Source organism: Heloderma suspectum, chromosome 2, assembly GCF_057233095.1.
Source record: "Heloderma suspectum isolate Gila_16-S chromosome 2, 16-S_ref, whole genome shotgun sequence".
Lineage (NCBI taxonomy): Eukaryota > Metazoa > Chordata > Lepidosauria > Squamata > Helodermatidae > Heloderma > Heloderma suspectum.
The window spans coordinates 236,176,444-236,320,622 of NC_139459.1; the positions used below are offsets into that span (position 1 = coordinate 236,176,444).

The 144,179-nt window shown below is 43.8% G+C and overlaps 1 protein-coding gene across 1 annotated transcript; it reads left to right on the top strand.

Moving 5' to 3' along the window:
• Nucleotides 1–28,062: 28,062 nt before the first annotated feature.
• On the top strand, nt 28,063–80,458 carry GABRA1 (gamma-aminobutyric acid type A receptor subunit alpha1). Its single transcript, XM_084832393.1, has 9 exons — nt 28,063–28,145; nt 32,398–32,510; nt 53,713–53,780; nt 60,264–60,484; nt 62,586–62,668; nt 65,356–65,499; nt 71,855–72,007; nt 75,699–75,901; nt 80,144–80,458. The coding sequence occupies exons 1-9, from the start codon at nt 28,072–28,074 to the stop codon at nt 80,456–80,458; spliced, it is 1,374 nt and encodes a 457-aa protein (XP_084688519.1). The 5' UTR covers nt 28,063–28,071.
• Nucleotides 80,459–144,179: the final 63,721 nt, after the last annotated feature.

The window sequence follows — 144,179 nt, forward strand, 5'->3', positions numbered from 1 at the left end:
AAAGCAATCCATTCTCATGTTTTTGAAGTAGCACTGTGGATTTCGCACTGACATACCATGTATACTTTTAAAAAATAACACATGCACACACTGAGTGGCCTGAAAAATGAAACAAAGATGGCTTACAAAAATATAAAGGTCTATAGCTTACAATTACAACCATCCCCACATCTAGCACCTTCTGTGGTTGCATAGTTGCTAACTCAAATCTTGTCCCAGCTATAACGCCACTAGTTGGCCTTAGGCAAACCACTGTTTCTTGCATCTCTCCCCCGCACCCCAATCTCCGTACACAAGGACAATAATACTGATTGCCCTAAAAGATAGTAGTTAGGGTTACTGAGATGATGTATGTAAAGCACTTTTAATATCCCATGTAAGTGCAATGAATGAGAAGTTCTTGTAAAATTATAAAGTTCAAGGAAATGAAAATATATTACTTTTCATTCAGAAAGGTAACACAGTGGTACTTCTGAGCTGCTGGGCTGGAAAAAGGCTTTGCTGCCTGCCCCTATCAATGTTCCTTGTGGGGGACCTAAGAGAAGATATATGCGTGTGTGAGGTTAATTCATCCTTCTCCAAACTGATGCCCTCCAAGACATTGTGGACTTCAACTCCTATCAGTCCCAGTCAGCTTGGCCAATGACCAAGAATTCTGGAACTTGTAGTCCAAAACATCTGGAGGAAACCACGTTGGAGAAGTCTGCATTAGCTGACTGATGGTATGAGTTTCAGTTGACTGATCCATCATATTTGCATATGAGTAACGTGTAGAATTTTTTTGGGATGTATTTATTACTCTGTTTATATAGCCACCCCATAACTGTTGTTCTCTGGGAAGCTCACATACAAATGCAACACTGACATGCATCAGAACATAAGAAGAGCCCTGCTGGATCAGACCAAGGGTCCATCTAGTCCAGCATTCTGTTCACACAGTGGCCAACCAGCTGTCGGCCAGGAACCCACGAGCAGGACATGAGCACAACAGCGCCCTCCCACCCATGTTCTCCAGAAACTGGTGTACACAGGCTCACTGCCTCTGCTAGAGCCTCGTGCGGCGCTGCTGGCGCAGAGTGGTACGCGGCAGTATTGCAACTGAAACTCTCCCCACGACCTGAGTTCGATCCCACCGGAAGCTGGGCCTCGGGTAGCCAGCTCAGGTCAACTCAGCCCTCCATCCTTCCAAGGTCGGTAAAATGAGTACCCAGCTTGCTGGGGGAAAGGTAGTCATGGCTGGGGAAGGCAATGGCAAACCACCCCGCTACAGTCTGCCATGAAAACACCAGCGTAAGCGGCGTCCCTCTAGGGGTCAGGAATGACCCGGTGCTTGCACAGGAGGAACCTTTCCTTTTTACTGCCTCTGTTACTGGAAGTGGCACTGTGGGTTTGTTTATGCAGTATAAAATGATACACATGATAAAAAGCAAAACACAGTGTAAACAGAGGCTCAAGCTAAAATACATAAATTATTTAAAAGGCTTAGGTGAACTAAAAGGTCTTCACCTGGCTCCAAAAAGACCATAAAGATGAGGTGAGTCTCTCTGGGAAGGCTGTTCCAAGATAAAGATTTCTCCTCTTTAGCAGGGAGAATTGGCAGGGAGAGCAAAGGAGCATAGGATGCTGAGGGGAATTGAGCTGCCTACTGAAGAAGGTCAGCACTTGAGCAGCCTGATGGTTCTGTGGACCGAAGAATAGGTGATCATCACTCACCCCCTTTTCACTGGCTTCCAGTCCATTTAAAGTGCTGACCAGGGCGGGTGTCAAGGGCCAGTATGGTTGGGCCCACTGACAAGAGCCCCCTGGAATTATAATCTGCTTGTTCACCTGCCTCCCATTCTCGTTCAGACAACAGTGGTGGTGTGAATGAAAAGCAGTAGATGCCACTGCCTACTTGCACACTGGTTCTCTGTCTGGCAAGCAAGCATGTAGTAGCAATGATGAGGTAAAAGCGCATCAGCATCAGGTGACAGTCTGGTGAGAAGAAAGATTCACTGAGGGAGGGGGCCCACTGCGGGTGTCATGCCCAAGAGTTCTCCCAAATCTGAAGTCAGCATTGGTGCTGACCATTATCTTTAATCTCCAAAATGGCTTAGGACCAAGATACTTAAATTATTGCCTCTTTCCATGATAGACTGCTGGTTTCTTGGGACAGCTTGTGAGGCTCTTCTACGTCTCCTGCCACCGTATGAGGGTGGTTGGCAGGAACATAAGAGAAGGCCTTCATTGCTGTGCCCGGGCTATGGAAATCCCTGCCCTGGGAGGTATGTTTGGCCTTCTTCCTACTGAAGTTCCACCATAAATGGAAGACATTTATGGTGTCTGGCCTGAATAAGAGTTAATTTTATTGCAAGCTCCCTGTTCTGTATTTTATGCTGTGATCTGTTGCCTGAGTTTTTCTTGTTGCTCTTCTTTCTTTTCGTTTCCCCCCCCCTTCCCTTTTTTTCTTTTAGCGCGGGGGTTTTAAACTCTTTTGTAAGCTGTCTTGGGCATTCAAATTTGATACAGACATGTGTAGTATAACAATTTAATATAAAAATTACAGGTCCTGAAGCCAGCAATGCAGCCTCTGAACATGCTTCAAAGTCTTCAGGACACAGTGAAAAACTGCTTGAACATTACTCAGCTTAATTCTAGCAAGTAAAGATTGGCGACAGGCAGCCCTGCCATTAGGCAGAGTGAGGCTGCTCCCTCAGGCAGCAAACTGGGTTACCTAAGTAATTATTATTGTATTTTTACTGCCAGGCACTTGTGGGATTTTCTGTCTCAGGAGCCAAATTAATTTGGCTGGCCTTGACTTGGCAGGTGGGGTCTGACTCCGGCAGCAAAATGTCTTGGGTCATCTCTGTGTAGATTTGTTATTCCTCCTCTTCAGTGTATGAGAAAGAATTTTAAAAAACTACACTTCCCAGAATTTCTCTTTGGTGAACTGATTTTATACCTAGAACCGGGTCTAGAATCTTCTGCAATCTGCTGGGATTTTGTGGCAAACAAACAGAGGTTTCTGTGCAGATACAAATGTGAAAAGTGTTCTGTAAAGGTAGGCAGTTTGAAAATCACTGTGATATACCAGTGCACATTAATATCCATAGAGTCAAATACTAAAAAAAGTCTGCATGTCAGTTATCAAATATTGTAAATATCAACGGTCAGATACTAAATATTGATCTCAAATATAATTGGGTGACAAATACAGACAGAGAATATATTCTAGGAGCCAGATAATGTCTGAAGAATATTCAACATCAAAATTTACAAGGGAGAATGTGAAGAATTTTGGGGAACAAATTAATTTAGGGTGTAATCCTAAAACTCCCAGCATTCCCTTTCCAGCATGGCTGGCTGGGGAATGCTGGGAGTTGTAGGACATTTTTTGTCTAAACCTGCACAGGATTGCCTCCTTAGTGACTTATTTCTATTTTGTTTATTATTTAATACATTTCTGTACCACTTTTCTCCCAAGACACCCAAGCCTATAGTTTTTAAATAGTGAAACAAACAAACCAACAAACATTATCAACAAACTAAAAACATATCAGAATATAGTTCTCTCAGGCTGAATGAAGGTTTCTTCAGGAGCTGATGCCATAAGTTCCCTGGCCTGGGCTTCTCCTCTTCTGTCTTCCCTTGGGGCACACAAGCCTTAAGTAGCCCCATGGAAAGTGGGGGAGGGGCTGCCCCAGCAGTACTCTCAGGTTATTGATGGTTCCTGATGGCATGAGCTGGAAGCATTTCTCAGGAACATGAGGCTCAGTGATGTCATGACTCAAAAGTATCATGTGATTGGAACAAATTTATTATTGCAGATTATTTTCTCACTCAATAGCCAATTGCCAATTGCTTCTATGTTTCCATACCACCACCCCCCACACACACACCCACACACACCAAAATGCCTTAATAATAATAGTGGCTTTTCTTTCTCCTCCTGGGTCCCCTCCTTTTCCTTCTTCATCAGGAAGAGAAATCTAAGAATAGACCTCCTCTTGTTACCATCTGCCAGATTTCTAGAATAATGGTGCTGTCTCTAATGTTTCAAATGTTGTCACTTCATGTGCTAATGTGTTTTATCTGCATGCACATGGTGGATTGCTAACCCATGAATTCTAATTTGTATCAGTCTCATCTTACTGACAATGTTCATTATGTATCTGATTTGGCATGCAAAGGAAAACAAAGTTGTTTGCTATATTTCAGAGGCTGGAGCATGTCACTGTCTTTATTCAATGTATGTAGCATCAATCATGCAGTCATATGGCCATTGGCATCCACCATTCAGAGCATAAATTTATGGAACTATAATTTTCTATAAGGTGATTAAGCATTTGATTTCTTAGTACTGATGTAACAAATGCTGCCTTATTATCTAAGCCTGTCACAGGGTGGTGTTTTTGTTGTTTTTGTTGTCAGTTCATGGAAAGATATTCAAATTACAGCTATGGGTGGAATAATAAAAAATAGCACATCTAAGATGTATGTGGTCAATGTATGTTAGGCGTGAGCAATTTGTGGCCTTCCAGATGTTTTGTCCAATGTATCCAACATAGCCAATTGTGAGGGATCATGGGGGTTGTAGACCAAAACATCCGGAGGGCCACAAGTTGCCCACCCCTGAGTCGTCTTATGGCAGCTAATAAACGCTGGGACTGAATTTCCTTGATGACAGAAGTAGGAAAACTATCCTTCACTTTAGGCACTGGGGGCCACAGAATCTGAGTGCTTGAGGCACAAATGCATTTTACAAAGTGAATATAATGTGTCCCTACTTCAGTGGTGCTGCCCATTGCATTGTAACTGTAAAATGTCTCCCATAGAAGTCAAAGGATCCCTGCCACTGCCTGCATGGTTGGTGGTGTAATGAGCAGGTAGGCTGCCCACGAACACTGCCTATCAAGGTTGGCTCACACCACAGGGACTTCTTCACAGAACAGTATTTGAATTAGTGCACATAGAAATAAATATGTGTGATCAAGTAAAATAGCCACATTGGTCAGAAGGCACATTTCATTTATAATGATTTCCCTTTGCTTTCCATATTACATAAACAACATTCATTCAGAAGTGGGCCTATAAATGGGGAAATCTATTATAAATGTGACAATTATGTAAGCATTTTTGCTTTTGCCCGCTGAATTCCACAGGGATTATTTCATGAGAAAGGTGACTTTGAAATGAAAGATGGAACCTGAAGACTCCCATCATGTAACATAAACATGATTCGGAGCATTTAAAACTCCAGTCACATGAACAGCTACGACAGCCATGTGCAGAGTGTGCAGAATTTCTCTAAGATTTATATCTTCATTTGAGCACATGATCTACAACTAACTGCTTCAGCATTCACAAAACACATATTGGGTTAGACTGGTGGATATACCTATCCCAAATAGAAAACACATATAGCTCACATTAAAGTGGAACTGTGGCAAATTTTAGTGAGAGGACTGCAGAACCCATGTTTGTACTTTTACATAATGACTAAATAAAGAAGCTCTGAAAATGCTGGTCACATCTAATTCTCCTTGATGCTAAATTGGTTTGTGCTTGAAACTGTTATTGTGCACGCTTGACAACTGTGTAAATAAGACTGTAGATAGTAATATTTCTCTTCACGCTCCTCTTCAAACTTGTGCATAGAAGGAGTGGGAGAAAGACAAAAGGCCTGGAGAAAAGGAGGGAAAAGAGGCTTCTCTATGGATCCTGGCAAATGCATGCCTCCCTGACAGCCCCATTGCGCCATGGCAATTATGTCCAATGTGGGTCTTCCCACTCCTGCAGCAGCATTAAAGGTGTCTGTGCTGGCACAGAAGATGGAATGCAGGGCTTTTCACGTGGCACCCAAGGAGAGCACTAAATGTTGGGCATTCCTCTGGTGCAATAGGTTACATGTGCTAACCTCCGTCTGCACTTCTGCAGCCCAGATTATGAATACGTATGTACAGTGCTAGCCAACCAAATGCTTTTTACCCAAAGGACTTGGATTTTAGCTGATTTATATGATACAGATATACATACAGATGCATGTTGATCATTTGAAGACTGAACATGGCAAACTGTGATATGTATGTATGTATGTATTTATTTGTTTGTTTGTTTGTTTGTTTATTTATAATATTTGTATACCGCTCCATATGGGAAATGAAAAGAAAAAGAAAAAACAATAGGTAAAAATCCAACATAAATCCTACTTAGAGTAGACCCATTGAAATGAATGGGATTTAAGTTAGTCATGACTAACTGAAGTCCCATTCATTTTAATGAATTAGGTCTACTCTAAGTAGGGTTATGTTGGATTTTACGCAATGCCACAGATAGAGGTTTCATGTCACTTCTAGGGTCGTATCTTTCCTCTCAAGGCACTTCATACATTCAGCTGCAGATTCTCATGTGATAGGTCCCAGCACATGGTCTAAAACAGCCTTTCCCAATCTGGTGCCCTCTAGATGTTTTGGAATCCCCCCCCCCTTTTCAGGCCCAGCTAACATGGCCAATGGACAGGAATTCTGGGAGTTGTAGTACAAAACATCTGGAGGGAACCAGCCTGGCGAAGGGTGGTCTGACGGCACATGATGCAGCAACCCTGCTGAAGATAGGCAGGTGTGGGTCAGTCTGGATGGGAGACAGCCTGGGAAGCCCATGTAAAAGCTGGGATATAGCAGTAATACGCATGTAAGTGGCATGGACTAGCAATCCCACAGCCCTTTCCCTCGCCCCTGGTGAAATGTGGTTTATTTCAGTTTGTATTTCAGGACAGCGGCCCTTGTTGTGCGGTGATCACTTCAGGGCTTTGTTGCAGAGGAAGGGAACCTGGGGCCTTCAGGATGTCATTGGCCTACACCTCCAATCATTCCTGACCGTTGTCCATGCTGGCCATGGCTGGAGGGCCACAGGTTCCCCATGCCTATTTTATTGCATAGCCAGATTGTAGTGCACCACACATTTAGTGCACCACTGATAGTTTTAATAATACTATATTAATGTGTGTGTATCTGTGTACGCACACAGTAGTTTGTCACAGTCACTACAGTCAGCATTGCTGGCAATGTTTTTGCAAACCCTGTAGAACAAATGAACTATTGCAAGTACATGCCCAGGTAATATTACCAAATTCAGTTGTATTTACTCATAGAAAATCTCTTCATATTTGTTCACCAAGACTAGAGTTCCTTAGGCAGGTGGGAGTGCTTCTGTTCTGTGCACACACTGGGGCTTGCTTTCTCTCTCTCACTCACTCTCTCTTTTACACTGTATCTCTTCTCTTTGCACTGGACCAGAGGCTATTTTTGACTTCCCTAAGGAGGGCAGGCTGCTTTCAGGGTGGGAAGGTAGAGACTTAGAAACCCCATGGTGTATGAAGATTGGCCTGCCTGACCATTTGAATTCAAGCTTATCTCTAATAATTTTGCTTCTTATATTTATATGTAAAAATCTGAAAGCAGATGGAAAGAATCCATTCCAGTAAGCACAAGGGAGAAGTCTTTAAATTTTATATTTTTGTCTACTTTCAATATGGGCAGCTGTAAAATTTTAGGTTCTAAGAGCTATTGAAACCATTTGTGAGTCTGTACATTTAAGTAATAAATGCCCCCCAAACACAGCAAAACAGCAATAAAATAGAACAAAAATAGCAGTTTAATTAGTCGGATTATCCAAAGTCTACCCAAGCAACACATTCACTACATTCACTATATGGAAGTGTATCATTATCATAATGTACAAAAAAAAGTGTGCGTTCAACAATATTTTGGTCCAAAGTTATGGAACAGATGGGCATTGTTGTTTTAATTCTTTATCCGACTTGCTGCATGCTAGTAAACCTCTGAGTTTCATTTGCTTTATTCTAATATATTGGCTGTTCATATCTACTACTTATTCTGTCTGTAATGCTGTCTGCCGGTCTGCTTGTCTGTCTGTCCATCTCTGTCTCTCTCTCTAGCATGTGTGTGTGTAGAGGCTGTCAGTGCTGTTGTTTATGTTGCCAAAACATAGTCCACCCCCCTCCCCATGCAGCAGGGGGGAACCCCAAGCAGCCCAGTGAGGAGTTAGCATGCCCAGTGGCCATAGCATGCCTGACTGACTGCTAGAAGAAAAAACAGAAAACCAGGTGGGAGGAGAAATGTTATAGAGTATCATAGAGGTGAGCATGGCTGAACGACCAGAACAGTGAACAAGAGCAGTCCACACTGCAACATTTTGTTGTAGGGAGAGAGAGAGAGAGAGAGAGAGAGAGTATGCTTGGCTGTTTCCACCTGCCTTTCCCCACCCTCAGACCTAGGAGCCTTTATAAGGGTGCTACTGCCAAAAGGAACTGTGAGGGGAGCTTGTGTGGGGCCACTGGGAATTAATGACATCAGCCTCGGGTCTGTTTTGGGTGTGTGTGAAGAAGTTTGTGCTGCCTTCAATGCTATATCCTTTAATAGGGAGATTTGCCTGGGGAGAGGCTTTGTCCGTCTTGCCCTTCTGGTGCTCTGCAGCAAAGATACAACCATGAGGAGAGTTGCCATAGGGATGAGGGTGCCCTTTTTTGGGTCAGAACTTGGGTCTCTGGTGAGAGGAGGAGGGTCTCTTTGGGTTGCTTGAGGGGGGGCTGCCCAAAATGCATTGTATCTCTTCCTCTTCTGCTGCTAGTTTGATGTGGGAGAGGGATCTTATTGTCAGGTCTCTAAATAAAAAGGTAAAGGTGTCCCCAACCAGTCGTGTCCAACTCTAGGGTGTGGTGCTCATCTCCATTTCTAAGCCGAAGAGCCAGCGCTGTCCGAAGACGCTTCCGTGGTCATGTGGCCGGCATGACTGAACACAGAGGTGCACGGAACGCTGTTACCTTTCCCGCCGAGGCGGTACCTATTTATCTACTTGCAATTTCTTGCTTTCAAACTGCTAGGTTGGCAGGAGCTGGGACTGAAGACGGGAGCTCACTCCGTCACGCGGCACTCGGGTCTCGAACTGCTGTCCTTCTGGTCTGCAGTTCAGCGTCTTAACCACTAAGCCTAAGCCACCGTGGCCCCAGGTCTCTAAATAGGGACTGTTTAATGAATTTCTTAATGTGAATATAATGTTGATATTATTGGTACTGGATATTTTTAATTGACCTATTGATATATCTTATGCCCATTTAAAACTTGGATATGTTTTAAATTAACTGTAATTGAATTGTTATATTGTAATGTATTATAATTTTGGTTATTCTTTTTAAATTGTCAGTTATGTGTACCACTTGGAGCACAATGTATTTGTGGAAAATTTGGTATACATACAAATGGACTATGTGCTCCCTCCCTCCCTCCCTCCCTCCCTCCCTCCCTCCCTCCCTCCCTCCCTCTGTGTGTGTGTGTGTGTGTGTGCGCGCACACACACATATTTCTTTCCAAACTGTAAAGGGTAGTGTCTGCCATTATGTAGCCAAAACAACAACAACCACACACAAGAGGGAGGTACCGATGGACTTGGGGGAACTCCTAGACTTGCAAAGCATCAACAATCTTTAGGAAAAACCCTTAAGGAGTGGAACATACAGACTGCCAAACAGCCTTGTAAGGATTCAGCAGCATGGAATGTTGAGAGACAGAGGGCCAAACTACACATTACACTAACTGCATAGAGTGTGGTTTGGTTGACACTTGCCTTTTAAAAAAAAACATCAATAGAGAGACTTCCCCCTGCCCTTTGTTTTAATGCCCCACATGGAGGTGGGGAATTTAATGAAAATCTGGTGGTGTGGGGAGGGAAAGGTTTAACCCAAAGCATGGTGGTCCTGATCCAAATTGTGGCCATGTGTGATTACATTAAAGTTAAAGAAAAAAAAAAGACAAGCCTCAGCTAAACACTACGAACCCAGCTTAATGTGTAGTTTGTCTCTGAGAGGAAAAAAATGAACAACCAGGAGAGTGGGCAAATGGAGTGGAGGGGGTGGAAAGGACAGAGGGAGGACAAGACGCATAGAGATAAAGGGGGTTCAAGACAACCGTATTGTCTGGATAATTCATTTCCTGGTGCACACTGAGAAGCTATTTTGAACTGTCCACAGGGATGGAAGTGACAGCTGCCCATAGCAGCTGTCCAAGATTATAACATAGCTGAGACTGGCAGAAATTTGTCCTCCCCCTCCCCCCTCGAACCTCCAACAGGTAGTAGCAAAGATAAAAGTTTCTGCTCTTACTAACTCGTTTTGTTATTTAGTGTGCCACATAAAAACAAAACAAAACACCTGCTAATGCAAATTCCAAAGTAAATGCAGTTTATTCCCCATGTTGTAGGTTGGAACTGGCTGTGGCTGCTTGTGTTGAAAGTGGTTAATGGCAGGCCTGCGCTGTAGTTCACACTAACCGGGTTCGCACAATCATTGCAGCCTACCGTGGCTTATTTGCAGTGCATGCCGGGTGACCTCACCAGGTGGGTTGTTGCCATGGTTATAAAACCACCCAGAACCCATGGGCTGCTTTAGGGTTGTAAGTAGTTTGTTAACCATTGCAATAACCCACCCTCACTGGGCTTGGATGACATGGCCTCGGCTTGAATATTCAAAATGGCCACATGCATGTGCCACAGCACTCTGTGGCTTAAAGAATGAAAACCAGCCCACTGAATAGTGCAGGTTGGGCTCTGAGTACTTTACAACTACTCTGCAGTGTTGACTACTATTATTAGAGCACTATTGCACATGCAGCAGATCAGAATTTTGTCTGAAGTTAAGAGAGTGTGACACTCAAGCAATTCTATCCATTGCTTTTATCTGCACATCACAAGTTGGTCTGAAAGAGTAATATGCAACAAACCATGCAGCGTAGTTCATTATTGTACCCCTGTTGTAGGTTGGAGGGTTGTGTTGAGAAAGAGTAGCTTACAGCAGCCTGCAATGTAGTCCATTGTCAAGATGGACCCACTACAGAAATGGGGCTGGGGCTGGTTTGGATTCCCAGTTAAGAATCCCACATACCTCTCAGGTTGCAGCAAAGGTCAGTCTACTTAAATTGCCCCTTCAGAACTCCTCCCAGGCCAAGTCCAGCACTCAGCTACTTGTAGAAGTCTCATACTCCTTTGATTTGCATGCAAACTGGTTGAATTTTTAAATGTTCAAAAACTAAATTAAATGCATTCCGCACATGAGGTAGAACCTAAGCCAGGGTGGGGACCCCTGTCTTTGATGCTAACTTTCTTTGTTTAATCCCCTGAGACACACCTGAGATACATGGTAACATGTAACTTGTTGCAGATTGCAGGTCTTGTTGCAGGTCCCTGCTTCTTGGTTTGTGTTCACACACACACACACACACACACACACACACACGGATCTATGGATTTTGTTAAATCCATTCCATCTGCGTTTGATGGATTGTCGGGCATCTTTCATTCCAAATTCACTGATGGAATTGGATGTTGTTGTTTTTAGGGATGTACAAGAATTTTGTTCTAGTTTGCAAATGAGCATTTCTGCAAATCCTTCCCAGAAGTAAAAAAAAAAAAAAGGTCTGTAACCTGCGCAACTCAGAAAAAGCCAGTCCACTGTGAAATCCTCAGGTCCAATTAATAGAAATCCTAAGTAATTTGAATCAACTGCAGGTTTCTCTGACATCCCTAAACACACACTCACCATATCTGTATATACAGCTAAACGGGGGAAATGAGTAAGGGAAACTTAGTCATTGTAGTAAATATGTAATCTGATGAAACACCATATGTGCAAAAGGCATATGTTTACCCTGATTCTTTGGCAGATACAGGCTTCAATCTGCAATCTATTTATGCCTATGTACTTCCATGTAAATCATTCCATGCCAGAGACATTTATGAGGTTGGAACTATACTTTGTCCATGAGATGGGGCAGGTTGTTTGCAGTCATATACTCATCACTGTCTATTGTCCTGCCCTGTGGCTGAAAGTCAATGATATGAAGCAGAGGTGGTGAAATGCACAGTGTCGTAACAGTGATCTTACATATTTCAAGAGAGAACTTGACACAGGGATTCTATTTTTTAGGAGAAGTGCCATTTTATTATGAGTAATTTATAGTTCCATCCCTAGGAACCATTCACACTTGACAGAAATATGGGATTTGGTTCTCTCTGGCAACTATCTCACTATGTTTCAATGCTGGCAACATAAAGATGAGGCCAATTGCATCACTCCTTCCCATTTGTCCCTTCACCAGGAAGGAGGGTAATGATTGGGTGGGAAGGAACCACATCATGTGTCCTGTAAATATGAGACATGTCTTCACATAATTTGTATCTGTGGAGGCGCCATCAGAAAGCCCCCCCCCCCATGCCTGTAGGACAGTTTTAACATAAGAACATAAGAAGAGACATGCTGGATCAGATCAAGGGTCCATTGAGTCCAGCACTCTGTTCACACAGTGGCCAACCAGCTGCCCACGGGAAACCCACAGAAGGACAGGACAGCAACAGCACCTTCCTGACCATGTTCCCCAGTAACTGGCGCAAATAGGCATACTGCCTCTGATACTGGACATAGCATACAGCCATTAGGACTAGTAGCTACTGATAGCCTTATCCTCCATGAATTTGTCCAATACCCTTTTAAAGCCATCCGAAGTCGTGGCCATCACTCCATCTTGTGGTAGTGAATTCCATAGTTTAACTATGCACTGTGTGAAGAAGTACTTCCATTTATCTGTCCTGAATCTCCCACCAAACAGCTTCATTGGATGACACCTTTGGGTTCAAGTATTGTGAGAGAGGGAGAAAAATGTCTCCCTATCCACTTTCTTCACACCATGCATAATTTTGTACACCTCTATCATGTCTCCCCTTACTCACCTTTTTTCTAAGCGAAACAATTCCAGATGTTGTAACCTTTCTTCATAAGGGAGTTGCTTCAGCCCGTTGATCACTTTAGTTGACATTTTCTGGACTTTTCCAACTGTACAATATCCTTTTTTAGATGCTGCGACCAGGACTGTATACAGTATTCTAAGTGTGGTCACACCATAGATTTGTATAAGGCAGTATAATACTGGCAGTTTTATTCTCAGTTCCTTTCCTATTATGCCTATCATGGTGTTTGCCTTTTTCACAGCAGCCACACAGTGGGTTGACATTTTCATCAAGGGGTCAACCACAAGTACAAGGTCTCTTTCTTGGTCAGTCACCACTAGTTCAGATCTCATCAGCTGTAAAGAATCTGGTGTCATCAGCAAACCTGGCAATTTCACCAGTGCTCACTCCTAATTCCAGATAATTTATGAATAAGTTGAAAAGCATTGATCCCAATACAGATCCCTGTGGGGCACCACTGTTTACAACCCTCCATTGAGGGAAATTACCATTTTTTCCTACTCTCTACTTTCTATTTCTCCAGCAAAGGAGATCGTTACCTTGTTGTGGTGCTGGAGCTTGAGCACCTCAATGATGCCATGAGCTAAACTGTGAAGGGACACCCAAGATAGGAAGGTCATGGCAGAGAGGTCAGACTAAATATGATCTCTGGTGAAGGTAATGGCAACCCACCCCAGTATTCTTGCTGTGAAAACTAAATGGATCAGTACAACCAGAGATATGTCAGTATATCATCGGAAGATGGGACTCCCAGGTTGGAAGATGATCAAAATGCTACTCGGGAGGAACAGAGGATAAGTTCAACTAGCCCTAGATGTGATGATGCAGCTAGCTCAAAGCCGAAAGTACGGCTAGCGGCCGACGGTGCTGGTGGTGCATGACGAATCCGATGTTCTAAAGATCAACACACCATAGGAACCTGAAATGTAAGTTCTATGAGCCAGGGCAAATTGGATGTGGTTATTGGGGAGATGTCAAGATTAAATATAGACGTTTTGGGTGTCAGTGGACTGGAATGGGCCAGTCTTCACATCAGATGACCACCAGATCTACTACTGTGGACAAGAGGACCACAGAAGAAATGGAGTAGCCTGCATAATTAATAATAAAGTGGCTAAAGCAGTGCTTGGATACAATAAAAAAACACGATAGAATGATCTCAATTCGAATTCAGGGTAAGCCATTTAACATCACAGTGATCCAAATATACACCCCAACCACAGAGGCTGAAGAAGCAGAAGTAGATCAGTTCTATGAGGATCTGCAGCACCTACTGGATAGTATGCCAAAAAGAGATGTTATTTTCATTACAGGAGACTGGAATGCTAAGGTGGGTAGTCAAACGAGACCTGGAATTATAGGCAAGCATGGTCTGGGAGAACAAAATGAAGCGGGACATAGACTGATAGAATTTTGCCAAGACAACTCACTGTGCATAACAAACATTTTCTTCCAACAACCTAAAAGATGACTTTATACATGGAGTTCATTAGATGGTCAACACCAAAATCAGATTGACTACATCCTTTGTAGCCAAAGGTGGCAGCCGCAGACATCTATGCAGTTCATAAAAACAAGACCTGGAGCTGATTGTAGTTCAGATCATGAACTTCTTATTGCACAATTTAGAATCAGACTAAAGAGAATAGGGAAGACCCACAGATCAGTTAGATATGAGCTCACTAATATTCCTCATGAATATGCAGTGGAGGTGAAGAATAGATTTAAGGGACTAGATTTAGTAGATAGGGTCCTGGAAAAACTATGGACAGAAGTTTGCAACATTGTTCAGGAGGAGGCAACAAAAAATGTCCCAAAGAAAAAAAAACAAGGCAAGAAGGCAAGATGGCTGCCTGCTGAGACACTGGAAGTAGCACAAGAAAGAAGGAAAGCAAACAGCAACAGTGATAGGGGGAGATATGCCCAATTAGATGCCAAATTCCAGAGGTTAGCCAGAAGAGATAAGGAATTATTTTTAAACAAGCAATGCATGGAAGCGGAAGAAGATAATAGAATAGGAAGGACAAGAGACCTCTTCCAGAAAATTAGAAACATTGGAGGTAAATTCCAGGCAAAAATGGGTATGATCAAAAACAAAGATGGCAAGGACCTAACAGAAGCAGAAGAGATCAAGAAAAGGTGGCAAGAATATACGGAAGATCTGTATAGGAAGGATAATAATATCGGGGATAGATTTGACAATGTGGTCAGTGAGTTGGAGCCAGACATCCTGAAGAGTGAGGTCAAATGGGCCTTAAGAAGCATTGCTAATAACCAGGCAGCAGGAGACGATGGTATCCCAGCTGCACTGTTTAAAATCTTGCAAGATGATGCTGTCAAGGTGATGCATGCCATATGACAGCAAATTTGGAAAACACAAGAATGGCCACCAGATTGGAAAAAATCAACTTATATCCCCATACCAAAAAAGGGAAACGCCAAAGAATGTTCAAACTATCGAACAGTGGCACTTATTTCACATGCCAGTAAGGTAATGCTCAAGATCTTGCAAGGTAGACTCCAGCAATTCATGGAACAAGAATTGCCAGATGTACAAGCTGGGTTTAGAAAAGGCAGAGGAACTAGAGACCAAATTGCCAATATCCGCTGGATAATGGAGAAAGCCAGGGAGTTTCAGAAAAACATTTATTTCTGTTTTATTGACTATACTGAAGCCTTTTACTGTGTGGATCATAACAAACTGTGGCAAGTTCTTGGTGGTATGGGGATACCAAGTCATCTTGTCTGCCTCCTGAGGAATCTGTATAATGACCAAGTAGCAACAGTAAGAACAGACCACGGATCAACGGACTGGTTTAAGATTGGGAAAGGAGTATGGCAGGGTTGTATACTCTCACCCTACCTATTCAACCTGTAGGCAGAACACATCATGTGAAGTGCTGGGCTTGATGAAGCCAAGGCTGGAGTTAAAATCACTGGAAGAAACATTAACAATCTCAGATATGCAGATGATACCACTTTGATGGCTGAAAAAGCGAGGAGGAGCTGAGGAACCTTCTGACTAAGGTGAAAGAAAAAAGTGCAAAAGCTGGGTTGCAGTTAAACCTCAAAAAACCCAAGATTATGGCAACCAGCTTGATTGATAACTGGCAAATAGAGGGAGAAAACATGGAGGCAGTGACAGACTTTGTATTTCTAGGCGCAAAGTTTACTGCAGATGCTGACTGCAGCCAGGAAAACAGAAGACATCTACTTCTTGGGAGGAGAGCAATGACAAATCTTGATAAAATAGTTAAGAGCAGAGACATCACACTGACATCAAAGGTCCGCATAGTTAAAGCAATGGTATTCCCCATAGTAACCTATGGCTGTGAGATCTGGACCATAAGGAAGGCTGAGTGAAGGAAGGTAGATGCTTTTGAACTGTGGTATTGGAGGAAAATTCTGAGAGTGCCTTGGACTGCAAGAAGATCAAACCAGTCCATCCTCCAGGATATAAAGCCAGTCTGCTCACTTGAGGGAATGATATTAAAGGCAAAACTGAAGTACTTTGGCCAGACACTGAGAAGGCAGGATACCCTGGAGAAAATGCTGATGCTAGGGAAAGTGGAAGGCAAAAGGAAGAGGGGCCGATCAAGGGCAAGAAGGATGGATAATATTCTGGAGGTGACTGACTCGACCTTGGGGGACCTGGGGATGGTGACGGCTGAAAGGAAGCTCTGGTGTGGGCTGGTCCATGAAGTCACGAAGAGTCGGAAGCGACTGAACGAATAAACAACAACAAAAACTTTCTGTTTTCCTGAACCTGGTGCCCTCTTGTTTTTGACTTCAACTTCCATCAGCCCCAGTCAGCATGGCCAATGGTCAGGAATGCAAAAAGTTGTAGTCCAAAACATTTTGGAGGGCACCAGGCTGGGGAAGGCTGCTCTAGGGTAAGTGTGAATGGGCCCTAAGTTGGCTATATTGCAGATTTAAGCAGCTTGTATATTGAAACCCAAAACCTTTATCAAAAGATTAGATACTTTGGAATACTTTTCATTTATGTAATAGAGCAATACTGAGGCCAGTGAGCTTGAATTCAGGTACTTTAGCTTTAATGGATGGTGCAGTCTTCAACTACTGATTTCAAAATACTTTCACTGGCTTCAGTGACCCCACTTTGGATTAGCTGATGTAAATGTTATAAATGCTATAACATTTTGTTAAAGATTATTTAAAACAAAAATCTTTGTTTTAATACAAAGATTAAAACTTGTTCAGCAAATCCCTTTTGGAAACCATGAGGGCCGCTAGGTACACTCTTTGTGGCAATTTAAACCTCAGTGTCTGTTATTTATTTTTCCCCATTGAAAATTAAGATTAATTTATATGGCTATTATTGTGTGGTGAAGCCGTTTATTTGATCAGTGCCTGAAAACTGTAGCTAACTGAAATAATGGGTCTACGCTCATGAGGCAAGGCTGCTGCAGAATCTCCATTCATTTAGCATAGTAAGTTGGATCCATATTTTAGCTTCCCCATCCTTCCCTCCCATGGCAGGCACTCCAGCCCCCAGAAAATGCTACACAGACTCAGGAGGCCCTGCTTCATGGGGTGAGCTTTGTTGTGGGGATCCCCAAAAGTCAGGCAAAGGGACCATCTACAAGCGGAACACTTCCTCTCACAGAATGCAGATCCTGGACCCAACCCAGTATATGCAGTGCCAGAATCTGGACAGCACCAAAAACAACAAAGCAACAACAACAAACAGCAACCCTGTATGAAACCCACTTTATACAACTTTCACCATCTCTCACTGCTTTGTTTATTGTTATTATACTGTAAAGTCCATTTGGTAATTTCATATTCAAATTTTAGTAAAATCTATTTTACTAGAATATTCAAATCCCAGTTTCTGAAGTGGTTTTGAGAGCATATAATGCATACATTGAAACTCTACTGAAATGTAGGCATTGTTCAGGATCCAAAGCAGCTACTTTAGGAGCATCCAAAGGTTTGTATATGCCTAGTGGGGATTATTTTCTTTGAACAAAAGATCCTCATGCCATATCACAAAGCACTGCTTTGAAGTTCCCCTTTCATTTTAGAGACGTGCCAAAATTCATATAGGGGCAGTGAAACCTGAAACTATCATATCACCTGGCAGAACCAAAACTGAATATCTGCAAACCTCCTCCTCTTCCATATCATCTTAAGACTCTGATTATGTGGACATCCTGACTACAAGATCCAGTCAGCCTTCCTTTTTCTCTTCTCCCCCCCCCCCCGCCTGCCACACACACTGGGCAACCTGCTTTTTTTTTTTTTTTTTTGTCACATCTTGCCTGATTGGATATCTCAAAAGCTCATACATGTTTTGTGATCTTTGAGTTTGCCTAATAAAGCTATTACCCTATATCAAGTTTGGAATTTTGATCAGGGCACACAGCTGTCTTTGTTCTTTGTATACAGTATACATTTTGTATACAGTATACTTTTTTGTATACAGTTTTTTGTATACAGTATACTTGACCCTGGGGGAGCTGGGGGTGGCGACGGCCAACAGGAAGCTCTGGTGTGGGCTGGTCCATGAAGTCATGAAGAGTCGGAAGCGACTGACCGAATAAACAACAACACAGAGATAGTTTACCATAATATTGATTGCTTCCCCCATCTACAAATTCAGCCATGTTAACAAAAGGAGGAGGGGGGGGGGAAGGATTGCATGAAATCATTTCATAAAATAGTAGGGTTGGAAGGGGCCTACAAGACCACCAAGACCAACCCCCTGCTCAATGCAGGAATCCGAGTCGAGCAACCCTGACAGATGGCTGTCCAGCTTCATCTTGAATGCCTCCAGTGTGGGAGAGCCCACTGCCTCCCCAGGTAACTGGTTCCATTGTCATATTTCTCTAACTGTCAGGAAGTTTTTCCTGATGTTCAGCCGGAATCTGTCTTCCTGTAACTTGAGGAGGTACAAAAACATGTTGGCTGTAAGAAATGTTCCTATTTCCAGTCATCCATATTGGACATCCAGGCTCTTTACATCTTTTTGCTGTGTGCTAAATTTATTTTTATGTGGGCTCCATTTGCTTGAAATTTATTAGGATTAATAAATCCTAATAAATTATTAGGATTATTTGACTGAGGGGAAGAAGAAAGTAATAAAGTACTGTGGCTCATCCATTTATTTTTGCAAATATTTCATTGTTAAACCTGAAGGAACAAAGGTGTTCATTAATTTATTACCCCAGTTAATTATCACAGGAAACATAAGAAGCTGCCTTATAGAAAGGCAGACCACTGGTCTATCTAACTCAGTATTATCTACACTAACTGGCAGTAGTTCTCCAGGGTTTCAGAGAACCGTTTTTCCTACCCCACCTGCAGATGCCATGGAGTAAACCTGGGGCTTTTTGCATGCAAAAGATCTGCTTTACCACTTACCCTACCTATATTTTATACAAGTTTCTTTTCCTTCATACCCACTTATTTTTCAGGGAAGTTGTGAGATTGAATATTTCTAATTGGTTTGAGAAACAGAATAGAATGTATCCTTAAATATTCTTCAGTCACACATTTTAAAATTTATTTAAACTGAGGGTCATGTTGACATATGAAACAGCCTGTGTTTTTGTTTGTGTTTGTGCGTTGTGGGTGGGGACTTAAATCTGAGATACAATACTGCTGAGAAAATCTCACTTAGGTTGGAAGAAAGTGATATGGGGTTACGTACTGGTTAGACATAGGCTTATAACTACTTATTATTTGCTGTTTGTGCTAGTCATGTGTTTTTCAAATTTATGGCACAAGTGCAAGTAATTTTAATATACCAGGACTGCATCCCAAGACTTTCCATTCAGTGGTGCAATTATCTTTTATTTTCTGAAACTTTACTCACCATGATAAATTCTGACTCAGAAGAGAGTTTATTGAAAAAAGATCTGGAAACAAAGAAATCCATACCAAATTGAACTCATTAGAAAATATTTGCTAATATTTTCAGAGTAGCTGTCAGACTACTCAGAGCAGTCAATGTGTGTGTGTGTGTGTGTATATATATATATAGCCTAATGCTCAGGTATGTCTGTGGAACACATTATCCTAGTTTGCCATACCTAAGATGGGGATTGGTGACAGCTAGTAAAGAGAAGGTCTCTTTGTACAGCTGTCAGCCCAATCTTATTCTTGTTTACTTGGAAGTAAGGTCAACTGAGTTTAGTAGGATTTATTACCAAGTAAGTATACATAGGATTGCAGCCTGTATGCACTCTTTTTGCATAAACAAACCAATAAATAATTCAAACTGCACAAAGTCCTAATTCAGTCATTAAAATGTGATACAAAGGAAGTGCACTGTAAACCTACTCTCACAGGTTCAGTCATGATAGTAGTAGTTTAACTATCATATATAGACTTTAAAATATCACAATAAAATACATATAGAATTCAAAGCCTGAAGATAGTGCTACAAGAATTCCCTGCTTATCCATTATCACTAAGGCTCCATTAAGGGCTACATCTTAGACCACATCTTTGTGGAAAGAGACCAACATGTTGGGGAGCAGCTAATGCAAAAGAAGAAGAAGAAGTCTTTTTTTTTATCCACACTGTGCATATTTGATATTTTAAAAAGGGCATAGTCAAGAGGACATCAAGGACATCAAGAGGACATCTTCAGGAGATCTTTGAGACTGTGAGGAAGATATATAGAAGAGGGCAGCTATGAGGGTTGGGTTACAGAATGGGTGCCCATGGGTGCCCAGCACATGCTGTAAATGATGGTGGTTTATTTAAGCCACCATGGCTGAAAATGATCATGTGAACCCACCCTCTGTGTAGTATGCCAGGGTGTTGGAAGGACTGTCATGGGAAGGAGGGGGCAAGGAAGTCTACTTCACCAGAGTAGTTGATCCAGCTTAAATCTAGATCCAACCCCATGTCAAGTTAGGAGGGCCATGCTAGGGATGTCTGCGGAATCCGCCATGGACTCAAATGAGGCCGAATTCCCTTGAATTCAGCCCCCTGGAGTCTGTGGCAGAATGGATGTACTCACCTCCGCCTTCTGGACCCTTGCAGACCGAATCCTCCCTCCCAGCAGCTCCGTTCGGGAAGTGATCTGGATGCAAATGGTGTCCGTGACGCCATTTGCGTCCCTGTATTTTCTCATAATAGGCTAAGCATTTGAATTTGTATAGATAGTTGCATAGTCTATTGTGTGAAAAAGCACGAATGCAAATGGCATCACGGATGCCATTTGCATCCGGATCACTTCCTGTTTCTGCCCAGCAGTGGTACGGACAGCAGGGGCAGCTGTATCACTGGCAGAACAGAGCCAGCTGGCGGTTCCGCGGAGTCAACGCAGAACAGAGCCAGCGAGTGAGGATTCCGGGGGGGGGGAGGAACGGATTGCCTCCCCCCATGGCGGACCCCCCTGTGGGTTCAAGGTAAGGGATTTGTACATCCCTAGGCCACGCAAGTGTGTCACATGTGGGGTAGTCTTTAAAAATATTTAGGATCCTACTCAGAGATAAATTGAGGCTGCAGTCCTATGATACATATATAGGAGTAAGTCCCACTGAATTACTGCTATTTACTTCTGAGGAAAGAGTCATAGGATGTGGGCTGTATATCTTGCTTAAGTTCAACTGAAATTAGTGGAGAGATTGCCAGTGGCTAATCTTTTCTGGATAGAGGCTATGGAAGTGGCAAATGAGAAAGGTTTGGTCCCCCATGTATTTTTATCTTAAAAGAGAAATGTCATATTTTTAAAACTTTCATAATTGATAAGGTGTTATTTCTTCTCGGCTATCTGTACCCAAGTACAAACTATCCCATGAGATGCAGCCCTGACTTGCAACTCATTCCAAAACTTACAGCTTTAGGTGGTGTACCAAATTGATCTGATTCCTACATTACAATTTCTATCAAATGGCACACACACTTTTCCAGGCCCTTTTTAGAGGGTGGGGATTATTCTGGGCTTCTCCCAGGAAAGGAGCCACATTCACACTGATAATCAACACTAAGATATAGGCACTAAGGAATTGTTGCCAACTTTTTTCTCCCCCCCCCCCCCAGAATCCCACTAACTCGAGTTCCATAAACTTAATGGGACAACTCACAAAACAAACTCTACTGTGGGAATTCTTTTGCCATGATTTAAACACATGTCAAAACACAAGTTGTAGTTGATGGCTACAAGGCCCAAGGATGAGTTTTGGGGACCCCCTCCTATATACTGTGATATCATCCCATATATACAATCTCAAGTGCCATGCAAGAAAAGCATCTTTTTAATTCTGAAATTATATTTTCTACATCCTGAAATTATGCCATGGTCCATATTGGGGCTTTACTACCATGCCCCCAGTACCCCCACTTTGCTATTTTTGTTTAATTTAACATATAGCCTGAAGAAAAACTGCAAAGTTTGCTTTTTTGTAACTTTTTGCTTCATCCAAATACAGTCAGTGCTTTCAGTTTTGAATTTTGATTCTAATGGACTGAGATGCCTGCAAACATGTTATAAATAGACACATTCATTTTAAGGCTAAATTTTGTGGCTGTTATCATTGCAAAGCATGAAAAACTGGATATTGGTTATCATCTTTAGTTTTCATTTAGTTTCCTTTGTTTAACCTCCTTATATTTCTGGCTACCTGATTGGCAGTATGGGTGTATGAGAGAGAACCATTTATGCACATATATTTTGTTCCAGCAGCACTGGCTCCTACTGTCCCTGGGATAAATGTCTCTGATTATTATGGTGTTTTGCACAAGCTGTCCCTCTTTCTTGCCTATGCACAAGGAACCCTAGGACTGGTAGTTTTAGAGAGAGGATGTCACATAGAGAAATACAAATCTCTCTGTGTCTCAAACTATAATCCTATAATTTAACTGCACAAGCACATTCCCTTTGTTCTAGAGAAGGGCCTACACCTGGTCCAGCAATTCACCAATCAGAATGTTGCTTGTTCAGCTCTAATACTGCTTCTGATTGGCCACAGCAAATGTCACATGATCTGGACTATAGGATCATAGATACAGCAAAATAAAGTTCCATAAATATCACAACCATTATCTACAATTTAGCCTCGGGTTTTTTTCCCCCCTCTTAGTAATGGGATTGCAGCCTGGGCTAGGCCCCCTTGGATCTCTGGGCCACAGTAAAGTGTATCATTTCACCCACCCCATGCTTTGGCCCTGAGTGGTTACTACATCACCAATTGGATTTAATTTTTTAGAAGTGGAATCAGCTATCCTTATCAACAAAAATAACACTGTTCATCTCTCCCTGCTTGCTGCCTTGGCTGGGAGGAGTCAAGTGGCCAAGCCAGATAGATTGCCTGAGAGAGATCATTCCAAATCAACACTGGCATCGGTTGTTTCTGACTGACTATGATCCTGCTTGGCTTCTTCTTGGCCAGCAATAGCTGCGTCTGCTGCTGAGCTGAACTTCAGAGTGGCTGAAGACAAGAAACTGAGGCCTCTTCAGCAGTTTGCATCCAGCCTGGGTCTGGGACAAAGCAGAACAGTCACTCGGAGGGTGGGGGTGATATTCCTGGATAGGTCTGATAGTGTGGAAGAGTTATTTCTGCATTGGTCCTGGCTGATTCTGTAGACACTGACTTTTCCATATTCTCATTTATTTATTTGATTTGTAGCCTGTCTTTCTACCAAGAAATATGGCTCAATGGCACTCATTGGCAGGTAGTATTGCGGCAAGTCCACAATGTCTTTACAACATTTGAAAGTGAGGCTGCTAAAAAAATAAAAAGCAATGAGGCTTCAAGAAGACACAATGATGAAATACCGCAAGCCTACAGAGAAAGCCTGCCAGCAACCTTCACACAAGACTCTGTATCTCCTCAGGAGTCATTGTCCTCTCAACATCAGTCATGTTCTGGTTGCCCGGAATAAACTATTTTCAAAACTAATGAAAAACTCATCTATGAGACTAATGTACTAGCAGAACATGTCATCTCCATCTTTCTTTTTGCATGTAGACAGAGACGCTGTTAAAAGGCCTTCAGAAATTACTGAAGAAATACAAAATGTCTGCATCAGTACAGGGTTTCAATATTTTCAGAATATAAATGGTGTTTGAAACAATTATATGCATATTTAGAGGGTTATTTTCCAGCAGAGGTGAACAAAGGCATAGTACATATAGTACACATAGTACAGTGAAAGGGAAGGAAGACCTCAAATGACCATTCAACCCCTGGGCTTCACAGAGCAGGAAAAAGGGTATGGGTTTTCTAAGGGCAACCAATATTATTTTCTTACCATCTGACACATATGGATTTCAGTGTTCCTATACATCAGTACCCTTACGCGTCTTCCCATTTAAACCTTTAAGGGTGTCATGCCTTTTATGATAGGTCACCACAAGGAAAGGAAAGCACAGCAAGCCAGGCTTTTTTATTTTTTTATTTTTTAGGAATTCCGATTTACTACTTTTGCAGTAGATTTGTATAGTATGCAAAAACAGTGCTCTCTGTGAGCAGTGTTCTCCAACGTTAGGACTTCCTAATTCCATTTACTACTATTAGCGTCGCTTAAAGACGGCACTCCTTTACATTTATGTTTTCCAGCACCATGGAGAGTTCACAGTCTAAAAGTGATGGCCATTGATTGAGCAACATCTTTTGCCTGCATTGTCCATCTGCTGTATGTACCTTGCTTCTAGAAACACATCCATTCATAAAATTTGAAGCTGAATCCCACAGCTGAGTAGTGGGGGAAAATGGCCGGGCGGGGGTGGGGTAGGGGAGGACAGGGGTGATATAACTATGGGAATGTGTGCGTGCACTGAGAGAAAGCCCTGTATTTAATAGGATATTGCTGTGTCTTATTGGCTACCTGATGTTATTATTCTGCTGGGCAGTGACAGATGCATCCTTGAACAGGCAATGACATTGAAAGGGTGCATGGCAGGAAAGGGACTTTTATTCAAAGTGATATTAAAGAATCACTTTCCTGCACCATTTGGCAAAGGTAAGTAAACTGTTCATTCAGAAACAGAACTCTCTCTCTCTCTCTCTCTCTCTCTCTCTCTCTCACACACACACACACACACTGAACTGTCCAAACATGGCATAATCATAACCCACCCACCCCCTCCAAAACCCAGTTTCTCCTTGTCATTAGTTCTGTAAAGATCACTTTAGACAAATATCGCCTGGTGTATCAAGGTGTATAGAGAAAAGGCTGGGATGGCTTCTGTTATATGTGGATCCTTCTTTAAGCTTCAGTTAGCGACACAGCACATTTCTGGCTACACAAGATCTCTCTGTCCAAATCTACAGAAAATGTGTACCTACAGACCAGAGAAAGTGAGAGAAGCATCTTTAATATTTCCTAGTTCCCCCTCATATTTATGAACTGGCTGAATATTTGATCAAAAGACTGAATAACAAGAAAGGGAGACTGGGGAGGGTGGGTGATATTTTTGTTTGCTTTTTGTTTTACCGCGCCAGCTTTCAATTGCATCTGTCCGAAGATTGTAAGTGTAGCTTCTTCCCACCCCTCTCCGGTCCTAAGAATATTCCCCCTCCCTCTTTCCTCGACTACCAATAATAATAATAATAATAATAATAATAATAATGCAGATTGTAGAAAGGATTTGAGTGTGCAGCCAGATAGAAAGGGATTAGGGCGAGAGTGCTGGAAGTTAAATTGTGCTGCATATGTTAAAAAAAAAATGGGCGGATTGGTCTCTAGATGAGAGCTTGGTACCACCTTCCTTTCTAAAATAAAATCTCTCTGGCATGAAGTCACAGCCTATTTCACATCCGGTTTACCCCGGGACGTACTACTGCTGTCTTGGTAAAAAGCAAAGCTTTTTTTGTTGTTGTAGAGCCGCGATCTGAATCCCAGGGAACGAAAATTTGGGTGTTAAAAATCGAAGAGCGAAGCAGCGGCGGCGGCGGCGGCGGGAACAGCGGCGGCAGCAGCAGCAGCAGCAACAGCGGCGGCGGCGGCGGCAGAGTCCATGATGGCTGAGAGCGACTGAATGAGTGAGGAGAGCAGCGGCTGTAAGGCGCCCTTTCCCTCCTAAGAGCCCGGGCTTCTTGGGCGATTCTCCCGGGCAGACTTTCCCAGGACGACGCTGCGCCCAGAGGGTCTCTAGGTAACAGTAGCTTTCTTTCCTGCTACAGCATCTGCCAAGTAGCTCTGTTCTCTCTCCCCCTCTCTCCCCCCCCCCCCTCTCTCTCTCTCCTCCTTCTCTCCTCCTTTTCACGGGAAGAGCATTTCTGGATGGAGGGAACTCATTTCGCTTCCTTCTCCCAGAGCAGGTACACATCATTGTCGGAACGATTTACCCATCTTTATCCTCCCTCCACCTTTACCCACCCACCCCACCCCTCCCCATCCCCCTACCCAGGTTGAAAATCCGCAGCGATCGATGGGCAATTGATAAGAAAAGGGGGGGGGGGCGCGCCACAGGATCCGCTAGCAAACATGCATACATTTTGGACGAGGGAAAGAGGGAGGTGGTGGGTGCTGTTGCTGAGGATGACTTTCTCAGGGAGAGGGAAGAATGCAAAGTTGCTATAGTGGCTGCAACCCCCCCCCCACTCCCAAAACAAGTCTCCATTTCAGGCTCAGAACCTGGCAAAATCGGTCCTCCAGAAATGCATCCTAATGTTGCTTGTGGCTATTAACGGATGTGCCTAACATGGAAGACGTGTGTGGGTATCTCTTCTATGTTTTGCTCTTTCATTTTAAACTATTCAAAATAATGGTGGTGGATTTAGGGGAGGAAGGGATGGGGAGTGGATTGGAAGAGGATAATATTGCACTTGGTAAGATTTTTGTTTTTGTTTCTTTTTCTTTTAATTCCTTCCACAGGCTGCATCCACAGGCAATTATAATGATTTGGTGACTTTGATTTATTTATTTGTGGTAAGTGTGGGGTGGAAGAATTGTAGGGTAAAGGATGCTAATTGCCACCGACTAGCATTTTAAGATAGCTTGGCTGAGAAACAGCACAAAAGTTAATACTAAAAAGAGACTGTGTCGCTGCTTCTTCTTCTTCTTTTCTCTCTCTCTCTCTCTCTCTCTTTTGACTTGAGATGCAACATTACAGGGGAAGCAGTGAAAACTCTCAGTGCATCCTGCTATCATGAGGATCTCTCTCCCTGCCTTCCCATTACCCTTCTACATGGACACCCTTCTAAATTTTGCTCACCATTACTGAGTGTTGAGCTTTAAGCTCCTTGCCCTCCAAACATAGTCACTCCATGCTGTTCTTGCAATGGTGTTGTGTTGTCTGAAATTCTGCTTCTCTGTTCAGTTGCTTTCAGATAGTCTAGTCAGTCTCAGTGCCAGGTCTTGGGTAGAACAATGCAACTGAAGTGGATTCCAGCACTAGACATGTAGCAAGGAGCAGGCAGCAACAGCATTGCCCAAACAGACAAACTTGGTGGTAAAGCTTGCTTGCAACAGAAATGTTGTCTAAGTTTGTAAGTGGGGTGGGGGGTGGCAAGAAGAAGTGGGGCAGGCTTTTGCTTTGTACCTTAATAGAAATCAGACTTGGCTCAGTCATAATGTGGGAAGGGTGAGGGGATGGAGTCTTCTGTAACAGAGGTGTTCTCCTAATAGCAAAAAGGGGAGATTGCTTAGACACTTAGGAGAGGACAATGTGCATGTGATCATCAGCACATGACTTGATTATAATGTGTACCCTTTAAAATAACGGAAGCGTCAGTGTACATGGACAGCAATGAAATCCTGAATGTTTAGCTCATATTAAACATTATACTCTTAAATGTTATACGGCTGCCAAAATAGCTTGGCAGCCAAGAGGAGAGGCATGGAGATCTCTCAAGAAGAAAGTTCCCTCCATATTAGGACCTCCTATGGTTTTCCAGGACATTAAGGGACCACCCTTTCTCTCAGCCTTGACTGAGACAGTCAAAGGGCAATGTCTCACTCATTAAAGCTAAAATAATATTTAAATTCTACCAGGTTCTTTTCGGTTACTATGAAAAGGATTTACAAATCCTACATTTGAAAGTGACAGTTTCTGGGGGGGAGGAGAGAACTTTGTGAAAACAAAAATTTGGGTGCCAGGGCTCTTTAAGGATCAAGTTGACTAGATTAAAATTTCTCCATGGAGCTCCAATCTCTAGAAATGGAAGCTATTAAGTGTGAAATGGATAGGCCCATTTTCTTTTCCTTTGAATGGTTCATTAGTGTGAGATTACTGGTTTGACTTCAAGAAAACCATTGGAAGTTCTTTTAGACCTGTTGTATTTTCAAGCAGTCTTTCTAAGCAAGGAATGCTTACCTCTGATTTTATTTTGTTTTCAGCTTCCATAATCTACCATGAAGATGACACATCTTCTCTATGACCGCCTTTGGGCCTGGTTTCTCCTTATGAGCACACTAACTGGAAGAAGGTGGGAAAAGAGCTTTTCTTAAAAACAACATCAGCATACACACACATATATCAGACTGGAACTCTTTTGTTATTGCTTACAAGAGAATAAGAAACAAGCAGCCCATGGGCTGGGCTACTACTAATTGTATTTAGGAGGAGTTAATCCCACTCAAATCCCAGCTACGTCAAAATACGAGAAGATTGAAAGAAAACTACAGTTTGTTTGCATAACATCTTTAGTGCAATTTCTGTTCAGAAAGAGTTTGGCAAAGGCTAGCCTACCACACTGATGTTAGATTAATGATTTGGATGCAGCTAAAAATAGATAGCCCTTTTTTTCAGATAAATTTTCCAAGAATTTATTCTACATAGGAAAAAGGGGGAAAACACAACTTCATTTTAGCAATTTATGAAGAGATTTCTTCATAATCTTCAGACTCTAGGGTTGTCCCTTACTTGATAAGTACTTGCTCATTAAAGCAGAACTTACTCATGAGACTAGACTGCTAGAACACATTGGATTTGAAAATGTGAGCAGCAGTGCCTAGATACTGTATCTGGTAATAGAACTTTTTGGATCAGGTGACAACATGCATGACTAGGATACAGTCCAGATGCATGAATATCAGTGGGGAAATTGCCATCGACATAAGTGGAATGGAAAACACACTTCAAATGTATGGAATGGGGGATGGGAAGACTTCTTAAATGGTGAAATGAATCTGCAGATATTACATTTCTATATCTAATATATCTAATGAGCGAATGAATCATTGGAAATATATTTTCATTCTGGAATACAAATTATGGTAAAAAAATTCTGGTAATTATTTTTATCCCTATAACTCTTTGATTCCCTTTTCCTTTATTCAGCAACAATATTTAAATCAGCCTTGTGCATAAATAGGAATGTATGTTTGTATGAAGGATTGGGATGGCAGAGGGCTGCCAAATTTAGCTTGAGCATTTCATCTGAAAGGACAGGATAAAAAAAACCCCAGACATATAAACGAAAGCTGTGTACAGGTCTAGCTTGTATAACTGAGGAGTGATGAAGGAACAAACAGTTGAATTCCTAAAGAAAAGGAAACAAATGAAAAGAAGAGAGAATTGATCCATGGATATCTTCCTCAGTCTATGGTTTTCTCGATCCCATGTGCTGGCATGTATGTTTCACTGGAACTGTGGATTTGGAAGTGAGAATCAACTTCCAATGCATTTGCCTGCTTTTGAAAAATTATATTAGGTGTCACTATTCTAATGACCTGTAGATGGAGTTAGTGCACAGTGTTTTATTATACAGTTGTTTAGTGTAAAACCACAAACACAGTAAGTGATGCTTTCCTTTAAGATGTTCAAACTACACATTGAAAAGCTATCATTTCACAGATAAAATATTTGTCCACTCTTGTTCAAATTCCTCTTATGGCTGACAGATCTAAAACACAAAGGGGGAGAGCTACATGGAATGTAGGGTCACCAGTTTACTGTATTGTTCATTATGCTACTCAGAGTTTTTTGTTTTTTGAAGGCTGGTTGCTTGTCCCAAAGATAAATTACAATGAGGAAACCTTGATAGTTTTGCATTTCTAATGTTTTGTTACTTGGCCAAAACATGGAGAAGGGGTAGCTTCTTAGCAAGAATATTTATCGTGAAAAATAGCCAGAGGTATACCCGTTGATGTATTTAAAAACATCACATTCAGAAATAAGTATAATTAATTACATCTTCTTTGCATTGTCATTGGTATATCGCTTTGACCTTTTTCTCTTATCAAACATATATGTGCATTTATCAGTGCATTTACAGAGGTTCTGGGCAAAAATCTAGAGACAGTTGCGCATACAAAAGCACACTAACTGGATTGTCCATTGGAATCAATATTACCTGAGGCCTTCATTGTTAACTTAAATTCCCATTTGTTTCAGTGCGACATAGTGAAATGTATACCTTTCTGGACTGTATCCATTGCTGTAACCCACTTTGACACTGAGATGTGTATTCCACCACACCACAGCTTGGTTAATAAAAATCAAGTCTGGTCTTCAAAGGATGGTGTTGGCATTTAAATTAATGGCATGTGCACAGGAGAAGCACATTGAAGATCATCCTGCTTATGGATAATGTAGTCTACAGACCAAAGCTATATGCACAAGAGAGCTGGAAACTGGTACTGTTCGTGGTTCCACATCATGTATTCAAGAAAAGTTGGGTCTTTTCTGTGTTTCTACAGGAATTTGACTTCATCACGTCTGAAATATTTGAAAGGCTTTGGCATGCCAGAAATCACATGGTAAACCCATGTCTCATAACCTCTTGTCAGTCATGGCTCTTGAGGACACATTTATAGTGTTTTTTTCTGACATGCAAATGACTTTCAAATGCTACAGGAAAAGATGCAGTTGACATGTGGTGACAATGCAGGGACCCATCTTTTCTTGAATGTGAAAAGTGCCCCTTATCTGTTAATTAACAAATCATATAAAGGGGCATTCTTGTTCCTTAATGGGTAGTATTTGCAAGAAACATGAAGGCTTCTCTGATGTTTAAAAATATCACAGTGAATTAATAAATAGCCATCAGTTTGCAAAGGTGATGCTTATGATAGAAATTATGTTAGACCTCTAGAAATGAGCTGAATATATCTTAGAGAGAATCAATTAACTGTAATTATTACATACACACACATAAGCACACTCTGTAAGTACTTATATACTTTTTAAAGAAATAAGTTGAAAGGATGTAAGTGATTATCAAAATTACAAAATAGATGTTGCTGTTTTAATTTGAGATTTCCTTTCATGAAAAGAATTATATTTGAAAATGCTATAGCCAATTTTTTTCACCCATAAAACAGGTTATACAAACCCATATTTCATGCTTAATGACCATACAAACATCTAATCTATACATTTAGGAAGATTAAATGATAATTTAGTATTGCATAATTCATTCCTTAAACATGATAGAATAAGCGTAGCTTACAAAACGTTTTTTCCTGCTGCTAACATTTATGAAGAAATATTGTTCAGAAGTATTTTAGGAGGACATGTTGTTGTTAATCACATCACATCAGATACCCAAGAAAGGCTGATTCAGTAATAATGCATGTGACAAAGTGATCAAGAGGAAAGTAACTTGGGGTTCAAGGGCTAAGTTCTGCTGAGTTTACACTGGCAAATGTCCCAATTTGCAAATAGGATCTTTCCATGTTAAACAGCAGAAAAAGGACTCCAAGATTTGGCTCTAAGACAACCATGATAGATGATTAGAAGAAAGCAGTATGACTTGTACTTGAAAGTGCAGAAACTGAACCACTTTCTTAATGACAACAAATTCAGGTGTTTGAAGATGGAAGCCATTTGCTATGAGAAATTATATTCCAAAACTGTATTCTGGTAGAAGGGGTCTGTACGACCATTCTAACACATTGATTTCCAGTTGACATGTTGGCTATGTTAATATTCAAAACTAATTTGAACAGCCTGATCCTAAGATTTGCTGCATGAGCCCCCAAACCATATAATTGCACTGGAATTGCCAGGTACGCTGGGTGCAGTGGTTTATTTATCATTTGTCTGCTAGGCATGAAATCTGGGGACAATATGGAAAATGTCCATATTATCTCCAAAACTAATTTCCTGTTCACCAGGAAATAATGTAGGGGTGCCTCCAGTTTGGCTTTCCTAAAAGCATACTAGAAACAAGAGAGTCAATAATATTTAGAAGGTTTAAATGGGTTTGCATTTTAGTAAAAAATACAAATACAAATGGTGCCAGCAAGTGTACCGGGATGTGGACAAAGTTAGCTGGTGTGGAGATGATATCACTGGTTGCAGTTCTAAATGTATTTCCTTAAAATCAGAGATATGTATTTCCAACTGATACATTTAGGATTATGTTTCAATCTTTTATGTTGCATTTCATTCTACAGCAAACTTTTGGGAGTGGGTATGTAAGGGAAACACACTCTCCTACAATCACCAGCCCCTACTTTGGAAAGCAAAAATATTGCAAACATAGGATAAACAATAATGCCCCCAATTCTAATTTATTATGCATTTCTGAGCTTCTCAATGAATGTGTATACCTTAAAAAGAAAATATGTAGGAGAAAGGATCCTATAATGCTGCCATAATCTGGCTTGATGGAAAAGGTTTTGCAGCTATAAATCAGCATAAACAAGATTAAGCCGATTTTAGAATTATGATTCTGTAGGTTTGTGGGTACGTTAATGGTTTATAATGTTAACAATGCTGGTTTTTTTCAGCTATGGACAAACTTCCTTACAAGATGAAATTAAGGACAACACAACGATATTCACCCGCATCCTGGATCGTTTACTTGATGGTTACGATAACCGCCTGAGACCAGGATTAGGAGGTATATGTTACCACAATTTCTAAACTGAGAAACAAGAACAACATGGACTAAAATGATTGATTATTTATTTATTTATTTATTTATTGCAAAAATCTTCATCTTCCCTTATAGGTTTATTTTTTAAAAAATGAATAGACAACAAAGAGGTCCTGAATAACTGATCCAACCTCTGCCAAATCCTCTTTTGCTGCCATTGAAATACTTCCTAATATACAGATACAATCTATGATACAAAGCTGAACAAATGTATTTCCTGGGTTCCCTTATAGTCTGAACATAATTGAACATAATGGGACTTAACTAGGTATGCACCGGGTTGGGCATAAATATCTGAATCAAAACCAAAGTCGATGAAATTCTGGCCTTCCATTATGGAAGCTGCATCAAAACTTTAAAGACCAAAGCATTTCCATTAATCCAGATTGTCACCTTCATCCCAGACTAAACTCAGTTAGGTTGAAGATGGCAGCAATGATCATACGCATGTTCATGTGGGAGTAACTCCAACTAAGAAGAATGGGACATATTTCCACGTAAATGTGTTTTCACTAATCCCATTGACAGAAGTGGGACAAACTGTTTTAAAGACCACCAGTTCGGTTTAATTGAGTTCTGGCCCACTCGAGAGCCAAAACTGGCCTTTTTAGTTTGACACAGTCCTTAAAATGTGAACAATTAAGAATAATAATAGAATCACATTACCACTGATGAAATATCAGCAAAATAAAAGCAGCCTCAAGCTTTTTGAGCTGTGCCAATAGAAGGTGTGTGAAGAAATTGCACTTCCTGCATCCAGGCATATCATTAACATACAAAGCTGCTACAGGGGTTATTAGGATTTGATCCAAAATATTTTCTCCTTGGAGTTCTCCAGTGTTCATTATAAAGCGTTTTGGACCTTGGCATTCAAAGGACAGAAAGGGTATCCTTTGTTTTAGAAAACATGCTGTTAAATTTTACTGTGGTATCCAGAAGGAGATTGTTCACATATAACCATTGCAGAGAACTAAATCAACTACAATTTATGTTGGGAACTGTCCTGATTTCTACTTCTGTCTGAGGTTTTTCACATTGCAGCTAAGGCTGCTCATGAGGGTCACCTAACTTTCTGGAGCAGCTTTTTGGGGGTTATTCAGGGAAACAATGAGATGTTCTGATGGGCATGTCTGATGCACCCAAGATATATTACAGTAACAGCACAATCCTATAATGTCTATTCAGAAGTAAGCCACATTGAGGTCAGTGGTAAGAGGGCCGCGGTGGCTTAGTGGTTAAGACGCTGAACTGCGGACCGGAAGGTCGGCAGGACAGCAGTTCTAGACCTGAGTGCTGCGTGATGGACTGAGCTCCCATCTTCAGTCCCAGCTCCTGCCAACCTAGCAGTTTGAAAGCAAGAAATTGCAAGTAGATAAATAGGTACCGCTTTGGCGGGAAAGGTAACAGCATTCCGTGCACCTTGGTGTTCAGTCATGCTGGCCACATGACCACGGAAGCGTCTTGGGACACCGCTGGCTCTTCGGCTTAGAAATGGAGATGAGCACCACACCCTAGAGTCGGACACGACTGGTTGGGGACACCTTTACCTTTAAGTGTATATAGGATTGCTGCTGAAATGTTGTTGCAAATGGTTTTGATCTGATGCTCTTTGCAGTTTTTGCCATGTTACTTTGTAGAAGCTCCATGACTGTGAACTTCAACTGCATTTAATATTTGTCAATTGAGTTTCAAGATCTTTTGAACTTCCAAAGTCATGAGACCATGACTGGGACTCAAAGAAGGCATAGGTGTGGATATGGCAAAGATATAAGCATGCAGCTAGAGCTGCGATTTCTATTTCTCCTTCAGCAATTCCCACTGCTTTGGAGAGACAATGGCTTGGATTCAGAATTCCTGTGAGTAGACTTCAGCTCATGGTACACTCCTGCTGGAAAAAGATGGGGAGGGGCTATTGCTACCATTTCTTCCTTCCCCCTGCATCCCCCACCCCAAAAGCTACTCTGGAATAGTGTGATAGGTGGCACTGGGGGCTGCAAGGAAAAGGGGGGAATAAAGAGAAGGGGGAATTGGTGAAAATAATCTCTGCCCTTCCTCCAGTAGGAACCTCTGCCTGACCTCCATCCTTTCCATGATGAGAAAGAGCCCTTCTGTTATAGAAGGGACACTCATCCAACCCACTATGCTATTTTGAACCAAACAGTGCCTTGTCTCTTTGGCAGCTGCAATTGCTACAACAAAAACAGAAACTCCAGCTGTGTGTGTAGTCCTTTTGTGTACATATCTTTTGTTTGGATCCCAAACCATCTGCTCAGCATAAAGAGACAAAAGAAGACTCAACTATCAGGTATGCATGCTTAAAAGAAAATGGAAGAGTTGGCCAATTGTCACCTTTAATCTTAACCATCTTCAAAGAAGCATTAATTTACCCCCAAACACAAAAAAGTGCCATTTCTAACCAACCATTCTGTCCCACCCCCACCCCTCCGCCACCCTGTTACCATCTCTCTCTTAATTCTTTCAGTCTCTGCAACAGATTTTGAATGAAGTCTTTGGTTTAATGGTATTGAATTTGGTGATGATTATCTTTAAACTTTTGCTTTGTTAAGTATTGTTCATAGATTATTCTGCTGATGGGAACTCAAGAAAATAATGGATTGTTCTGCACTGAGGATTTTGATTGTAATTTTGAAAGTAATACATAACAAAACAAGTAATCATTTTGTTCACTTACTGCAATAATATTCCCTCTGCTTTCATGTTAACTCTGGGATTAGCCCACAAATAAATATTTACTTGATCCTTGATTAATGCAATGGTAGATTCTGGTCAGCTTTAATGGTAAGGGCTAGTATTACTTGAACATATTACACAAATAAATCTAGATTCATCTCAGTTAAGAAGAATATATGAATTAGTTCTAATGTTATGTCTCATTTGGGGAAGGGGCATTTGGTGCAATTTGAAATCTGTATTACTAAGAATGATTCAGGTAGGGATGGCGGAGATTTTCTCCACGAATCTCCAGGAGGCACCCATGGGCGCCGCCATTTGCGTACGCGCTTTTTTTTTTTTCCAAAGTCACCCGTGATAGGCTACATAAAGATTTACGTAGCCTATCACGGCTGACTTTGAAAATCTAGCCGTGATAGGCTACGTAAATTGTTACGTAGCCTATCACGTGTTTTTTTTTTTAAATTTACTTTTTTTATTTCGCGGCCGGGGAGACGGGGTGCTCCCCCCCGGCCTGAATTTCGGCTGGGAGGGGCAGGGCACCTCCCCCCCGCCAAGAACTTCGGGGGGAGAACTGAATCACCTCCCCGCACCGTGAAGCAAGCTGCGGGACCAGGTAAGGGACTTTCGTCCATCCTTAGATTCAGGGACATAGAAGCTGCTGGTGGTCATGGTAGGGATTGCACCTACTGCCCATGCTTTCTGAATTGGAAGGGAGCAGATGGGCCCAGGTAGATTAACTGTGCAGTGACCAACCTAGTATGCAGCTAAGTAAGCCCAAGGCCCTCCTCTTCATGCTGAGTCACTCTTTGAATTGGAGAGAGACCCTCTTTGTTTTGCCTCCCATGCAAAAGGTTCTCATCCTACACCTTGCCAAGAGATCAAAATAGTGGCTAACTGAAAAGAAAAGCATTTGGTTTCATTCATAATCATGCCAAAATCATAACACCAATCAGCACTCCTGTTTTCAACATCTGTACTGGCATAGCCGACAACAGTGGCAGTTTGTACCAGTATGCTAGCATGGCACTTAAATATGCCCCATTCCAGACACCATTTTTATATAATATAGAAAGCCCATATATTCAATAATAAAACATTTAAATCAGAGCATGAGGTGTGTAACTTTGAGAAATGGCATATTATATTGGTGGCTATTTAAGGTGATAAATATAGGCTTTGCACTTTGATGCAAAAGGAAATCAAAATGTAATTTCATGCTAGAGTTTCATGTAGTCCCCCGGTATATATTCTGATTGAGAATAATGCATTCTACGTTTAGTAGCAGTACGGATCAGAGAAGAGTGACCTGAGCAAGAATCATCCAGAGCTGGCAGGAGATAATATGCCCCATATTCAACGTCGCAGAGACAGGGTCAGGCACATGGTAGGCAGATATCCCACACACACATATTTCCTTATGATATACCACATTATGAGGAAGAGGAGGAGCCCCTGAACATTCAGCTGCTGTTAGAACAAGAATAGAGAAATGTGAAGCAGCTACCAATAATGCCCCGCAGTTTTTCTAAAATCCAGATTAGGATTTATTCCATATTAGGATACCTTTATTAGGCCAACTCAAAGGTCAAAACAGTGTGCCAGCTTTCAAGTTCTTCAGAACTCTTCATCAAGGAAGATGTTAAACGAAGCAAAAAAAAAAAAAAGTCTGCCTCTGTTGGGGCTGGGGGAAGAGTGGCTGAAGAGTGGCTGATGTTCAAGCCATGGAGTCTGCATCTGGTTACAGGCTTAAAATGGAAAGTGAGAAGAGGCTACAGACATTCAAATGAGGCTCTACCAGGCACTGAGATGATGTCAGGTTGCACTGGGGGCTCTCCCAAGGGGTTACTGGGAACAAGAAACAAACAAACAAACAAACAAAAGTAGATTTCCCCCATTTTTTAAAACGTAGAATCCAATTATTACTCAGAAAGAGCCATCCCCATCTTTGCTATTTGTTTGTTTGTTTGTTCATAATACTTACATACTGCCCATGTGTAGGTATGTTGTAACCACTTCACTGGTTGCTTAATTAATTAATTAATTAATTAATAGATTTATTAGCCACTCATCTGGCCAGCTACCCGGCCACTCTAGGCAGCGTACAATACTAATTACATGAAATACAACACATTAACATAATCAGCTGAACAAAACAACATAACAAAACAACACTGCTCTGAAAAAAACCCTAACCCACCCCAAATGCCTGCCTGAACAGCCAGGTTTTTAAAGCCCGGTGGAACCTCATCAAGAATATAGCCACTGTCTATCGTGCAAGTGGATAGGTGACCAGTAGGAGTGAAAACTCCTGCAGTACAATTCGCACTAGGGGTGTTGCATGCACCCAACTGGGTTCAGGAATTCGTTGGGCAACCCCACCCACCACCCCCAAACTGCACCTGCAGAGACACTGTCCTTGTTTGCCCCCCGCTTGCACTACCCAGTACTCACTGCAATCCTGTTTGGTGAGTGCCACCATTTTCACACCTTTGATTTATGCGCAAAACAGGAATTTAAAAAAGCGCGTATTCAAATATGTGCACTTTGGAGCTGGGAAAGCTAAATAAGTGCAATATTAGAGGTATAATCCCTCTAATATTGTGCTTATTTAGCTTTCCCAGGTCCAAAGTGCACATATTTGAATACGCGCTTTTTTAAATTCCTGTTTTGCGCATAAATCAAAGGTGACATCATTAACATATGCACAGAGCCTGGAAACTTTGACAGCCCTAATCCAGATTTATATCAAAAAAACCCCAGAATTTAAAAAGTTTGGGATATGATCCAAAATGGGTATATGCATGGGGGAGAAGGAGGTTGGCCTCCCCAAATATAGCAAGAACTCCAATGTTTGCAGAGTTGTCTGGCTTTGTTAGTATTTAGCTTTCTTAACACCAGACAGTGTACTGCAACCTTTTCCAGGAATATATGTGAGCCAAACAAATTCCATTCTCTCTCAATATGACCCCAAGTTTGCAACAGAACTAGTAGGCAGTATCCAGTGCCGGCACTTCACCAGTGCTACTGCAATCCCAGGACCTAGCTTGAATTGGCACTTCTGGAACAGAACAAGTCAGTGGAGCCCCACCGACTTGTCCCATTCCAGAGGCACTAGTTTGGGTACTTTCCAGTTGTGCTAGCAGGCACAAGCTCCCCATTGCATTAGCGCTCATGTCCACTAGCACTGCAGCAACACTGGATACCACCCATTCTCTTTCTCTCTTTTTCTGGCTAGCATGAGAATGAGCTGTATTAGTTTGTTTAGTAGTGGCTAGAGTGTTGGACTGGGAGTCAGGAGATCTGGGTTCTAGTCCCCACTCGGCCATGGAAGCTCACTGGGGGTGACTTCGGGCCAGTCACAGACTCTCAGCCAACTCACCTCACGGGGTTGTTCTTGTGAAGATAAAATGGAGAAGGAGGAGGAGGTGCATTATGTATGCCACCTTGGGTTCCTTTAAGGAGGAAGAAAGGCGGGATATAAATGTAATAAATAAATAAATAAATAAAATAAACTTGTCCCCTTCTGTGTGTTCATGTATAAGGGAGTCAAGACAAGGCTCTGCGAAGTTCTCAATGGCCAATCTGCATGACACGACAGCCTATCAAGGAGCTGTGATGTGTGACAGCCACCATTATGAATGCGCAATCCCCAACTGGCAGGGGTTTTCTGAGGAGTAAACAGTCCTTCCATAACCCTACAACAGACCATGGCTTTTATGCAAAGCTGTCAAATAACCCCTGCAGCCAGGTTCAGATGACACAACAACCCCTTGTCATGGGTTGCATATTCATAATGGCCGCCAGCATGTACTGTAGGTCCTCAGGGTTTAATTAATCTATTTTGGGGTTCCATGTTATGCCAACCAGATCAATGTGTAGTTCTGTAAATGTGTAGGTTTGGGTGGAGGCATTCCTATCGGTTGTGGGAATGACCTACTCAGTGGAGAAATTTGGACACTTGACCAAATTTAAATCCTGTTTTCCATTTTCACTTTTAACTGGCTGTAAGAAGAATATAGGTGCTGGTGTGAGGGTTCAAGAGGAATAGAGCAGCTGGTGATGGTCACTCTCTGGTAGTTTTGTAATTATTGTAGGGGTTTTTTTTGGTCTTTGTTTACATATACAGAACGTATTTGAAGATTAAAATGAACTTTTTCCATCTCTATATTACTATATCTCCTTAAACAAGCCCCTTCAAATAGAAAACCTGAACAGCTCATGTAAACATTGAAGAGAGAGAATAAAGATAAGTCTTGTTGGTAAGACCAACTAAATATTGTACATCTGTTTCATTACTTAACAAAGGGCAGTGAAGCTTTTTGAAATTCAGATTAGTAGAATAACAAGAACTATTTTGCTTAGAGAAACTGATTGTACATCAATTAAAGATGGTAAGGACATTTTCCTAGAGTAGAACTAGGACCTATATCAAGTAGGATGCCAATTAGTGTTGGTACAAGTGATGCCATTAATGTGGTTTCTCCTTCCAGCACATGGATATATTGAACCCATCAGAGAAACATTCATAAATCCAGTCAGAATGTCCTGAAACTTTATATTTGTAATATCTTTCAGCCATGCTTGCAATAAGTAGATCATTGTGTTTTATGCAACATTGTACTAGCAATAGAAAGGACACCTGCATCTAAGTAAGCCAATGCCATGAATCTTCATATTAGGCTGCAGTCTTCATCACCAGGAAAACATTTGGCTCACAATCCAACACAGACATTAAGCACTCTTAGGGTGCAATTTTATCCAGATAGGTGGCTGCCTCCAAACAGGATAGCAAACTATCCAAAGCAGGGCAGGAGAAGCACGGAGGGGATCATTCCCTCCGCGCTTCTCCTTCCCTGCTTTTTCTGCTAGACAGCCGATTGCGGCTGTCTGAACGCGGGAGGACGGAGTGGGGAAGGAGGCTGCTGTGCGACACATTGGATGTGTTGTACAGGCATTTCTGCCCTCCCCTCCCCAGAACACCCCCAGCCACACCCCTTTCTGGCCGCTCCGCGTTCCTCTTGTGAGTGTAGAGCACGGGGCTGTTCCGTGCTGCCTCGGAGGCAGCACGGAAGTGGGGGGAGGTCAGTTTTTTGGGAACCGACCTTGGAGTGCGGGCTCCGAGGTCGGTTCCTGGATAACACAATGTCCTATGGCCATCAAGCCGCTGTCTAGTGGCCATAGGATTGCTCCCTCCAGCTCATGTATTTCAAAGTGTCCCTCTTCATGATTATTCAGACAAAAATTAAGACTGTTCCATTGTATCCAAGGACAGTAGTATCCTTATTTACCCCTCATCATTGTTTTTGCGATGGTTCATGTTGGACATCATCTCCTGTACTCATACATTAGAGTGCTATTATTGAATTAATTTTTATTATCAATTCTACTAACTAAGTGGCATTATATGGGGATCTCTTCTGCAACAATAATAAATTACATTTTTTAAAAAAATCATGGGGGATTGGGGTTGGGGGGTTGGGGAGAGGCCAGGGCTCTATCAAGTACATAAAAAGTAGCTGCCAATTATGTTAAAATAACATGTGCCAGTTGCTTACTATGTACCGTCAGGATATATAGGTACATTATAACTCAGTTTAGTGGTACAGATCTCTAGGTGACACAAATGTGCCTTTTGACTGTGCTGTTTTCCAGTATCCAGTACATGAAGGAGGGACTGGCATCAAGGGTAGGCATGGTTGGGCAGCTCCAGAGGGCCCACACCCCAGCAGGGGACAACTGACAAGAGACCCCTGGACTTGTTCCTCCACACTTCACCATGGCAACCTGCTTGTTCACCTGCCTCTCACACTGGCCCAAACAAAGGTGGTGGTGAGAAGGAGGAGCAGCAGATGCCGCTGCCTGCTTGCTCACTGGCACTCTGCCTGTCAAGTAAGCAAGCAGGAATGTGGTTTCAGGTTAAACTAGCTCTGGAGCCCAGAAAGTAAATGGAGGCCAAACCCAAAATCTGTAACAATAAGATCCCCTCCCCGCAACTATCTTGTCAGGTGAAATGCATTTTACCAGAAGTCACATTTACCTTTTAGGAGCTTCTGTTTTGCAAGGCCATAGACATATCCTGATTGTGGAAAAAATATAGAGCAAGCAAATGCAATGCAATCAGTATGTATGTATGTATGTATGTATGCATATATTCATTGCATTGCATTGCATTGCATTGCATTGCATTTCTATACTGCCCAATAGCTGAAGCTCTCTGGGCTGTTCATAAAAATTAAATAAGGCATTTATGGGTAGCCTACATTACTAAGATGAATCTTTCAGTAACTCACCAGTTATTGAATGTATGAGATATATCTTCCAAAGTTCTCTAAAGGTTATTTTAAAGAATCCCCCAAAGAAGGCCCCAAAGAAAATCTGGGCCAAAATGCACTGGGCTTGCTTAAGAATAAAGAAGTTTTTCTGGTATCCTGAGAGGTGTTATCTCTTTGTGGATTTAAACAGGCAACAGCCACTATCTTTGGAATAAAGAAGAAGAAAAAGAGAATATCAGTGGCCACCAGTGGGTTTTATATTTACTTTAAGCAGCTCAGACAACTTTCTGATATGGGCCAATAGGCACATGCTGATAAACAGACAAACAAACAATGCATCTGGAAGCATATGTGGTGACCAGTGGGACAGGTGTCCCCACTGGGCCCAGGTGGGTGGAAAGCTGCCGATGGAGGTTCTCCCACCAGCAGTGGGAGGTGGAAAGCCCCCAAATGGGGTGCTGGGAGGACCTGGCTTTGGATCCACCAGATGGGCCTGATCCGAGCCTGTTAGCTGTGCCATCCCTGGAGCTGACGTACCTAATCCCACCACCCCCATTTGGCTAGGGTCAGTGGAGAGGTGATGGTGGAAACAAGTATCCACCAAGCTGAAAAGGATCCACCAAGGATCCCCTCAGACCTTCTGTCCTGGCTGGCGTGAGCTTGTAGGTCTGGGGATGAAACGTTAGATGCACCTCATTGGTGCCCCTTGGTCCCACTGTAAACTGTGCATTATATAGGGATGTACGAAAGCCACTTACCGTTTTGTGGATCTGCTTCGCGGTGGGGGGGAGGCGCTCTGTCCCACCCCCCGGAATCCTTGACGGGGGGGAGGTGCTCCGTCCCTCCCTCCCTCCCCCCGGAGTCCTGTCCGGACAGTTCCGCTCCGCGGGGATTCCGCGGAGCCGCCGGCTGGCTCCGCCCACAGCCGGACATCCGGCAGCTGGGCAGCAGGGGCGCAAATTGTTTTTTTCAGGGACGCAGGGAGATTGCATCCCTGTATTTAACTGTGATAGGCTACGTAAATATTTACGTAGCCTATCATGGCAAAGTAAAAAAAAATGCGTACTCAAATGGCGGCTACGGCGGCTGCCATTTGCGTTCACCATTTTTCCCTGTTCTAGCCCACGTAAATATTTACGTAGGCTAGAATGGCGAAAATATTTACATAGGCTAGAATGGCGAAAAATAGCGAATGCAAATGGCGGCCGCCGTAGCCGCCGCAATTTGCGTAAGCTGCACCTGGCCGTGGCCGGCCAGGAGACCAGCCGCTACCCCTGCCGCCGCTGCACCCGCTGCCCCTGCCGCCACCACCGAATCTGCCGCCGCCCCCGCCCCCCACTGCTGCCCCTGCTGCCCCTGCCACACCCGCCGCCGCCGCCCCTGCCGCCGAATCTGCGGCCGCATCTGCCGCATCTGCCCCAGGTAAGTGCCGTCCCAGGGGATTCCGTGCGGGGGGCAGGAGGCCATTCCGCCACGGATTCCGGGGAGGGGCAGTTTCTACAGAATCTGGCCTCACTGGAATCCGTGGCAGAATTCTCCGCCATCCCGAGCATTATGAAAATCCATCCTCTATGCTCTTTTCCCACTAGAAATGGAAACAACAGGTTTTGACGTAGACATGATAATGTGAAACAGCACTTGGCAAGTTGGCAGTCACTTTGAGCCTTACTCCTTCATGGACATGGTTTCTGAGATGACTCAGCTATTCTGATAGGGATAGAATCCCCCCTCCCAAGCTGTAAGAATAAACACATCAATTTCTCAGTTAAAAAGAGGAGGCTTCCCGAAGTACTACGTTGTCAGGGTAGAAACTGAGCCCATAGAGCCCCAGAACAGTTCTGATTCTGAGGAAGAGCAACAACCTGTGGGAGAGGAGCTCGCTCATTGCTCACAGGCACAGTAGCAGGGAGAGATTCCTCCTGCCTGCATCCCTGAGAGAGATAGTGACCCTGGCAGCGAGAGAGCAGGGGAGGGAGCCTTGCTGGATGCTTGGCGCAGATGCAGGGAGCAGTAACAGATGGAGGGCGCTGAGAGGAGGAGCTCTGCCGCTTGCGTCCTGAGGACCCAAGGGTAAGAGGGAGGACCTCTCCATAGCCCATAAGTTCAGAGTCTTCCTGCTCTGTTCCTTCAAATGGGGACCAGCTGCCTTACCTGGAGCTTAGGCTGCTCTGCCAACTACCCCAGTGCAGTTCCTTGCTTAGTCTCTGGTGATTAGCATCTGAAAGAGTCATTAAGTTATAAATGGAATAAAGCCTTGGAAAGAATCCTCTTCATCTGTGTCTTGAGTTGGCTATTGAAGGGGACTGTAAGAGGCAGCTAGGGCGCTCCTGACATACCTAGCAATCTACACTTTGCCCTGGTTGAGGACTACCTGGACATGGAGTTGTGGAAGACTGACACAAACGTTCCCCCCACTCCCAGTTAGGGTGCATTTGATCCCATTTGTCAATGGATGGTTAATGAAAGGAACCCTGAGAGTTCCCTGATATATGCAGGATACCGGCCATTTAGGAGTTCATAGGTCTTAAGTTCCATAAATTATGGAAATAGGTTTTTAAAATGTGGTGGTAAAAAATGCTTTAAAGCAAGGCTTTCATTTGCAAAAGAATTAAGTCCAAAACCATTATTAATCCAATCAGAATGCCCTGAAACAATATATTTGTATGACTGCATTTGCAGCTATGGTGTCTGTAACATTGTTACATTTTAGGCTGGAATACCAACTATGGTCTTATCTGGGCAGAGATAACCTAGCTGCATTTATCCATGTTCTGATAACTTCTTGTCTGGATTACTGCAATGCGTTATACATGGGGCTGCCTTTGAAAACAGTGCAGAAATTTCAGCTAGTCCAAAATAGGGTAGCAAGATTGTTAACAGGGACTGGCCAACAAGCCAGTACTTTTCCAGCTGCACTGGCTGCCAGTTCATTTCTGGGCCCGATGCAATGTGCTGGTATTAATGGTTTGGGGCCATTAATGGTTTGGGGCCTTAATGGTTTGGGGCCAGGTTATTTGAAGGCTCGCCTCCTCCCATATGTGCCTGCCCGGACACTAAGATCATCCTCAGAGGTCCTTCTCTGTGAGCCCCTGCCAAAGGAAGTGAAATGGGTGGCTACCAGGAAAAGGGCCTTTTCTGCTGTAGCACTCCAGCTGTGGAATGAGCTGCCTAGATAGGTTTGCCTGGCACCTATGTTGTACTCCTTCTGGCACCAGGTGAAGACCTTTTTATTCTCCTGGTATTTTAGCATTTTAGCTTCCTAGGCCCTGTTTCCATGACAATGGAAGGAGAAGGGAGGAGTGGTTCACCCACATTTTTGTAGGAGCTGCTTTTGGTTCAGGCAGGGTTCCACGAGGGTGTACATCACACCATTCTAAGTGGCTTCACATAACTTACTTCTGGGTAGGGGGTTGGGGGTTGGAGTGAACGTCACTCCATGAGTGAATGTTATCTGAGCAGCAGGGCCCACTCAACCAATAATAGAGGCTCCCCCCACCAGCTCTGTAAGGAAGGTGCAAAGTAGTTACTTACCCTTGTGTGCATTTGTAAGACAAGCCTCCCAACAAACCCCAAGCCTCATTGAACACAATAGGTGTTACTTCTGAGTAGACACACATATGCTTGTGCTGGGAAAAGGGGGGGACACAGGGATGGGAAACCAGTCCCCTTTCTAACCAAACTGATACTGCACAGGATCTCTATAATGACGCTGTGAATTAGTTACTTCCTAATCAGGGCCTCGAGGTTGTGCTTAACTTCACTTAAGGAATTGGGCTTTAAACTGTGCCATTTCAATTGAGGAGGATCTCTGTAAGTACTGATGTGGGCAGTAAGAGGGTGAACCTCACTGACCACAATGGGAGTTACTTCTGAGGAGACATTAATGGGTTTGTTGTGGGAAAGAGAGCAGTAAATACAAACATGGAAACCAGTCCCCTGCAGGATCTCTATAAGGAAGGCTTGAAGTAATTACTTCCTAAAGCAATAAAGCAAACAACAGAGAATTGGAGCCTTGAGATCACACTTTACAGCACTTAAGGAATTGGGCTTTAAACTGTGCCATTTCAATTGAGGGGAATCTCTGTAAGTACTGATGTGGGCAGTAAGAGGGTGAACGTCACTGACCACAATGGGAGTTACTTCTGAGGAGACACTAATTGGTTTGTGCAGGGATGGGAAACACACAGGAAACACCCCTTGACTGGGGTCATGGTGAAAGGCACACCCCTGGGCAGGGCTAGCATACCCAAGGTAAATGTGGGGTCGAGGCACACAGCAACTATACCGGGGAGAACCCAACTTAAGGAAAAGAATCTGACTTTAAGCAGTCTCAGGAAATCCAGTTTTTCCCTGTTAAGCTCTGGGGTGGCTGCTTTATGGCTATGACGTCATGTATCCCTACCAACCTCAACATGCAGCCAGCTTGGAGTAAACTACTGGTGGAGACACCCCCTAGTCTTTTAGCTCTGATGTTTTATATCTGCATTTTAAATCTCTGCATTGCTGCTGCGTTTCATTCTGGTTGTACTGTTATATTGTGGTTTTAAGCTTTCATATTTTATATTGTTTTATGCTGCGCTTTGTGGTTTTAATTTTTGTGAACCGCCTAGAGAGCTTCGGCTATTGGGTGGAATAAATAAATAAATAAATAAATGTAAAGCATCATATTGTATGCCACAGCACTGTCAAATGTTAGTACCTCCTATTTTAAGCAACCCAATGCCACAAGTCTTCATATCAGGCTGCAGTTTTGGTCACAATTTGGTCCAGAGTCCAGCACATGGGGTTGGATCTAATGTTAGTCTAACTTAAGTCCAATCCATTTCAATGAGTCTGCTCTAAGTAAGACTAACATTGGATACAACCCTTAAGCAATTAAAAACAAGCAACCACCCAAACAAATCTAACATAGCAGAAATCTTGACAGTCCCAACCTCCCACCACCCAACACAAGTATAACAAGTTCAGAATAAGACTATAGCATAACTGCACAATGGTGACTTGCATTGACCTTGATCATATCTGTATACTGATTATATAAAAATATACAATTCATTCCAGCCCTCTGGCTTCTAATATATTTATGAGGTGACCTTTAGTCATGTGCCTTAGTCGCCCTTCAGAAGAATCTCAAGTGGATGAGAACAACCAAATAATTTTCCATAGCAAGTGTAAAGGATTGTTCACATGTTCACATTCAGCACTCACTAGCCCTCTTCTTGCATTCACTGTCTGAAGGGGTCCATGCATAGAAAGGGGCAGTGGGCCTGGATCCACCCCTGAGGTTCCACATTTCCCTGGTCCTGCCGCCTAACCTTCACATGTCAGGCATGGGAATTTCAGACGGGTAAGCCAATGCATGCAGGCTTCTACATACATAGGTTTCGCCATCTCAGACATCCACGGGTATCATGTGGACATCAGACGACAGGACCAGGGAGCTGTTTGATCTCAATGGCAGGGGCAGATGTGCAACCCCACTGCTGCCCCTTTCTACATGTGGACCCCCTTCACATAATGAATGCATGAAAGGCAGGTCCTGTCTCATCACTGAGTAATATAAATCACTGCTTGAATGTATGAAATGCCTTCACTGGAAAGTACTGAGTCTGAAGTAATACCAGGTGAGATGAAAGTTCTATAGGCTTTGAGTTGTGATGAGTTCTTTCACATATGTAAGTCATCACTTGATGTTACAGGCACTGAGCAATATGTGTACAGTGCAACTCATTCTTAGTGCCAGTTGTCAGATCTTAGCTTGTTATATTCATTGACTCTACAGTTAGGAGAATGAGAAACATGGATGACTGCAAAGATAAATATTGGTAATATTGCAAAGTATTTCCACCAATTCTATAAAGCATAGGTAACAATTATAAATTCTATAAAGCATAGGTAACATAGGTAACTTTGCTTCACCAATCTTTGCTCTTCTTATCACCTAGGGTTGTATCCAATGGTGCTGTTTTGTCAGTGGGAGGGAGTGGCTGGCAGAATGAATTTCTCCCTCCCCTGCAGCCCCCATACACCCCCCAATACTGGTTTGGAGGATTGGGGGACCCTCCAAGGCAGCTTTGTGGCATGCGTGTGGGGCTGCAGGAGGAGGAAAAGATGGGGAAGCCCCATCACACTTGCGCAAGAGTTGGATGCAACCCCGATGTCCTGAATCAGTTATTCTCTACTCATCCAATGAGGAGGTGATATGGTGTAATTGATAGAGGCTTCGGCGAAAGAGACCTGGTGAAATCCCCCTCACCTATGAGCTTACTGGATGACCTTGGACCAGTCACTATCTCTCAGTCTAATACATATTACTGGATATTTTGAGGATACAATTGGATAACCTAACGTTGGAGGGGTAGGATACATATATACATCAGCCAGCACAGCTAGACTGGTGGGGACGAGGGAGAGGGCCTTTTCTGTGGTGGCCCCCACTCTGTGGAACTCCCTCCCTAGGGAACTCCGTCATGCCCCCTCTTTAATTAGCTTCCATCATGCATTAAAAACGTGGCTGTTCAGGCAGGCATTTGGGGTGGGTTAGGGTATTTTAAAATTTTTTTTATGGTAGAATTTTATTGTTTTAAATTGTTTTATGGTGTGTTGTACATCGCCCAGAGTGGCTGGGTGACCAGCCAGATGGGCAATTAATAAATTTAATAAATAAATAAATAAATAAATAAATATACAATGGGGGGGAACCCTGATGAACGATAGTCTCATTTCTAAGCTATGCAGGACCCTAAGTTGCATCCTATAAATAATTCTTATGGAAATACTGGGTTGGATCCAGATATAGTCATCCTTAGAGTAGACCCACTGAAATCAATTTAAGGCTCATGGATTCCAATGGGATTAATCTAGGTATGTCTATGTTTTGATCTAACCCATTGTCATCAGGTTTTGTAGTCCAAAAGAACACGATCTCCTCTTAAGTGTGAACCCTCAGTATGCTAAGCAAAGGTAAAATAAAAATAAAAAGTTGCCTTTCATTGTGAATGGATACCCAAACCCTGTGAGTCAGTTGCTGTGAAGGTCTGTCCTGTGTAAAAATGACTCATGATTTCTCAGAGCATCTAACAAAGCACACCTGAATCATTAAATTGCAAAAGTGGTAAACAAACAGGGTTGTTGTTGTTTGTCTTTTTGAGAGCCCCAAATTTATGAAAGGGCACTTCCCTTATTAGCACCCAGGAATTATTTTCTAAAGAACAATGGAGAAATTTGGTTATTGACACAGGAGGAAAAGAAAAAAAAGAGAGTGCCGCTTAACATGAGTGATGATTGTCAAATGATGCAATTTGTGACTAGAGGGATGTTTGTATAAAGTTGTGGTATGGTGCTGTAGGGTTGTAGCTCAATATATTGTCATTGTTTGGAACTGTTGGAGTATTTCTAGTTGTTGCAAAACACTGCACCCCAGCAGTCATTTGGTATTTTGGCCCATTTTGCCTTTGACCCCCCTCCTACCACTGGAATGTGGCTCCTGAGAGCTTCTCTGAAATTGCATGTCACCCTCAGGCTGAATGAGGTTCCCCACCTTTGGACTGAGGGGAGTTCTCTCTGAGGTGGTAAACCTGTGACTGTGGGATTCCACTTCAGGCTGTGTGTGGAGCACATATAACTGAATAATTCTTGGGCTGCTTCCAGACAAGCATTTATTGTGGAGTTGGCATGCTTCATTTTACTCACATTTTATTGGAGAGAGGAAGAAGGGAAAAGAAGGAGCCCGTGTGTGTGTGTGTGTGTGTGCATGTGTGCGTGCGCATGCGTGCAGCCCACTCAGACCCCTGACTCTTCTCCTTTTCCCCTCTCCCTGCATTTTGGGCATCTCTACACCAGCCTAAAATCCTGCATTTAAAACAAGGCTTTCTGCTTCCATTTTAAATGCAAGATCACAACTGACTCCCTTTACACGTGCTTCCTTCCCCGCTTCTTCTCCCCACTTCCCCCCCACTTCTCCCCCCCGCTTCTCCCCCAAAGCTGAGTCTTCCATTATCATTCATTGATCTCACTCCTTTTCTTGCCGCTTTAACTCTTTTGACGGAGGAAACTGAAGTGGAACACAATGCGGTAATTTGATAGCTCATTATCTGCGATCTATTTAAAAGCGGAATGAAGGGCATTTAGTGCAGGAGATGCCTGGGATGATCACGGCATCATGTAAAGACCCCACAAACCCCACGAAGGAGCAATCTCAATGGCAGGATAAAAGCCTAGTGTGAAGGAGCCCTTTGGCTTAAAACTTGCAGTAACAGTCCAGATGCAAACATAGGGGCTGCCCTTGCCTGTGCCTCCCACTCCAGACTGGCTTGAGCAAGGGTAGAGAATGCTTCATTATTTGCTTGCTGGATGGCAAGTGGCAGCCAGCAGTTCATTATGTGTGCAGTGTCCCCCCTTTGAGCTGCCCAGAGAAAAAGAGGAAGCAGTGCCAGAAAGCAGCGGGAAGCATGGAGAGTGAAGAGTCCCTCTCGAGTTCAGACCTCTGGCTCCTCCTGCTCTTCTCTGCTCCACCCCATGTCCATTTTGGATTTTAAGAACAACTGCAGCAGTTGCACAAAAGTGCTTAACCACTCACTACCCTCTCCCCAATTCTGATTTTTTCCCCATGGAACAGTAAGCAGATCTGCTGAAGTGGAGAACATCCCCAACCTCACCCCACCACCAAACTTCCCCAAAAAGGAATTCACACATTAGTACACACACACAAACGCACGCGCACATGCGCGCGCCTGTCACAAGTCCTTAATGTCCCTTAAATACACAAGCAGTATACCGCTACTTAAGTAATCAGTTAAATGGAGATTATAAATCATGGCTGGACCAAATAGAACCCCAGCTTGGTTCAGAACTAAGGATGATTCCAGATGAGGCTTTTATTGTGCAATCACCCTACTCATTCATGGAATTTTTTGGGGTGTGTGTGTGTGTGTGTGTCTCTCTCTCTCTGTGTACAGAAGTTGTCATCTTCCACTCCTAACCCTTCTGTGTTTTCCCACTGCTTCTTCTACCTTTTTTCTTACTGCAGAAAATCCATTAAGGGAAAAAAGAGACTTGCAGCACCATACCCTCTGACTAGTAATGCTGGAAGCCTTCTGTCTGGAAGCACCCCAGATCAGTTTGGCAACTGTGGCCGGCCGGCCGGCCGGCCTGCCTGCCTGCCTGCCTGCCTGCCTTCCTCCCTCCCTCCCTCCCTCTCTCTCTCTCTCTCTCTTTCTTTCTTTCTCTTTCTTTCTTTCTTTCTTTCTTTCTTTCTTTCTTTCTATGACCTTACATTAAGTGTTTCCATTGTTGGATTAAGCACATGAGCAGATTTTTTATTATTATTTTTAAATGAGGAAATGGCTGGATTCAGGAAATGAATCATTAAAGGAAGTGGGTCAGGTGAAGGAAATGACAAAGAGACGTTTTTACGATGTTGCAGGAGCCTCACGTCAAGGGGGAGGCCTGGGTTGACTGAAATCTGCAGTTCTAAGCACGATTTCCAATTAAATGTCTTGCTGAACAGAATTGGACTTACTTCTGAGTAAATACACTGAAGACCTAGCAGTAAGGTGGCCAATACCAGCTCAGTAATGCCTGATCACTTTTGCCACGGAGATGGAGCACTGGGAGATAGCAATGGAGATAAAGCACCATTTGAGGAGCAGAGTGGAGCCACAGTTACTGTTCTGCTTCCAACTCATTGTGCAAGACCTCTGCTTCAAATGCACAAAAGGGCTCTAACCTGGACACAGAAAACCAGGCCAGACTAGACCAGAACCCTACTTCCCCTATCTGCTTTTTTCTTCAGAGAGATGTTGTTTTTGTGTAGCAATATGAAGGGGCATAGCCAAAATACTGATTTACAACTTCAGTGAGAACTAAGAGCGGCTGACGAGAGAGCTTCAGCTATGGGTGGTATAGAAATGCAATCAGTCAATCAGTACCAAGCCCAACTGATGCATGTGGTTGGCTTTTCTACTACTACAGAGAGCTAACTACATCATTGTAAACTTACAGACTGTAAACTTACAGTTTTCATATTCAAAGGCTCTACCATATTGATTCCCTATTAAATTCCTATCCTCTCTTGATTTGGGATAGGATCCAGGTCTATTTTCAAACAATGGGAAGCTTTCCAAAGACTTCAAAATGACAATGCCTGAGCAGATTATGGATCCATTTTTCTTTGTTTCAGTGCTCAGAACAAAATATGTGCCATGTTCATCTTGCTTTCACTAGACCTAAGGGAACACTGTTTTGTTTCCACAACTTAAAAACAACAGCACATAAATAGTAATAAGTAACTTTTCCAGGGCTGGTTTGAGGCCCAACTGTATGGTTATACACATATCTCTGTAACTAAACCCAGGCAACCTGTTTTCCAGGGACTGGATCCAGCACTGATGTTCTGCCAGCAGAGAATACCACTTGCAGAATGGGACTTCCATGCCCTTTCATTCACTTACAGCCCACCCCTCACCACATGCTCTGCAAAACTCCTCCAGAGGGTCTCCCACCACTCTGAAGCAGATGTGGGAAGATCGTGGGGGGGGGGACTTCGGGGGAAGGACAGGATGTAGAGATCCCATTCTGCCAGTGATATTTTTCTGCTAGCAGAACAAAGATGCTGGATCTAAGTCCAGGAAAAGCCACTGTGTGTGTGTGTGTTGATGGTGGTGGGATTTGGAACAGAGAAATGGTGCCTATGCACCTCCAGCCTATGCACCTCATACTTTGATTACACCCCACAACAACCCCAGCCCTTTTGGATGCAAATGAGGGAGGTCCATCCCCTGAGGGCCTAGTCTACTCTACTAGTACTATAATTCTCTCTCTCTCTCTCTATATATATATATATATATATATATGCGCACAGGTTCATGGGATGGACCCTCCCACATTTGCATCCAAAAGGGGTGGGGTTGTTGTGGGGTGTAATCAAAGTATGAGGTGCATAGGCTGGACTTCCTTCCTGAGTGAAACCAGGTGAGGCATATAAACCGAGGCAAAATGTAAATCTAATTACCGTGAGATCACAGCCTTCAATTCCAAAGCATTTTGCTTAGCAAAGAAATGAGGACTCATTTTTTCAGAATGAATATTTCCTTCAGGAGTAACCTTACACTCGCAGTGCTTTGAGGTTAATTCTCATTGTGACCCTCTTTAGGATTAAACTCCAACCCAATGAAATGTCAAGAAAATCTTTACCTTTCTTTATGGCAATTAATATTCTCATAAGTAGATTTGATTAGGCCACATCCATTTTGCTGGATGGCTAATTAGGAAATGCCACTATCCAAATGCCTTTTCAATATCATTCATATGATTGTCAGTCCTGTGAATAATGAAAAAGGAGCAGCAGTCACTGCACGACAATACAACTACAGCTGGAATAGTACGATATCAATCTTTACTTTCTAGAAAAACAACAGTGAAAATGGCAGTTGTTCTCTTAATTTTTCAGTTTATACTATAGCATATTGAATCACTGGGTTGGGTACAGACTGAGTCACACTTAGAGTAGACCAAAGGGGCTTGTGTTAGTCATGACCAACTTAAGTCCTATATGTTTCAATGGAATTACTCTAATTATGACTCAGCCTTGAACTGACCCAATGATTGCCAGTGTCGCCCATGATGCACTGACTGCCTCAAGGTGGTAGGGGTATACCCATACTAATCAGCCTGTACCACTGCATATGTACTGTACGTACACATGGCTTTTAAAAGAGGGATGTGTGGCAAATAATGTATGCACACCAGCAGCATCTGCCCTTTTAAGAGTCCTCATGCTAAATCACTAAATTGTGGTTTGAACGTGAGAGATTTTAAAGAGTATCTTGAGGGCATTGTGGGGGCTCCTTCTAAGAAGGAAGGCTGAGAAGAATTTGTAGGTACATGCACACAGAAGGTTTGCAATCTGGACCTAAATGATCAAAACCATGTTGTGGACCAGTTTTGAACACAGGAAGCTGCCTTGTACTGACTCAGATGATTGGCCCATCTCAGTGGCAGCAGCTCTGAGTTTCAGACAGGGGTCTTTCCCAGCCTGACTTGGAGATGCTGGAGCTGAACCTGAGACCTTCTGCATGCAAAGCAGGTGCCCCTCTAATTTTAGAGCATCCAATCAAAGTCAATACATTCTCTATTTTGGTGGTTGGTTCTAATGAAAGCTATTGATAAGTACTCATTCTCCTAATTTCCTGCTTCATTAGAGCGTGTAACTGAAGTGAAGACTGACATCTTTGTCACCAGCTTTGGGCCTGTTTCAGACCATGATATGGTAAGTGCTGTCCTATCTTCTTTCAGTTTCTTAAAATCTCTTAGCCTTCATGAAGGGTGTGGACATCTGTACTAACCTATCATCATTTAGTCTTCTGCCCAACCTGCTTTCTACATTTATACCATAGTTTCACATTGACTGTATTTAAGGACACTTATTTAAGCACACTTAAGGCACAATCCTATGCAGGTTTAGATGGAAAAAAGGCCTCCAACTCAGCATGCCCCAGCCAGCATGGCTGGCTGGGGCATGCTGGGAGGTGCAGGCCTTTTTTTCTGTCTAAACCTGCATAGGATTGCGCCTTTAAGCATTCACCTTGAATGCCATCCCCAGTTAGACAATTCAATTCATTTGAAATGTTTTGAACATTTGGCTCACTCAGTACTAGCTTTTCCAACATGGGCAAGCAGTTGCAAATGGGATGTCATCTTGTGAGTTGGTCATTTGAAGGAGAAGGTGGGGAAGGCATTATTCAGAGACATCCAGTAAATCTTGGATGTCTCCAAGTAAATTATTCAATTATTAAATCTCCAGTAAATTATTCAGGCCATGCTCAAAACAGTTACTGATAAGATATAGAATAGATAATCTGATTTTACACACACACACACACACACACACTCATTTGGGGATTGGTGTTCCACTTATTCGATTTGAATCGGTATTTCCAGCAAACATTTTGTAAGGTTGAGCTGAAGCCTGACTACTCAAGCCTTTAAATATTTCATCATCCAGTTTGTTACATGAAGGCTCAAAGTCAACCCAAAACCTTGTAATGCATCTGAAGGATTTCAGCATACCTTTGGGACTTCAGCAACTTGTGTTAAGCCACAAAGCAGCATTATTTCAGCCCAAACAAACACTCCTGAATGCTGAGTATGGACATTATTAATAAATAAAGGATTTAGGAGGACCTGCTAAAGTTTGTAAGACTGTTTCTTCATACCTTTTGTGCCACAAGTCTACATTTTATAATGCTTTTCTCAGCTAGATGCAGTTTTGCTATATGTAGTAAATTATGTATATGTAATGCATATATGTCCCAAATAAGATGTACCAGTTGAAAAGCCATTTTCTTTCAGGAGCTGCAAATATCACTGCAGAACTAATTCCCAAATACTCCCTTTGAGAACTCTGAAAAGTATGGAGCATGAATATGGTTAGAGGCACTTTGAGGGCTGAAGCCCTGCTCTGTTTATGATTTTTTTTGTTTTTGTTTTTTTGCAAAATGGTTTGAAAAATTCACTATTGCTTTTCTCCAAAGCATGACTTTATCAATGAATCACTTCTCTCCCACCCTGCCCCTCTCCCCATATACTGATATTGTTATTATCAATGTGTGTGGAAGATTGTAATTGTGCCCATGGCCCTCTCCCCTTGGCACAGCCAATTTACAACTGGACATCATGCCGAAGCCAATATGCACAGACCGTAATTCATGTAGGGTGGATTTGTGTGATTTATACAATGTTGCGGTGTATAATTCATGCAATTCCTTCTTATGCATGTCCGTGTCTATGCACATAGGGCTCTATACATATGTGATGTCCAGTCTGTCATTCTCAGGTGCATTGAGAGGGTAGGTCAGGGGGCATGGGTGGCAGAGAGCAGGATGGATATATGTATGTATGTATGTATGTATGTGTGTATATATATATATATATATATATATATATATATATATATATATGTTGTTGTTGAGTCGTTCAGTCGTGTCCGACTCTTCGTGACCCCATGGACCATAGCACGCCAGGCCTTCCTGTCCTGCGCTCTCTCCCGGAGCGTGCTCAAGTTCATATTCATTGCATCGGTGATGCTATCTAGCCATCTCATCCTCTGCCGTCCCCTTCTCCTTTTGCCTTCAATCTTTCCCAGTATCAGGGTCTTTTCTAGGGAGTTTTCTCTTCGCATTAGGTGGCCAAAATATTTGCGCTTCAGCTTCAGTATCTGTCCTTCCAATGAGCACTCAGGGTTGATTTCCTTTAGTATGGACTGATTTGACCTCCTTGCAGTCCAGGGGACTCGTAAGAGTCTTCTCCAGCACCACAGTTCGAAAGCATCAGTTCTTCGGCGCTCAGCCTTCCTTATAGTCCAGCTCTCACAGCCATACATTACTACTGGGAAAACCATAGCTTTGATTTGATGGACCTTTGTCGGCAAGGTGATGTCTCTGCTTCTTACTATGCTGTCTAGGTTGGCCATAGCTTTCCTCCCAAGGAGCAAGCGTCTTTTAATTTCATGGCTACAGGCACCCTCTGCGGTGATCTTGGAGCTCAAGAAAGTAAAATCTGTCACTGCTTCCATTTCTTCCCCTTCTATATGCCAGGAAGTGATGGGGCCAGATGCCATGATCTTCATTTTTTTAATGTTGAGTTTCAAACCAGCTTTTGCACTCTCCTCTTTCACCCTCAACAAGAGGCTCTTGAGATCCTCTTCGCTTTCTGCCATTAGGGTGGTATCGTCTGCGTATCTGAGGTTGTTGATAATTCTCCCACCAATCTTAATTCCGACCTCTGATTCATCCAACCCGGCATTTCTCATGATGTACTCTGCATATAAGTTAAATAAGCAGGGTGACAATATGCAGCCTTGTCGTACTCCTTTCCCAATTTGGAACCAATCGGTTGTTCCATGTCTGGTTCTTACTGTTGCTTCTTGACCCTGGTACAGGTTTCTCAGGAGACAGGTAAGGTGGTCTGGTACTCCCATCACTTTAAGAATTTGCCACAGTTTGTTGCGATCCACACAATCAAAGGCTTTAGCGTAGTCAATGAAGCAGAAATAGAAGTTTTTCTGGAATTCTCTTGCTTTCTCCATGATGCAGCGAATGTTGGCGATTTGATCTCTAGTTCCTCTGCCTCTTCGAAACCCAGCTTGTACTTCTGGTAGTTCTCGGTTTGCATACTGCTGAAGCCTAGCTTGTAGGATTTTGAGCAACACCTTGCTGGCATGTGAAATGAGCGCAATTGTGCGGTAGTTTGAACACTCTTTGGCGTTGCCCTTCTTTGGAATTGGAATGTAAACTGACCTTTTCCAGTCTTGCGGCCACTGTTGAGTGTTCCAAATTTGTTGGCATATTGAATGCAGCACTTTAACAGCATCATCTTTTAGGATTTTAAATAGCTCAGCTGGAAGACTGTCATCTCCGCTAGCTTTGTTGTTAGTAATGCTTCCTAAGGCCCACTTGACTTCACTCTCTAGGATGTCCGGCTCCAGTTCAGTGACCGCACTATCATGGCTATCAGGGACATTCAGATCTTTCCTGTATAGTTCTTCTGTGTATTCTTCCCACCTCTTCTTAATCTCATCTGCTTCTGTTAGGTCCCTGCCTTCTTTGTCCTTTATCATGCCCGTCTTTGCACAAAACGTTCCCTTGAGATCTCCGATTTTCTTGAAGATCTCTCTAGTCTTTCCCATTCTGTTGTTTTCCTCGATTTCTTTGCATTGTTCATTTAAGAAGGCCTTCTTGTCTCTCCTTGCTATTCTCTGGAACTCTGCATTCAGTTGGATATATCTTCCCCTTTCTCCCTTGCTTTTCGCTTCCCTTCTTTCTAGGAGTGCACGAAAGCCACTTACCTGGTCTCGCAGCTTGCTTCGTGGTGGGGGGGAGGCGCTTCGCTGCTCCCCCCGAAGTTCAGGCTGGGGGGGGAGGCTTCCCGCCTCGCCTGGCCGAAATTCAGGCCAGGGGGGAGGCTTCCCGCCTTGCCCGGCCGAAATTCAGGCCAGGGAGGAGGCGCCTCGCCCAGCCGCGAAATAAAAAGTAAAAAAAAAACCAAAAAACCGCCCCCGTGATAGGCTACGTGATGATTAATGTAGCCTATCATGGCTAGATCTGCAAAGTCAGCCGTGATAGCCTACGTTCATCATCACGTAGCCTATCACGGGTGACTTTAAAAAAAAATCTTTACGTAGACTACGGCGAAAATAAGGGCAACGCAAATAGCGTTGCCCTTATTTTCACCGTAGTCTACATAATCTTTACGTAGCCTACAGCAACCAAATAAGGAACGCAAATGGCGGCTCCCTATGGGGGCCGCCATTAGCCGTACGCGCTTTTTTTTTTTTAAGTCACCCGTGATAGGCTACGTGACGATTTACGTAGCCTATCACGGCTGACTTTGAAAATCTAGCCATGATAGGCTACGTTAATCGTCATGTAGCCTATCACGGGGGCGTGTTTTTTTTTTTTACTTTTATTGGAATGGCAGCGGCAGCAGCCGGTCGAAAGACCGGCTGCCGCCACTGCCCCTGTCGAAGACCTGCTGAACCGCCACCCGGACCCACCGCCGGGAGGGACATTCGGGAAAGGTAAGTCCCGTCCCGGGGGGGGGGGTGCGGGGGGGGGTGCGGAGAATTTCTCCCCAAAACTACTTCGGGGGGCTGAACACGTTGGCACTCGGCCCCCCGAAGTTTCGGGGAGAAATTCTCCCCCATCCCTACTTCTTTCCTCAGCTACTTGTTGAGCCTCATCAGACAGCCACTTGGCTTTCTTGCATTTCTTCTTCTTTGGGATGGATTTCGTTGCTGCCTCCTGAACAATGTTATGGATCTCTGTCCATAGTTCCTCAGGCACTCTGTCTATCAGGTCTAATCCCTGAAATCTATTCCTCACCTCCACTGTATATTCATAAGGGATATGATTTAGGTCATACCTGAATGGTTTAGTGGTTTTCCTGACGTTCTTCAATTTAAGCTGAAATTTTGCAACAAGACGCTCATGATCTGAGCCACAGTCAGCTCCAGGTCTTGTTTTTACTGACTGTATAGAGCTGCTCCATCTTTGGCTGCAAAGGACATAATCAATCTGATTTCGATATTAACCATCTGGTGATGTCCATGTGTAGAGTCGTCTCTTGTGCTGTTGGAAAAGAGTGTTTGCTATGATCAGCGTGTTCTCTTGGCAAAACTCTATTAGCTTTTGTCCTGCTTCATTTTGTACAGCAAGGCCATGCTTGCCTGTTATCCCGGTGATTTCTTGACTTCCTACTTTAGCATTCCAATCCCCTATGATGAAGAGGACATCTTTTTTTGGTGTTAGTTCTAGAAGGTGTTGTAGGTCTTCATAGAACCCATCAACCTCAGCTTCTTCGGCCTCAGTGGTTGGGGCATAGACTTGAATTACTGTGATGTTGAATGGTTTGCCTTGGATTCATACTGAGATCATTCTATCGTTTTTAAGATTGTACTCCAGTACTGCTTTTCCCACCCTTTTGTTGACTGTGAGTGCTTCTCCATTTCTTCTAAGGGATTCTTGCCCACAGTAGTAGATATGATGGTCACCTGAATTAAATTTGCCCATGCTTGTCCATTTTAGTTCGCTGATTCCCAAGATGTCGATGTTCAATCTTGCCATCTCATGTTTGACCACCTCCAACTTACCTTGATTCATTGATCTGACATTCCAGGTTCCTAAACAATATTGTTCTTTACAGCATCGGATTTTCTTTTCACCACCAGACACATCACAGCTGAGTGTCCTTTCAGCTTTGGCCCAGCCGCTTCACTCTTTCTGGAGCTACTTGGAAATACCCTCTGCTCTTCCCCAGTAGTATATTGGACACCTTCCAACCTGAGGGGCTCACCCTCCGGCGTCATATCTTTTAGCCTTGTGATACGTTCCATGGGGTTTTCTTGGCAAGAATACTGGAGTGGGTTGCCATTTCCTTCTCCAGTGGACCACATTTTGTCAGAACTCTCTGCCATGACCTGTCCGTCTTGGATGGACCTGCACGGCACAGCTTATGGCTTTACTGAGTTACGCAAGCCCCTTCACCGAGTTCTGGCTCTTTCCCTCAATTTCCTACAGATGTGTTGCCTTAGTTTCACAACTCACTTCTTGACCTGTGCAACTCCTCACCACCCCTAGGCTGGCCCCTTAGACATTGACAACAAAGAAAAAGTGGAAAAAAGAGGACATGGGATTGCATAAAATTTGCCTGTGCTAATGCACACACCTATGCAAAATGCTAACTGTGGATTAGCAACTTCAAGGCCCCTCCCTGATCTCCCTACCTATGGTTTTTTAAACCAGACTTGGACTGGGAAGTCCTTCAAATACAGGGGTGGGCAACTTGTGCCCTTCCAAATGTTTTGGACTACAACTCCCATCAGCCTTAGCCAGCATAGCCAGTGGTGAAGGATCATGAGAATGGTAGGCCAAAGCATTTGGAGGATTGCAAGTTGCCCACCCCTGAAATAGTGGATAACTTCAAATATAGAGCTGTCGCCTGTAAAGCAGGACACATGGCCACCCTAGCCACCACTTGCTTGTGGTTTCAGGAATCCTCATTTTCTGTGAGATGGGGCTCACTTTCCTCATCCCTCTAGTCATCCCCCTTTATTACCTTCAAAATGATAAAGCAAACAAAATCAAGACATACTCATGATACTTTTTAGCTCAGCATTGCTCTTGAAGCCTCTTTGTCTCCAATGTTCCCAGTGCCAAATGAACTATATTCAAACCTCCCAATTGTCTAATTTTAGGAATACACAATAGATGTATTTTTCCGGCAAAGCTGGAGGGATGAAAGACTGAAGTTCAAAGGACCCATGCAAGTCCTCCGACTGAATAATTTAATGGCCAGCAAAATATGGACACCTGATACCTTTTTCCACAATGGAAAGAAATCAGTAGCTCACAACATGACTATGCCTAACAAACTCTTGCGGATTACAGAAGATGGGACGCTGCTCTATACAATGAGGTGAGCATTGCAACATGGCGCCTTATCATTTATGAGAAAGTACTGCATAAGTATAACATTTATGAATCGTTTCTTGTCGTACTCCACTCTTTTTTTTCTTTTAAAGATTTATATTCGGATTTTAGATACTGCAATGATGTACATTGTAAAAAAGATAAATTGAACACAGCTGTTTTCTGTGTCAATATTTCTTCCCCTTTTTGCTTCTCTTTTTACTTTCTGACCTCTAAGCTGACTTAGTTCCACTGAATTTTGGGGGATACACAAAAGGCTGCATGTTTCACTTTTAGTAGGTTTGGGGATTAGGCTCTCACATCCCAGTCTTATAGATGAGCTGTAGCTGCTCTGGCATAAACAGTAATTTGCACCATGGCACTACAGGCTGCACATGACAAGCAGGGCTTTGTCTCATTTGGCATACCCAGCATGCTGTTTAGAGGGGCAGAATGGGATCCTCTCATCTTGTGTTCCTTATCCAGTGCAGATAAACAGCTCATTGGATGGAGCATAGTTAGGCGGGGGCAGGGGAGCATTTCTGGCCTGCTTGGCAGACCCCAATGAAGGAGCAAAAAAGGAAAGAGCAGGAAAAATGGAAGAGCAATTGTCTATATCTCTGCAAGGCTCAGATACAAGTACGAGGATACCATTTTACCAAATGGCTAGGATTTTTCCTGCAGCCAGCATGATGGGACGGTCAGAGTGTTGGACTAGTATGGGAGAGGCCCAGGCGCCAGGCTCCACTCAGACAAGGGTGACCAGTCAGGCGCTAATTCTCAACTAACCTACCTCACAGGCTTTTAAAATTTTATTATTTATTTTATTATTTACATATACCACCTCATCTGCTAAAATGTGATCAAGGCAGTGTACAACAACTGAAAACAATTGAAAACACTGCAACCATAAAAACAGTAAAAACATTAAACATTATTTTTTAAAACTACTTATTTTAAAAGGCTGAATTGAAAAGATGCATCTTTACACCCTTCCTAAAGGCCAAGAGGCAGGTTCATAGTGAGACAGGTGGTACTTTAGACAGTCAGGTCCCAGGCCATTTAGGGCTTTATCAGTTAAGTCCAACTCTTTGAATTAAGCAGGGAAAGCAATTGGCAACCAGTGCAGGTCTTGCAGGACAGGTGTAATATGGTCTCAGTACCATGAGCCAGTTAGCAGCTCATTGCTGCAGTCTGAATATGATGTAACCAAGGCATGGATAACTGTTGCCAGGTCAGACCAATTCAGGAAGGATCACATCTGGTGCACCAGGCATAATTGTTCAAATGCACTTCTTGCCACCACCAGAAGATCCAGGATCAATGCAGGGTCAAGGAGCACCCCTAAGCTATGGGCCTCATCTTTGTTATGAAGATAAAGTGGGAAGTGGTGTGGGTATCACACTAAACATCTTGAAGAAAGGATAGGAATATAAATGTAATGAATAAATAATATATTTCTGACTCTGCAAATATATGTGCGCATTCTGCCATTTTCTGCTCTGAGTGTAATGGTCAGAAGCAGGCACAGCCCTGAGTAATCTGATACTGGCACAAATTGAAAGTAATGACTCTTGGAAAAAAACACACAAGAGCTCTAGCGGAAACCTACCTTTGCTAATATATTCTAGAATTACACTTGACATGCCTTTGTTCCAGAGTAGTCCTGTTGAAGTGGGCACTGGAGTAGGTGTGTTGTACTGGCCTTCCATGCAAAAAGAATGGCTGGCTTCTGAGTTTTATTTATTGGTTTATTCTGAATTTCTATCCTGCCATTCTAGTTCAACAATTGAACCCTTTAATTAATGCAGGTTACAGAGCAAATGTAAAACTACAACAGACATAGAAATAGGTGAACAGGAAATATTACTGGTACGGATGAAGGTACTTGCAAGGTGACATTAGAAGGGTGAGCAAAAAATAACTATATATAAAAAATGGGCTTTTAGGACAAGTGAGCAAAAGTATTTCTGAGTAAGCTTGTGCAAATGATCATTTGATATAGCATATTAACCAAACTGCAATTGAATGAATACTTTTTATTATAATTTGAATTAAAGCCACTTTTTGTTACTAAAACTGTTCTGTTGCTTCTGACCCCCTTGTAGACTCACAGTGAGGGCAGAATGTCCAATGCATTTAGAAGACTTTCCCATGGATGCACATGCTTGCCCATTGAAATTTGGAAGCTGTAAGTTGATTTTAATGATCATTTTCCCCCACCCCCACCTACTCCTTTCCACAGCCCACTTAACAGTCAGAACAAGATATCTAAGAGCCTGGAATCGTATGTGTGTGCACACATTTTTCCAATCTCTGCAGTTTTATTTTTTAAATGAAGATTTTCTACATGAATAAATATAATCCAATATCTGGCACAGGCATTAGCCAAAGAGGGAAATGGCTCCACTCCAGACATGTGGAGAACGCTGTGATATCACAGCATATAGAGGCTTCCCATTTCTGCTTGACTGCAGCTACATTTTGTCAGGGAAAGAGCAATTTCAGTCATACAAACAAAGAATGCATGAATTGGCTCCAGTGATGATAAATTACTTCAAGCAATTTTGATGAAACACCCATTATTTTCTGTTGGTTGTAGCTGCTTTTAGAAATATTCAGGGACGAACAGGAATTTTTAAAAGGTCCAAATGAAAGCAGTCTTTGGGTCATTTTGTTTTGTGTGCGTGTGGCGGGAGGGATGAGAATAGGTGCTCAGTCCACTGAGAATATTTTTATACTAGTCCCATTGAAACAGAAGGGTGTTCTTACATAGTACCTGTGCATTTCAGTTGGATTTTCAGAGGAAGACTTCTGAGTTGATAGTCCCTAAAATGAACACTGGGATTATAAATGAGTGTTTTGAGGCCAAAAATACCAAAACAGGGCAGGCTAAACATGAATAGGAAAGAGTCTGCTCAATCCAGGACACCAATGGGATGATGACCATGCATCTGCATTTGTTCCAGCTGAGTTTCCTGACATTGCCTCACGATCCAGTGATCAACGCAGGTTCTTCCCAATGCCTGCCAGACAATAATCCCTACTTGTGTTTATTCTCACATGTCTCCACACAGGCGATTTTGAAAATATGTGTGCAGGGTTGTGGATGGAGCTTGTGGAATGAGAGAGACCATCAGGAGATATGCTTTGCCTCACATTCCCTTCTCACCATACTGGCATCTCATCTTGGGGATGCTACAGTTCTGAGCTTCAGTAGCCACTCGCTTGGAGAAAAGCCATTCTTTGTACCAGAGCCTATCAATAATTTCTCATCTGAAAGGTGTTTGAGAGTGATTACAGCTCCAATGACCTTCTGCCATTAGAAGATGTTAGCATCCAGGAAAGGCTTCTGCTTTCAAAGCTGACCTTTTTCAAAGCTGGTGCACTCTCTCCTTTTGCCAACAGCTTTTCTATATTGGGGTGCCAGAATGATAATTTAAGAGAATGCATGTTATCCTGTCAATGGCCATTCCTTTTCCCAGTAGAAATGGGATATTCAGTGTTTGTGTTATTTAGTGTTTAGCGCAACACATTCACCTTATGGGATATTAAAGTAGAACGGCTTGTGATGAACTAAAGAAAATGAAAGCTTTGGGATGGATGCCAAACAGTACACATGCAAATGGGCCTACCATCCAAGCAGTGGATGGGCTCTAGATCTAAAAGCTGAAGCAGCTGGAAGCAGGCTGATCTGCCTCTTCTTTGAAGTGGCATGAACCATCTTGGGGGGTCAGAGGATAGACGGGAGGCAAAGTGCATATGGTAGAGCTCCCTAACCTGGTGCCCTCCAGATAGTTTGGAGATCAACTCCCATCAGACTGTCAGCCAGCATAGCCAATGATCAGGAATGCTGGGGGCCGTAGTCCAAAACATTTGGAGGACACCAGGTTGGTGAAGGTTGGTTTATGGGTTCAAGGTTTATGGATATTCAAGCAATAATCACCAGTGGCATAACTTGCGACACTACAAGATGTAGTGGACATGGAATAATGGGCTCAAGTTACAGGAAGCCAGATTCCAGCTGAACATCAGGAAAAAATTCCTGACAATTAGAGCAATACGACAGTGGAACCAATTACCTAGGGAGGTGGTGGGATCTCCCACACTGGAGGTGTTCAAGACGAGGCTGGACAGCCATCTGTCAGGGATGCTTTGGCTTAGATTCCTGCATTGAGCAGGGGGTTGGACTTGATGATCTTATAGGCCCCTTCCAATCCTACGATTCTATGATTCTATGAAGATATTGACCCAGTTCACACATCACAACTCCTCATGGGTTGTTTAAACCATGGATCATGGTGAACGATCAGGAGTGAGCACCCATGCTGGTTCCGCTTGCCCACTCTCGCTGTGATCAACAACCCAAGGATCCTCTGACCCTGGGTTGTTTTCTGTGAGTTATGAACCTGGAACTCTGGCTTGTGGGGGCATGAACAAGCCAGTGTTTGAATCCATGCTTGACAACATTCAAACTGGATCATTGTGGCTGGTGCTTTCATGCCATCTGTCAGACAAATAAGGGGGAAAAAATCTGTATGTCTGCATTTTGGGGTGATACACTTGTATAATCTTCAGCAATGCTGGGTCTTCACAAATTTCAGTGACTTCAGAATATTCTTAAAAGATTTGAATATCAAACTCCTATCAATGTTTCTGCCATTCCATGGGGTACAGTTAGATCACTAAACAAAAGAATATTAATATTGGCATACACAATTCTACACTTGTGTTCATTGCTTTGTTGTTGTGGAAAGAACAGAAATGATCATCTTATCAGAAAGAGGGACGGGCAAGCAAATGACATGATCAGAAATGAGATGGCCAATTATTATTTTTAAACTACTTTTGGAAATGACTTCTTTCTTCCCCAATTAGATGCTTATACAAAATCGGAGGTAATGTATGAGTGGACACGGGAACCAGCACAGTCTGTTGTAGTAGCTGATGATGGTTCTCGACTGAACCAATATGATCTCATGGGACAAACTGTAGATTCTGGAATTGTGCAGTCCAGTACAGGTGGGTGACGAGCACGGTCCTTCTCTATATAACTGATATAGTTACAGAGTGAAATATATAACCACTCCATAGGATGTATGCATTTTAGTTTTAAAATGTGTACTCTGTGGCCTTAAAAACTAAGATCAGATCACAAGACTGAAATTCTATCAAAATGATCAAAACCACACCTACAGAAACGTGGGAAGAGTATTATATGAAATGTCTAAAGCAGGAATAGGCACCCTGGTGCCCTCCAGGTGTTTTGCACTACAACTCCCATAAGCCCCAGCTACCATGGTCAACACTCAGGGATTATTGGAGTTGGAGTCTATAGAATCTGGTGGGTGCCAGTTCACCTTTCCTTGATATAGCCATCAAACTTCCACTGAAATCTGGGCAGCAATGAACTTCCATGTAGAATGATACAGTTTTCACAAATTTTCTAAGGCAAATTTTCTTGCCTATTGTACCAAGGAACCTAACTTCAGATAGCCTCACCCTAAGCACTGACTGTAGCATATGGGGAGTCTCATACAGTAGAAGGTGTTCTGTGAGATACTCTGGAACAGCAAAGGGCTGGATGCTCCTGATCTCATCTGATCTCAGAAGCTAAGCAGGGTCAGCCCTGGTTAGTACTTGGATGGGAGACTGGCTGGGAATCAGCCAGGCTTCCTGCACTGAGCAGGGGGTTGGACTTGATGGTCTTGTAGGCCCCTTCCAACCCTATGATTCTGTGTGCAAAGCCTTCCCCTCCAACTTTAGTTTTTAAGATCCAGGCCAGCACTTTCATTTGTGCCTGGAAATTAATTGGAAACCAGAGCAGTTCTTTCAGCACTGGTGTATAATGTTCCCTGTGCATTATTCTCTGCATCCCCTTTGCATGTCTCACCTCCGTCTGTGGTGTGATTTGTGGGAACATGTGATAGGGCCTTCTGTTGTGGTGTCCAGGCTGTGGGACTCCCTATCCTGGGAGATCCATCTCCTCCTCGCTACCAATGCCTGCTGCATTTTTGTTTTTGTTTTTTTCTTGGAGGCATCACCTCAACCAGTGTTATCCAAAATTTATCCAAATTAATTTTGGATGCTTCTGCTAGGCAAAAGTACTTGGGAGATGCATTGTGGGAAAGTAAACTGCAAGTGAGGGCAGGTTCAGTTCCCCTTACTCACACACTCCTTTTGCTCTTAAAAATGGACCCCCTCACCTTTTTTATATGATTAAGGTTGTTCTGTGTGGAGCTCCCATGATCAGTCACATCTAGTTTGGCCTTCAGTTTTCTTCTTCCAGCCAGGGTATAATGACATCACATGGTGAATCAGATTTAGCTAAGCAATGGCATCGCTAAGGGCAAATGAAGCTATTTCAGAGTGAGGGCAATGAGTCATGCATTTCCTTGCTCTCACTCTAAATATGCAAACACTTTTGAGCCTGTTCTGGTCCCCCTCAAAATTGCTCAGAGAAGGGGCACTTTAAAACTGCCTTAAGTCTCACTTCAGGAAAAAGGCAGGATATATTTGTTCAAAATAAAATCAGTGATAAATTGTTCTGGAATATGACTGTACTCAGCCGGATTTCGAAGGGGATAAAATTTAATATCCTGGAAGCTGCCCCGGAGAATGCCTCCTCAGAAACCCAGAACATTCTTACTTGGTGTGCAGATGGTACTTGACAAGAGAGCTTCTCTGACTGCAAAACTATGGTGTTGCCCACCAGGTTCCTCCTTTATGCAAGTGTTCCTTGAATTAGTGGGCTGCACATCTAGGTGGCACTTCTGAATAGCACATCTAGATGCAGTTTCAATTTTTCCTCAGACCAAGCTCACAATGGTTTCTCTACCTCGACTTTAACCATAGTTCACTCAGGTGCCACCAGGTGGATGGAGGGAATACGAATCTATTATTTTATGATGATTTTATTTATTTGTGTTGCGCTTCTACTGACTGCTTCTGTGAGTCATTGCAGTTCATAATACTGGGCTTATTTATTTAATGGTATTTATGAATCACCCACATTAAAATAAATTTCTAAGTGATGTAAATACAATACAGTATAAGATAATAATTAAATACTGGATATTATTACTGTATACAGAAGACATGGTTTCCTACCTGGGAATGCTTGCTGGAAAATGTACATTTTGAGTAGGTGCTGAAAACCCAGGAGAGTTGGCTTCTGTCTAATTTATATTGGAAGGGAGTTACAAAGAATGGGCACTATGATAACTGATGGCCCTATTCCAGCTCATGATGGACTGGACCTCTGAAATCTTGGGCACCAACAGGAGGCTATCACCTGATGAATGCAGCAACTGAACAGGCAGAAAGGGAGGTCAGGTGATCTCTTATGTATCCTGGTCCTCAGTTGTTAATGGGACAACACTTAACAGTCAACACTTCTGTAGGAATACAGCTTGCACAATCTGGCATGGACACCCCCCTCTCACTCCACTGCTAGCACAGCATGATTCTTATGCTGATCCTTGTCTTCTGCTTCTGCCACAATACTACTGTGTCTTGCCAAGGTACTCAAGAAACAATAGGATCAGCGAGGTGTTCAGTTTTTTTAAAGACACGTCTCTCTTTTTTTCATGTTTCTTCTTCTTCAAGCAATGAACAAAATAAATTTGTTTGTTCTTTGATGACCTGACATTCTAAGAGTTGTACACATTGCATCCAGGACAATTTGTTTATATACTTGAATACTGCAGTTTTCTTTGAAAAGAACCCACACCTCCTGTAGTGCTCAAATGTGTGCTTGTGTGTGTGTGTGTGTGTATAAACAGAGTTCAGTGGTATGTTGTTGTGGCGTTCTGTTTATGAAATGTTTACAACTGTTCAAATCCTAGGTTATCAAAGCAAACAAATTGGTTGATTTTGCCAGTATCTGGAAAAAAGGGGGCGAGCTTTAAAAGCAAAACACAATGGGAGTGGGGCATCAAGAAGGGCTCAATCCACTGCTTGGATTGAATGGTCAATAAACTAAACCAAATTACCCCATTATGGGAAGCAGCTATTCTATTACAGAGTTGAGTCTGTGGCTCCAGGCATGGTAATATATTCCACCTGCTCCTCATTCACACTTTTCTTTGTCAATCATAAACTAAATAAGCATCTAAGAGAGTGCTAGCTGGATGTAGCCTACCCGGCTGGCTGCATCTTCAGAAATTTGCAAACAGGCTGTTATTTTCATCCAAAGAAGCAGGATTTGAGGGATCATTTACAGGTCCTCCTATTTGCTTTCCAGCAGAAAGGTCGCCTTAACAGAAAGAACATAGTTAACATTCAAGTCACTATTCACAGCATTTTGTCAATGCGATCAAAAATGAGGCAGCTCAGGCAGAAAAAATAAGGAATTCCAATTTGCGAAGATATCAAAACAAAATTAACATAATGGCTTAAAAGACATTAATCACTGTTATTTATGATTAGTGCCAAGTTCTGCACAAGATGTTTGCACAGACTAGTAAAACAAAAACAACAAACACACACACACATGGAAGCACTTGTATTAAAGAAGGAAGACTATCACAGATTAAATCTGTAAAAATAATGATGATAATAATAATGTCTACAATTCACAATGGAGACTTGATCCTGTTGAAGGCTGGAGAGGTCCTCATCTGAAGTATGTCTAAAGCACTGCAGATAAGATATAGAGAATGGAAGAATAAGAGAAAACTACGCTTGCAAAAAGTGAACTACAATGCAAATTGAAGTGTGTGTGTGTGTATTTATATATCTATATCTGTGTTTGTGTGTGTACATATACATAATCCTGATGGTAAAACCTGCAGAAGAATGATGCAGCAAAAGATCATGTACCTTTCTCATATAAAGCTCCATCTTTTAAATTGCAGATATGAAGAAGCAGAGAAGAAAAGAGCTCTGCTTAAGACCCCAGACTCTGTACTGGGAACACTGAGCAAGAGACTATATGCACCTCTCTCACGCAGACGGATAGATAGACAGATACACACACACACACAGAGAAAGAGAAAGAGGGAGAGAGAGAGAGAGAGAGAGAGAGTCATATGAAGAGATGGGAGGGAAACAATGCTAACACAATCCACCTGAAACTTCACTTGTGCAGGTCGTAATTGAAAGAGATATTCCATGTTCTTGTGCAACTCACATTTATTTGGTGGGGTGGCAGTTGTGGTGGCTGGGTGGAGGTGCTGCACAGAGAAGCTTTAGGGTTATTGCACCTTGGGTGACCAGCATGATCACAATGGCTTCAGGTGTATGTGAGGACATCTGCACAGGACATTTGACCTTGCAACTTGTGTGCATAGTGTAGCAGTATGAGAGTGTAAATTTTCCACCTAGGGAATGTAATATTATTTATGATTTATATATTATAAATTTATAATTTATATTGTAAATTATATATATATATATATATATATATATATATATATATTGTTGTTGTTCAGTCGTTCAGTCATGTCCGACTCTTCGTGACCCCATGGACCATAGCACGCCAGGCCTTCCTGTCCTGCGCTCTTTCCCGGAGCGTGCTCAAGTTCATTATATATATATATATATATACACATATACACACACATATATATATATAAAAATAACTCTTTCTTTATCCCAAACTGATTGTGTCATTGTATCGTATAAAGCATTGCAACCAACATCTCCATATGCAGTCTCTGTTTGTTTGGTGGTTGGCGCTCCAACTGCCTGGCAAGTGCAGAGGCAGAAGAGATATCACCTGCAGAAGAAGCTTCATCTCACTCCACCTTTCCTGAGGGAAAGGTGCTCCATGCAGCTACAGGACGGAGATGGACAGGCCAAACGGAGGGAAGTGCACACGACTGGGTACCACTTCCCAAAGGAACATGGAACACCGCCTGAGAGTGGCACCCAGTGCTCCCCCCCCAGCCCCCCCAGGGGAGGGCCAGGTAGAGTGGAGTGGGAGGATGAGTTGTGGGGTGCCACTGCCTGGAGGCACTTTGTGTCCCTTCAGGAAATAGTGTCCAGTAATTCCCCACCTGTCCATAGGCCAGCAGGGGGAGGGGAGTCGCTCATCCCACTTGCCATAGGGCAGTGTACACTTGCTATGGGGAGCATTGTGAGCCTATAGCTTGAGACATGATTTTGATCCTCTTAGAAACGGCCATCTGCATCCAAGGACACCATTTTTTCACTCCTGAATAGAGCTGGACTGAGGGTTTTGTTATGTTTTTTTTAAAGTCTGAAATCTGTCATATATCTCATCTTTAATTTTGGCAGAGGGTCCTATTTGATTTCAAACCGAGTCATTTCTTTTCTCTGCTTACATTTATTTTGTTTCAGTACAGTCAGTGCTGAATATAATACCTCGTTGTTATACCCCAAAGGAATCTGATCTTTTCATGATGTTAATTTTTCAGCTAATAGTCACAAAGGATGAGGGTAAAAACTAGATGCTTGTTTCATTTCTGGAAAACACCATTTCACACAAGCCATTAAATAGTGATCAGACCTGATTGATGATTTTGTGTTTTCTTTTTTAGATAAAAGTTGTACAACTAATTTATAATTCATAGAGCAGGAAGAGTCAGAAGGGACATTTGGGCAAATCACCTCTCCTTAAACAAGTCAGTCCAGTCACCCCCTTCACAGATCCATCTGTGCCCAGCCTTTCTAAGGTTGTGACTACCAAGCTGAGTACAGTATATCACTATGCATATCAGGCCACATGCATGATGACCTTCCTTATTTTTGGAGTCCTAGGCAGACTGCAAAACAAGAGACTTATTGTGCTTCTCATAAGTCACCATTCAGGGCAGATGTGCTGCATTCATGTTGGTAGTAGCAGCTTGATCTATGCAATCTAAGCCATGGTATGCTATGAGCAAAAACCAGATGCCATGCAGATGTTAGCTTCAAGGTCCCTTCCAACTCTAAATTCCAGTGATTCTAAGATAGGATGCCTGAGCAGCAAGTCAAACAAAATCACAGATTAGAGGGGAAGAGAAAATCCTGGGTCATTGGAAAAATCCATTCAAAGGGAATTTGGGGATGATGAAGAGTGAAACTCCATCTAAATTACTTGGTGTTATGTATCTAGTAGCTAATGAAACCTTAGACTCTAAGGCTTAGATGCTGGGAAAAATTCCATCCAGTTCCAATGAAACCTGAAATTACCCATCTTTCCTAAATACTGGGTTGGCTGCTTCAAAAATTCTGAGATTGGAACTCTTGACAAGTTCTTGCAAAAAAATAATAAAAAAAATATTTTACAGAAAAAATGTATAATAGTTTCTGGATAATTTCTGATGGAAGAATTCTAAGTGTTTTATCCGATGTATTTATTTACAAAAGCATTTCACTGACATATTATTTTTGGGTTTCCCCCCCACCAACCCCACCTGCTTGTATTCAGGAGAATATGTTGTGATGACTACACAATTCCATTTGAAGAGAAAGATTGGTTATTTTGTCATTCAAACTTACCTGCCATGCATTATGACAGTGATTCTGTCCCAGGTCTCTTTTTGGCTCAACAGAGAATCTGTCCCAGCAAGAACAGTGTTTGGTAAGTATCTTATATTAACAGAGTCATTTAAAATGTCTGTAAGCATTCAATTACATGGCATGGTGACTGTCTGTAGGTGAGGACCCTATTTCAATACACCAGGGCTTAGGTATCTCTTGCCCTAAGTTAGGTAATCTAGTAGTAAGACAGGATTCACAAAACCCATCTGACAGTCCCTGGGCCGACTTGGATGTTATTCTCGCCACATGAGATTGCCTGGAGCGAGTGAAGTTGGGGGGCCCTGGTTGCTAGCCCCATGCCTGCTAGGCCTGCCCCCATGCTATCCAAGCATTGAGGACTTCTCCACAGAGTGGAAGCCTGCGGAATGTGTGATCAGAAGGTTCCTAGTCACGGGGACAGCCTATGTATGTTTGGCAGGCTTCCCCTTTATGGACATAGCATGGAGGTAGGGCTAGCAAGACCAGAGTACACAGCCCCACTCTCTCTACAAGCCATTTAAATCACCCAGAGGGCATAACACCAGAATGCAGCTGAGTTTTACTTCAGATGTTGTCCCTTTTGGGGAGTCCCTACAACCTTGTTTTGATAAACCGGCAAAGCTACTAATTTTTGCCATTCGATATTTTCTGTGCTTCGATGCCTCATTTATACCTCTGTATGAACAACAGTAAAGTACCACAAAACAGGATCTGCACAGAAATGATGAGCTCAGAAACAGGAGATAGCTACAGAAAGGCAGACACAAAGTTACAGTAAGGACAGACAACCTTTGCTTTATAGCAAAATGGCGGCCATAGCTTTGATAACAGCAGTGTTCTCAGATAAATTGCAATCTCATGATGACCAACACTCCAACTGAAATGAATGATAGGATTCCAAGTGAAGTTATTTTTACTGTGAATAGCGTTCAGCATTTTGCATGATATTAAACTTCTGTATCTCATATCAGCTCCCCCTGCCCCTCCTCCAGTTTTTCCATTCATTTTGAAAACAACAGCTAGACTCTTGGTCCCAGACAGGTCCCCCTTTGAAGGGCCAAATGGACATTACTTTAACTACACTTCTAGAAGCTACTTCTTTTGTTTACTTTTACTCTAGGTGTCAGGAGCCCAATATGGATGTTAAAATCTACCCACCCGCCATGGTAGGGTCCCAATATGGACCCTAACCCTTCCAAATGGTAGGTCCTGATCTGGATTGGGGCCTTATGCCCAGCCCAGAGTAAAAATGGGGGAAGGGGAGACAAAGCTGCTAGATACGGAATTAAAGTAATGCCTGTTTTGGCCTTAAAATTCTATCCAAATGGGAAATGAAAGCAAATAACAACAAGAAGATTTGCAAGTGTAATGAAATTGCATATAACTTACTGGATGTTCTGTAAATCCTGAGTAGCATGACCCACAACCTAGTTAAGCTGAAGCACTAAACATTAAGGCTGCAGTGCGTATTTCTTGGGACATAAATCCCATTGGTTTCAATGTTTGATCAGGCATTTGTTTCTCTAATACAGCTGACTTCAGAACTGCCACTAAGCTCCCATGAATTGGCTTAAGCCACAGCAGTACATGTATTGACTTTCAAGGACACAATACTATGGCTGTGAATCTGGGAATCCTGTTCTTCTCCTTTATTCAGGTTAAGCAACTTTTAATGGGTCATGAGATAAGGGGTCCATGAGATATGAAAGGATCCTGTCTCTCTGCTGCCTGTTTTTAATCTGCTCTTGGCCAAGGTGTGGAGGGACCCTTGCAGAGCACAACCCTGTTGCACCAAACTAGTGTGGTCTAGTGGTTAGAGAGTAGGACTGGGACTGGGCTCTAGTCCCCACTCAGGAGATCTGGGCTCTAGTCCCCACTCAGCCATGTAGCTCACTGGGTGACTTTGGACCAATCACTGACTCTCAGCCTAATGTATCTCATATGGTTGTTGGGAGGATAAAATGGAGAAGAGGAGGAACATGTATGTCACCTTGGGCTTCTTGGAGGAAAAGACAGGATATAAGTGTAACAGACAGACAGATAGATAGATAGAAAATGTGCCTAAGGCATATGGTTGGGTCCATTACTTGTACTTTGGCCCATACACAGGATCCTATGAGCTGCTATTTCAGTACAGCTTCTCAGTAATGTTTAAAAACAAACCATTTGAACTCATTTCTGGGCTGGCCTCTTAAAAAGTCATGTTTTTTTCTGCCCAAATTCATAGTATTTGTTTTATCATGTCTTTCATTCTCTTTCTTTCTTTGTGTGGTTTTTTAAAAACATCTTTAGCTTTAGGTAACCTGAGAAAGAAAAACCTCCCAATTCCATAAACACATAGAAATAGAGAAATAGAAAGCTGGGTTGGATCAATTGGGATGCAATCCTGCAGATTGTTAGGATGCTAAAACTCCATTAACTTCAGTGGAATTAACTAAACTGCCTAACTATGAGGCAGACTGCAACCTTAAAGTCAGTTTTCTTCACAAATGGTAATGCAGTCAGAGCCATTTCAGAATAGGGATGACTGATAATTGAAAGGTCAGATTATTTCCCCTCCCCAACAATAAATAATGCATCTGAATATGGATAGTGCAAGATATTCCTGATTGGTGTGTGTTTTGGCACGGTGGAAGTAGTATACTGCAGCAGAGATTTAATACATGCAATGTCTGCAGTTGTCAAGGTAACGGGTGAGTATGTGATTTAATGCAATGGTAAGCAATGTAACAGAGATGCAGACCTCTTACTTTCAGTAAAAGCTTGGTGGCTAGTTATAAGTAAATTGTTCAGTGGCAGGTGAGGAACAGTGCTACTCAAAATGCAAAGTATATTACTACAGTGGTGTCTCTTCCCCCCTCCCCACCCTCCAGCTTAATCAATGGAGAACAGCTTGACAATGTTGCCACAGAATGTGAGATGGGATTCAGAAAGATCCCTTCATTTCATTTTAAAATGGTTAAGCCAGGTCATCCAGTGGAGATTTCACTGTAACTCTCATTCACCTCCAACAACAAGTTGGGTTATAGTCAGAGTCAACCCACCCAAGACATTTTGGTGCCTGAGGCAGAAAATGAAAATGGCGCCCCAAGTGGTAGAAAAAAGTAAGAATAAATTAAATAATTGACGGTTTGCCAATTTATGGTACAACATGATCTGTCATCTCAAGTGGGCTGTATCACCCTGCCTACTGGGGTCAACCCTGTTTTCACTTGTTTCTCAGTTCCAGTTTCCCCCAGATGCAATTTTAGTTTCCTCTCCTATTATCAGTATTTACTGAGGATAGGAAATATGGGATAGGAGGACCATCACACATCAGGGAATGTTACTCTAAGACCTAAGGCTTCAATCCTACGTACACTTACCTGGAAATAAGCACCATTGAACACAGTGGAATTTAATTTTGAGTAAACATGCATAGGATTATGTTGTGAATGTGTAAAGTAGTGTAAGAGTAGCTGCTTGACGCTTGTTCACAACTAGAATAAAAATTCTTAAATACCTGTTACTGATTTTTTTTTCAGTCAATACTTGGGAATGGGATTTATGGTTCTCAAACAGCAATGCCTCTTAATCAACATTAGACATGCATCCTAAAGTAACCCTTTGGATCCTGAATGCTCTGATATATGCACATACCATGACCTACACACACACACACACACAGCAAAATTGCATTTGTGTGGATAAATGGAGGTAGCAATAAGAAGGTGATCTAATGGATTCTGAGATGTTCTTGCTTTGCTTTACAGGGGTGACAACTGTGCTAACAATGACCACCTTGAGCATCAGTGCACGGAATTCTCTTCCAAAGGTGGCCTATGCCACCGCTATGGATTGGTTCATAGCAGTGTGCTATGCATTTGTTTTCTCAGCACTGATTGAATTTGCAACAGTGAACTACTTTACAAAGAGGGGTTATGCATGGGATGGCAAGAGTGTTGTTCCTGAAAAGGTAATCATAAATGTTCACATTACACTTTATATATTGCATGGGCAACATGAACATACCCAGCAAAAGTGCACTTGCAATCTGACCCTAGATGTGTTTATTCAAAAGTAAGTCTCTATGAGTTCAGTTTGCTTATATTCTTCTATTTGTTTATAATGCTTCCATACTCGTATTTGTTTATAATGAAGTAATTTGGGTTGACAATCTCAAGCAAATACATTTTGTTAACTTCCAAAAATGGTTATGTTAGAATCCAGATGTTAGCAGTTCACACTAGCCATTAACAAGTAAGTTTTTAATGAATGAATTAGTTTATTAACTAATTAAAGAGATGTTGAAATCTCCATTGAAATTTGGAAATTGTTTCAGCTCTTTTACAGACAGCAGGTAAGGGCAAATTCACACAAGCATATGAATCACTCAGTGACTAGTAGTGATTGCTTTGTATGTGCAAAACAGCTATCACCAGTAGAGACGTACAGATCTCATTAAATCCAGTCCATCTGTGTTTCATGGATTGTCCAGCCTCTTTCATTCCATCACTGATGGAATTGGATTTTTCTTACCAGAATTTCATTCTATTTGTGCTAATTCACATTAGTGCCAATGTGCCCTTGCACACTAATCCACATTAGTTAATGTGAATTATCACTAATCCCCCTTCCCCAAAAGGGAAAAACTGGTCTGCAAATCCATGGAATCCACATGACTTGGAAAAAACCACCCTGCTGTGGAATCTGCAGGTTATAGAAATGCGAATTCATTGGAATCTGTTGTGGAGTTCTCCAACTTCCCTAACTGTCAAAAAGAGCTTTCATATTGCCTATTACTACCACCTCAAAATAAGACTTTGCAATGGAAAGAATTTAGACATTCAGCAGCAAGTTATCAAGCAATCCAGTCCAATCCAATCAAGCAATCATCCAATCATAACTGATATATATGCATGTGTGATTTGGATCCCTGAGTCTGAAAATAACAGTGTTTGAGAAGGGGAGGAGAAGTGTGTGTATGTCTGTGTCTCTGTGACCCAAAGAGGCTGGGCATGTCCCAGCTAACATTAAGCACTTTCATGAACATAATTGCTGGCCTTTGCTCTGAAATGTCTGGTAGATGCCAGAACACATATGTTCTGGTTTGCAAAATCACCACCACCATCACCATCACCACCACCACCACCACCACCATTATCATATCATATCATCATCATCATCATCATCACCCAGAGCAGATTGAGGAACCCAGAATGGCCTTCAGGCTCTGAAATGTCCTCTTCACAAGTTTGAAGGCCCCACTGACTCTGCACCACACCTAATGTCTCAAACTATGCAAAGCAGAGCTGAGCACAGCCTTGCCTCTCATGGTAATCAGGAGCTCAAGAATTTGGCCCATAAATCAGTTTGTTTCAACCAGAACATGAGAACCCAGCTCCAAATCAGGTTGCAATAGAATTAAGTGATATCATTACCATTATGCCCCATGGATTTTGGTGAATAGTTTACCAGATTACCTGAATGCTGGGCTGACAAGGTCTTTAGGTTGTCTCTGAAAGTTAGAATAAAATGGAATTAGTGCAGATCATGGGAAACTAACCAAAGCATTCCTGATCTTCAATGATTTTTGGATCATACTCTGCAGATGGATTAACTCTGCTTATTCTGCATATTAGATGGAAATAGTCTGCAGCTTTTACACCAGAAGGCTTCTGAAGGATTTATTTTCTCCAAGTATTTTTCATGCCTCTTAAAAATATCAGTGTGGTTATTATTTATGTGGGTTCTAATATTTGGGTAGAGGAACAAAGATTGTATATGGAAATACATGCTTCAGAAAGATATTGAGAGTCAAGGTTTGGCAATTCTGCAGTGAAAGCTTCAATAGCTACAAAGTAGCCACTAAAAGGTTCATATAATCAAAGCTATGGTTTTCCCAGTAGCAACATATGGCTGTGAGAGCTGGACTATAAGGAAGGCTGAGAGCCGAAGAATCGATGCTTTCGAACTGTGGTGCTGGAGAAGACTCTTATGAGTCCCCTGGACTGCAAGGAGGTCAAATCAGTCAATCCTAAAGGAAATCAACCCTGACTGCTCATGGGAAGGACAGATACTGAAGGTGAAGCTCAAATATTTTGGCCACCTAATGTGAAAAGTCCCTGGAAAAGACCCTGATGCTGGGAAAGATTGAAGGCAGAAGGCAAAGGGGACGGCAGAGGATGAGATGGCTAGATAGCATCACCGATGCAATGAATTTGAACTTGAGCACACTCCGGGAGAGAGCGCAGGACAGGAAGGCCTGGCGTGCTATGGTCCATGGGGTCACGAAGAGTCAGACATGACTGAACGACTGAACAACAACAACAAGCCACTAAATATATGTCTCTCTGGAAGTGAAAGAAAAAGAGCAGCAGGAAAACTGATCTGATCACAAGCAACAGCAAGAGGAAACTGCAGATCCCGCCCCCAATACACTCTGTTTATATTGCCAAAAGTGAAAGTATTAAACAAATGGATCACATTCTGGCAACATACATTGCAGGCATGGCAGCCCAGCAGGTGGCAAAGTGTTAAAACCTCCTTATTCGCCACAGTACAGTTCTGATCTGAATTGGGTCCCCTGTGCTTTGTAGTAGTTTAGCCCAGAGAAAGGTGTTCTTCCTCAGAACGAGGCACTTTGGGAGAGGTGGTCCTGGACAGCATCTGCTCTTCGGGGGCCTTGTCTCAATGGCAGCAAATGCTGCTGAAAGGAATGTTAAAGGAACTTTAGGTAGTCTTTGCTGCTGTTGCAGTAAAGTAGAGCCAGAGCAGGCACTCTCTGGGGCCACCTCACCTACAATGCCTTGCTCTGAGGAAAGACCCCTTCCTCAGACCAAACAGTGAGGCATAGGGCAGGTGCTTGGCAGAGCTCTGCTGCTGCTGATGGCTGTTTTCTCTCCATGTTGCCTGTTGCAGTAGCAAAAGTGGTGGCGGTAGAGCTCCATGGAAGGTGGGTGGGCAGGCAGCAGCAGCAGCTGGCTGGCTGGCTGGGTAGATGTGGATGTGGCATCAGTCGGCAGGGATGTGAGCCAGGTGGAAGACCAGCAGGCAGCCCGGTGGCAATACAAGCCAAGGGGTGGGCGGGCGGGCTCTCTAGTCTTGATCCACTGTTCCCCCCGCTCTGCCACCTGAAGCAAGGCTCTTTTGAACTGTTGAAGACTTTCTTGGAGACATTGAAAAATGGCGGTGGTTGTCGTTGTGATTGGACATCTGTCAATTTTACTGGACTTTCTCTTACCCCCTCGCTATAACCTTTCTGTGACCTGTACAGGCTTCTCTAGCAAGGCTCCAATGTAAACAAATGAGAAAGGAATGAAACTAATGAGGAACAAATCATTAAAAAAATCAACTCATTTCTTTGGTTTCTCATTCATTTTTATAACAAAAATGAATGAAACAGTTGGAGCTTTCTCATTTAGCTCCCCATTTGTTTCTAAAATTAAGACACTCCCCTATGTATCTCTTTCTACACTAAGACGGACTTGGTGAACATATGTAAGATGGCACTGGGCAAATTAAGGATGGTTATGGCCCTTCTTTGAGCATTTATTGTGAAATTAAAATTTCTCACTACACAGTCTGTTTCTTCTGCTCAGGAGCTGTTATGCAAAAGTCTGTGAGGTACTGTCGCATTGCATATCACTAATGTTTTCCTCTCCCGCCAACACTGTCCAGTCACTGAATGTACTTTACCTGTTAAAGTAAAAAGACAGAGAGCCAATTAGAGTAGTGGTGGGGCTAATTTGGGGGCTACAGGGGCTTGTTTCCCCCAGAACCTTCTGGGGCCCACACGGCTGCTGTGCCCTGTTGAATTTCGGTGGCGGCGGCAACAAAACAATCAGCAGTTTGCCACCAAATGTTGGCACGAAACCACAATGGTGGCCCCAAAAGAACAAGGCACGCACCTTGTTTTAAAGCTACATTTTGCTTTTGGGGGCCACCATTACTGTTTGCTGCTGAAATTCAGTGGTGGACCACCAATTGTTTTGCTGCTGCCACCACTGCTGCAGTGGCAAATTTGGGGGCGGCAGGGGCCCCACTTAGGGCCAATGCTGGAAAGTAAATATTATATAATGTACTGTTATTTAAAGAAAATTCAATATGTGACATCGTGTCATCATTTACAAACATGCCAGCAGTATAGTATTTTTGAATGGATGATCTACTGAAAAGATTTCTTGGAGTAAAATCTTTGTGTGTGTTTTATTCCTAGCCAAAGAAAGTAAAGGACCCTCTCATTATGAAAAACAATTCATTTACAGCGCCAGCAACAGCAACCAGCTTCACCCCTAATATCGCAAGGGACCCTGGACTAGCTACCATTGCTAAAAGTGCCACGATAGAGCCAAAAGAAGGTAAAGCTGAAGCAAAGCCTCCAGAACCCAAGAAAACTTTTAACAGTGTCAGCAAAATTGATCGACTATCAAGAATAGCATTTCCATTGCTTTTTGGGATTTTTAATTTAGTGTACTGGGCTACTTATTTAAATCGAGAGCCCAAGCTTAAAGACCAAACCCGTCCCCACTAACCCCATTAACCATATAGTCTGTTCAGTCTCTTTTGCACTGGGAATTGCTTTTTGGTTCTGAACACACAGTAATTCCCATTTGCTTCATTGCCTCTGTCTTAAAGAAATTGAGATTTCCTTATTTTATAAAGTAAAAAGTATATTATATATATACATATATATAATAGAAAAGATATTAACTCTGTACTCTAGGGCTGTAACAATGTGATGTAGACACCCGATTCTGAACCGTGGCTCTGAACGAGAGAGGGAAATGTAAGAGACCCAAACCTATTACTGAATGTCCCCTTAAGAGATGCTGTACATGTCAGAAGAGAAATATTTTTATGCAAAATGATAGAAGGTAAAACAGTCTTTATATATGTTCATGTTGGCACATAGAGTATTGTATTTTCCATTTTTGGAGTGCTGCTTATTTTGAATTCTTTTATAGAATATACATCTTTCCAGAGGGGTGGATTCCAGAAAATACAATATTTTTCCTAGATTTCTTTTTTGCCTAAACTCCCAACCACCAGTTTTAAAGTATATAATGTTATTTACATAGAAGAAAGCCTACTTACTAATGGTACAGATTATCACAGAATAGCACATTTGATCAATGATAATGAATGCTTTAATATGCTCTCTCACTGCAGTCTTATTTTAAGCATCAGATTGTCACTTGACTTGATAATATCAAACCTATTGCACATTAAGTGCAGAGCTCTAATTCCATTTGATCTGTTAGGTGGAACAACACTTGGGTAATTACAGGGGTTATTTTTGTCAGGGTTTTTTGATGTTGTTCATTTGTTACTTAAAGGAAGAAAAAAAGTTTTGCAAGCTCTAGATACATTGAATATATTATTTTATGATATGGTACATTGAAAACTTTAGATTGAAACATATGGCAAAGAGAAAGACAAAATCTATTATTTCGATAATATATGTAAATATACAGCATGAGATTGTACATTTTTTTTACTTTTTTATGTTCTCAATATACTGTGTAGGGTTCACCTCTCTGAGCTCTTAATATGTTATATTTTAAAAAGAAACATTTAGAGCCTGCAGTTAAAAAAAAAGTCAGTGTCATTTGAAAGGAAAGAGAAGACAAGGAGGAGAGCTGGGATTTATTCCATTTGTAAAGTGGCTATCTGTACAGTAGCTTGCAGTTTGAAACTGTCATCCAGTGTATACTATTAGGCTAATGACTGGTATGCTCAGGTAATGCGTGAATACTAAAATATGGAATTATATTTGGTAGGAAAATGGTAAAATATTTAAGACAAAAGTCATCTGTATATTATTGCTATATTTGCTGATACATAACTGTTAACGATAAGTGATGTAATATATGTAGCATTAAATACAGATAAAAACATACACAAAAGAATGTACAGGAAAATACATTTTATTGAGTAAACTTATTACATTTCATTTTTACTGTAGCAATATATTTGTAGGAACAATATGTAAGGGCTTTAAATACAAGATGTCCATTTTGCAAGTTATTAGTATTCCCTTCAAAATTATTCCAGACAGTTTCATTTCTGCTGAGAACTTATTTTAAGGAAAATAAAAATTAGATTTCAGAGATGGATATTTTCAAAAATGTTTGAGACGTTGATGGATTTTCGGAAGCATTAATACAGTGGTTCAGAATCCATAAAACATGGTAGTGAATGCATTTTAAAAACAATGCTACATGGACCTTCAACTGAAATAGCTAATAAGATAGGCAGTTTGATATCTATACATGTTACAGGCAATGTTTTATATACTCTTTCTCAATAAATCAAAAGGTTGCTGCTCACTTAGTATCTACAAAATGAAATAGTCAACTTTTTCTTTAGAAAACACTTTTTTTTAAAAAAACTAATGCTTCATTGTCTACCATTTAGTCCTGTCTAAACTTGATGAGATAATCTGATGGGAGCGTACTAAAGAGGATGTGTTATCTTCTGGTATTATGTGTAGATATATGTATAGAAAAAATTAAAATAAAATATGACTCTTTAACTTCGGTATTTGTTTATCTTGTTATTTTTGGCGTTTAATCTAGTGTGTTCATTAAGGGAATTTTACCTTCCTAATTATCCATTTTGCTACCTTTTGGTCTGCATTTTGCACATTAGATGAGAATATTACTTAACTAGCCTGCTTTTTTTGCTATGCAATGACTGCATTATATCATCTCTTAGTTTGTTAGTCTATGTGAATAGTATACTGTATAAATCTGATTGCACAGTTTATCAAAGACAAGGTATTCTCTATGTAGCTTTTTTACAGTGCTTTGCTAAACCATGTAATAATAGTAAGTCTTCCTTGAAAATAATGATACACTCTTATAGAGGACAGTTTCTGTTTACTCCTGGGATAATTAAAAAAAAAATGACATTGAATGTTTATTGCACTTCAGTGCAGTGATGTGGCAATAAGACCTAAATCTATAATAGAGGTTGTTTATGGCAGACGCATGTAATGCTTTACAGAGTTTAGCAAAAGCTCGTTATTTTATGTCAAACTGTAATCCTATTATACTAATAAAGTTTAAAAAAAAACTATGAATAACACAAGTGAATGTTTTACTTGGTGGATTATTTTATTTTTAAACATGGCTTCACTGTAAGACATATCTGATAAATGACAAAGCAGACCAAAGTCCCTTTTGCCATTTATAAGAAATGAATGATTTGGAAGGCAGAATATTTGGAAAGGGGTGTGAAAAACAGTTCTTGCTGTACAATTTTATATATTGTTTAGAAGTGTGGTCCTTTTGTTATGTATTTTCTTCCATTTTTAATCCACATCTTATTCATGGCTTGAGATGGTCCACCAAATACACAGTGAAATCAATGAAAATATAATGTATGGCACAAACTGGTTAAAGTTTCCCCATACAGGCTTAATCCCAGCAACTAAAAGCCAGCCCAATAACAAAGTGTAATATTAATATACTGATGAAGACAATATGTTGTAGAATACAATATATTGCATTGATTATTAGATGCAATTCTAATAAGTCTAATAAAAATAAATCTAAATAAAAGCCAAACCAAATGAGGAGGGTTTATGGTGATTCTAGGAATGGATTAGGCTTCTAATTGGTTGATGCCCCCAAAGAGGGAGGTCCATGTTTATGGAGCAGCCAGCCACCAAGAATGTTCCTGTATATGCCCTTGTTCAGTCAAGAGAATGATCATGGTTGATCTGAAAGCTTGGGATGGATGATTAGGGACAATAAAATATTCAACTTATATAGGCTCAAGGGCTTTACAACTTGTGTCATAAAAGAACATAAGAAAGCAAGGAAGTCCAGTAAATAAGGATACTTATTTACAGTAAATAAGGTGAGAGCTTTGTTCAAATTGTAGATGATGTAAATGAAAGATTCTCATCTGACAGTTAAAAACTACTGGTTTTTTTTTTAAAGAAGAAGAATGGGACTTCCTAAGTCCATCATAGAGTGGCATCTACTGGAGTCCCTGATGTTAGTTTTCAAAGAAGCTACTGAGACATTTGTGCAAATCCATCAACAGCTGTAAACTCTTAGGATAGCAGGTACTTCTTCAAGGGACCTCCTTTCTTTTCTTTTTTTCCCCCCAGGTCTGCACCTGCCATTGTTCTCATTAAGTAACTTTCTGTCCTTCCCATCAACTCCCACTGATATAACAACCAAAACAGTTGAGTTAAAGCAGCCTTCCTCAACCTGTTAACACCCCCCAGGTTTTTGGAGTACAACTTCCAGCATTCCTGATCAGTGGCCAAGCTGGCTGGAGATCATGGGAGCTGAAGTCTAAAACATCTGGAGGGCATCAGGTTGGGAAAGGCTGAGTTAAATCACAACATTGTAATTATAGGATGGGTTTGCTTTGCTTTAAGGACCTGAAATTTCAACAAAGTAGACCTTACACCAGATTGCCAGATGCATCAAAATAACTGCATGACTATATGACTGCGATTGGGGAAACTTATACTTTTCCTATTGGAAAACATCAAGCCACTGCAATAAAAGTGAACAGCTTAACATTTCCTCAGATTTTCTGGGAAAAGACACATCCCCCTGTTGTACATAAACATGACATGGCTTAAATAAAAACATGTCTTGACCGAGCTGTAGATAATACAAGTGAAGTGTATTATCCTGTCAAGCTGTTGCTGTCACGTTACATCTGTTTATAAATGATGTCAGACAGAAATGGAGAAGTAAAAGCTTCTAAACGACAAGATTCCAGAGCCTTGGGTTTTTCTTTCTTTTGTCTTGCTCCAGGCCCATCTAAGAAGACAGAGACTTCACTGATGCTGATAAAGGCTTTTGATTGAACTGCTGAGGGGCTTTTGAACCTTTTTGCACTCACAGCATAGCTGTCTATTGCACACATTACAACGAACAGCTAAATTCCCTTTACTTTTTTTGAAAGCACTCTTCAGCAAGACAGGAAAAGAACACTGTTTGTTGAAACTGCTATAAAACTAAAGATGATCAATGGGTTCTGCCTTTCTGAGGTCAAAGGGATTTTGAACCTACACTGAACAAACAGGAAAATAAATATGGGGGTTGTTGCTTTCTTTTGCCAAGTGCTCTATTGTCAAAGTGATATGTCAAGAACCAGGAAGAATGCAGCAGAAGCCATTCTATCTGAGAAGTAGTGATAGGCGAATGTTCCCCAACATAAATCATAATTTGCTTGCCACATTCCATATTCCTCTGTCCAATCTTAGATGAAAGTTCTCCATTATTCGAAGTTCTTGTTTTGTATATATGAACTGCTACAAAAGCACAGATCTCCTCCTTGCCAACCACCCACCACTTCAGGCTGTGTAGCTCTCTCCTGAGCTCCTCTTCCTTGAAACGCCATGTGCACACCATCCTAGCAAGTGTCGCTGTCTCCATAGATAGCATTTCAGTCTGGCAGCACTTCCTGGAATAGTAAAGTGACCATGCCAGGGTGTGTCACAAGGGGTGGTCACATGGCCATGTCAGGATGTGCCTGTCAGGCTGAAACGTTATTTTTCTTTCGAAAAAGAGACAACCACAGTGCTACAAGCATGGAAGGAGGTTTTCTAAAGTTTAAGAACTTTAGAAAAGCTTTCTGGCTGAAAGGACAGGGAAAAAACCATGCAAGTGCTCATAAAGAATCTTGATGTGAATAACAAAGTTCATTAGATAGACATCCAAGCTTGGTACACATCCAAGCATTATGAACATAGCAGTTTCTACTTAAAAGCCACTTAATTTTGAGTTTTGCCAGCATCAGTACTGATAAATGTCGGTTCAGCATTTAGGTTAAAGGTTTAACATTAACATGGGTTCAGTGAAAATATTAATTAGACATCTAGCACGACAAAAATGGAATATTAGGGGCACAGTCCAGCAATGTTTGGTTGTGACTCCCTCCCGTTGAAAGCAGTAGAGCAGGAATTACTTGCACTTACAGCCAAGTGTCATTGATTACAATGGAATTTAGGACACAATCTAGCCTGTGTTATTTTGTCAATTTCATTCTAGCAGTACATAGTTAAAGCTTCATCACCACTGCCTCCCCACACATATTGAATGAAATCAGACCTGCTGGCCCCACCTTTAATTTCCAGATATTCATCTGAGGTTTATGAACAGTCCCTATGTCATGTGAACAGGGCTATTTTAAAACATTATTTATTCCATTTTCATTGTTGTCTTCCTCCAAGACATGTGGGCAGGGTCTCCACCATTTTGATCCACACAACAACTTTGTGAGAAAGGTTAGACTGAGACTCAGGCAAAACAGACATTACTTTAAATCCTTATCTAGAAGCTTCATCTTTTTTTCTTCAATTTTTATCCTAGAATAGGTGCATGAGCCCAATCTGTGGGGGAGTAGGGGAGCTTAAGATCTGCATTTTTGTACAAATTTTCCCCCAAATGTACACATTTCCCACATTTAATAAATCATTTTTGTGAGCAATTTTGCAGATATACACATTTTTGTGTGCATTTCATGTCTGCAATGTTTGAAATGTACTCATTTTGTATGTGTGTGTGTGTGTGTGTGTGTGTGTGTGAACTGCCCCAGCCAGCATGGCCAATAGTTAGGGATGATGGGATTTGGAGTACAACAATATCTGGGGAGGGTCGCTGGTTTCCTATCCCTGCTTTATGTGCATGCCCTCTTGGTCTGATTTACTTTTGTTCAGACGTACCTGAGAAGAAAGCATACATGAAAACCATCAATGTGTTGATAAGAAGGGGAGGGGTGGGGAGAAAACACAAGGAGCACATGAAGCAGGGACACATTCAAACCCTACACACTGAACTGACAAGCAGACACTTAGGGACAACACTGCGAGGTAGGTCTGGCTGAGAGATCATGACTGGAAGGCAACAGTGAGCTTCATGGCTGTGTGGGGATTTGAATCTGGTTCTCCTCCATCCTAGTCAAGCATTGTAACCATTACACCACACTGGTCAAACTTCAGTGGGTTCACAGAAGTTATCTGCACATTTCCTTCGCTTCACTGATGTGTGGGCAGCATGCTACAAAAAGAAATCTGTTTGAAGGCATAATTGAAACAGAAATGACAAAGAATTGCATTTAACATCCCCACCCTCATGGGTTAGATTTGAATGCTTCCTTCTCAATGCACCTGTCGAATGCACCAGCATTTGATCCACAGAAAAAACACTTATTTTGTTTTACTGTGATTATAAGAGAACTAGAGAAGAGAGACAATGGGATGTGGGGTGTTGCGAGATTCTGTTCCGTAGTTAGTGATGGCTTGCCAAGTTGATGGTCTCCAGTCTTTGATAGAACTGCTGATGGCTCTCTGAATCAGTGCCACAGGGCAGCAGCTGTTTGGGGCATTTTGATGGACTAAAGAAGTCAGGGTTGATTTTTTCCCCCCAATGGTTCCCCCTTTATTTACAACATTTTAAATATATCTGGTTGCTATGAGCTGGATGGATAGACAAGGATATCAAAGGATATTTAATCAAAGAAAGAAAGAAAGAAAGAAAGAAAGAGGAAGGAAGGAAGGAAGGAAGGAAGGAAGAAAGAAAGAAAAAGAAAACCCTCTTTAGCTTAATAAAAACAAATGGACAGCACTTTGAAATATCTTGGTTTGGGGGGGGGGGAATCAAACACTCTCCAGTGACTTGACACAGATAATATTGTCAAGATTTTGTGTCAGTCTCATCAACTATTTCTGTACTGTGTTTTACTGATAGCAGGCATCAGGCATCTGTTTGGTGAGACCACCTTCACAGGCCACTGCTGCATGGGAGGATCTGTGGATTGGGATCATACTCTGTCTGGCTTTGTCCAGATAAATTTGAAATTGTCACAAGGAAAATGAAACCTTTCATATATTTCCAGACTACAATTACTCAACTCAGAAAGCACAAATAGTGAAGCAAGTGAACCAAGCAGCAGTGTGGTGTAACTGGCTAGATCAGGGTTCTCCAACTTTTTGGGGTCAGTGGGTTCATTTGGAATTTTGAGAGGGTGTTGTGGGTGCTCTCACAAAATGGCTGCTATAGAAGGCATGGCCAGTCACCAAACACTCATTTTCCAGAAGGCAAACTGGTGAGACTAAAAGAAAAGTAACCTGTCTAAGAACCTAAGTACAAGGCAGACATGTGGACTAAGCTCCAAAACAGAAAGCCGTTCATTTGAACCCAAGAAAAAATGGTACTGGAGGGCAGCACTTCACTTTGCAGCATGCCAGCCTCCCAGTTTTTAAAATTGTTGTTGTTCAGTCGTTCAGTCGTCTCCGACTCTTCGTGACCCCATGGACCATAGCATGCCAGGCCTTCCTGTCCTCTGCTCTCTCCCGGAGTGTGCTCAAGTTCATATTCATTGCATCGGTGATGCTATCTAGCCATCTCATCCCTTCTCCTTTTGTCTTCAATCTTTCCCAGCATCAGGGTCTTTTCCAGGGACTTTTCTTTTTGCATTAGGTAGCCAAAATATTTGAGCTTCAGCTTCAGTATCTGTAGAGATGTCAGAGAATTCCGCCACGGATCTCGGTGAGGCCGAATGCCAGTGCATTAGGCCCCCCCAAACTCTGTGGCGGAACGGCCTGCCACCCGTCCACCCCCCGCGGATCCACCCCGGGATAAGACTTACCTGGGGCGGATGTTCCGGGCGGCGGCGGCGGCTCCAGCGGCAGCTTCGGCAGAGGCAGCAGTGGCAGCTGGTCTTCCGAACGGCTGCCACTGCCGCCATTTGCAGTCTGTTCCCCCCCCCCATTCGTGATAGGCTATGTAAAGACTTACGTAGCCTATCACGTCTGGCTTAAAAAAAAACAAACGCATACGCAAATGGCGGCGGCTACCGCCGCCTCCATTTGCGTTCCTTATTTTCGCCGTCTTAGTCTACGTAAATATTTATGTAGACTAAGACGGCCAAAAATAAGGAACGCAAATGGTGGCGGCCATAGCCACCATTTGCATATGCGTTTTTTTTTTTTAAAGCCAGACGTGATCAGCTACGTAAGTCTTTACATACTCTATCACAGCTGACTACAGGGACACAAACGGCGGCAGCTATGGCCGCCACCATTTGTGTCCCTGCTAGCCAGCGGCCGGATGTCCGGTTGCTGGCGGAGCCAGCCGGTGGCTCTGCGGAATCCCCGCGGAGCGGAGCCGGCTGGCGAGGATTCTGGGGGGAGGGATGGAGCACCTCCCCCCCCGAGCAGAACCTGGCAGAGCCAGGTAAGGGGGGTTTTGTACATCCCTAACTGTATCTGTCCTTCCAATGAGCAGTCAGGGTTGATTTCCTTTAGGATTGACTGATTAGACCTAGGGATGGACGAAAGTCACTTACCTGATCCCGAAGCTTGCTTCACGGTGGGGAGGAGGTGCTCCATCCCTTCCCCCAAAATTCTGGCCAGGGGGGAGGTGCCCCATCCCTCCCCGCCGAAATTCTGGCCGGGGGGAGCGCCCCGTCTCACTGGCCACGAAACCCCTTCTCCTGCCGGGATGCAAATGGCTGTGGCCGTAGCCGCCGCCGTTTGCGTCCCTGGCCTGCAGTCAGCCGTGATAGGCTACGTAAATTTTTATGTAGCCTATCACGGCTGACTTTGGGGGGGAAAAAAAAGCGCGTACGCAAATGGCGGCGCCCATGGGCGCCGCCATTTGCATATGCGCTTCCCCCCCCCAAGTCAGCCATGATAGGCTACGTAAATCTTTACATAGCCTATCACATTTGTTTGTTTGCTTGTTTGTTTGTTTTTACTTGGAAATGGCGGCCAGGGACATTCGCTCAAGGTAAGTCCCATCCCGGGGGTGTGGCGGGGGGTGTGGCGGACCGTTTCTCCACCAATTTCTTGGGGCCGAATGTGTTGGCATTCGGCTTCCCGGAGATTCGTGGAGAAATTCTCTGACATCCCTAAGACCTCCTTGCAGTCCAGGGGACTCGTAAGAGTCTTCTCCAGCACCACAGTTTGAAGGCATCAATTCTTCAGTGCTCAATCTTCCTTATAGTTCAGCTCTCACAGCCATACATTACTACTGGGAAAACCATAGCTTTGATTATACAAACCTTTGTCGGCAAGGTGATGTCTCTGCTTCTTACTATGCTGTCTAGGTTTGCCATAGCTTTCCTCCCAAGGAGCAAGCGTCTTTTAATTTCATGGCTACAGTCACCGTCTGCGGTGATCTTGGAGCCCAAGAAAGTAAAATCTGTCACTGCTTCCATTTCTTCCCCTCCTATATGCCAGGAAGTGATGGGGCCAGATGCCATGATTTTCGTTTTTTTAATGTTGAGTTTCAAACCAGCTTTTGCACTCTCCACTTTCACCTTCAACAAGAGATCCTCTTCTCTTTTAAAATAGTAATTATTAAAATCATCTTAACAAGTAAAATAAAAAATAAGGAGAAGTAGGGAGCCTGCCAGATGTCAACAGAGGTGTCCATGGGCACCACATTGGCGGTCCCAGGCTTTGAAGTCTGATCCTGGGCCATGGAGACCTGGGTTCAAATTCCAACACAGCCCTGAAGCTCACAGAGATACAGTATGAGTTTCATGCATTGTTCATTGGGTATAAGCTTAAATTGTATTATAGAAGCAGATCTGAATTTTTACACTTTGCTCTTTAGGGGAGCAATCCTATCAAGATCGATGGTTGCCTCTGACCCCAGGGCCAACCACTTATCCAGTGCAGGGCAGGAGGAGTGGTGAGGAGAGGATCTCCTCCTTGCTCCCCAAGCCCTGATTTCATGGCTAGACAGCCAATTTCAGCTGTTTAGCAGTGGGACCTCGGAGCGTGGGAAGTGGCAGCTGGACGACACATCCTGTACTGGATTTCTGATTTCTCTGCCCTGCCCCTGGGAATGCCCCATTTTCACCACTCCATGCTGCTCTTATGAGCACGGAGTGCAGGACCGATCCGCACTGCCTACGAGGTGGCACGGCAGGGGGTGGGGGTCAGTTCTCCGGGAACTGACCTATCCTATGGCCGTCTAGTGGCTGATTAGCCGCCATAGGATTGCGCCCTAAATGTATTCTTTGTTGCATAAGGAGCAATTATGTGCACCTCCATTGCATAAAATTTCATAGGACTCATTTTTCCTTGACACAGCAGCCCTCTTCAGAGGTTTCCACCATACATTCGGTGAACACATGGAGGTTGGAAATGGGGCTGCACCCACTGGCCCCTCCCCAATGTGGACATCCCCATTAACTCTCTCTTCCTGACCTCTGCATGTTTGGCAGAAGGTCTGAAAGTGTCACGACACAACTGTGGAGAACAGTCTGAAGTGACTCAGGACCCATGGGACAAGGCTGTAGTCAGAACCAAAGGGCAAACCAGAAGCCAGGCTCAGGGAGCAAGCCAGACTTCAGGACTAGGGATGAAGGAGAAGACACAAGAGCTCAGGAAAACAAGAACCCCTTGGTTGGCTTTCCTGTCCCGAAAGATCCAATAGTCAGCCTGGTTGGGTGGAGTCAGTCTGGACATACATTCACAGATGGCTTCCACCTGCAGTTCAGTGATTTACCACAAGGGGCAAGTGCACACAGGTGCAGCAACTCCTGACAGAAAGGAAATGAACAGCTCCCTCCAGAGGTTTCCTCCATGCATTCAGTGAACATGTGTGTGTGTGTGTGTGAGTGAGTGTGAGAGGCGGGGGGAGAGAGAGATGGACTGAGGCAGATGGCCCAACCCTCAACGTGAACATTCATAAACCTTTGCTCAAGTTTTCCAGATGGTTTCAGCCTCGTGGCTTGGCACAGCTGCAAGCAATATGTTTTGTTGGGCACATATCAAGCCAAACAGTCAAGACAACTGAAGGCCAGAACCAACATGGATCCCAACCGAGGGACTGAGGAAAGGGTAACAAACACTCATCATCAACAATGGGTGAAAACATTTGTGAAAGGCTTCATAACGGCGTCACTTTAGCAAATGGGCTGACTAGACCTGTTCCAGGTAACAACGGTGCTGGAAGATGGGCCAGTGGTGATGACATAAAGAAAGCAGGAAATGAACTTTGCATCTGACTTAAGAGTCATGCATAGAATACTGAACACAAGTTACACAACACATCTACTTAAGAAAGAATGGATAGAGTTGGTTAATGGGCTGATTTGTATGCAGGCCAGGAGGTTTGGAAGGGACAAAGCTCTGGTTTTAGATCATTAAAATGGTTTCACCTGATGGGCAGGCAGACAATGGTTACACTGTCACTAACGTAGCACCCCCCCTCATTTTGTTACCAGGTGTCCTCATTTACACATGTAGGAACTGTGGTGCTCAAGTGAGGGACTAGAAATTGATCTGAAATTTAGTCTCTCTAAGATGGGGAACTAGCAACAAGAACAGAGCCACAGATTAAAATAATCAAATATACTTTATTATCAAATCAGGGAGTGTGTGTACATGGGCAGCATTCAGATGGGACTGGCAGATACTTAGTTAGCTCTGTGGAGGAGTCTAGGGATGGAGAGAAGGACTGGGATGAATGGAGCAGCATGTGAGTGTTTTAGAAGCAAGCAGGAAGAAAGGCTGCCTCCAAATAAGGCGAGGCAAGTGGGTAAGTGGTTAGATAGACACATGACATGAGGGGCCTAACTGGGATGGAAATAAGGGCCTGGTGGTTGGGCTTTTTGACCTGCACTGTATTATGTGTTTATTTGATGCATTTCTAAGGGTGCAATCCTATGAGATGCACCCTGGGTACTTGTAAACCTCTGAACTCGATGGCTTACGAGTATCCAATGCAGAATAGCTACGGGATGTTTTCACCCATCTAGTGGAGGCTTCAGGGAGCAGGATGGATGGAGGCTAGGGATGGTTGGGGATATGGCATAAGCCATCCCACTCCCCTCCTCACTCACCGGTATGCCCCCTTTCCCTCCTGAGCTTGTGTTTGTGAGCTTGTAGAGGCTGTTAGCATGGTTCCCTCCATGCCGGCTGCAAGGGGGAGGGGACGTGGCAGGGAGCTCCAATTCCCAGCTCTCAGTCTGTAGTGCTGTCTATGACCTCAGTGCTGGGAATCTGAAAAATCCTATGACTCCCCCAGATGCTGTCTAGGGGCCTTAGGATGGCTCCCTCCAACACCTTTGAAGGCTGCAGTCTTCCCAAGGAGGCTTACAATATAAACATTGCAAAAATCTTGCAATATTTTTGCTTTCATTTTAACTTCCCTCTGGAGCAAGGCTCCATCCTGAGCTAGAGCTGTGAAATCACTCTATATACATGGGAGACCACTATATCTGTGGCTCAGACTACATGTAACATGGAGTTCAATCCCCTACCCCTTTGTTCATAAGACAAAATCCATTTGGGCAGGCTGCAAGTTAGGGCAGACTGAGTGAGCTGCTTAAACCTTTCCCCACTGGTAATGTTATTCATTCATTCATTTCATTTCTATACCGCCCAATAGCTGAAGCTCTCTGGGCGGTTCACAAAACATCAACTCAAAATTACCTCCCCAAGATAATTTTTTATATAATCTGCAGGGGGGAATATACACACAGCAAATTAGTTTGGGAAGGATGATTTTGAGCTGAAACAATTACAAGAGGAGAAAGGGTTAAGCAGCCTCTCTCCATCTGTCTTCTGCCATCCCAACTCTACCAAGGCTGATTTTGCATCATTTTTTTTTAATACCAAAGAAACTACAGACATTTTTCAAATGAGTACCTTGAGCGTATGTTACAGTGTGAATCAATCTGGTCTTTGATTCATCAAAACTGTAGTTATGCAATACAAGTCCGAGGAAGGGGTGGATGGATTAAGGGAGACAATTCCAAGAACAGAGAATGACAGGAGGGAAAGAGTTGTCAGTCAGAAACCTGCTAGGGGGCAAAATGCTTGGGTGACAATAATTTTAGACAGGTAGTATATGAGCCTCATGAAACAGATCATATAAATACTGTTACGTTTGTTGTGACCTGCCCAAAGAAGGCAAAAAGCCACATGGAAGTGGCTTTGTGGTTGTGTACCAGTTACTTGTTGGAGAGCTGGAGAACTGAATCCAACCTGCCTTTCCCTCTTCCCACCCAGATATATGATGTTGATGACTGATTTGCTGGCAATTTAAGGAAAGGTTGGGGCTGCGGTGGCTTAGTGGTTAAGACGCTGAACTGCAGACCAGAAGGACAGCAGTTCGAGACCCGAGTGCCGCGTGACGGAGTGAGCTCCCGTCTTCAGTCCCAGCTCCTGCCAACCTAGCAGTTTGAAAGCAAGAAATTGCAAGTAGATAAATAGGTACCGCCTCGGTGGGAAAGGTAACAGCATTCCGTGCACCTCAGTGTTCAGTCATGCCGGCCACATGACCACGGAAGCGTCTTTGGACAGTGCTGGCTCTTCGGTTTAGAAATGGAGATGAGCACCACACCCTAGAGTCGGACACGACTGGTTGGGGACATCTTTACCTTTACCTTTACCTTCCTCCTGTGCAAGCACCAGGTCATTACTGACCCCTAGAGGGATGCCGCTTGCGCTGGTGTTTTCATGGCAGACTGTAGCAGGGTGGTTTGCCATTGCCTTCCCCAGTCGTGACTACCTTTCCCCCAGCAAGCTGGGTACTCATTTTACCGACCTCGGAAGGATGGAGGGCTGAGTTGACCTGAGCCGGCTACCTGAGACCCAGCTTCTGCTGGGATCAAACTCAGGTCATGGGGAGAGTTTCGGTTGCAATACTGCAATCAGGAATGTTCATGCCAATACTTCATATCAACCTTCCCCAACCTGGTGCCCTCCAGATCCTTTGGACACATCAGCCCCAGCTGGCATGGATAATAAACAGGGATGATGGGGCAGTCTGCTATATATTGTAGGGAAATAGCAACTAAGTAGGGGAAAAGTAAAAAAAAAAAGTATGCAAACTAGAAATGGACTATGCTTAAAAAAAGAAAATTTTAAAATGCTATCTGTAAATCAAGGATTGAGAAACCTCTAGAAAAAAGAAATTCTCATAATACTTCTGAATCGCATAGGACAACCTATTTATAACTGTAGTGTTCCTATTGGCAAAAATAGTAAGACAACAGGCTGTTTTACTACCAACTCTTAATGGGAATTACACAACGGATGGGTCTCAGGAGGCCGTAAGCAGCGATAAAGGTAAATATTGGCTCTAAAGAATGTCAGACAAGCTATTATCCCAGTGTATCCCAAACTCGCAAAGGGCATTATCAACTATTACTTTATTTTATTACTCTCGTTGTTCTATTAGCCAAGAAAGTTTGCTTGATAGATAAGGTGAATTTATGATCTCTGAAATGCAGGCTCAACACAAATAGGAAATGATAATTCATTTGCTTTCAGAACATAATTAGAGCGGGACAGTGAACATTATTCAATGGAAAGGACTTCTCTGTCAAAGCAATAGAGTATACTGAACATAAACAAATCTATACAAGACAAAGCAAACAAAACAACAACTTTCGCACTGTTGCTCCTCTTGAAAATAATAGAACTACCATTCAGAATTCATGATACAATTAATATCTACTATCAGTCATTTTCTATTATTAATCAGGAAAGTCCAACATTAGTCTGGGAACTCATTGTACATACTATGAACTCTGCCAACATCTTTTGTGGATTCAGTTTCCAAGAAGCCGACAGAAATGTAACTCCTGCGTGAAGAGCAGGGCAGGACTCAAGGTGTTTTGCTGTCTGAGGCAGAGCAGCAAATGACACCTCCCCACTCAAAGGTGGATAGTGTCCAAGGCTGGTCAAGCTTCTTTGGTACCTGAAGCAGCAAATCTCACAAGCACATTGGCAGGAGAAAATACAATAATAAATTAAATAACTAATGATTTACTGCCCTCCCATAGCTCCCAACACCAGCTGCCTGAGGCTGCATTTCAGTCTGCGTAATGGTAGGGCTGGCCCTGGTTAAGAGCTGCACAGATAACTGTGCAGTCACAGAAGAGAAAGAATCTTCAGGTGCAAACATTCAAAACTCAAGTTTTATTAAAGTGGTTTTTATTATAATTTAGGCAAAAGCCACAAGATACGTGGTGTGAGAACACATGGGAATGGGCCTTTTCAACATTGTGGATTCTTAGGGAAATACACCTCGCTCCAGCTTTACTGTATGATTGTTACTGCTGTTGAAATTCTTCTCTCTGTTATAATGTGCTGTAAAACAGTATTGCATTTAGCCAAAGGCATTTGCAAAACCTTTCCGTTCATACATACTTATGTAAAATGTAAAAATAAAAATAAACATTAATATTCATGAAGTAAATCATAATATCCATGTCTGCCATATTTGCTACCTGAAGTCCTGTTTGAGCATTCTGCTCTATGCATGCTCAGACTCCATGGAGGGAGGAATAGGGTGGCATATGCTAGCCCCGCCCCCAGCATCCCCATCTGTTGGCTGCAGTATCAGTTGCTTGCATATGAAATAGAAGGTCTGAGGGAGGTGTCTTCTCATTTATTTATTTATTTATTTCATTTCTATACCGCCCAAAAGCCGAAGCTCTCTGGGCGGTTCACAAAAATTAAAACTAAACAACACACAATAAAACAATTTAAAATATATAGAACATTAAAACCACAATATAACAATACAACCACAATAAAACCTAGCAGCAGTGCAGGAGTTTAAAATACAGATTTAAAACAACAAAGATAAAAATTTAGAAAGCTAAAGTGCTAAAATGCCTGGGAAAATAAAAAGGTCTTCACCTGGCGCCGAAAGAAATACAATGTAGGTGCCAGGCGAACCTCACTAGGGAGCTCATTCCAGAGCTGGGGTGCCACAATAGAAAAAGCCCTCCTCCGAGTAGCCACCCACCTCACTTCCTTTGGCAGGGGCTCACGAAGAAGGGCCGCTGACAATGATCTTAAGGTCCGGGCAGGCACATATGGGAGGAGGCGATCCTTCAGGTAACCTGGTCCCAAGCCATTAAGGGCTTTGAATGTTAACACCAGCACTTTGAATTGGGCCTGGAAATGGACTGGCAGCCAGTGCAGCTGGAAAAGTACTGGCGTAATATGAGCTCGCAGGCCAGTCCCTGTTAACAATCTTGCTGCCGTATTTTGGACCAGCTGAAGTTTCCGGACCATTTTCAAAGGGAGCCCCACGTATAACGCATTGCAGTAATCCAGACGAGAAGTTATCAGATCATGGATAACTGTAGCTAGGCTATCTCTGTCCAGATAAGGGCGTAGTTGGTATACCAGCCTAAGCTGATAAAAAGTGCTCCGTGCCACTGAGTTCACCTGTGCCTCAAGTGACAGTTCCGGATCCAAGAGCACCCCTAAACTACGAACCTGATCCTTTAGGGGGAGTGCAACCCCCTCCAGAACAGGTTGAATATCACCTAGCCGGGCAGACGAACCACCCACTAACAGTACCTCCGTCTTGTCTGGATTGAGTTTCAGTTTATTGGCCCTCATCCAGTCCATTACCATGCCCAGGCACTGATTCAGAACAGCCACTGCCTCACCTGGGTTTGATGAGAAAGAGAGGTAGAGCTGGGTGTCATCTGCATATTGATGGCGCCTCAGCCCACACCTCCGGATAACCTCCCGCAGCTGTTTCATTTAGATGTTAAACAGCATGGGGGATAAAATAGAGCCCTGTGGAACCCCATGGCACAATTGCCATGGCACAGAGCAATAATCCCCCAGCACCACCTTCTGGAATCGGCCATCCAAGTAGGAGCGGAACCACTGTAGTGCAGTGCCTCCAACTCCTAACCCAGACAACCTATCCAGAAGGATACCATGGTCGATGGTATCGAAAGCCGCTGAGAGGCCCAGGAGAATCAACAGGGTCGCACTCCCCCTGTCCCTCTCCCGGCAGAGGTCATCCCACAAGGCGAACAAGGCAGTTTCCGTTCCAAAACCAGGCCTGAAGCCTGATTGAAATGGATCTAGATAATCCGTTTCATTCAACAGTGTCTGGAGCTGTCCTACAACCACCCACTCAAGCACCTTGCCCAGGAAGGGGACGTTGGCCACTGGCCTATAATTGTTAACATCCTCTGGGTCCAGGTTAGGCTTTTTCAGGAGTGGTCTAATTACTGCCTCTTTTAAAGCAGCAGGCACCACTCCCTCTCTCAAGGAGGAATTTACAACCACCTGGACCCAGCCGGACATCCCTTCCTTGTTTGATTTAATAAGCCATGAAGGGCAAGGGTCAAGCACACAAGTGGTCGATCGGACTTGTCCAAGAACCTTGTCCACATCCTCAGGCCTCAGTAACTGAAACTCATCCAATAAAACTGGACCAGACGGTGCTCTGAATGCCTCTACCAATGGAACTGCATTAATGGTGGTGTCCAATTCATGACGAATCTGAGCGACTTTATCCTCAAAGTGCCGTGCAAACTTGTCACAGCATGCTACCGAGGGTTCCACCGTCTCTCTCCCTGGCCCAGAATGTAACAGGCCGCGAACCACTCAGAAAAGCTCCGCTGGACGACACTGAGAAGATGCAATGCTGGTGGAAAAGAACTGTCTCTTTGCCACCCTCACTGCCACAGAGTAGGCTCAATAGTGGGTAGGGGTGGACGAAAGTAACTTACCTGTCCTCGAAGGACGTTCGCGGTGGGGGGGAGGCACTTCGCTGCTCCCCCCGCGAAGTTCCGGCCGGGGGGGGAGGCTTCCCGCCTCGGCCCGGCCGAAATTCATGCCGGGGAGGAGGCTTCCCGCCTCGCCCGGCTGCGAACGCGAAAGTTAAAAAAAAAAACAAAAATGCCCCCTGATAGGCTATGTGACGATTCACGTAGCCTATCACTGCTAGATCTGCAAAGTCAGCCGTGATAGGCTACGTCAATCGTCACGTAGCCTATCACGGGTGACTTAAAAAAAAAAAGCGCGTACGCTAATGGCAGCCCCCATAGGGAGCCACCATTCGTGTTCCTTATTTAGTCGCTATAGTCTACTTAAATGTTTACGTAGACTACGGCGAAAATAAGGGCAACGCAAATAGCGTTGCCCTTATTTTTGCCGTAGTCTACGTAAACATTTACATAGACTACAGCGACCAAATGAAAGGATTTAGCAAATAGTGAATGCAAAGGCAACCAGATCTCTCTTTCTCTCTCTCCTTCAAATATTTTCAGACTGCCTTTTAGTGTAAAATCCCTCCCAAGGCGAGTTCCAACATATAAATATACAATATAACAATACATTTCCAAATCCATCATTAATTATTATTCAAAATTAATAATACAACCCAGCAATAACACTAACATAAAACATGTAGTCCAACAAAAGCACTAAAACCCCATAAATAATTACAGCAAAAACTACATCATAACTCCAGCAACCCAATAAAATCCTGTTAGCATTTCCTTATTTATTTAAGCCTATTTAAAGGACAAATGGGGTATGATAATGGAGAACGGTGTGGGCTTGCTTGAGTATTGGGCTGGCCTGGACTTCAGGGGTCCCAATGGCTGTCAGATGAACCCATGTCAGAGGGAGTTGAGACATCACTGCTGGATAAGTAAGTTCTCAACGTATGTGGATCGTTGTAAAGGTTCTGAGGTTACAGATGCCACCTTAAAGCTTAGCCAGCTCCAAATATTTGATTTTGCAAGTGATGGCCTTCAGTATGATGTACTGAATTAAAATGCATACATGTTTAGACAGAGCAGTACAGGCTCAAGTCTTCAGTCTCAACCCATTAAAACAATGCTGTGTCTGAGCCCTTGAGTGCTTTAGAATAAAGACTGTAGTTGCAATTGGCTAGGTATGCTGAGTGTATGTGGGATCAAGATTAGGGGTGGATGGAACTGCCCACTTCTGCTCCGCAGAGTTTTGTTGGAGGATAGAATGAAATCATTCCACTCTACTGAGATACGGGAAATGAATTTTGAAGTCCAAAAGACAAAATTGTTGAGGCAGAAAGGAGATTGCTAAATTTAACCAGTTGCCCTATAGCACTAGAGTCTTCCAAAGCAGAAAATCTATGAGTGAATCTCTTGGTAATTAAGAAGACATTAAAACAATTCAAACAGAAGCAAAGAATCAGATTTTATCAGGCATGGGCACAATAGTTTATAGATACAATTATGGATTTGGGGTCCAGATAAACTGCTTTCAGTTGCACAATATAGTACTTAGTTGCATAGGGCCAGCACCTTGAAAGTTGCCCCTCACCATGACCCCGGTCAAGGGGTGTTTCCTGTGTGTTTCCTGTCCCTGCACAAACCAATTAGTGTCTCCTCAGAAGTAACTCACATTGTGCTGAATGAGGCTTTCCCTCTGAATGCCCACATCAGAACTTACAGAGATCCCCCTCAATTGACATTACACAGTTCAAAGCCCAATTCCCTAAGTGCGGTAAAGCGCAATCTCAAGGCTCTGATTCTCCTTGGTTTGGTTTATTGCCTTAGCAAGTAACTACTTTGACCCTTCATTATAGAGATCCTGCGGGTTAAATTGGGGGTTGGTTTCCCGTCTTTGTGTTCTCCCCCCAGCACAAGCATATATGTGTCTACACTTTATTCTGCACCAATATTTCAGATATAGCATGTCGCATATAGCAAATAAGCTCAAACTGCGATGGATGATAACCCAAGTTTGACCCCATGAAGAGGTGATGCTGTCCCTGGAGTATGTCCCATGACATTCTTTCAAAAATTATTACACAATATTTCCAATTCTGATTTTATTCTTGCTCCCCAAAGCTCAGCCACAAATAACACTTGGGTTAAAGTGTTATAGCAGATAACATCTTCAAGGCAGGGACTACCAATTGTCCTCCTCTAATGTAGAATAATTTTTGAAGCTGGCATTTAGCCCTAATAACTGATGTTTTGGTAGTGGATAGATGAAATGATGAAGTTGCTCATTATATGTGGAACCAAGTGAGATTTGTTATATATTCACTCATAGTTTTGAGGTAAACCACCACCACAAGATCGTTATTAATAGATAATCCATTTTATATTACTTTCATGGTAGTTTGCCACAGTGGCTGGGAAATGACCTGCCTGCTTTTTAAGCTCTGCAACCCTGTTTTGCTGTTCACCTACATATGTTCTCAAAATGCAAGGAAAAAGAAGCAGGGCAGCCCATGCCAGCCTTTTGTTATACTGTCCATAAAGGTATGGACATAAAGATATGGTCATTCATCATATATGCATTTTTTCTAATACTTGGGGGGGGGGGTGTTTCCAGTCCACCAGTGATTTACTCCGAGCCAGTGTGTGTTGAGGTCGTTAGGGACACATGACGTCATGGCCATCCAGCAGCCACCCCGGAGCTTATCAGGGAAAAATTGGATTTCCTGAGACTGCTTAAAGTCAGATTCTTTTCCTTAGGTCAGGTTCCTCCCGGTATAGTTGCTGTGTGCCTCAACCCTTGCATTGACCTTGGGTATGCTAGCCCTGCCCAGGGGTGTGCCCTGGTGAATACGCTTATACGAAGTTCCAATATGCGGTCAGTGGAAGCTTGCCCTTTAATTAGGGTTGCCATCTTTGGCTCCAAGCTTTCCCAAATAACAATGTTAAAAAAAATGTATGGGCATGATTATGATTCCATCCCCTCCACGCCCAAAGAGGGTTTCCCTCCTCCCTCTCCGAGGTCAGGCATGTGGAACAATAACAGAACAGAGCTATAGGAATATGTGCACTGGGGTGGGATGGAGATGGTGAAGAGTGCCTGCTCTGAAAATCCTTTTTCTTTCCAGACATCTCCTACCACCTCCAGCTTGTTTTTCACTCCCAGCTTCCTAGTCAACATCCATGGGCTTTGTGTCCCTCTTCAGGGCGGTTAGGCACTTCCCGAGGGCCCAGGCCTTATCAGGGGGCCCACTGACAAGAGCCCCCTCAACCTGTTCCTGATCTTCAGTGTTGTAACCTGCTTGTTCACCCACCTCTTGCTCTGGCCCAGAGGAAGTGAGCAAACCAACAAGCAAGCAAGCAAACAAACAAATAGCCGTGCTGAGAAGAAGTTGTGGTAGCTGCCAATTCACTGCCTCTCTGCTTGGAAACAAGCAGAAAAGATGGAGACAAGTAGCGGCAGTGGCGACAGCAGCAGTGAGGGAGGAGGCTGACGGAGTGAGGGGATGCATTGATAGCATCTTGCCGAAAGCCCCCCAAAATCTGGAGCTGTCTCTGCCCCTCCTCTACATAGGGAGGGGAGATTTCTATCACATCTCCCATTTTCAATGGCCACTATTTTTTTTAATAAATAAATACGAAGGGGTGCCAAATTATACAATTTCACACCCTATGTATCCCATGACAACCCTGACAAGACCGAGGTACTTTTGGTGGGAGACAAGAGGAGGCTGGGGGATGTTGACCTGGTGTTGAATGGGGTACAGCTACCCTTGAAAGACCAGGTCCGCAGCCTGGGGGTCATTTTGGACTCCCAGCTGTCCATGGAGGCTCAGGTGTCAGCTGTGAGCCGGACAGCGCTGTATCAACTCCATCTGATACGGCGGCTGCACCCCTACCTTCCCGACCATCTGCTCCCATCGGTAGTACATGCCCTGGTCTCCTCTCGTTTAGACTACTGTAATGCGCTCTACGTGGGGTTACCCTTCAAGACGGTTCAGAAACTGCAGCTGGTACAGAACGCGGCGGCTCGCCTGATTAAAGGCAGCCGCCGGCGAGATCACATCACTCCAGTGCTGAAGGAGTTGCACTGGTTACCAGTTGTTTTCCGGGCCAAATTCAAGGTGTTGGTTTTGACCTTTAAAACCCTATATGGTTCCGGCCCAGCCTATCTTAAGGAGCGCCTCCAGCAACACCAGACAGGCCGCTTAACAAGATCAGCCTCGGATGGCCTTCTCTCTGTCCCATCAGCCAGGACAGCTAGACTGGTGGGGACGAGGGAGAGGGCCTTCTCTGTGGTGGCCCCCACTCTGTGGAACTCCCTCCCTAGGGAACTCCGTCATGCCCCCTCTTTAATGAGCTTCCGTCGTGCATTAAAAACGTGGTTGTTCAGGCAGGCATTTGGTTAGGGTATTTAAAAAAAAAAAAATTATGGTAAAATTTTATTGTTTTAAATTGTTTATGGTGGGTTGTACATCGCCCAGAGTGGCTGGGTGACCAGTCAGATGGGCGATTAATAAATTTAATAAATAAATAAATAAAATAAATGACATTTTCACTGGAATATAAATATTTAGGTTTGTTTGACAAAGCTGCATTAAGTAACTCTGATTGCTTCCATAGTCCTAGAAGTCACAATAAGATATGTCAAAATGTAATTTGAGCTGGTATCAGGCCTTTACTATTTCAACAAGAAGGCAATTTCATTCATTCATCCAAATCTTGTCCATTAAGGAGAATACTACATACCACCCAGCTTTTGAAAGCAAGCTCTGGCTTTACAATATTGCACAATATTGAAAAGCTTTAATACAGTCAGCTCTATATTTTTCAAACAGCAGCATCTTCCACCTTCCTTCACAGGACTTTTCAGTTGTGACTGTCATGGACATCACTATATGTGTGTGTACGTGTGTGTGTGTGTATGAGAAAGAAAGAGAAAGAAAGAAAGACTAACAACAGAACATTAAAATATATAAAATAAACTAATAATATATTTTTGAATACTCTCTTGTTAGTCTTTCTACCTTTCATATACATTTTACCTGAAGTCTGACTGCATCCACAATGGATCCAGAGCCTCCTTGTTGTTTTGCCACTTTACACTTCTCTCTCTCTCTCTCTCTCTCTCTCAATCTCTCTCATTTATTTACTGATTACATTTATATCCCACCCTTTTCTCTCCTCAAGGAACCCAACAACAGCCCTGTGAGGTAGGTTGGGCCAAGAGTCTGTGACTGGCCCAAAGTCACCTGGTGATCTTCCATGGCCGAGTGGGGACTAGAACCTGGATCTCCTGACTTCCAGTCCAACAGTCTCACCACTACACCACACTGGCTCTGAGAGAGAGATATCTCAGAAGCAAATTTTGAATAAAACAGCCCCTGCCAAGATGTTACTGGTGCTATGACAGGGGTGGGCAACTTGTGACCATCCAAATGTTTTGGCCCACAGCTTCCATCAACCCTAGCCAGCATAGCCAATGGAGAGGGATCATGGGAGTTGCTGGCCCAAACAACTGGAGGGCCACAAGTTGCCCACCTCTGTGCTATGATATCAAGCATTCAGACTAGTGACACATTTTAACGTGGAGGCATTTATTACAATGGAGATATCTGTGGAGGTATTGGTGCTGTTTATTTGGGGTGGGTCTATGAGTGTGTGTGTGTGTGTGTGTGTGTGTGTGTCTTTCTCTCTCTAGCTGGAGACCTAGGCTTTCAAGTTGAGAGGTGAGCATGAGCCCTGGGTAAGGCAAGTGGTAGAAGATTGAAGAAGACAGAGAGAAACAGCTACTGCTCTACCAAACCTGCTGCCTCTTTCTCCGATGATCTCTCTCTCCTCACCCCTTTCTCTCTGCCCCCAGGCTCTAGAGCTGAGTTGAGCAGCATGAGCCCTGGCTTGCCCTATCAGGGTAACTGCAGAGGAGGGCTGGGTGAACAGAGGAAAACACTGCCCTAATCAATTGCCTCCCTCCCCAGGCCTTCTCTGAATGTTTTGCATCCAGATCTATCTTGCTGTCACCCTTGCCAAAGACGATTACAGCCAGAGTCAGGAGACAGGCAGGGAACAAAGTTGAAATGACAAATTGTTTTATGCCACAGGGGACTTGAGGACCGCAAACCGCAATGCGTTTGGGTAAAGAGCGGCCGGCCTGAGGCAGGCAGGCAGCCCGTGTCAGGATTAGGAAACCAGGGTCCTGGGGCAGCTGTGCCTCACAGCTTTGACTTGTAAAGATGTGTGGACCTAAATGCCAACAAATATTTGGCTGCAGCTGATCTATGAAAAGGAATGGATGAGAAACATAGAAGTGAACAGACAAATCTTTTCTGTCTGTTTACCCTCGGCTAGCCGTTTTCTCTGCTCTCTGTGGCTGTTGCTTTCACAAAATATTAATCGCAATGAGAAAACCCCTAAACAAAACTTTGGCTCTCCACCCCCCCACCCCCCCACACAAATCCTTGGAAGGTGTAATGTTCTGCTGAAAAGTATTGATCCCCATGAGATTGTTTTAAGAGACCTTGGAGAGATTTTCATGTGGAGTGTAATGAAAGGCTGGGAGCAAGGCTGCGTCTTCTTGCGCCTGTAATTTGTCCTAGATTCCAATGGCTGGTTGTGGGGCACTATAACAGTATCACCACACCCACTCAAGGAAGGTTCAGAATGGAAAGGTGGAGGAGAAATGTCTTCATTATGCAGGCTGCTTCACACATCGGCATACAACTTGTAGGATGCAGTCCTAAGCAGACTTACCTGGGAATAAGTCCTGCTCAATTCAGTGGGGCTTATGTCTGAGTAAAAATGCATAGGACATGCTTCAGGTGGCCTAATGAGGCAGGATAAGCAAAAGCAGGAACTGGTGTCTGAATGATACAGCAAGGCTCTTTAATGCAGATGTTAAACTTCTGGAGGGTGGGGGCCACGGATCTCACGGGCAGCTGCATCCCTGTCCTCCACTGCGCTTCTGAACTTGCCATGGAAACTCATTGGGATGGTGGCAAAAAAACCCTGTGAAAACAAGGCGCGTGCTCCCCACATGTCTTATTTAAAGCCCAATATCTAGTGTTGCTACCGCACTCATGCACATTCCATTCCGCCAGTGGGAATGGAGCACCCACTAGCACAACGGGGAATTAGTATCTTGAAAAGTAACACCGGAAATGAGTGGAAAGACCCATTTTCAGATTGGGATGGATCAGTGGAGCTCCGGTCTGTTTTGTTTTAAGAAGTGTTAGCTCCCCATTGCACTAGTGATTGCTCCCGTTGGTGCCCAGGCATAACAGGATACTGCCCTATGTGTGAACTTTGATCACAAACTTCAAAAAAGTGCAGATATCAATGTTTAACTGTGTTCCAGTTCATGTATGGGTTCGGGTACTGCAAATTTGGTAGGTTCACATGCAAACGGAATGCATTTCTCTCCCATCCCTAGTCTGAGGCCAGATCTACACCTTGTGTCATGTTATGATCCCATCATGGTGATGCTATATCCCTTGCGCGCATTTGTACCTTGTAGGACACACAATGTCATTTCATAGAATAGTCATAGAATAGTAGGGTTGGAAGGGGCCTATAAGACCATTGAGTCCAATGTGTTGCATTATATTGGACAATGTGGAATAAAAAAGCAGGAAATAGCACCACAAAAGCAGTATATCGAATGTGTAATGTGCCCCAACAGTGATCAGTGCACTTCAATACTGCTGTAAAGAAGTAGCGTAGATCTAGCCATAGTTGGTCATTTGCACATGCTACCATCAACCCTTAAGTTTGCATGTTATTGGGCTCAAAATATGTTTCTATTAGCTTTTACAAGACCTTAGCACAACAGCTTGAAACAGTTGCATTGGACAAAGACTGTTTTAAGACTGATTAGAAATAATGCCTGACTCAACAGAAATAAAGGGTAGAGAGATGGGGAACACACACGCCTCGTAAGGGAAAAGGATAGCAGTAGTTAGTGTGCAGCAAATATTAGCTGTAATGGATAGACAGCTCTGAGAGTGAGAACGTAAGAGGCTTGAAGCTCAAATTATGATGGAGGAGAAATGAGTGCAAGGAGAGGTCCATGAGCACTAAAATCACTCAAGCTCAAAAATGGGTATTATGACTGGCATTTTCATGTGGTATCATGTCTTGGTGCTAAATCAGCATTATGCAATAGTGTCCTAGGGTCTGTACAGAATGCAATAGAAAAATGACCCACACAAAGTAGGCTTAATATCTAAGAAGGCATTAAGAAGGCAATTTGGCATTAGTAGCTAGCTATGAACTCCTGAGTCAGATTTTGACATGGATGTAAAGATGTTACAAAAGAATGAGCATGGTGTCATCATGGGAAGGTAATTTAAATGTCCATGATACAGATTAGCACAGAAATGCCACTGACAATAGAAGGGAACAACCATTCCCAGCTGTCACACAGGTGATAAATGTATCTTTATCTAGGGCCACTTTGTCAACAAGATGGGATGTCATTTTGGATGCGTTTTTGATAAGTAAAAAGGCCGTACCCCTTCATGGATCACTGCCTTGTTGTGGCGAAGGGGCTTGCGTAACTCAGTGAAGCCATAAGCTATGCCGTGCAGGGCCACCAAAGATGGACAGGTCATGGCAGAGAGTTCTGACAAAATGTGGTCCACTGGAGAAGGAAATGGCAACCCACTCCAGTATTCTTGCCAAGAAAACCCCATGGAACGTATCACAAGGCTAAAAGATATGACGCCGGAAGATGAGCCCCTCAGGTCGGAAGGTGTCCAATATGCTACTGGGGAAGAGCAGAGGGTATTTCCAAGTAGCGCCAGAAAGAGTGAAGCGGCTGGGCCAAACCCGAAAGGACACTCAGCTGTGGATGTGTCTGGCGGTGAAAAGAAAATCCGATGCTGTAAAGAACAATATTGTTTAGGAACCTGGAATGTCAGATCAATGAATCAAGGTAAGCTGGAGGTGGTCAAACATGAGATGGCAAGATTGAACATCGACATCTTGGGAATCAGCGACCTAAAATGGACAGGCATGGGTGAATTTAATTCAGGTGACCATCATATCTACTATTGTGGGCAAGAATCCCTTAGAAGAAATGGAGTAGCACTCATAGTCAACAAAAGGGTGGGAAAAGCAGTACTGGGGTACAATCTTAAAAATGATAGAATGATCTCAGTACGAATCCAAGGCAAACCATTCAACATCACAGTAATTCAAGTCTATGCCCCAACCACTGAGGCCGAAGAAGCTGAGGTTGATGGGTTCTATGAAGACCTACAACACCTTCTAGAACTAACACCAAAAAAAGATGTCCTCTTCATCATAGGGGATTGGAATGCTAAAGTAGGAAGTCAAGAAATCACCGGGATAACAGGCAGGCATGGCCTTGGTGTACAAAATGAAGCAGGACAAAAGCTAATAGAGTTTTGCCAAGAGAACATGCTGATCATAGCAAACACTCTTTTCCAACAGCACAAGAGGCGACTCTACACATGGACGTCACCAGATGGTCAATATCGAAATCAGATTGATTATGTCCTTTGCAGCCAAAGATGGAGAAGCTCCATACAGTCAGTAAAAACAAGACCTGGAGCTGACTGTGGCTCAGATCATGAGCTGCTTCTTGCAAAATTTCGGCTTAAATTGAAGAACGTCGGGAAAACCACTAAACCGTTCAGGTATGACCTAAATCATATCCCTGATGAATATACAGTGGAGGTGAGGAATAGATTTCAGGGATTAGACCTGATAGACAGAGTGCCTGAGGAACTATGGACGGAGGTCCGTAACATTGTTCAGGAGGCAGCAACTCAATCCATCCCAAAGAAAAAGAAATGCCAGAAAGCAAAGTGGCTGTCTGATGAGGCTTTACAAGTAGCTCACGAAAGAAGGGAAGCGAAAAGCAAGGGAGAAAGGGGAAGATATATCCAACTGAATGCAGAGTTCCAGAGAATAGCAAGGAGAGACAAGAAGGCCTTCTTAAATGAACAATGCAAAGAAATCGAGGAAAACAACAGAATGGGAAAGACTAGAGATCTCTTCAAGAAAATTGGAGATCTCAAGGGAACGTTTTGTGCAAAGACGGGCATGATAAAGGACAAAGAAGGCAGGGACCTAACAGAAGCAGATGAGATTAAGAAGAGGTGGCAAGAATACACAGAAGAACTATACAGGAAAGATCTGAATGTCCCTGATAGCCATGATAGTGCGGTCACTGAACATGAGCCGGACATCCTAGAGAGTGAAGTCAAGTGGGCCTTAGGAAGCATTAGTAACAACAAAGCTAGCGGAGATGACAGTATTCCAGCCGAGCTATTTAAAATCCTAAAAGATGATGCTGTTAAAGTGCTGCATTCAATATGCCAACAAATCTGGAACACTCAACAGTGGCCACAAGACTGGAAAAGGTCAGTTTACATTCCAATTCCAAAGAAGGGCAACGCCAAAGAGTGTTCTAACTATCGCACAATTGCGCTCATTTCACATGCCAGCAAGGTGATGCTCAAAATCCTACAAGCTAGGCTTCAGCAGTATGCGAACCGAGAACTACCGGAAGTACAAGCTGGGTTTCAAAGAGGCAGAGGAACTAGAGATCAAATCGCCAACATTCGCTGCATCATGGAGAAAGCAAGAGAATTCCAGAAAAATGTCTATTTCTGCTTCATTGACTACGCTAAAGCCTTTGATTGTGTGGATCACAATAAACTGTGGCAAATTCTTAAAGTGATGGGAGTACCAGACCACCTTACCTGTCTCCTGAGAAACCTGTACGAGGGTCAAGAAGCAACAGTAAGAACCAGACATGGAACAACCGATTGGTTCTAAATTGGGAAAGGAGTACGACAAGGCTGCATATTGTCACCCTGCTTATTTAACTTATATGCAGAGTACATCATGAGAAATGCCGGGTTGGATGAATCAGAGGTCGGAATTAAGAATGCTGGGAGAATTATCAACAACCTCCGATATGCAGACGATACCACCCTAATGGCAGAAAGCGAAGAGGATCTCAAGAGCCTCTTGTTGAGGGTGAAAGAGGAGAGTGCAAAAGCTGGTTTGAAACTCAACATTAAAAAAACGAAGATCATGGCATCTGGCCCCATCACTTCCTGGCATATAGAAGGGGAAGAAATGGAAGCAGTGACAGATTTTACTTTCTTGGGCTCCAAGATCACCGCAGACGGTGACTGTAGCCATGAAATTAAAAGACGCTTGCTCCTTGGGAGGAAAGCTATGGCCAACCTAGACAGCATAGTAAGAAGCAGAGACATCACCTTGCCGACAAAGGTCCGTCTAATCAAAGCTATGGTTTTCCCAGTAGTAATGTATGGCTGTGAGAGCTGGACTATAAGGAAGGCTGAGCGCCGAAGAATTGATGCTTTCGAACTGTGGTGCTGGAGAAGACTCTTACGAGTCCCCTGGACTGCAAGGAGGTCAAATCAGTCCATCCTAAAGGAAATCAACCCTGAGTGCTCATTGGAAGGACAGATACTGAAGCTGAAGCTCCAATATTTTGGCCACCTAATGCGAAGAGAAAACTCCCTGGAAAAGACCCTGATGCTGGGAAAGACTGAAGGCAAAAGGAGAAGGGGACGGCAGAGGATGAGATGGCTAGATAGCATCACGGATGCAATGGATATGAACTTGAGCACGCTCCGGGAGAGAGCGCAGGACAGGAAGGCCTGGCGTGCTATGGTCCATGGGGTCACGAAGAGTCGGACACGACTGAACGACTGAACAACAACAACAAAAAGGCCGTAATAGAATCAGTATTCAGAATATATCTGGATCAAGTGATTCTGAACTGATTTAGTTTGATTTGGATGTACAGTTGGAAACAATTGCACCTGGAGAAACGCCTCCACCTCCAGTACTAGTACTCTGAACATACCTGAGCTGAGTTGTGGGGCTTACTACTGGAGGAGGGGGAAAGAACTCTGTGCACATATTCCAGTCCAAGCTATCTGCTATCATTCAGAAAGGGAATAGAAGCTGGCAACAGAACACTGGAGAGGTTGAGGAATATAAATTATATGGGTGTGTGTGTGTAATTTTTTTTTGTCTCAGCCATTGCCCTCACTCTGCTGATATATCATGTCCTAAAAAGATAGAGCTGAAACACAGGGAAGTAAAAGGAGAAACCAGAAGCTAATGAGACAAGAGCAATCTTTGATGAAGGGCTAGATAAAGGATTTTTCCCTTTAATTTCACCCTCAATTACCTATCCAACACTGTAGTCATACTGCTAGATAAGCCACTCTTCAATTTTCCCATGTTTAAAAATCAAAAAGACATAAATGGAACCAGAAAGAAAGGGGATTATTGCTTCTTACTGCTATAGCATCCACCAAATCAAGCTAAAAGAAAGCACAGTAATGCCTCAACAAGATCTGTCCTGGAACAAGTGATCAAGAGAGAAATTAACACAATAAATATGATATAGCAAATGCTTTTTAATCACAAGGGAGTAATTTAGGTTAGTATTTCTATTATGGATCCTAATTAAAAGGTACATTATTCCTTCTTGGATAATTGAGGATTCTGCCCCCCCCCCACACACACACACCTTACTGAGAGTTGTTGCTTGTGAAAATGCCAGACAGACATTAATAAGGTATATGTTTCTAAAGAAAGGGCCAAAAATAACTCTAGGGATGCCTGCAAAGGGCTTTTAATGCACTTGCGCTCTAGGCGGCACCTGGTGTTTTCTTTTGTCAGCCAAAAGCAAACTAGTCTCCTGTACTGGTTAAGATGTTGAGCTGTGAACCAGGAGATACTCCCCCCCCCATAATACAGAATCCAGGATCATCCCCAAAAGCTAAAGGGTGGGAGATTCAGAAAAGGCAAAAAGAAGTACTTTTTCATACAGCACATAGTTAATCTGTGATATTTGCTTCCACGAGATGTAGTGACATCCACCAATTTGGATGGCTTCAAAAGGGGGTTAGACAAATTCATGGAGGATAAGGCTAGCAATGACTACTAGTTCTGATGGCTGTATGCAGTGATGTATGAATCCCCCACTTTCCGGTCCAGGAAGTGGGGTTTGTAGAGGGGCCATCCATGCCGCTCAGGGCCCCTCAAAATCCTCCGGAGCTGCTCCATGTCTGGGGAGGTTCGCGCAGCGGCTCTCCGGCTCCCTATACAAGGCAATACGCTAATGGCGGCTGCCATTAGCCTATCGCTGGGAAAAATACAGATGCAAATGGCATATTGTACACCACTTGCAGCTGTAAAGCACTGATTTTGACCTAAATACAGCTGTAGACTATTTACCTCTGTATTTTTCCCTGCGATAGGCTAGTGTATCAAGGGAAAAAATACAGACGTAAATAGCATATTGGATGCCACTTACAGCAGTAAAACCCTGGCTTTGACCTTATTGCAGCCATTTACGGCTGTGTTTAGGTCAAAATCAGTGCTTTACGGCCGCAAGTGACGTACAATACGCCATTTGCATCTGTATTTTTCCCTGCGATAGGCTAATGGCAGCTGCCATTAGCGTATTGCCTTGTATATGGACCTGGAGAGCCACTCCGGATGAAATCCTCCACAGCTGGAGGTAAGTGGTGCCATTCCATTGTGGAATCCAGAGGTTGGATTCTCTGGTATCTGGCCTCATTTGAGTCTGCGGTAGAATTCTCTGACATTCCTAGCTATGTGCTACCTCCTATATCAGAGGCAGTATACCTGTGTACACCAGTTGCTGAGGAACACAACCGGGAGGGCGCTATTGGGCTCATCTCTTGCTGTGGGCTTCCCATAGGCATCCAGCTGGCCACTGTGGGAACAAACACTGGCGTAAATAGGCCTTTGGTCTGATATAGCAGGGCTCTTCTTATATTCTTATAAGATCCTTAATTCCAAATCCCACTTCTATCACATTCTCAGTAGGTGACCCAGGCAAGCTGCTTTCTTTCAGCTTCAGCACCCTCCATCTGCAACATGGGAATAACAATACTGATCTACCTGACATGGTTTTTGCAAAGGATATTGGGATATGTATGCAAGGGCCTTTTGGACCGTCAAAAATGCCACATAAGTCCTTCTTATCTTTCCCATTTATGTGTTCATTTTCTGTTACCTCCCCTTTGTGGTCTTTGATCATCACCATGTGAAATGAACATCGGTAGGGCAGAATCTGTGACAGTGTTCACTAAAATCATGTTACAGCTACATCCTGCCTTTTTGAAACAGAGCTCAAGGTGGCATTGATAGAGTTCCCAGGCAAACTCCCATCCAGTCATGCACCAGATCCAGAACTGCTTAGCTTCAGCAAGGTTGTTGTATGATTTCAAACCATAGGCTTTACTGCATGGCTGGTAAGTGTCACAATATTGTGATTTGTGACTTTTACATCTGCCTATGCTGGAAGAGCTCCTGTGGAACTTGGCACTCATGTCTGTGGTCATCAACTTACAAGGGGGGAAATTTTTGGTATTGTAAGTGTGAGCAAGACGTCACCAATCCCTGTGACACTAGTCCCTACCACAGCCTCTCTCCAGGCTTATCTATCGACTAGATATTATTCACATCTTTAGCACTTGTGTGGCTGATCTTTAAAGAACAAAGAGCTGGTGTGAGATGAGGAGGGGAGTCAGATTGAAAGGATGGCATGGGAAGGGTTTAACCCTTTGCCCCTGCTGTGGTCCTGAGCAGAATCTCTCCTCCTGCGCCTGCTACTTTCAATGGCAGGAAAGTTCCCATGGGCTTCATTGAGATCGCTCCTCCCATTGCAAATTGCAGGGACACGGATGGTGGTGTGTGATTCCAGTGAGCACTGTGGCAGAGCAAAGTGTTAAAGCCCCCTTCCTCCTATGCCTCACCCATGATCTGGCTCCCACCCACCTATCTATTTTTTAAGAAACAACCACAGAAGGGCTAAAGACATGAATAACATCACATCTACTTTGGCTCTGTCTCAAGGCCCTGCACAATGGAGCTGCACCATAGTAACATATCGGGTATTTCGCTGCAACATGTAATTCCGCAATTTGTGGCATTGTATTGGTGCAACTACCCTGGAATTCAATCCTGTCTACTGTTTGCCTTGCACAGCAGACCATGCAGTTGGGCTCTTGAGCAGCATTAGAGCTTTCTATGAGTACACCTTCCATGGGTACACATTCTATTCAGTGTGTATTCCATGGGTACATATCTTTCCATGGGAACGGATGCATAAAAGGGGACGTCTGGGAAAGCAATTCCATTTTTTTCCACACAAATGACCCCAAAGGCAGATTAGGTAACTCCCCCGCCCCCCTGGTAATATATTGTGGACAAAGAAATATTTTGGTATTTAATATAGTTGTACAATATTTGCCTGTTAACATTTTTAGTGAGAATTGAGTGTGTTTAGGTGGCCCATAGAGTTTCTTGAAAGACATCCTCTTGCTTCTATTCTTTATACAGTGTCTGCAACATGGTTGCTCTCTACTTTAACACTAGTTTGGATGTGCTGGGGTGAGGATTAAACCTAGTTCACATCCTCCTTAGAGTAGTGGTGCTACATAGCCAATCCAATTTGATTATGGGCTTCTTCACACAGAGCTTTTATTCTGCTATTGAGTTTGCTCACTCACAGAAGATTGCAGGTCCTTTTCATGACATCCTGGGCACATCCAGAGGTATTTCGTGGTTATTCCATCTTAAAAAGATCTGGAAATAATCAAGTATCAAATTAAGTCACATTGTCATTCTATTAAAATAGCCGATAGATGGCGCTGTTTCAATGAGTTCTATGGAACCTTGAAAATTAAAAACTTCCCCTCTCAGCAATCATGTGGTCACCATCTGTGAGCCTGCTGTAAATGCAGAAAGGCTCCACAACGGGAGGACTGTGGGTTTTTTCTTTAATGTAAAGGCAGCCTATGTGATTTCATCACTAAGGGCAAATGAAGCGAATTTAGAGTGAGGACAATGCCTTTTACATTGTATTGCCATCACTTTAAATTTCAGAGCCTAAAACTAACAAACATTTGCCCAACCAAAGGTTAAATCTCAGCTACCCAAACTTTTGAATAAGATATTTAAAAAATATTAATATAGTACGGACTTGCCTGGACGTTTGCTCCAATGAGATAAAATTAATATAAAGCTGGTAAACAAGTCTGTGCACCATGAAAATGCAGCATCAATGTGGAACCTATCCACATGGTCACACATAGTAAGAGTTGTACAATTGCTACCAGTTCTAGGCCTTGCATGGAGAGCCACCCTAAAAGTGTTTTAGGGGACCTCCACCTTGGGGACGTCCACAAGGTATGATGCAGCTGAGGGATGGGGATAATCTTTGGAATGTCAGGTCCAATTTATACACTGCTGTGTTGGTAGTGATCGGTGATGTTGCAGCAGAAATTATGCTTCCTGAACAATTTGAAACGTCTGAATGAGTTGTGAGGTTCTTTAAACGTTCTTTTTTGTAACTCTGTAAAATCAATTTATCTCTGGACAGACCCTTTTCATGTTTTAAAATGTGCTTTATGTGCAACCAGTAATGAAAATGCTCGAGTGCTTGCTACAAATAGATTGAAGTCATCTGTGCTCACTTGTTGCTTTGCTCCAGGAGACAAACTTTTCATGATGGTGGGATTATCAGAAAGGATTTGCAAAGCTCTGCTGAACCGCTATTGTTCCAGCCTTTGCCAGTGAATGCTAAACCACAATCATAACAACTGATAATAAATTAAGGCTATATCCAGAGGGGATTTTCCCTCTTCTTTCTATTCCTGGAAGCTGTTTATCTGCCCCTATATTGATGCTCTCCTTTGGCCGAAGAAACTAATAAATAATCCAGTAACTCGTTCACTCCCCCTCCCCTTCCAATGTGGGAGCTTTGCAAAGCTGTAATGCTTGCAGTTTGTACAGATAAAGTATTTAATTGTTACTAGTTCAAAATTATTTCTCCACCTGGACTTATGAGCTCCTACACTGAGGCACTGCTGGGAGTCAAGGGTAGCCCAGCTTAGCAGCTGCCTTAACCTTCCTGTGCTTTCCCCACTCCTGCATGGCATAATTGCAGTGCATGTGCTGTTGTGCCAATCCAGCGACTTCGGATCAAATAATCCTCTCTTCCTCCTTTCTCTTTTTGTCACACCTATGAGCTTGAGGCTGGGAAAGACATGTGTTATTCAATGTCTCCCAGAGAAATAAAAGGGGCAGGAGATTCCAACGTTAGGACTGTACTTGGGTTCAGTCACATCCCAGCCCATTTCTAGGGGTGGCAATGGGGGCAACTGCCCCAAGCCTCATACATGGAGGGGTATCACACATGGAGGAGGCCATACCTCAACACTGATAATCCACATTGATAGATAGGCATTGGCACACATTATTGCCCCTAGCCAATCCCACTAACTTGAGCTCCATAAACCTATTACCGTTATGCGGTGGTAATGTCCTTGCACCATGAATTAACTAAATTAAGCACACCTTAGAAACACAAATTGCAGCTGGTGGCTAGTGCACCACCAGAAGTAGAATAAGCTATTCTCACACCTCCACAACAAAAATAGCAATTGATCCTCTCCATCCCCCCGCACCCCCCTCACTCCCTTTCTGTCTTTGCTGGGAGAGGTCAAGGGGCCAGGCTAGGTAGACTACCTGGGACTGGGAGAGATCATTCCCAAACTAACTCTGGCATCAGGTGCTTCTGACTGTCTCTGATTATGCTTGTGTGGGTTGTTGTTGTTGTTGTTTTTGACCACCAGCAGCTGTCTTCAACTTTAGACTGGCTGAAGACAAGCAATGAAGGAGGCCTACTCATCAGTCAGCATCCAGCCTGGGTCTGTGATTCACCAGAACAGTCACTGAGCTGGGAGCTGGGGGAGGCTGATCTTCCTAGTGTGGCAGAGTTATTTTTGCATTGGTGGTGGCAGACACCCTGAGGATGGTTGACATTCCTCAAACAAAAACCTCAAACAACAAAGCAAGAATAACCAACATAATGAAGAATCATCCCAAACCTACACATTTGTTTTCCAGTGCCTCCTGTCTCAGGAGTGTTGGCATACCAACACAGTTTGGAGAAGGCTCTGTATCTCCTTGGGAGTCATTGTCCTTTCAACATCAGGCATGTTCGGGTGGCCCAGAACTCACTAATTCCCAAACCAATGAACAACCCATCCATGAGTTTAATGTACCAGCAGAACATGTCATCTCTGTCATACCTTTTGCATACAGACAGAGATCCTGCTAAAAGGCCTTCAGAAATTACTGAAGAAATACAAAATGTCTGCATCAGTAGAGGGTCTCAATATTTTCAGAATATAAATGGTTTCTGAAAGGATTATATGTATATTTTGGATGGGGTCTTTTCCAACAGAGGTGAACAGAGATATTGACACATGGTGCAGGAGAAGGAAGGAGGACCCCAAATGAACATTCAGCCCCTGGGCCTCTCATAGTCTTAAAATGGGCCATATGGACCTTATTGTAGCTCACTCCCTTGCATCTTCATATCTAGTTAATCTACAAGATGATAGCTGTCAGTCACACCTTTGTTTGTATTTAATGTACAAAAACAGATAATCAAAGTTCAAGCTTTGAAGGAAGACTATGAGTAGAGCCAGGACAGCAAGTCTTAGACTCTGACACCCATCTTTCCTCCCCACATTGGTCTTCAAATCCTCACGGCACAGAGACCCTCCAGGAAATAATACACTCAAGCTCACTGGATGCCTTCACAGAGGGGTGTCTGTTTTGGGGCCAAGCAAGCAGTTATATACTAACTCCACTACTATAGAACAAATAACTAATTTATAGCATAAATATTTTCAAATTGTTTAACTTAAACTATGCATTATGAAACTGTGGAAATAATTTCAAAATGTATTCCATACCACTGTTTCTGAAGGACTTTACATTCCCCTTATTCAGTTGGTTCAAAGCCTTGACAACTGCTTTTGAGATTGAAGGGCAATTCCTGCATTAGGATTGTGAAATTCAACAGAAGCCTAACATCCATACATGAATCACATTAGCTTTTCCCAGCAATATATTCATGCACAAACAAGCTTCAGTGCTTTTAAAGGCCAGTAAGTAACTTGGTAGCCCTAGCCGGCATTCTGCCTGTAGCATCAGCCACTTCATAGCTACAAGGTGGGCAACTTGTGGCTCTCCACTCCAGGTGTTTTGGCCTGCAACTCTCATCATTCCTAGCCAACATAGCCAATGGTGAGGCATGCTGGGAGTTGTAGCCTAAACATCTGGAGGGCCACAGGATTCCCACCCCTGCAGCTCAGGGCTTCAGACTCTCCCTTAGGATCAGCGGCCAATCAGTTTGCTAATACTCTTGCCAGGAACATATCTCATGCCCTCCTTTAGCTCCTAGGCTGAGATTTCTCTTAGCTTGGGAGGAGATTTCCCCTCAGATAACTGTCCTAACTAGAACTTACAAATGGAGTTGCTCTGAACTTTGAGGTGGCTCTTGTATTTTTAAGAATTACATAGAACTACAATTTCACCAAAGATAATGTTTCCCATCAGATGTCTTCTGGACTGAAGAAATCACAGCTGCTGGATCTCTCCCCTGCACCCACCCCAAACATTTAATTTACTCAATCAATACATAGTGTGTGTGTGTGTGTGCGTATAATTTTGTTTTCCAGTACAATAATTCAAGACAATTATAATACTTCAACTTAACACACACACACGGGCGCACGCACACACGCACGTGCACATACACACACACACACACACACATATAGTTGCTAGAAAATGTATCGGACTTAAATACTAAATTACGTGAATATTTTCAATTTTATAACACTTCTGAACTAACAAAATCACCCATTTGGGAAGCTTCAAAAGCTTATATGAGAGGATTGATAATACCAAAAACATGCTTCCTAAGGAAGCAAAAGGGAAAAAAACAAACATACTGGACTTAAAAAATAAAATCCAGAAATTAGAGCAAGAATATAAACAGACATGTTCAAATAGTATATATAGGAGATTAGAAAGTGTTAGGAAGCAGTTAGATTTATTGATCTGTGACCAAGTGGAGAAAAAGTTAAGATATCTTAAACAGCGTTTTTTTGAAAAAGGCAATAAAGTCGATAAACTACTATCTTATATGTTAAAGAAGAAACAACATAGCACAGTGGTTATGTAAATAAAGAAAGGAAGTACAGTTTATACTAAATCTAAAGACATAGCAAATGAGTTCAAAAAGTTTTATGAAAGTTTATATACTTCAGAACAACCCTCTAGAGAGAACATTGAATCATATCTGAATACGATCAAACTACTAAGCATAACACCAGATGATATAGATAAACTACAGAGGCCTATTACCATAACAGAATAACGTAACACAATTAGGGATTTAAAAAACAATGAAACCCCAGGTATGGATGGTTTTGCACCAGAATATTATAAGGTATTCTTAACGGAAATAGAACAACCATTATTAGGTGTACTGAATGAGATCATGACAACTCACTCCCTTTTAAAAACCTGGGAGGAAGCTCGTATAGTAGCAATTCCAAAAAAAGATAAAGATATTACAAATGTTGAGTCTTATAGACCTATTGCTCTTTTGAATCAAGACTTTAAAATATGGATATCCATCCTTGCCAAAATATTAAATGGAATAATTGATAGTTATAGATCAGAAGATCAAATAGGCTTTATTAAAAATCATAAATTGTCAATGAATATAAGAAAATTAGTAAATATAATACATCTTGTTAATAAATCTAAACAACCATATGGACTAATTTTTTTAGATGCCAAAAAGGCATTTGACTGCCTAAAATGGAAGTTCTTGTTACAGATTTTGGATAAAATTGGTTTAGGCAGCCCATTTGCTGAATGGGTTAAAATGATCTATACAAGCCCCAGGGCTTGTGTCTCTGTGAATGGTGTCGATTCAGACACCACTAGACAAGGTTGCCCTTTATCTCCTTTGTTATTTGCATTATCTATAGAGCCTCTTGCTCAAGCTATTAGAATGGAAAATATATTAAAGGGGGTAAAGATTGGTAAGGAAGAGTTCAAAATTAGTCTCTATGCTGACGATATAGTTATTTATTTATATGATCCTATGAATTCTTATGATAAACTTTTATTTTTGTTGCAGGAATATGGTCAAGTATCAGGATATAAAATTAATATTACAAAATCAGAGTGGATTGGATTCAATATGGATAATTCCACAAAAACTAAGATTACCAAAGAATATAAAATCCCTTGGAAAGATACTCCAGTTAGATATTTAGGGGTATGGATTACACAAAATCTTGATATCTTAACAGAATATAATCATCGTAAGGTCATTCTTGAAGTAAAAGATGACATAGCTCGCTGGAACCAGCTTCATATCTCATGGATGGGTAGGATATCTGCCTTAAAAATGGTGGTACTTCTAAAAATTTTATTTTTGTTCTTAAACATACCATTAAAGGTCCCACAAAAGATACTTGGAGACTGGCAAACAATGTTCTTAGATTTTGTTTGGAATGGGGAAAAAAAATAGTAGCAAAAAAACTTTAATAAAACCAACAAAGAATGGTGGATTAGCCTTCCCATTCATAAAAAAATTACTATGTTGTAGCTATGCTTATGCATTTGAAGACATGGTTTAATCCAGGTAGAGCAACTGAATTAGAACAGTATAATGTTTCAACAAAGTTGAAAAATACTTTATGGTTCTGTAATAAATTTGACAGAAATATTTTAAGAATAAACCCATGTACCAAAACCCTGTTTAACAGCTGGTTGAAACTTAAAAGAGTATTAAGTCCAGGTTTATCTCCGTTAACAGCTATTATGTCTAATGATGAGAGGATAGATGAAACACAACTAGGTAATCTATCTTTATGGCACAATCATGGGCTAATAGAAATAACCACACTTATAGATAAGGGAACATTTAAATTATATGAACAAATACGGAATGAAATGCAATACTCCCAACCTTTATTTTTTCAGTATTTACAGCTTAGAAGTATAGCCTTAAGGTTACTAAGGAAATCCAGAACTCTTTGGGAAAAAACCACCTTTGAAAATTTGATGATATATAATCAGGAAAACCTATTAAGTAAGCTTTATAAAGTTCTATTAGATTTAGATCTGACAACTAATAACTATCAGAAAAGCTGGGAAGGAGAACTAACTTGTCTGATTCCAGTAGGTACCTGGACTTGGATATGGAATAATATATCACAGCAGACTATTAGCACAAACCTGAAAGAATTTTTTTAAATTTATATTTCGCTGGTATCTAATGCCTGTAAGGCTTAATCACATTTATCATAAGGGTGATAACAGGTGCTGGAGTTGTAAAATGCCTAATGCAGATATGGCCCATGTTTTTTGGTTTTGCCCAATCATTAAGGACTATTGGTTAAAGATAATAGATGAAACTGAGATTATATCAGGATATAGAGTACCTTTGGATCCAATAATTATTCTTTTTGGTTATGTCAAGGAAGTTGTTCTATCTGATGACATAGAGATGATAGTGCATTTATTAACAGCTGCCAGAATGCTGATATCAGCAAACTGGAAAAAACTGAAAGCCCCTACAGTTGATGACTGGATTATCAAAGTATGGGAAATAATATATATGGTTAATTAATATAGCAAGGGTTAGAGAGGGAAGACAGCAAAATAACAGATTTATAGAAAAGTGGTCATTATTTGTAATATATTGGTGTAATAAGAATCAGGAGAATGTACAGCCTTTTGTGCTATTGGGAACTTTGTGATATTTGCTGGTTTAGTTGATTAATTTCATTATATTCTATATTGTTTGAACTGTTAATAATATTAATAATAATAATAATGTTGAAATATGAAAAAAGAAAAAAAGAAATGAGAGTGGGGAAAATGCTTGAGAAAAGATAGAATTTCCTAATTTTCTGTATTTCCCATCTTTTTGAATAAGAACCTAAGCTCACAGTAATAATAGTAATAATAATAATAATAATAATAATAATAATAATAATATATAGTTGCAAAATCACCAGGCTAGAACCTATTCCAATAATTGATAAATGGTATCCAACTTCTTTGGAAAGTCTGGATAGAGTACATCCTTCCCTCCCTTAGCAATTTAAAACTTGTTATTTTAATCATCACCATGGCAGTCCAAATCTTCTTTTCCATTGTACCAGAGATGGTATGTGTGTTGATCTCTAAGCTTTTGCTAAGAGGATCCTTGCAGCTACTAACATATAACTCACTGTCATCACTAAATCTCAAGGAATCTGATCTTTACTGTCACCCAGGAGTATAGTTGCTGGGGTTAATTGAAACTCCTAGCCCGTGATTTCTCTGATGCTGTTTATTATCTTCTTCCAGTAATCCCTAAAAGGATTACAGTGCCACCATATATGGGCAAATGTTCCTCTACCATTACACCTCTAGCACCTATCTGTTACTTTTGGGAACATCTGAGAGATCCTGGCTGGTGCAGAATACCATGTATATATTATTTTATAGAGGTTTTCTCTAGAAGTCACATCTAGCACATTCTTACACATTTTTGAACAGACATAATACCATTGCTTCTCCAAGATGGTTACATTAAATTCTCTTTCCCACTTTGATTTAGTTACCTCTGTTCCATTATCATATATATCTATTAAGTTTTTATATACTTTGGACAATAATCCTTTCTGAATGTTTGAGCTCAATAGCTTTTCAAAATAAGTATGAGGTCTAGCTATTTCCCTAGTAGCTTCTTGAATATAACTTCTAATTTGCAAGTATTTGAAAAAGGGAAGATACTAGGGATGGCAGAGAATTTCTCCCCGAAACTTCGGGGGGCCGAGAGCCAACGTGTTCGGCCCCCCGAACAAGTTTCGGGGAGAAATCCTCCGAACCCCCCCTGCCCCCCCCGGGACGGGACTTACCTTCACCAAATGTCCCTCTCGGTGGCGGGTCTGGCCGGCAGTTCGGCGGGTGTTCGAGCGGTCTTTCGACCGGCTGCCGCTGCCGCCATTGCAGTCAAAGAAAAAAAAAAAACGCCCCCTGATAGGCTACGTGTTGATTCACGTAGCCTATCACGGCTAGATTTGCAAAGTCAGCCATGATAGGCTACGTCAATCGTCACGTAGCCTATCATGGGTGACTTTAAAAAAAAAAAAAAGCGCGTACGGATAATGGCAGCCCCCATAGAGAGCCGCCATTCCCGTTCCTTATTTGGTTGCTGTAGTCTACGTAAATGTTTACGTAGACTACGGCGAAAATAAGGGCAACGCTATTTGCATTGCCCTTATTTTCGCCGTAGTCTACGTAAAAAAAAAAACTTAAAAAAAAAACTTTCGTGTTCGCGACTGGGCGAGGCGGGAAGCCTCCTCCCTGGCCTGAATTTCGGCCGGGGCGAGGAGGGAAGCCTCCCCCCCCGGCCTGAACTTCACGGGGGGAGCAGCAACGCGCCTCCCCCTCACCGCGAACGTCCTTCGACGACAGGTAAGGGACTTTCGTCCACCCCTAGAAGATACAGATTGAAATTTCTATCTACCAGCTGGGCATATGAAAAAATAACTCCCTGGGCAATATAATCTTTGAATTCTTCCAACCCACTCACAAACCACACAGAGTAGTCCCCCAGTTCTTTTGCTGTCTTAAACCCAAAACTATTAATTACTGGGACAAAGGGAGAACTACCTGGTGCCAAACTACATCTCCCCCCCACCCCAATTTTGAGAATTGCATCTCTGATTATATGTGTCTGTATCCTCACTTCCTCCTGTTGTGTATAACACATCCATTCTCCTAGGGGTATATCTATTCCTGCTTGTTCCCCAGTCCAAGGTGGGGTACCTCTAAATGGTTGGGTCCACTGTGTCATTGCCACCATATAGCTGCTTGGTAACAATACATAATATTAGGGACTGAAAGTCCTCTAGATCTCTCCTGTTGCAAAATATCTGAGCATATAGAGTCAAGATATGAGCAATCTTAGGTTTTCCCCACAGCCTATAGCATGGCCATGCTCCCATATCCTTGCATCCGCCCACCTATTCTCTTTCTGTGGTCCACCAACATACGTAATTAATATTAGATATCAAGCAGAAACCAAAATAAAGGGTGAGAGAGAAGGAGAGAGAAAGAAGCCCTCTTCAGGCATTTTAGTTTGAACATGGGAAAGAGTAAGTTGGAACATGTGGGGCTAGTCCTGTACCCCTGATATTGCTGCACATTCCAGCCAAGCTCCCTGGCTGATGCCTGATCAGCCCAGTCTGGGGCTGCCTTCTACATGCATAGAGATTCTAACATGGTGACAGTAACCCTGGTCACGGTGGAGGCTGGTAGCTCTGACTTCAGTGGGGAGGAGATTCCATTCTGGGTTTTAGTTAGAACCAGCCAGAACTCCAGAGGACCTATCAAGGTGCTGAACCCTATCCCCCAAATAGATCCAGCACCTTGGATAGCTCCTTTAGAGTTCTGGCAGGTTTGGAAGGAAACTCAGAGTGGATTCACAGCCTGACAGAAATCGGAGCCACCAGCCTCCACTGTCTTGTCAATCTGTTCCCATCCCGATGGAGTAGCCCCTGCATGGGTAAAAGGTGGCCCCTTTTTGACTGAGGGATCACACAGAGGCTGGAGAGTGTTGCCAGTGCCCGTGTCATTGTTGAGAGGGGTGAGGCTAGTCCCACACATTCCTGCTTGCCCCCTCATGCATTCAGTAGTCACAGGTACTGAATGCCCGAATAGGGCTAGAGAGAACATGAATACTGGAATAAAATGAGACTTGTGGCACCTTAAAGACTAACAAATTTATTATAGCATAAGCTTTCATGGACCATAGTCCACTTCATCAGATGCTTGAAGTGTTATTGAGAGTTTCAGGTACACGGTTGGAAAGGGAGGGGAAAATTGGAAACAGTGAGTTCTGAGGGAAATTAAATGCAGAAAGTGACAATCACATTATTAACAGTGGCCATTCAGAAACAGTTGCTGCTGATAACACAAACGTCCTGGCACTAGATAAACCAATTAACACATGAAGTGTGATTAAAGAAAAACAACAAAAAAACTTTATCCCTATTCAAGCCTCTGGAGATTTAACCCAAAATAACATGAGAAAATATATGGTGCATGCCAGAATCAGGTGGTGGAATTATTCATTCCAAGCTACACTTAAAGGTACAGTAGACTTCTCAGGGCCTGGCAACTCAACTACCTGAAACCAATTTCCTAAGGCTTTTGTTTCCATCCATAGTGACCACAGTTCGCAGCTTGCCTGTCTTCTTTTTCTCCGATTCTTTCCAAGATTCACTACAGAACATTAAAGAAATGGTATTTTAGTCTGCTGTCATTAGAATTCTGTTTATCTTGATTCAAAAGCATACCTTTGCTCTCTTATATATAACTTTTGATACTATTTTTGTTAAGAACAGTACAATGGTACATATGAGAAAGTCACCAGGTACTCCAGAATATAGCTGCAGTACACAGCCAATTAACAAGATTATGGAAGTGGGTCATTACTGAATATATTGCCTACAAAAATGTTTGTCATAAGCACAACTATATCAATGGTCTTTTTGCACAACTGCATAACTAGAACAGGCCTAAACATGCCCTCACCCGGTGCCAGCTTGTCTGGCTAAAAAGGGGGGGGGCATTGCGGGCGGGTGGGGTGACATGACGCAGGGGCCTTTGATTGGTGCACCCCAGTGGCGCCACCATGCAAGGAGGGGCAGGCTGAGTTGCCTTAAACTCAGCCCCCTTCTCAAACTCAGCTCTCTGGCTCAACGCAGCTAGAGAGAACTACAGCTCCGCCAGAAACGACGAAGGACACCTGCCTGCTGGAGACCGGTGTCGTCGCGCACGCTGAGGGCCCCGGCTCTTGAGGCTGCAGTGCGCCCGCCCCCTCCTTTCTCCTCGGTCACGAGGAGGGACTTTGGCCTGCTGGAGAACGGCTTCATCCTCGTTCTAGCCGCCTGGACCCAGCGTGCTTCTGCGCGCCAAAATCTTCGCTTGGTGATACTGTTCGCCTCCCTCCCTCCTTCGCCGGCTCCTTTCCTCTCGCCCACCCGTCCGTTTGGTCTCCTTGTGTACTCGCTCTCCTGCCCACTCGCCCGCCCGCCTGCCCGCTCGCTCGCCCGCCCGCTCGCCCTGCCCGCATGCCCGCCCGCCCGCTTGCCTGACCGGCCCGCCTGCCAGCCGGCCTGTCTACCCGGCCGCCGGCCTTGCCGGCCTCTTCCTCCTCGCCTTGCTGGCCTGCCTGAGGTGTTGCTCCCGGTGGGGGATGTCGGCAGACGGGTGAGCGCGGCGCCGGTGTTTGCCAGCGGCAGCGCTCCAAGCGGCGGTCTGACTGCCCCCCCGCACTGGTCAGCCGAGCCTGCCTGTTGGGAGGGGCGCCTGGCTGCTGAGCTGAGTCGGGGCGTGTATATCACAGCCCGATTGGTCGCCTCCCATGGGCTTGGGACGTCTCCCACCCCACCCCAATAAATAAATAAATAAATAAATAAACAGACAGACAGACAGATAGGAAGAGCTGCGGCTCAGTGGTAGAGCACATGCTGGGCATGCGGAAGGCCCCAGGTTTAATCCCCAGCATCTCCCGGTAGGGCTACGAAAGAATCTTGCCTGAAACTTTGGAGATCTTCTGCTGCCAGTCATTGTCAACAATTCTGTGCTAGATGGACCCAGGGTCTGACTCAGTATAAGGCAGCTTCCTATGTTTGTATGAAAAGAAAGCTTTAATTAAATAAATAATAATATTAATATTAATAATAATAATAATAAAATTAATTAAATTACGATTAAATAATTAATTGATAAAATTGTGACTTTAAGCGGCGACTGCCTGTTTGGTGCCTCCCGTGACAGGGTGCCCTCGGCTATGGGCACCCACGCTCAAACGCAGCTCCATCACCTTTGGCCCCTGGCTGCGCCTCTTGAAAATCTGATTTTCTATCTAAACTGTAGTGCAGCGCTCCCATCTTCATCCCCAGGCCTCTCTGTCTCTGTCTGGAACTCATACCCGCAGATCTTAAGACTGTGGGGTGGCTGCCTATTGTCTGGGGTGCCCAGCGGCTTTATTAACTCTTTGATAGTGTCAAAGGCTCCTTAGAGGGCTCCCTCAGTCTAATCCAGTAGCCAAGTCCAGACACAGACAAAGGGATTCTTTTCAAAGCTTTATTCTTCTTTTGCAACTTAACAACTCTACAGATATCAACTAGATCTGAGCAGCAGCATCCCAATGCCCTAAGTTGGAACAGTTGGTCCCCGTTTGAAAAGCAATTACTGGCAGACCCCTGAATATAAGGACTAGGGAGAATCCCTCCCCTTTTCCCTTGGATCCTCGGGGCGCAGCCATTGAGTGCGTGCCTTCACTAAGTCTGCTATCTGTGCTCGGTCACTCCCTGGATTGCTAACTAAAACTAGGAATGTGGGGGGAAGGAAACTCCGTCAGCTGTTGGTCCTGGGAAAGAGGAGCGCGCTCCTCTCCCAGGAGCGACTGCTCTTCCTCAGCATTAGAACTACTCTGGGATTCTATGGGCTCAGTGTCCACCCTGACAGATAGCTTGCTTAATTCACCTCCTGCATCATGCCTCCTAAGAAGGGCCAGGGTGGTAAGAAAGGGAAGGGGAGGGCCCCGCCCCCCCCTCCCCAAAAGTCTGCTGCCAAGGCCCGATTCTGACTCTGATGTCGACGCAGACCCAATACTGGCATCAATTTTTTCTTGTTTGGAAGCTGCTGAGCGTTCCTCGGGGATCCCTCCTCCTCCCCTGGCCAGGCACAAAAATCCTCAGTGGTCCAGCACAAGCGAACATGACAGCAGACCCAACGCTCATTGCTCCTTTCTATTTCAGATCGCCTGGACGCTATTGAGGCATCCACCTCCTCTTCATCGGCTCTTCCAGAAGGCTCACCACCTTCAGTGGAGCTCCTCCCTTCTGCTGCCTCATGTTCCCTGGGCGCACAAGCAACAACTTCGGTTTTTTCCAGCTGGGGATCAGAGTGTGCCCACGATTGGTACAGCTCGTCTCTGGGTTCAGGGCACCCGGACGCCATTGAGGCCTCCATCTCGCCTTTGCAGGTTCACCATGGCAGCACCCCACCACTGTAGGCAGTCCACCTTCCTGCGGCATCTCCGTCAGCAGTGATCCAAGCAACATCCTCCTCCTTGGGGTTTCGCCCAGGCGACACAGCACACCTGAAGGCGGTCCGCGCTCATGAGGCATCTCCATCAGGAGCAATGCAAGTGGTATCGCCTCCCTTGCTCCCAGGGACCCAGACACGGCTGCCCTGGATATGGGTGAGATGACTGCACCTCACCCCAGTTGTTCAGACGGGTGACCCTTAGGGCTGTGGGGTTGCTGCCTTAGCTTACCTACCTGGGGGCGGCTGTCCCTCCCAATGTCATCTCCCTATATGACGCCCGGGCCGCCTGCAGCTCCGTCAGTCACACCCCAGTAACCCCAGCCGCTTAATGCATCATCTTACAGGGTTTCTTCCTGGATTAATTAGGATCCCTCGCCTGCCCCCGCCCATTTTGGACATCCACGTAAGGGGCATATCAGATCCCTACGCTAATCTGGCGAGTTGTACTGTCACCAGGGCTACTCCTTCTCGTAATGTCTTTCGCCCGAGGAGGTGTGCGAATGGCTTGTTGAGGCCTCTTGCGGGAGGGCCGCCATTGCCCTTCGCTGCGTAAGGACCTGTTTGACCAGGACCTTTCACTCCAATTTTGACTCCTTCCCAGCTGGGGTCGGCAACAGATCTGGCAGTGGCCACGTTCACCGGGTGGCCTCCCGCACTGGCCCTCGGCCGATGGCGGGTCCGCTGCTTCAGCACTGCTATCTGAGCTGGGAGTAAAGCCCCAGTGGGCACATGCTCCCAGGACACGTGCAGCTTTCATCGTGAAGGCTCCCTTGTAGCAGTCAGCACTCTTGCACCTCTTGTCCAATGCTCGGGGAGGGGAGGGTCCCCTTGGAAAAGCCGGGGCAGTAGGAAGCTCTGGATGGCCAATGCCTAGTAAGGTTGGCGCCGATACTCTGGCTTTAAGATGCTACCCAACTGGGGGAACGCGTCTTAACTTGGAACACGGTTTATGCTGGGTTCTAGGGCCCCCTAGCATTTTTCTTTAGGTCAACATAGACCATCCCTACCTCGTAAGCAACATTTCTCCTCGCTAGGCGTTGACAGGTTCAGGAGAGGTTAACAATGCAGTACTGGCAGAAGGGTTTTAGCCCCCCCTTTTTTCCACACCCCGTTAGCTATTCTAGGGATCTCCCTTCTTGAAATGGTGCCCAGGAAATCCTCTAGGGAGTTTATCCTGATTCGTAACCTCTCTTTCCTGAGGGCCAGTCAATTATCACGAGATCCCTGATAATCTCTGCTCAGTGTGTCACACCTCTTCGATGAGGCAGCTGTCTTTGTCTGGGATCCCGGCCATGGGTCCCTGATGGGCATGTGCTACATGGAGTCCAAAGATGGTGGTCAATGTTCTGACCTAACGCAAGTATTGCTTCCCCTTTCTGTTACTTCGGTGCCCCTTAGCTCACAAAGGCTGAGGGCCTGTCTCCCACAGCAACATTCGGTGAAGCCAATCTGATACCCTTAGGTGTTATTCTCACCTCCCTCAGGACAATTTTCAGGTCCGTTAGGCACAGCTCCAAGTAGTTATACATCAGGCATGGCTTCAACTTAGTAGGGCTTTAATGGCACCTCCTTCCGGAAGCGTGAGCCTCTCCTCAAAGCCGGACTGCGGACTCACATGGTTCTGCCCCTACCCCAAGGGGTTTCAGATTCTTAGGGCAGGTCCAATCGTGCAGTGGGTAAAGGCCTGTAGAGTGGAGGCTGCTGCCCCCGCCAAGCACATTGAGGGATAACCTTATAGCCAAGTCAGTAACCCCCCCCTTCACTATGACAACATGACCACGTTATGCATTCTCCGTCCTCCCGAAATTGGAGGGTCATGTCATGTGTCAGTGTGTTCGTGCTCCAGAGTCAGCATTACAACATCTGGTTCTGGGTCCACCATGTGCCGGGTTAGGCAAAGCCAATTGTCGATGCCTTGTCATGAAATTAGGTCAACATCTTCCGGGCCTTAGCCCCATGGGTGCTCCATTCCCAGATCCCATCCTTGCAGTACTATGGGAGATCGGGATACTGAAGCCAGGCATGCCAGCCTGCATTCCATGGCTCTCCGTACAGGAGCCGCCTGTGACAGAGCAGGGTGTGTGTGCCGCGCATTAGGCAGAACCTCAGAGATAGGATTCATGGCCCTTATCTATAGATCATTGGCCACAATTTCATGCCTCCTTAAGGAACAACAGACTATTTGGGACCATAAGTCGCAAGCTGGCCATTTATCCTTCCAGCCCACAAAGGTGGGTTTCACTGACTCCATGTCAGAATTTAGGTAGTGTTGGGCACAGATGTTTGCCTGCATTAGTAAATTAACCACCCTCTCTCTCCGGATAGCCCTTTCAGGCTCCGCGGGTAATGGCCCTCCATTTGAGCTTTCCAATAAGATGTTTCCCTGTTCCACGTAGCAGCCCTAACGGAATGCAGGGTTGGTCTGAGCTCACAAGGCCGACTTGTCCCGGAGGGCCTTGATTTGCTGCAAGGTACAGGTCTGGCCCAAAGTAATCCATTTACACATTTGGTGATCAAATTGATCGGCATGGCAAGGGCACGGCAGTGGCCCACGGCCAAACGCAAGTCAACGGATTATGCTCTGATGGCACCTTATGGGTTTTATGGCATGCCACGGGTCTGAGGAGGGGCCTCCATTTTTATCACTTCAATGGTTTGCTGTTGACTTAAGGGCAATTGTGTAGTTTCCCTTAATGTGCTTATTCCTTAGACCAGCAGACTCGTCGTACGCCGGTACGGGTGCTCTTACATGGGCTCGTTTTGATGTCCGGAGCTGCATGAAGAGCTTGTATGTCTTCTTCAGAATTCAGCTTCTGTCACCCTGTCACATTAAGATCCAGTGGCTCCATAGACGTGGCATACGGTGGGAGTCCCCTCCTCACTCTGTCCCACCAAGTTTGTCAGTCTTCCTCCGAAGGTCCAGGTGCTGCACATTGGAGGGAATGACTTTGGCTGTAAGCCAGGAGAGGACCTGATGGAACAGGCCTTGGTTGAGATACAGGTGGTCCGGCATACCTGGCCGGAAGTAGTCTATTGCAGCCCTCACTGCTCCCATGGATCAATGGGAAGGAATGGAATGACGTTGCCAGTGGCAGGGCACGTTGGAAAGTGCACAGGGAAATGGCTTATTGCCAGGTGAATGAGGTGATGGATGCACCACCCGCCAGGGAATTCTGTGGACATGGAGGGAGCGTTACAGGTAGGACGGTGTCCGCCTGTCTCATTTAGTGAATAACATATGTCTGTCTGATCTGCAAAGGGGCCTGCGGGAAGTTCTTCTGCGCAGGTGGGGGGAGTTTCACAAGCTCTAGGCTTGTGACTCCTGTGGCGGCTAGGACGGGCAAAACAGGAAAGTAAGGATGGTGTGCATGCAGAGGCACCTTATGGTGACAGGTGATGCCTGAGGGCCCCCCAAATGGGTTGTGCGGCTCAGCAGGGGGATAAGGGTTGCCTGGGAGACCAACCCTACTCACTCACTCAGGTGTTTCGCGGCACCGGGTTGGGGGTGACATCGGAAGTTCTACCTCCCACAGAAGGGGCAGTCCGGAGGGATAGCGAGATCACCGCCACCCCTCAGGCTGGGTATGTTTTCACCCAAGAAGTGCCAGCTAGCCGCTGACACAGTTAGATGCCCGTCCTAGTTACCCCTTTGCAGCTATTTCAATAAATGTGGCCCAATTTTCAACCCAAGCTTGTTGTCTGCGTCTTCTTTAACCCATCTCCGCTCGCAATGGTGAGCAGCTTATTTCACTTATCTCCCATGATTGATCTATCTATCATCTATCTATCTATCTATCTATCTATCTATCTATCTATCTATCTATCTATCATCTATCTATCTATCTATCTATCTATCTATCTATTTATCTATCTATCTGAACATATTACCTTCATATGCAAGTAAATGGTTATCCTTGGGTTACAAGAAGAACAGAGAAATTGGCATTAAAATATTATTATTATTTTTAATTAAGGCCAACCCTTGGAAGAATTGTCTTTTGGGAAGTGAGGCATTGCTGTTAAGGAGGAATTCCAACAAGGAGTGCTGTCAATCATCACATTTTTCGAATAATATAACAAAATAGAAATGCTGTAAGGAGAATTCTGGGATCTCTGTGTTATGTGGCTATCTAGATGGAGATAGCTTTGAGGAGATAAGGATGAAATAGAGGTATTATAAATTAAGAGTTATTCCCAAGAGTGGAGTAGAAAAGAATAGACGTAGTTTGGTTTGGAAGTGTGTGAAGCTTAATTTAAAAAAGGAGAGTATTTTTGAGAGAGCAAATTAGTATCCTGGGGCAAGAGATTTCCTAATTTCTAAGACATTATAGTGTACACTAAAAAAAATTTATTTCTCTCTCTCTCTCTCTCTCTCTCTCTCTCCCTCTGACATTTCTATGTGATTTCCCTGTAGGTTCATCAGGGCAAAGGTAGTTGGTTGAGTTCTAACATATAAGAATCCCTTCACTGCCACTTTCGGTGACACTACAGTGGTGTTTAGTATTCACTTGAGACACCTTCAGGCAAATAAAATGAAAAAGAAATATGGTGGGAATAAAGGCTGTTGAAAGAGCAATGGGGGACCGTGGAAAAGTTTAAAAATTATAGTCAGCCTCAGGGAAGTCCTCTACAATGCGGTATGATTGAAGCCAAGGCCAGTGTCAAAGGTAGGCATGGCTGGGCACCTGCCAAGGGCTCACTGACAAGATCCTTTTAGACTTGCTCCTCTTTGTTAGAAGAAATCCACTGCAGACTCCAGAGAAACCTGATTCCCAAGACTCTGACTAGAGGAGTCAGCAGAAAATCCCGCCTGCCCTTACCTGTGCATCCTTCAGATTTCATGCAGGGTGGCTCTCCAGCTTTCTAAAAGGTGAGATAGGCTAATGGTGGCTGCCATTAGCCTATTGTGGGAAAATTATGGCTGCAATTGGCATATTTTATGCCATTTGCAGCCATAAAGCACTTCTACCTAAATAGTGACTGTAAACATAAAATGGCAAGAAATCCGCCAATTATAGCCATAATGTTCCCACGACAGGCTAAAGGCAGCCACCATTAGCCTATCTCTCCTTTTAAAGTCAGAGAGCTGCCCCGTGTGAAATCTAGAAGACAGAACAGGACTCTGGGGAAATCCCAAGCAGCCTGAATTTCCCCATGGCAGATCCTCCCCTTACTAGACATTGGGGGGTTTGACCATCCCTAGCAGTAGGTGCCACTGCCTACTTGCCCATTAGCTCTCGCCCTCACTGGCAAGGAAGTAATAGTAGCAATGATGAGAAAGAGGATGAGGAGCAATAGCAGCAGGGGATGAGAAGGTAGACTTACTGAGGGAGGGGGCCCATTGAGGCTATCTTGTGAAGGGGCCCTCTAAAACCTGGAGCTGGCACTGATTGAAGCATATTACATATATGATTGAAGCCTCACAGTAATTATGCTTATTCCATAGAAAATCAGTATGCAATGCATTCTTCAAAGCAGCAGGATGACAATGCCCTAATGACTGCCTCGGATTCAAAGCCAGGCACATCTAGGGAAGTCAGAATGCTGCCATGGACTGAAATGGGATCGAATTCCCTTCAGTCCATGCCACCGAATCCTCTGCGGAATGGCACCAGGAGATCCTGCAGAGCCAGCTATTTGCGTTGCCCTTATTTTCGCCGTAGTCTACGTAAATCTTTACGTAGACTACAGGGACCAAATAAGGAACGCAAATGGCGGCTCCCTATGGGGGCCGCCATTTGCGTACGCGCTTTTTTTCCCCCCAAAGTCACCCGTGATAGGCTACGTGACAATTAACGTACTCTATCACAGCTGACTTTGCAAATCTAGCCGTGATAGGCTACGTTAATCATTACATAGCCTATCAAGGGGGTTGTTTTTTTTTTTTTTTCGCAGCCGGGTAGATGGGGCGCTTCTACCTGGCCTGAATTTCGCCGGCGAGGAATGGGGCGCCTCCCGCCCGGCCTGAATTTCGGCTGGGCGAGGCGGGAAGCCTCCCCCCCCTCGCCTGAACTTCGGGGGGAGAAGTGAAGCACCTCCCCCCCACCGCGAAAAAAGCTGCGGGACAAGGTAAGTCCCTTTCGTACATCCCTAATGTCCAGCAGCCTCAGTTGCTCCAGTCCAGAGACTCCAGGGTCCAGACTAGAGAGAAGTGAGAACAGAGGCGCTGCTGCTGCAGACAAAGTGTCCGTCTCCGGCAGCTGCAAGGAGTGTGTTTCTGCATCCCCCCATTCTACGGCACTGCAGACAGTTCAACCTTTATTACAGTGAAGGTATGTTTACTTTACCTGAATGTGCCCCTATGCTTAGTGATTTTGGGGTGGGTTGGAGGAGCAGGGGGAAATGGGAAAGCATCTTCCAGCAGCCTTTGTTAGTCTGCCGGGCCCGGGAAGGACTCCATCCTCCATCCTCCTGGGCTTTCCAGGATTAATCCATGTGCCTATGTATTTCTGAGTGGGTTGGGGCTAGGGATGGCGGAGAATTTCTCCCTGAAACTTTGGGGGGCCGAGCGCCAACGTGTTCGGCCCCCCGAACAAGTTTCGGGGAGAAATTCTCTGCACCCCCCTGCCCCCCGCCCCCCCCCCCGGGACGGGACTTACCTTTGCCGAATGTCCCTCCCGGCGGCGGGTCCGGCCGGCGGTTCGGCGGGTGTTCGTGCGGGGTGGGAGCGGCAGCCGGTCTTTCTACCGGCTGCCGCTGCCGCCATTCCAATAAAAGAAAAAAAAAACAATGCCCCCGTGATAGGCTACGTGACGATTAACATAGCATATCACGGCTAGATCTGCAAAGTCTGCCGTGATAGGCTACGTAAATCGTCACGTAGCCTACCACGGGTGACTTAAAAAAAAAAAAGCGCGTATGGATAATGGCGGCCCCCATAGGGAGCCGCCATTCCCATTCCTTATTTGGTCACTGTAGTCTACGTAAAGATTTACGTAGACTACAGCGACCAAATAAGGAACGCGAATGGCGGCTCCCTATGGTGGCCGCCATTAGTGTACGCGCTTTTTTTTTTTTTTAAGTCACCCGTGATAGGCTACGTGACGATTTACGTAGCCTATCACAGCTGACTTTGCAGATCTAGCCGTGATAGGCTACGTTAATTGTCACGTAGCCTATCACGGGGGCGTTGTTTTTTTTAAAAAAAAACTTTGGAGTTCGCGGCCGGGCGAGGCTGGAAGCCTCCTCCCCGGCCTGAATTTCAGCCGGGCGAGGCGGGAAGCCTCCCCCCCGGCCTGAATTTCGGCCGGGCGAGGCGGGAAGCCTCCCTCCCCGGCCTGAACTTCGCGGGGGGAGCAGCGAAGTGCCTCCCCCCCACCGCGAACAAGCTTCGACGACAGGTAAGTGACTTTCATCCACCCCTAGTTGGGGTGGGGGGAACTGGGTGGGAGGGAAGGCATCCTCCAGCAGCCTTTGTTAGTCTGCCAGGCCCGGGAAGGACTCCATCCTCCTGGGCTTTCCAGGATTAATCCATGTGCCTATGTATTTCTGAGTGGGTTGGGGTGGGGGGAACTAACTGGGTGGGAGGGAAGGCATCCTCCAGCAGCCTTTGTTAGTCTGCCGGGCCCGGGAAGAACTCCATCCCCCATCCTCCTGTGCTTTCCAGGTTTAATCCATGTGCCTATTTATTTCTGAGTGGGTTGGGGCGGGGGGAACTGGGTGGGAGGGAAGGCATCCTCCAGCAGCCCTTGTTAGTCTGCCGGGCCTGGGAAGGACTCCATCCTCCATCCTGGGCTTTTCAACCTAATCTGCTGTACAATATGCCCCTATTTAGTTAGCATTGGATGGCTGGATTGGTGGGTAACTACTTCCACACTGCACTATATCTGCGATTGTAGGCTGTTCACATGATTTCAGCTTTGCCGCATGCATTTATGTCTCCTTCTGCCCAGAACATGAACATGGAGAAAAGAGGAACCCATGGTCAATCCAGCACTCAAAAGAGGCGTGGACGCCCGGCGAGAACATACACCGCTGAGGTTGCATTTCAGTGGTATTTTAAGAATGAGATGGAAGAGGAGGAAGCCCAAGGTGTGACCAGCAGCGACAGCAGCCCCAGCCCCAGTCCACCCCACACCCGTAAGCAGCACACACTACCAATTTCCGCTACAGAAAGTGGCACAGGCACAGCCGGCCACAACTCCAGAGGAAGAGGAAGAAAGTTCATGGATGGTGAGTGGAAGGGCAGTGTCTTCAAATCCAAAGTGGATGAAAATGTTCCCAAGGAGACTCTACAGCGGCGGAATGAAAGTCAAGATATCTACGTCATTCCAAAGGATGAATCTGGTAAGACTCTGTCATCACAGGTGCTTGTAAATATCTGGATACAAATAAATATCTTTGAATATTTGAATAGTCCCTACATTAGTCTTCTGCAACCTGCAGCCTTCCAGATGTTTTGGGCTACAACTCCCAGCATTATTGACCATTGGTCATGCTGGCTGGGCCTGATGGGAGTTGAAGTCCAAAACTCTTTGGAGGGGACCATTTGGGGAAGGGATCTTCTTCTTCAATACGACAAAACATACACGACTGTTTTACATTCATTCATATTCATTGCTGTGAACATATTTCATATTATTTAAATGTTACATGGTACTCCAGTACTAAAGAAAACCCCAACTCTTTAAAAGAACTGCAATACTTTCTCAAACGATACACCTTTTCGGTGGGAAAACACTTCAGTATTTTGTTCTTGCTTTGTTTCCAAAGCCATTCATCATAGTTTGCTGTCTTGTTTGGCCTTGATCTCTTTTAACTAGAGCTGCAATGTGAATTGATTAAGCAATTACATTTCTGAGGATGGTTTTTAAAAGAGGGCCTGACTAATCAGGCAGTGCTCCCAGGGGACCACAAATGCACCCTGGAAAAAGGCAGTGGGATTTGCCAAGTATGTGCTCAGGTCAGGACCAGCCCTATTGTTAGGTAGCAGCGAGGTGTTGGGGCACAGAACTGTGGGTGCTCCTCAGACTGCCTTGTACCTCCTCAGCCAGCTTGTTGTCCTCTGGTGTGGTGGAAGAGGCTCTCCCATTGTCACTGTTCAAGTAAGATTCAGCTATCGCTCTATGTAGGATGGAGGGGTGCCATTTTATCCTTTGCCTCAGGAAGCAAAACGCTTTGGGCCAGCCCTGTAGGTGCTGAGTCCCACACAGTGGTATAATAGAGCTGATGCAAAGGAGTGGACCTTGCAAGGGAGCCAGATATCTCCTCCCCCATGCTTTCCAGACTTTCACCAGTGTGGACACGTTTAGATAACTCTCGTTGAGTTTCCAAGTCTGTACAGTACATTTTTTTTGCACCTAATGTGTTTTTGCAGTGCTAGCTAGTGCAGTAGTAGCTTACATCTGCACCTTGTGTCATGTTGATTGATGGCAATTCCAAGCTATGTTACATAGATTTCTACAACTACACAGTTTTATTCTCTTGGCTATTACTCATGTGTAAAAGTTGCATTTGTCATGAAACTCTGCTTCTATCTATTTTGAATCTTTACAGAGACGCCCACAACCGTCCTCCCTGCATCAGACAGCGGAAGTGGGACAGGTGAACCAGGTCCACAGCTGCCTGCTGATGATCACCTCGTGGGCGACGGCTCATGTGATTTTGAAAAAAAGGCCGGAGGACTTAGTGTCATCAGTGATCCGGACAGCGACAATGATGAGGAGCCCTTCTATATCAATGATGTCCCTGCTGAGACTGGGTCTGACTCTGTTCTCCACTTCCAGCCTTCTGGGTTCTGTGGGAGCAATCCCAAACCTCAGGAACAAACGTCCCCTGCTAAGCACTGGTCAGCACCATCAACAACACCATCAACAACACCATCCACAGATGAGTGGAAACATGCAGCTCCAGATGCCACCTCATCTGGAACCGAAACCCCCATTCCCCAAAGAAGAAATGGTGGTGGCAGGGTGAGCTCCTATGTGTGGCGCTTCTTCAAATATGCAGAGAACAACCGCTATGTCGTGATGTGCGATATTTGTAGAAGCTGTGTACGGCTAGGAAAAGAAGGGGGCTGTCCACGAGTGGGCACGTCTGCCATGAGGCGACACATGGAGGTGCATCATCCACTTCTTGTGCCCAAAGATAGCAAAGGGAAGCCACAACCATCCAAAAAGAACAGTACCGCCTTCTTTGCCTCATCTTCCAAAGACCTCACGCAAAGTGGTCCGGGTGAGAAGGGCACAGAAGGCAGCTTCGTTAAGAGGCAGGCGTCACTGGAGAAATGCCTCACGCTGACACAGAAATTCCCCTCTGACAGCGTCCAGGCATGAAGGTTGAATCAGGACCTGACAGTGGTCATTGCAAAATGTATGCTTCCCTTCTCCCTGGTGGAAGATGAAGACTTTGTGCGCTTCATGAAGAGATTGTGCCCTCGGTGGGATGTCCCCTCTCGTCACTACATTAGTGGCATAGCCATTCCAGCCCTGGCTTCTGAAATCAGAAGGGTACTCCAACAGGATTTGATTAGGGATGGTGGAGAATTTCTCCCCGAATCTTCAGGGGGCCGAGCGCCAATGCATTCGGCCACCTGCAATCGGTGGTGAAATTCTCCGCCACCCCCCTGCCCCCCCCCGGGATGGGACTTACCTTTGGCAAATGTCCCTCCTGGCGGCGGTTCGTCGGCCTTTCGTTGGGGGCGGGGGCGGCAGCCAGTCTTCCGACCGGCTGCTGCCACTGCCATTACAAAGTGTAAAAAAACCACAAAACCCCGTGATAGGCTATGTAACGATTAATGTAGCCTATCACGGCTAGATTTCCAAAGTCAGCCGTGATAGGTTACGTAAATCTTTACGTAGACTACCAGGACCAAATAAGGAACGCAAATGGCGGCGTCCATAGGGCGCCGCCATTTGCATACGCGCTTTCTTTTTTTTTTCAATGTCACCCGTGATAGGCTACGTAACGATTTACGTAGCCTATCACGGCTGACTTTGGAAATCTAGCTGTGATAGGCTACGTTAATTGTTACGTAGCCTATCACGGGGTTTTTTGTTTTTTGTTTACACTTTCTTTTACTGCCAGGGAGACGGGGCACTTGTCCCCGGCCTGAATTTCGGCTGGGCGAGGCGGGACGCCTTCCCCCTCTCGCCTGAACTTCGGGGGGAGAAGCGAAGCGCCTCCCCCCCACCGCGAAGCACCCCCGCGAAAAGATAAGTGACTTTCGTACATCCCTATTTGAAATGTGCAGTTGGAGGAAGTGTACATTTAACGAGTGACACATGGACAAGTAATCAAACAAAGTCTTATCTGTGTGTCACCGCGCAATGGGTATCCATCAGTGCGAGCAGCCGACTGACTCGTAGAGCAGTGACATTGGCCCTCACAACGCTCTCAGGGACACACACAGCAGAAAACATCAGCAGTAGCATCAGTGGTGTTGTTCAGTCCTGGTTGGCCCCCTTAAATCTAACAGTGGGCTGTGTAGCAACAGACAATGCCTCCAACTACCTAAAAGCAGCCCGCATCGCATGGCTAAAGCACGTTCAGTGCGTTGCGCACTGTTTGAACCTTGTGGTGCATTCCGGATTGAGCAACACATCTCCTAAAATAGGCAAGCTACTTAAAGTGGCCCAATCCATTTGCACCCACTTCAGGCAGTCCTGCTCAGCAATGGAGGCAATCGACGCCATCCAACGTAGCCGTGGCCTTCCAGAACACAAATTCATTTTGGATGTGTGCACACGCTGGAACAGCACATTGCATATGCTTCAGAGACTCTGTGAGCAGAGATCAGCTATAAACGACTACATTACTGAGAAACAACTCAACACCACTCCAAATTTTTTGTCACACCACATCAGTGGCTCTGGATGCAAGAGCTGGTGGACATTTTAAACATATTCGATGAATGCACAACGCTACTGAGTGCAGACTATGCCACACTGGGCCAAGTTCTACCTGTGCTGAAGATTATAGAGGGGGTGCTGAGAAAACGCCATGCTGAGCTTTGTGAGCGCACCAGTGCTGTAGGCAGTCAAGTCCCCAATCCTGCTGTTAGGCTTGCTGAATTCCTTCTGCAGGAACTGGGCACCAACAAACACATCACTTCGATGAGGGGGGACATGAAATATGTTGCTGCTGCATTCCTTGAACCATGGTTCTGGGATAGCATAACAAGCGCGGTGCTGCCAAACCAGAACCCTGACTTCCAAAGTGTAAAAACCTATTTGACAGAGAAAGTCATGGAGTGCTGTCGCAGCCAGAGAGATGTGCTGGATGAGAAGGAGCTGGGGAAGAATGAGGCTAGTAGGACTACTACCTCCCCTGAAGATAATATCTGCAGCAGTAGTAACATCACCAGCAGGAGGGGCGATGATGATGCCACAGCATCTACACCACCAACACAACATACAGAGTCAGACACAGGGGTATCTTGTCGAAAGTTCAACTTGTACTCCTCAATGGCAGTGGAACTCGGTGTAAGTGGGTGCAGGCAGGGGGAATGTGCCAAAGCAGCCAGAAAAGGATCAGCTTATGATGTGGCTATCCAGCAACTGGAAGCTTATGCCAGAGAGAGTTTCTCGGGAACGCAGAGCAGCCCAGAGAGTGATCCTCTCCTATACTGGGAGACAAAACATGGCATTTGGCCAAATCTGACCAAAGTCTCCATTTGGCATGTATCTTGCCCTCCCTCGAGTGTGTCCTCTGAAAGGCTTTTCTCCACCACTGGCAACATTGTCACCACCCACCAAAGCAGACTCACACCAGAACATGTCTCCACCCTTGCCTTCATACGGTCCAACAGGGGATGGATTCCCGAGGAGCACCCCCCACACACACACCAGCTGTCAGCAAAGTAGAGCAGTCATCAAGTGATGAGGAGGACCCCTGGGATGATGATACTGCTGCTAATGTGAGCCAGAGTTCTGAGGGACAATGAGGCAGAATGATATAATTTGTGAGTGTGGTCACACTGAGGTGTCCCTCAGAACTTTGTCCAAACAAGCAGTCCCTGTCTGGCCTGGGCAGAGCCCAAAGCACTGGCGATATGTGGCGGAGCTTTATAATACCTCACATGCAGAGTCCAGTTGTGCTGCCCAACTGTGTGTGGCGGACTATGCAACAGCGTACATCCCTACTACACACACACACAGAGTTTTCTATGCATCCCAGTGTACTTCGCTATCGACTGTATATGTGTATCTTTACCCCTCTGAATGTTAGTATGATTCTGATTCCCCAAATGTATGTATAGTTCTAATTCTCTTGATGTGTGCTTTTAATTCATTTAAAATTATTTCATAAATCAAGGAATTGCTTTCAAAGACCTTGTTGTGGTCTCTCTGGACTCCCTCAGCATTTGGGTTTTCCTAAGCACTGAGAGTTCTATGTGAAAATATCCCTCTGATATGCGTCCAGTTTACATGTATGTGATATGCACTTCCACGTAAAACAAAGCATACTTCATAGAATCATAGAATCATACAATCATAGGGTTGGAAGGGGCCTACAAGGCCATCGAGTCCAACCCCCTGCTCAATGCAGGTATCCAAGTCAGAGAGCATCCCTGGCAGATGGCTGTCCAGCCTCGTCTTGAATGCATTCATTCATAACATCAGGGATGCTGACTGACTAGGGGTGCATGAAAGTCACTTACCTGGTCTCGCAGCTTGCTTCGCGGTGGGGGGGAGGCGCTTCGCTGCTCCCCCCGAAGTTCAGGCCGGGGGGAGAGGCTTCCCTCCTTGCCTGGCTGAAATTCAGGCCGGGAGGGAGGCTTCCCACCTCGCCCAGCCGAAATTCAGGCTGGGGAGGAGGTGCCTCGCCTCGCCTGGCCGCGAAATAAAAAGAAGTTAAAAAAAAAATGCCCCCGTCATAGGCTACATGACGATTTACGTAGCCTATCACAGCTAGATCTGCAAAGTCAGCCGTGATAGGCTACGTTAATCGTCACGTAGCCTATCACGGGTGACTTTAAAAAAAGAAAAGAAAAAAGCATGTACGCAAATGGCGGCCCCCATAGGGAGCCGCCATTTGCATTCCTTATTTGGTCGCTGTAGTCTACGTAAATCTTTACGTAGACTACGGCGAAAATAAGGGCAACGCAAATAGCTCTGCCCTTATTTGGTCGCTGTAGTCTACGTAATCTTTACGTAGACTACAGCGGCCAAATAAGGAATGTGAATGGCGGCTCCCTATGGGGGCCGCCATTAGCCGTACGCGCTTTTTTTTTTAAGTCACCCGTGATAGGCTACGTGACGATTTACGTAGCCTATCACGGCTGACTTTGCAAATCTAGCCGTGATAGGCTACGTTAATCATCACGTAGCCTATCATGGGGGCGTTGTTTTTTTTTTACTTTTCTTGGAATGGTGGCGGCGGCAGCCGGTCAAAAGACCGGCTGCTGCCCCTGCCCCTGTCGAAGCCCTGCCGAACCGCCGCTGCGACCCGCCACCGGGAGCGACATTCGGGAAAGGTAAGTCCCATCCCGGAGGGGGGGGGCGGGGGAAGAATTTCTCCCCGAAACTACTTCGGGGGGCCGAATACGTTGGCACTCGGCCCCCCGAAGTTTCGGTGAGAAATTCTCCCCCATCCCTATGACTGACCATCTCCCTATGAGGGAAGCTTACAGCAGCTGGGCCTGTTTGGCTGGGAAGGCATTCTTGTTGTGGTTAACAGTAAGCAAACACAGAGATCATTGTGTACTATGATCTAGATTTAAAAAAATATATCTGTGGACTTGAACCAAGGAATTGTTACCTTTTTTTTAGAAAGAACTTTATATACAAACAGAACAGATCAAAACAAAACACAGAAACAATTGTAACGTTGGGCTGGGCACTGGCTGGCTGCAGGCCTCAGTTCGTAGGAGGATGCAGTTCCCGCTCCATGGCCTCCACCCTTCTATGAAGGTCATCACCTGTGTGTAGAAAAAGAAGAATAAAGCACAATGGTAATATGCATCTTGCAGGCAGAGTTGTTAGCTCAGGTCAGGTGCCATTCTGTAGTACTTACAGGTTCTCCTGAGCATCTGGACGTCTCTCATCAGATGCATCAGGAGCGCAAGAGGAGGGGCTTCATCTGTGGAAGAAGGGTGGTCTTCCTCCACAGATGCTGCTCCTCTTGCTGCTGGCTCTTCGATGTCCTCCTCCTCCTCTTCCTCCGATGTCCTCCTCCTCCTGGTCCTGTTGCTGCTGGGCTGGTGCCAGTCCCCCTGTGTGCACTGTGCAGAGACCAGCAGCAGCAGCATTTCCCTGGAAATGGACAGCGTGTGAGTGTGTAATCTTTAATGAGCTTCCGTCATGCATTAAAAACGTGGTTGTTCAGGCAGGCATTTGGGGTGGGTTAGGGTATTTTAGAAAATGTTTTTATTGTAAAATTTTATTGTTTTAAACTGTTTTATTGTATGTTGTACATCGCCCAGAGTGGCTGGGTGACCAGCCAGATGGGTGATTAATAAATTTAATAATAATAATAATAATATGAGTTGTAGCCAGGCCCGCATAATCCTATGCATGTGGTTGTACAGGAAAAAGCAATGCAGTTCCCAGCATCCCTTCAACCAGCCAAAGTGGCCGGAAGATGATGAGACCTTTTTCTGTCCAAGTTCAACAAGCATAGGATTGCAGGCTAAATGTCAGGATTTGTTTGTTTCCACATGAGACCACAAAGAGATAGCTTCATTTTCGGTACACATCTTTGTCTTCATATTTAGTTAAGCTTGATGATGGGATGGGATAACTATAACTTACCAGGCATATACCTCTGCGAAAATGGGGGCTGGCCTGCTTTGACCCACACTCTCTGGATGCGCCAGTAGTAGGCGGGGGGGTTGGACAGCGGTGCCCTCCTCTCGGCAGCAGCAATCCCCTCTCTGATGAAGGACTGCTTTAGTGCCTTCCATTTGGACCTCAATTGTCCAATTGTGCGATGGTGGCCTGCTCGCTCCATCCTCCTCTTTATCCGGGCCCAATAAAGTTCATTGCGGCAGGATCAGCTGCCAAACAGCACTGCCACCGCCTTGCTGCTCTTAATGTTGATGAGGAGGGCCTTGGTCTCCTCATGGTCCCACCTCCTGCCATGCACTGGTGCAGCCATTTTAGAGCAGCCACACTACTACTACTACACACACACACACACACCAGACAGCCACGCACAACCACCACTTAACTATACACACACAGACCAAACCGGACAAAAACACCACAATGCACAACTACACACACACACACAGACCAGACAAAACCACCACAATGCACAAACAACAGGAAATCCACTAAGCACCACCACTAACACACCACCACCACCACACAACAGAACTCCACCCACAAATCAACACGCAGATGCAAGCACAAATGCAGACGACATTCAAGAAGTTAGCAGGAAGTTGACGACAGATTTTGCAGAAGCGGAGCTGCAGCCCCGTTTTTTTTTTTATTGTGAGGCAGTTAGGTTAACAAGACCAGTAAACGCGAGGATCATCAAGGACACATACACAGAAATTAATAAAATCACAGTCCCTGTCCCTGTCCGAGAAAACAAGACAGTAGGGGAGCACACAGAGGGTGGGAAACATTTCGGGCAGCAACAAAAAAAAACACGTAAATAATTACGGAAATAGTGGGGAAGTTCTGGCCAAGGCAATCCACAATGGCGAGAGTGTGGCGGAAGCTACGGGGGGATTCCCCCCTAGGGAGGAAATACGTAAGCAATCACAACAAGGGACAGTGCGGCGGAATTTACATAGGGTCAATTCCAGCCGACGGAAACTA

Coding starts and splice junctions, on each gene's coding strand:
- GABRA1 (XM_084832393.1), top strand. CDS start 28,072: ATGAAGATGACACATCTTCTCTATGACCGCCTTTGGGCCTGGTTTCTC. Junction 60,485..62,585: donor ACGCTGCTCTATACAATGAG/GTGAGCATTGCA, acceptor ACCCCCTTGTAG/ACTCACAGTGAGGGCAGAAT. Junction 62,669..65,355: donor CCCATTGAAATTTGGAAGCT/GTAAGTTGATTT, acceptor TTCCCCAATTAG/ATGCTTATACAAAATCGGAG.